Source organism: Orcinus orca, chromosome 12, assembly GCF_937001465.1.
Source record: "Orcinus orca chromosome 12, mOrcOrc1.1, whole genome shotgun sequence".
NCBI lineage: Eukaryota > Metazoa > Chordata > Mammalia > Artiodactyla > Delphinidae > Orcinus > Orcinus orca.
Window position 1 is genome coordinate 67,778,967 of NC_064570.1, and position 137,403 is coordinate 67,916,369.

Here is a 137,403-nt window from a genome sequence, read left to right on the forward strand (position 1 = left end):
TCTGCCCTCTCACCTTGGCCTGATGACAGAGCCTCTGGCCCGTCCTGACTGATCTTCTCCGTACTGGTAGCCGTAGGCATGAGGCCGGTGTTGGTGATGTGAAGGGCTCTCCTTCTATCTGTGACTTGCCCTGACTTTTTGTCATCTTTTCCCCGGTGTCATATAAATCAACTCCACGTGATAAATACCGAGTATAAACATTGCAGTCACCCCTGAGATTCACCACCTTCCTTTCTGTCATTATTAATCACTTGTGTAAACACAAGTCAACAAACCACTTGTGTTTATGGTAAGGTGGGTTTCTAGACACTTGGCCAACTTAAAAGAGACAGAGAGAAACTCAACCCACATCCTAAAGGAGGAAGCTTCAATAAAAAATTGGATGAAGAAAAACTTTGAAGCATCTACTGAGCCTGTCCCGTAACCCCAGTCAATCCTGGCTCGGGTGTTCTATGTGTGCTCGTTCATTCAACTCAGGACAACCATGAAGCCTAAGTTATCCCTATTTCAGAGAGAGGTCAGTAATTCAAGGTCAATGTTCGAGGTCACCTAGCAGTAAATGACTTGGTCGTGACTCAAGCTGGGTTGTGTCTTCTCCATCCCTTCAGGCTGCTTCTCCAAATTAGTGCACTCCAGATGAGACCCAAACCCCCAAACTCTGGGAGACTATGGCAGAACAATACCATTGAGCCCTGGGTTGAGTTCTTATACACATACATCTCAACAGTGGGAATGGCCATTCCTACCTCTGGATTGATCTGAGGCATGTTGCGTGTCTCTGAAGACAAGAAATCTCAACCTCCTGTGTCACGCCAAAGGACAACATGTTAATTCCGGCTACTCAAAGGGCCAGCAATGAGCTTCCTTGCCTAGAGAGAAAAGCACAGGTCTGAAAGCTAAGAGATGTCCAAGTTTTGCCCTAACTAGATCCCAGCAAGTCACTTGATCTTTGTGGTCTTGCTTTCCTCTTTGAACAAGCTGGAATTCACTCAATAAATAGTTTCTTAGCATCTACTCTGTGCCAGGTATTATTCTAGATGCTGAGAATATAGCAGTGAACCAGACAAACAAGGTCCCTTCCCTCATGGCCCTTTCATGCTACAGAGGAACAGAAGCAATAAACAAATAAATAAACGTAAGGGTTCCAGAGAATGATAAGACCTTTAAGGACAATAAGCAAAGTAAAGTATTTTAGAGCATGTGTTGGGTTAGGAATAGGGTGAGGGCAGTGATTCTTCAGAGTAGCCAGAGAAGCTTTCTTGGAGAAGAAGGCATTTTAGCTGAGAGCTGTACAGTGAGGAGATAGCCATTTGGAAGAGTACAGTCAGAGGGAAAGCAATCCATAGAGGAAACAGTCAATGCAAAGGCCCTGGGGCAGGAACCCTAGTGATGTGTTCAAGACACAGAAAGGAGGTCAGTATGAATAGAACATAGAAAGCAGAATAGGCAAGGTAAAGAGTGGTATAAGATGGCAGGGCCAGATCCTGTGGGGCTTACAGGCCATCATTAGTAATAATGTTTGCCTTCCTAACCCGACAGCATTACTGTAAAGCTCTGATTGGATAACACTTGAGATGGGGAGGAAAGTCCTTAAAACAGCTACAGCCTAGACAAAGATTGTGTGGTGCAATCCTAAGTCCTGTCAGTGTTTTATATTTTCCCCATTTTTTTGCCCACGTCTTTATCAGTGGCATGTATGTACAATCTTTATTAAATTACTCTTACCCTAGGGTTGTTCAATCTGGATGAAGCCAGGGATATGTGGCCCCTGCTTTTCCTTCTGATGCTGTTTTCTGCATATAGAGAGCAATACAAGAATGGGGCATTCATGGAAGGGATGTTACCCCTAAAGGCATCACAAGCAAGTACAGGGCAAAAACTGCACGGCTTACTTTAGCGGAGAAACAAACCACATATGGCTATTTCATTGTATGTATACCTTTTTTTTTTTTTACCAGATGTTAGTGGTTGGTAATTTGGGAAAGAAAGAAAAACCTTCTGAGAAGAGATAACTTCTCCATATCCTCTGACTTCTGATGAAGTTAAAATGCACGTGCGGACAAAAAAACAGGCAGGCTGCCCTCTGTACCCATGAAGGATCACAAAACAGAATCCAGGCTGCCGGAGAATGCCAAGAGAGCTCTGGAAACACGGAAGTTCATTAAAAATGTAAAATAAATGTGACGGTTACATGTGGTTGTCTTCGGGGCATTTCGCCTTAGACCTCGAACGTGCTGGGAAACAGTACTGCACATGCCATCATTATTTTAAGATATGAAATGGTTTAAATTGCCTAATGAATGCAGACCCTGACACCAGCCTGCATAAGTCTGAATTTATTAGCGTGTTGGCGGGCGGGGTGTGGTCGGAAACAGATTGACTTATTAGCAGCGGCATCTGCACTTTGCTCTCCTCCTCGGCCCTTTCAAAGACAGAACGTCCAAGACGGCATGATCATCTAGAGGCAACATACACCTTCACATCCATTAGTTCAATTAATTCTCATCACTGGCGTGTGTTGCTGTTATCTTGCCTATCTTCCCTGTATTTTATCTACAAGAAAGCTACACTCACGGAGGTTAACTGTCTTGCCTAAGATCACACAGCCCGAAGTGGTACAGTCACTTAACCTAGTTCTTCTGTTTAGTAATCCTCCCTCCATGATTTCATGCCGATGGAATATTACCAGTTAGCAGCCTGATCTCATGGGATGGGTCCTGTTAGAAGGGAGATTTTTTTTTTCAACTTGGTGTCTAGCAGTTTCCAGGAATAAAGAGAATCTGTGTAGAAGAGCAGCTCTGTACATAGAAGCCTTTGCTGATTCATCAGTGTGTCAGATCAGTTTTTGCCAAGGACACTCTTGCTCCCCTCCCTTTCCCCTTCCAGCCTTTTACTGGCAAACTGACCTTGTCATGGTTTTGAAACCGACATTAGCCGTCATCTGTCTCCAAGGGCAACAGGTCTTGCAAAGGTAATGGAGTTCCGCAGCAGCTGTCTCCGTTTGCAGGTTCCTGAATGAGATGCTATCTCAGCCACCTCTTTGTTCTCCGAGAATCCTTGTATTATTGTTGTTGTGATTATTTTCTAGTAGAGGATGGAGATTACAGCCATTTGAGGCAGTGCCAGAAAAACATGTTTTCTTTCATTTCGCGATCATTAACCTTACCAATGAACATTTATTGAGTACTTGCTGATGCATGATACCAAACAGACTTTGTTTTCCGTTCTGTTCCAGGGACTATAGCTCTGAGATTGATGCTGGTTAGAAGGCTGTAAAACTGTAAACTGAGGAGGAAGTCAAGATGCCAGCATGAGATGACAACCCCAACTTCTGAGCAAGATGCCCCCAAGAAGGACGTGGCAGCGAACTACGGCAAGGCCGGCTCTCATCCCTCTGACCCTACCCAGTGAAACCTCAGAAGACTTGATCAGCTTTTTCACTTGGGATTGTTTGGGGAAGGCTGGATTAATCCTAGAGAATAGGGAGTGAAGAACATCAGGAAATGGACGCCCAGTTTCATACTAAAGGAAGCATCACATCTTCTCTATCCCAGGAAGCAAAAACTCTACCAGTCTTCCACTCTCTGCCTGCTTTCCCTGGGACCCGCACACAAGCCTGTCATTCCTGGTTGTTTCTCCAGCACCGTCTCATCCAGGAGGGAAGATTTGGTATTCATTATCTCCCCGGAGGCCTGGCCAAGAAGTTAGGCAGCTCTGAGGGATGGGAAAGGGACCCAGACTTCTGCAGAAAGAATGAGCCTTCCTTATCCGAGCAACGCATGCAAGGAAATCAGCCTTTGCACAATACCCATTCCTGGAATAGCAGATGCCAGATGATTAATTGCTTCATTTCTCCCTCTTCATTTAAAAATTATTTCAGCTGGGATGTATATTTTAACCCCCAGGTTATATCTCGTCTTTTCCCTAATATGACTAGAAACAACTGAATTTATTTAGAGAATAAAATCACTAATATTATGAATTTAAAGAGGCCCAGAGGTATGGTGTCATCGCCCATGTTCCCAGATATACCTGATTTTAAAAGGGCAAACCTAGACAGTTCAGCTCAGTAAATATATAACAAGTCTGTATTAGACTCTGGGCAATAAAAATATACTAAATTCCTACTGTATTCTGAAAACTATGCTAGGCTAACAAAGGTGAGGAACTCACACTCGGTGGGAGGTTATACTTTCAACGTAGCAGAGTTGGTTATACAATTGATGAAGCAGAAGAGCATGAAGGGGGAATACTAAACTCAGCCCTCGAGTCTGGGGAGACTTCCTGGAGTTGAGTTGGGTCCCTAAAGACAAGTAGAAATAAGTCAGTAAAGGAGGATATAAAGGGCACTGCAGAGAACAGTGTGAGCAAAAGCAAGACATGGGTGACAAGATGGTACTCGATAAGTAATACACGAAGTTGAGTGTCACCAGAGCATAAGTGCAACACGGGGATGTAGGACCTTGTAAACAGTGCTAAGTAGCTTGGATTTTATTCTGTGGGCAGCAGAGAACTGTAACTGAAAGTAGGGTCCGGCTGCTCGCCACTCAAAAGCCAATAAAGAGGCCAGGCTGGTGGAAAGGAAAGTTTGCTTTATTTTGAATGCAGGCAACCGGGGGGTTGGGGGGTGGACTCCTGTCCAAAGGCCGACTCTCCATCCCGTACCCCCAACCCCTGCCTACGACCAGTGGGCAAGAGCTTTTATAGAATAAGGGAGGGGCTGCACGTAGAAATAGCGCAGTCAGCTCTGACAGTCGTCTTGAAATTGGTCATGCGGTGGTCTGACCAGAGTCATCTTGATTATTTTAAGTACAGTTAATCTTCAGTTCCAGGGTCGGTTTGTTCCCACTTCCTTGAGGCCAGTTCTCAGAATTGTGGCAGCTTAAGTCTGGTCATCATGTAGTTAACTTCTTCCACCTGGTGGGAGTTTTAGTATCTATAAAACAGCTCACAAGCTCACAGGATATGGCTCAGAATATTATCTGTAGCTCTTGAGAAGGAACTAAAAGTCCTTGACTTGGCTTACTCATTACACTATTATTGTTTTGTCCTGTCTGACTGCTTTTCTTGCTTCTGCATTTTCTCACTTCTCTGATTAAACTTATTTTTTGGCTAAAGTTTTTCCACAGACAAAGGCAGGTGGAGGACATGGGGGACAAGGACCACAGAGTGCTACTCCATTTCAGAACCACTGTAGGGACTTGGTAGGAGAGCACAGTAGTCAGAGTCCTACGTTAGATGGATTCCCTAACTGATATGGAGGATGGATTTAAAAGAGGCAAGACAAGTTGGCACAGGGTACCTCTCACTGGTGTTACATATTAGAATCATCTGCAGAATAGTTTAAACTCTATATTTCGTCAACTTACCCCAGATTTTTTTTTTTAAATATGCATTTTTTAACACACTCCAGAGATTCTGAAATATACCCTCAGCCAAGCACCACTAATTGGAAGATTATATTAATAGCCCAGATAAAAATGACTAGGACCTGAACTAGGACCATGAGAGTAGGAAAGAGGTGAAGAGACAGAGTTGAGAACTATTTTATAAATGTAATCAACAGAATCTATTTATTTATTCATTTACTCATTCAACAAGTATTAGGCCAGGTACTGTGCAGGATAGTAAAAACTCAATCATGAAAAGGACTCATGGTCCCTGCTCTTAAAGATTGTATAGTCTAGTGCAGAATTTCTGCAACACATAACTAATCTTTTTAGCAACAGGAAAATAGGCAAAGAAAAAATTCCTGAGATTGTCCTCATGGACCTGCCCTGACATGGATTTGCAGCTTGGGTGGCCCAGGGAGCGTCAAAGGATTTGGTTTGGACACCAGGCAGAACAACAGTAAATCCTCTCTAGAGAAACACTTTTTGGGGGAGCCTCAAAGAACCTCTACAGATAGTTTTTTCAAGAACAATGAGCAATATACAATTAAAATAATAAAGTAAAAATATAAATAAAAAGCACATAGGAAACAGACTCCAGAAATAGACTTGTAAAGACTTCAGAGATTAGACATTCAGAACATTGATATATTCAGTCTCTCAAAACTATGGAATCTGTATTTAAACACATAAAAGAAAAGCTTGAAAATAACATCAGGGACAGGAAACTGTAAAAAGGGACCAGCCAGATGTATAAGGGTTCATTTGAAATTAAAAAAATACAGTAACCAAAATGAAAAACTCAGTGGACCATTTTAACAGTAGAACAAACAGAGATGAAGAGAGAATTTGTGAACCAGAAGATAAGAAGTTATCTAGAAGGGGACAGCAATTTTTTTTCTGTAGAGCCAGAGAATAAATATTTTAGTCCTGAAATACGTATACTCTGTCACAACTACCCTGTCACACACAATGTGTAAGCAAAAGGGCATGGCTGTATTCTAATAGAACTTTATCCACAAAAGCAGGCAGGGGGACAGATGTGGTCCATAGGCAGTAGTCTGCCAACCCCTAGAGTCTAAAAATGAAGCCTAGAAAAGAGAAACATGGGCAAAATAAGGAACAGATGTTAAGAAACAAGGAAGACAGAAATATGTCGGACATGTTAAACAAGTGTTCCTGAAAGTGAAAAGACAATGGGGCAGAAGCAATATTTGAAGACATGACTGAGAATTTTCCAGAACTGATGAGACAGTTTACTGATTGACAAAGCTCAGCAAATCCCAAGTACAATAAATAAAAAGAAAATCACACCTAGATCCACATCATGAAACTGAAGACAAAAAAACTAACGTGCAAGCAACAGAGACACACAGACATAGCACACCTCCAGGGACCCTGGATGTACACTAGAATGCAAATGGGCTCCTGGAGTTGTGTGAGATGAGAGCCCTGATCAAGCTGATAGCTGATTTCCTAACAGCAATACAGGACACCAAACATAGTGGGCAGTAAAAACCTACTTTGAGGTCCCAGAGCATCTGGCACAGGGCTGTACAGGTGATTGGGGGGCTAATCCCGGATTTGGGGGGACAATGAGGCTTGTATAATTTGTGGACCTTCTTTCTAAAAAACAATGTAAAATTACAAATAGAAAATTGACTACAAGCAAATGGATGAGGCCTGTTCAAGTGAGAGAACCTGAAGTCTGAGCTTTATTGGCTTCGTGGTAAATCCACCTCTGTAGGTGCAGCATGTTCTTCCTTTCCAGTGTCCCAGCTCTTTTCCTCCAGCATCAGCCTTTTCCCAACATGGGCAGCAGAATGCGTTGCTCATCCTGGGCATGGCCTTGGAAAGCTGACCCAGTGCTCTTTATTGCCCCATCCTTGTTCAGAGATCTTCTGAGTTAGACCAGAGGAGACTCTTAATCCTGAGTCTCTATCACATTGCCGGGGCCTAAAAGCCAGTGGGGTTCAGAAGTTCTGAACAAACTATAAAGCATTTGTAAACATATGCGTATACTGACATGAGGCTTGTGCATGCCTGTGTACCTCATTTGATCTATTCAGTGATACTTTTCATGTTAAAAGAGAATAGCTTGAATTCTTTTCCTACTTCTGCATACCCAGTACCCTCTGCCCTCATCCAGGCTCTCATCTCATCACTTGCCAGCATCCAGACTGGTCTCACCACCCTCATTCCGCACCAAAACTTACCTTCCCTAAACCCACTCTCTACAACAGTTTTTCTCAACCACCAGCCAAGGGATACAGTCAGGATGCAAAGCAATAAATCTCCACCCCTGTAAATATCTCCCTCTGGTTCAAAAGATGGGGCAATACCTGGGCCATCTCCCTTGTTCCTCCATTGCCTAGAGCTCCCCGGTGGCCAGCACCGCACTGGGACCCCTGAAGAATATGCCTGCTTCCCAGGGAATCCACACCTGCTACTGCTGTTCTGCCAAGCAAGCCACATTTCAGTGGAGCCCACCAGTGGGAGGTGAAGGAGACACAGCCCTGCACCCCAGAGAGGCCTGGGAGATCCACCCTATGTGATCTAGTTCAGAATTGCCTTATGATCTGAACTTCCCTGGTGGTCCAGTGTTTAAGAATCCATGCTTCCAATGCAGGGGACACGGGTTCGATCCCTGGTCGGGGAACTAAGATCCCACCTGCCACATGGCGTGGCCAAAAAATTACAAAAAAAAAAAAGAACGGCCTCGTAAGTGCACCCTGGTCACTTACCATCAAGCAGAGATCCGCCCTGTGCAGCCCAAAGAAGCCGCCATTGGCTCTCTGTGTCTAGCACTTTTGTTGCACCTACTTTCCTTCCTTGGGGCATTGTGGACTAGAGGGGCCGAGGAGCAGTCGCCCTGCCTCCTGTGCTCTCTTAAGTTCATTCTCCCCACTCCAGTCTCATCTCATCTGAGAATCCAATGCCCTCCCTTTTTTCTAGAGAGAGTGAGGACTTGCCTTATAAGCTGATCAGCCTGGGCTCCCTCCAGCTCAAGGGGTAGCTTCTCCAAGATCACCCAGATACCTGGACGTTTGAAGGAAAGTTCCTCCCTGATTGGTTAATGCTACACATCTGTTATACAAGATCTTTCTTCAGGAATCCACGGCTTATACAATGTGATATGCCAATTACATCTCAATAAAACTTGAAAAAGAAAAAAATATATGGGTATATGTACATGATATCTTTATCATTTCTTTTACTTCTGAATGTTTTAGATGAATTTGTGATAAAGGTGAGATTTTTTAAATCCAGCCTGATGATCTTCACCTTTTAATCAGATCATTAGAACATTTACACACACCAGAATTATCAAAATATCTGTTGTATAGCTTTACCATACATCTTATCATTTCTAGTTGCCCTCACCCATTTCTTGTTTCCTTTTTCATTCCTTGCCTCATTTTAGAGTAATTATTTCTTGTATTACATTTTTCAATCTTTCTTTGTATGGAAATTACACATTTTATTTTTCTTATCTCATGGCTATATATAAAATTATAACATTCATAATTATAAAATTTAAGCTTAAAAAAAAGAATCCATGGACATTTATTAATTTAGAAAATGAGCGCCTCTGGCTAACTTTGAAGCCCCCCTACTCTGACTGCACCCTCCCTTTCCACCCTTGCCTGCCAGAGCCCAGGTCTGAAGCGGCCGCTCCCCAGCCCTCCTGGCTCTTCTCTCTTCTCACGTCCTTCCTCCTTCCTAGAATTGCTCACGTGGTTCCCTCCCCAGCTCCTATCCTCTTAGCCAAACCCTTTCCACCCACCCCAAAGCTCCTCTATTCCTCAGAGGTCCCCTGACCCTCTAGCTGCTCTTGACCTTGCATTTACTGCTGGAGCATTTGCAGTCCCTGTTGTAGGATATGTTACTTTGCAACTGTGGTTCTTGACCCTGACTGGGGTATTTTTAAATAATATATGTCCTTGGGCCCTTACCTTGGAAAATCCTTATTCTGGAGAGTTTGGGAGCTTTGGAAAGCTCCCTGCGTGATTCTGGTGTACAGCCAAGGATGAGAAACACGTCTCTAGAAACACGCTCTCTTGTGATTTTATGTAATTGCCTTTTATGTCTAAGCCTTGTTTTCCCAAATAGACTGTAAATTTATCAAATACAGAAGCTATCGCTATAATTTTTCTGTACCTTTCACATAGTCTTGTCTACCAGGCATAAGTAGGTGCTCAGTGACAACTTAAATGACGAACTGATTGATTTAGCATGATGTCGGATACTGAGCTCTTGGATAGGAGGAAACCCGAGATCTGCTCCTGACTCTGTAGCTCGCAAGCCACTATCCTCTCTGGATTTCTGCTTCCTTATTTGTAAAATGAGGGTGATAATTAGGTTTTCAAACTCCTGGGAGTTTAAGGAAATAGTAGAAGCTCATGAGTTATTTTCAATATTTCAAAAAGCCATAGAAAGTTATGGATTTCCTATCAATTTCCGGATTAGTAATCTGTCAAAATACACATAGATGAATGACAGGTGAGAAGAAATAATAAAAGGAATCTTTAGTTTGAAAAGGTTTAAAAGTACTCTGAAAATTATAGGACTCCATGCTTTGGTTGGCTCAATGTTTAGGATCCAGATCCCCTGGGAGAGAGAGTAGAACAGAGTAAAGTAAGAAATGTGGTGTTAGACTGACTTGGGTTCAAATCCCAACTCCACCACCACTAGCTGTGTTACCTGGAGCAAGTTTTCTTCTCTGAGCCTGTTCCTTCATCTGGAAAGTCGACATATTGATAGTAGTTACTCTATGGAGTAGTAGCTCCATAGGGCTGTTATAAGGATAAATAAATTGATACACGGAAAGCCTTTAATGCATTGTCTAGCACATAGCAAGTGCTCAATAAATGTTACTGGGAATATACCCGGTGTGCTAGTCTGCTCAGGCAGCCAAAAATAATACCACAGACTGGATGGCTTAAACAATGGACACTTATTTGCTCACAGTTCTGGAAGCTGGAAGTCCAAGATCAAGGTTCCTGCAAATTCAGTTCTTGGTGAGAGTTGTCTTCCTGACACCTTCCTCCTGTATGCCCACATGGCCTGTCCTCTGTGTATGGGCAAGGAGAAAGAGAGAGAACAAGCTTTCTGGTTATTCTTCTTATAAGGACACTAATCCTATTGGACCAGGGCCCCACCCTTATGACCTCATTTAACCCTAATTACTTCCTTAGAGGCCCCATCTCCACTCTGGTTGAAGTCACACTGGGGGTTAAGGCTTCAACATATGAATTTCAGGGTAGGGGGGGAACAAACATTTCAGTCCATAACACCTGAATAAGAAAAACACTCAGAGCTAATGCCAAGGAGAGAATGGAGAGTCAAAGAAGTCACAAGAAATATTTCTCTCAAGAAATGATCTGTCTCCTAGGCTGGGGAGGTTCATAACAGGTTTTGGAACAGCCCTTCAGCTCCAGAACGAACCAATGTGTTTGACAGCAGTCACTGTGGTACAGCCTGCATCATGGAACATGGGACTGGGGTGGGGGAACCCCAACTGTTCCCAGGGCCAGGCTTCTCCCACCTCTGTGCACATTTACATCACTGGGAGGATGGGATAAAGTGCCGATTCCCAGGCTCCACCACCAGAGATTCTGAATAGGTCAGGAGACTTCTGCATTTATAACAAATCCACAAAAATACTGCTCTAAGGAAATTATTCTAGAAGAAAAACTCAGAGCCCAAGTGGAGAGGAGGAGGGAAGCTATGATGCTTCTGCTCCTACGATGTCTGCTGGGGTGGAAGCAGGTGTGTGTGATCAGGAAATTCAGTGTCAAGAGGCAGAGGGCAGGGTGGGGGGAGGACCAGGCAAGCTGGCTGGGCAAGGATAGGGCACACAGTGGTGGTAGGGGACCAGAGGGGGGATGATATGTGGATGACTGCCTTCAGAGGAAGCCAGCCCTGGAAAGCCGGGGGTTGTGGGGTGATGCTCGGGTGCCTGTGGTCAGCTGCAGGAGCCTAGGGGTCCTGAGATCTGTGGGGGTGGGTAGATCAATCACAGAGAGCCCCCAGCTTTGGCTTCCTTCCAGGTGGCTTTGTTTGCTTCTAGACTAACGTTTTTTCCTGTTACCATCAACTCTAAGTAACTTAGAGGCACTACTGATTATCATATGAAGTCCAGGGCTTGAGGGTGCTAATGAATATGGTGCGGGCCCAGCATTGCTACAGTGGCATCTGGTGTCTAGACTGAAAAGAGGCAACATGACCTGAGAAGAGGAAGCCCCTGTTTTCATAAAGACAGTTAGCTTCCCTTGACTACTTTTTAAAATTATTTTTCTGTTCTTGTCAATCTGTTGTTAGATGCACCTCTCCCCGGATGACTGAATGCCATGATCACAGGCAAGGCAAATGTTTGATGGTTTGGTGGATGGTCATATGCATGACACAAACCTTGTTTGCCTTTCCTGAAACTTATTTCTGCAATCACTGCGAGTCTAGGTCATATTGAGAGAGAATTCTCAGCCCAGTACTTTACCCTGTTTTCCTAGCCATTAGGGTTTCTAATATTTCACATTTTCACTCTGGCCTGTACTTTTCCACCATGCTTGGAGAGGAAATGCACCTGCACTGAAATAGGAAGGGAGCCTTATGACTTCTGAACCTCTCTTCTCACCCTCAGTCCTTATCTGAAATTGGATCCAACTTGAGAATTTTAAAGCTCAACTGAGGAAATCAGGGATAATCATCACAAATTCTCCATCCAGAGTCCATTTTCATTTAAGGCTGCCAAAATGAAGCTATTATTATTAGTTTATGTTCAGATTAATCAGATGGACAGTGCTCTGGATTACATAAATGGGGATAGGAATGTCGAGGGGGACATTTGGTTGGGAGAACTTTTTCCCATCCCCTTTTTTCTGTCTTGACTTATATACACAGTCCTTATTGCCACCCCGTGTTACTCGCTCATTTACGAAGGAGGAAGAGTTGCTAAAGCATTGGGTAGGGCCACTGCATTGACACATGCTAGGTGGCTGCGAGCTCTGCTTGCTGCAGCTGAGGAAGGCCCAGCCTTCAAGGGCAGACCTGGGGGGTCTCCTTACCCTCTTCCTGCTCTCCCAACTCTATGCGGGAATTGGGACAGGCAGGCCCTTCCTGTTAAGAAGTCATCTTTGGCCCTGTTTTGGCCTTCAGCCTAAGTCACATGCTCCAGTTCAATTTAGCCAAAGATATCTTGCTCAGGGCAAATGGGGTGGTAATGCTATAAATGAGTTTGCTCAGATACTAATAAATCTGGTTATTATTCCCACACTACTGATCTTTGTATATATAATTCCATCCGAAGGAAGCTTCCGTCTTAGGATTCAGGCACCAAGTTCTCTACCTTGAATCTTTATCAGAATTCTCTCACAGTCGTTGAATATTTACTAAAAATCACTTTGTGATCCTTAAGTCCCACGCAGTTTTTCCTCTGCTCTCTAAGTAACATCCACACTGTACATCATAAAACGTCTGAGAGATTTTCTGCCACTTTAGGTGTAGGCTTGCAAAGGCAGCATGTACGAGGTGGCCCACTTTTACTTAAGAACATCACTGTGTTTGGATGCATCATTTCCAAATGATTTGTGCAAACTTTGGTTTTAGCCTTGTGATGAGCCTGTAAGAACTTGGTATATTTCAGAGATTTCATTTGGGAATTCACCGTCTTTACCAGCTTAGACATGCGGTCATCTACCCCACCAGTGAGAAGTTGCCAAATAGAGGTGATCTGGTCTACATCCCACCTCACTCAGGAATTCCTTCTGCTCTATCCCTGATAGTGGGGTTACCAGCATCTATACATGCTTCCAGACTAGGGGTACACAAAGGGTATCCATATAATCTGTAAAGTTATATTTTTTTAATGCCTAAAGGAAATATAGCCAAGTTTAAAACTTTGAAAGAATAGTGTGGTAGGAACATGGTTATTTGATACTTGATATGTTTGAGATTTGTTATAGTATTTCATGAATGCTTGAAATATTTCATAAAAGATTTTAGTTGCTGATTATAAAACACAAAATGAAACTAATATTTCTATTAATCACCTTAAATTTCAGCTCTATAGGCACACATTGAAAATGTGCTCAGTACCTGTGTCCCTTGAATTAAATAGATTCCATAATTTTTCATTATTTACCCCAAGAGCATCACCACACAGTGGTCCCTCAGTTACCTGCAGGTGATTGGTTCCAGGATCCCTCCCCCGCTTTGGATGCCCAAAATCCATGGATGCTCAAGTCCCTTATATAAAATGGCACAGTATTTGCATATAATCTAAAGTCATCCTCCAGCATCCTTTGAATCATGGCTACATTACTTATAATATCTGACACAATGCAAATGTTATGTAAATAGTTGTAAATGTTGTGTAAATAGTTGCCATGTAGCAAATTCATGTTTTGCTTTGTGGAACTTTCAGGAATTTTTTTTTTTTTAATATTTTCCAGCCACGATTGGTTGAGTCTGCGGATGGGGATTCCAGTAGAAATGGAGGGCCAACTGTATCTAGCTTCCTGATACAGTTTCTGTTCATCATGAGTATGTACAGAGTCTTTGAAACATCACTCTTATCTGTTTTTTTTTTTCTCCCTGAGAGACCCACATCTCAACTCACCCAGATAGATGGCAATCTCTGCTTTCTGAAAGGTCTTCAACCAAAACAATGCCCATCTTCTGGGTGGGGGGTAGCACGTGGCGATTCACAGTTCTCAGTGCCAACAAATCCTTTCTATTCCCCTTGTTCTAGTTAAGGCTCCTCTCCTCTCCTACTCTGGAAACAGGGAAAAACTGAGCACTGTTCTCTGTAAAATTAACGCTTCATGTACCACGTATATTATTTAAAAGGTTAGATCTCCTCAAAATATTGTTTTCTACAAGCTAAAGAGTTGACAGTAAATCCAACTAAAGGAGGAGGGTTGAATAAAATGTGTGAACATATTGATTATTTTAATATAAGAAATGATTCTGGGTTACCAAAGGGGAAAGCAGGGGTGAGGGAGGGATAAATTAGGAGTTGGGGATTAACTGATTTATAAAATAAACAACAAGGACCTACTGTATATTACAAGGAACTACAATATCGATATATTGTAATAACCTATAATGGAAAAGAATCTGAAAAAGAACATATATCTGTATATGTATAACTGAATCTTCTGGTTTATAAATGGCCCCATGGTCCTTTTCTCCCTCATGCTCCTGTCCTAACTTTCCCACCGTCCAAACCATTATCCCAACACTGACCTACTCAGTTAAGTGTACTGGTTATCAGGTTAAATTGCTGGTTTTAAATGAAATCCACCACCCACCTTTCTATCAATTTAGCCAAGTGAATTGCTTTATTCTCCCGGAGAGCTGAACCTGGGTCTTATTTACCTTCATGTGCCCAAGCCCTGTGCCAGGTCCAGAGTAGGAGTTCCACATACAGTCTTTGGTCGAAAAAAATGAATGAACAGATCAATGAGTCAGAAACACCTAACTGCAACCACTATATAATCAGAAATGCCTAAATAATACCACCAGATTGTGTTCAAACCAACCAGATTATAATTATTTTACAGCTACCGATGTTGAGCTCTTCACACTAGGCGTGTTGCTTTATCTACCCCATGTCCTTTAGCAGGACAATCATGTTTTGTCCTTTAGCAGGACAATCCTCGTAGCAGGTAACTCGGGCTAAGAGAGAGGATTAGGAGAGGTTAAAAGAAGGACTATAACGTCCCCACCCTTTAGTGTTGCTCTTATCTTGTCCTCCCTGCCTTTCAATCATTTAGGTCCTGCAGTCATGCATGATTTTGTGGTCTTCGTGGACAGCATTCAACACCTCAAGACTGAGGAAGTCAGCCAGCTGACCTCGCACTACATCCACCTCCTTGCCCGTCTCTTTGTCCTGAGCCAAGGCGTGTGTATTCTGGTTCCCGTGTGCCACCTGCTGGTCTCCCAAGTCACTGCTTCCAAAGTGCCTCAGGAGTGCCGTGTTGTGCCTGGAGAAAGGGAAGGAGGAGGCCTTTCACAGGAGACGTTCCTAGGGACCCAGGAATCTAGTCTGGGATGTGAACTAGCTCATTCTTACCACGTGTCGGTGGTGGCGACAAGGCAGCTGAGGCACAGAGAAGTCCCTCCCCAAGGCCATACTCTCTGCATCGGACTCCTTAGTCCTTCTCAAAACATTCTTTAACCACGCAATCCTCCAAACACCCACAAAAGGACGCTTCGAAGAAAGAAAGCAGGAAAATTCTCCATACTTATAATAAACACATGCATGAGATGAATAGGTCAGATAAAGTGAGAAAGGGTTATTTGGGTGTTTAGGCAAACTATGCCATTCTTTCTAGAAATAAAATAAAGAGAGGGACGGAAGGAGGAACAGAAGGATGAAAGGAGAGGAAAAATACTTTTATCAGAAATATTGTTTAATACACATTCATTTATTTCCAAACACTCTCTAAGCTAAAAATGTCGAGGATTTTTTTTTTTACTTCTTTTCTTTCTGGAATTTTATATGAAAATAATAAACCCTAAAAATCATTGATTACTAGCTTATTAAACAGTAGATGCAATCACCAAGACGTAAGGGGACTACCTATAGGGATACTGGTATCAATCTGGGGGCAACAAGTCTAGGCTCGTAGCTATGATCCGATGGGCTTCTTCAGCGGTTTCCTGCGCGCGCATTAGGACCTCAGCAAGTTCGGGTTTCTGAGCTCACGTTCAGCATGAATGATTCTGTACAGAGTATTCTCATGTCTCCTCCCATAGACTCTTCATCTAGATCACTCTTAGGAACATTTCTAAACTTCCAGAGACATGTGCCTTCGCCTTCTGTTTTAAGAAGTATTTATTTCTTGCACACTGTGATAGCTGCCAAACATGACTTTTATGTAAAATCATTTCCCTCCTGAATAGCTTCCCCTGCTCTTTTCTCCTGAGCCACAGGCTCAAAGACATTGTATATGGAAGCCCTGTCGAAGAGTGGTTCAAGAGTGCTTCTCATTTCTTCCTCAAAGACTAGAAGAGCTCGTTCCCGAGGATCTCAGACAATTCTTCCTCACTGTCCGGCTGCCTGAGCCCCAGCCGAACTCTGCCTGCTGAAAATAGGCTGAAACAATGTCTAAAACCCTGGGCCCTCAGACAGAAGCCTCTGTGAATGCTGTAGCTAAAAATCTGAACAGGAAATGAAAATGTCAGCTCTTCTCTTGGCACTGTACTTGGCCCTCTGGGTTATCGAGGGCAAGCCATTTTCTTCTGTATCTCAGTTTCTCTGTTTTTAAAATGGGGACACCAAAGTTGGAATTTTGATGTTGATAATAATATATAGTGCTGGTTAACATTTATGGAGTGATGACTACTTGTGGTGCGCTGTACTAAACAGGGTTATCACATTTCATTCTTATAAAACCATAGGAGGGCTTCCCTGGTGGCGCAGTGGTTGTGAGTCCGCCTGCCGATGCAGGGGACACGGGTTCGTGCCCCGGTCCGGGAGGATCCCACATGCCACGGAGCGGCTGGGCCCGTGAGCCATGGCCGCTGAGCCTGCACGTCTGGAGCCTGTGCTCCGCAACGGGAGAGGCCACAACAGTGAGAGGCCCTCATACCGCAAAAAAAAAAAAAAAAAAAAAACACCATATGAGATAAATACTTATTATCCCCACGTTACAGGTGAGGACAGAGGAACTACAGTAGGTTAAAGCACCTTGTTTATTGTTTCTTTAGCATCCATCCTTCCCAGTCGGGACTGGGAACCAGCTCTCCTGGATCTCATAGGCTGGGATCATTTCCTACCTGACATGCCTCTCTCCTCCCTGGCCATGCAGTTTCCAAATGATTCCCCAACAGATGCCAGATTTATGAGCAAAAATGGATTGACTACAGCACATTCCTACAACAGGAAAAACAACTCCAAGTGCACATCTTAATGATAGTGCCTCTGCAGTGTCATCTCTGTACCCAAGGAAAATGTAACACCCACAGTAGACAACAGTTACAGGAACCTACTTGGTGCAAGGCGCTGGGCTGGGCACGCTATAGACAAGATCTCATTTCATCTTGTTATTATCACTATCTTGTACACAGTTAAGTAACTCAATGTCACGGGTAAAACCAAGTCATCAGACTCCAGAATTCAAGTTGAATGACTATTCCTGGCCACTGTTCCTCACTGCCTCTCCATGAAAAAAAACATCAGTGGGACCTGCTATCTGAAAAATGCCACCATGAGGCAGCCAACCTCCCTCCATACACCCTGTGGATTTTTCTAGTTCTAATTTCCAGGTCCTGTTTCAGTTACCTGTGTGGACAGTAATAGTCTGATGCACTGGTATGAACAAAACAGGTCCGCCATTTCCTAAGCAACCTTGAGGGTTGTGATGAACTCTAGGTAAATGAGGGTAGCTTGAGCATTTTGAAGTGGAACATATGAAATTGGTTGGGTTTATAATCAGAAGAGAGAAAGCAGGGGCTTTAAGAAGGCTCACTTCTCATGGACCCTTCCCATTACAATGTGCTATCATCAACACTTTTTTTTTTGATTGAAGTATAGTTGATTTACAATGTGTTAGTTTCAGGTATACAGCAGAGTGATTCAGATATATATCAAGATAGATAGACAGATATGCGTGCTTTTTCAGATCCTTTTCCCTTATAGGTTATTACAAGATATTGAGTATAGTTCCCTATGCCATACAGTAGGTCCTTGTTGTTTATCTATTTTATATATAGTAGTGTGTCTGTTAATCCCAAGCTCCTAACTTATCCCTCTTCCCCTTTCCCCTTCGGTAACCATAAGTTTGTTTTCTATGTCTGTGGTCTATTTCTGTTTTGTAAATCAGTTCATTTGTATCATTTTTTTTAGATTCCACATGTAAGTGATATCCTATGATCTTTGTCTGACTTACTTCACTTAGAAATGCCATCATCAACTCTTTTTTTAATTTATTTTTTATTGAAGTGTAGTTGATTTACAATGTCATGTTAGTTACTGCTCTACGGCAAAGTGACTCAGTTATACATATATATACATTCTTTTTCATATTCTTTCCCATTATGGCTTATCACAGGATATTGAATACAGTATAGTTCCCTGTGCTCTACAGTAGGACCTTGTTGTTTTCTATATATACCAGTTTGCATCTGCTAATCCCCAAATCCCACTCCTACCCTCTCCCAACCCTCTCCCCCTTGGCAACCACCAGTCTATTCTCTATATCCTTGATTTTGTTTCTGTTTCATAGATAGGTTCATTTATGTCATATTTTAGATTCCACATATAAGTGATGTCATATGGTATTTGTCTTTCTCTTTCTGACTTCACTTAGTATGATCATCTCTAGTTGCATCCATGCCATCATCAATTCTTCATGGAAAGGGTACAGATGCTGGAGTTCAAGGCCTGGCCAGCTGAGTGACGCCATAGCAGTACCTGCCAGATGGGCGGGAGGATGGAGCAGTTTACCCATGTGAAGAGCCTGGCATGGGGCCTGGCACCCAGTGAAGGATCAACTACATGCTCATTAAAACATAAAGCAAGAGCATGGTTCTAGGAGTGGCAGGGACTCCCGACCACCAGGCTGGAAGCATCTGCCCAGGGCCGCCTGCAGCACCCAGGCTGGCACCGGCCGTGTGCCTCTGCCGGGGCAAGTGGCTTTCCCCGCACCTCGGGAGAGAACGTTCGGGGAATGAGGAGATGCAGCCTGGAAGCCCACTGGGAGGTGCCTCTCTCCATCACCGGCTTTGCCAGGCCCCCTTGCTTCACAGTGAGAGACTCATTCCTCAGCCCTCAGTCAGGTGGTCTGCGGGGCGGCGGGGGGGAGGGGGGAAGGGAGGCTGCGGAGCCCGAAAAGCTCCGGCTCTGGTCTCAAGCTTGACTTCTTCAAACCCCGCAGGGGTTCAACTGCCTTCAGATTTATGGACCCATAACAGCCGAGAACTGCCTCCTGCCTGCGTCCAGCGCCGCCACGGGGCCCAGGGGGCTCCTGGCTGATGCTGTCTGAGAACCTCTTTATCTCTCTAATGCCACGTTCCCTAAATCTGCGGTGTGACGAGAAAGGGCGGAGGAGGGTGATTCATGCCCCCGTTACACTGACAATGAAATTCATCAAAATCAAATTTCTCCGGAGCATGCCAACATCCCAGCCGGTGCCCGTCTCAGCGCTAGGGCTGGGTTTGTTTGCTTTCTACAATGATTTTTCTTTTTAATGTCATTATTTTTATTATTGTCGCCTAATGTTTTTATAATGTGCTCACTGAGGAGGTTGCTCCGTGCCCACCAGCTCTCTGGGGACCGGGGATGGGGGTGGGCCGGCCTGTGAACCCCAAAGCTGTTGTTCTGTGCATCCCTCCAACCACCGGAGGTCCCTGCCCTCTCCCCTTCCTTAGCCCTGTCCTGACAAGCAACCCAACACTAAACGTGGAATCTCTGACTTACCAGTTCAGTTGAGAAAAACCCCAGTGTTAATGAATGACCTCAACCCACCCTCCCCTTCAGCCACCCACCTACCGTTCTCCCAGTTAAATATCTCTGGATGCTTCCTTCTTTGTATGTCATGGCTTCTAGCCCCATCTTCCATCTTCCCACCCCGGAAAGCTATCCCCTCCCCTACTTGCCAGTATGCCTCTTAAAATGTGACAGCGAGAAAGACTGCATAAATAGTAGCACATCCGTATCATAGACTATCAAGCATTATTTTTAATACTTTAGATCTATCTATACATATTAACCCAGAGAGGTGTTGATGGTGTATCCTTAGTTGAAGAAAGAAAGTTGGAGAGTAATGGGTTTTGCAAGATCCGCTTTACAAAAAACAATTCCCTTGAAAATCTCATATGCGTATGGATTTGTTTTGATGTATTTATATCAGCATGAATAACAGTGTGGAAAAATGCTCCAGAGGCGATTTACATGAGTTACCTGGTTTAGGGGATGTTGGAAGGAGAAAATATTGGTTTTTCAAATACACCTAATCATGTTTCATTAGCTGCAGTTAACCCTTGTTACTCGGGTAATTTTTGAAGAGGAATTTGGTAAAAGAATTTTCAGTCAATAAGTGACATATACTCTGATTCTTATTTTAAATGTGGCAGACACCCAAAGTCCTGCAGATGTGGCTGGACCTGCACAGGGCTCATTGGGAAGGACGCTGACTGTGCTTCTATTTGGACACCTAACTTTCATCCCCTTTGTGGTTAATTCATACTGGGGCTATAGTCCTTACTTGTTTTCTTTAGAACTGTTACAAAGATAGATCTCTTCCTTCCCTCCTATGTGCTTTTAAAGCAGATTTTTTTTTACTCTAAGTGCAGGACCTTAAATTTCTTTTATTAAATTTTTTGTGTTGGTTTTGGCCTTTTGCTACACTTGTCAAGATCTTTTTAAAAATCTGGTCTTCTTAGCTAGCCTGTTAGCCATCCTCCCCAGCTTCATGCCAACTGCAAATGTGATCAGCGGGTCTTTTGTGTCTTGATCCAAGTCCCTGATAAAAATGTTCAACAGGACAGAGCCAAGGACACAGTCTTATAATTGCCCATTTTATTTTTTAAATTTATTTTATTGAAATATGGTTACTTTAAAATGCTGTGTTAGTTTCTGGTGAAGAAAAAAGTGAGTCACATATATATATATATATATATATATATATTCTTTTTCATATTCTTTTCCATTATGGTTTATTACAGGATATTGAATATAGATCTATGTGCTATACAGTAGGACCTTGTTGTTTATCCATTCTATATATAATAGTTTACATCTGCTAACCCCAAACTCCCAATCCAACCCTCCCCCACCCCTCCCCTTGGCACCCACAAGTCTGTTCTCTACGTCTGTGAGCCTGTTTCTGTTTCATAGATAAGTTCATTTGTGTCAAATTTTAGATTCCACATATAAGTGATATCATATGGTATTTGTCTTTCTCTTTCTGACTTACTTATAGTATGATAATCTCTAGGTCCATCCACGTTGCTGCAAATGGCATTATTTCGTTCTTTTTGGTGTGTACTTGCCTGTTTTAGATGAATAAGTACAAGCATTTTGTATTCGTCTTTCAGTGAATTCCTTTCATTGCATGCAGGTTCCTAACGGACAGAGAGATTTGTACTGGGCAAGTCGGTAACCATCAGCACCATCTGACTTGGAGATGATAACAATAAACACTAAGCATAAGCCAACGTGAGCCAACCTAGGAGCACAGCAGCGTGAGTCAGAGCCGTGGAGCATATGGCTCTGTCCACATCTGTTCGGAGGCATCCAGATGGAAGTAGGAGGTGGGCTGGGGGGCGGGGGGAGGAGCAGGCAGGGGGGAGGGGGAGGGGGAGGGAGGAGGGAGCAGGCAGGTGAAGGCAGGCAGGAGACAGCTTCAGGGACCAGGCTCCCAAATCAATCTCCACAATAGTGTGTTTAATGTATGAGCAGCAGGCACAGCTGCCGATGGCTCCCATCCGTGACAGTACAACCGTATGACAAATCCCTCCCGTCGCACTTAGAGAGCCCTGTCTTCTGCTTTTTGGTTAATGGTCCTTTGACACGCCTACTCAAACCACTTCTTCGCAGGCCTTACGAGTCTTTGTCACCCATGTGTGGTAATGTTTTCCTTCTCTGCGCGGCTGTTTCCTCAACGCTGCAACTGAGTAAGTGGCCCTGCTGCCCTGTTTCTCCACACTAACTCTCCTCCACAGCCTTCCAGAAGCAGCCACACTCCTGACCTACACATCTCCTGATACAAAAGAACAAACTCTCACCTCAGTGATAGAAGGTGCAAATTCAAGCAGCCCTTGTTTGTGGTACAGCTCGAAGCAACATTTAACCCTCTTTGTGCCGCAGTGTCACACACTAAAAGAAGGAATTTCGTGACTGCAGCATTTTTCAAAGATTAAATGAGATGGCATGTGGCAAAGAGGTAGATGCTAAATAAATACGAGCTGAGTTGTAACCTGCAGAAGACACAGGCATGACTCACTCCACACTTCTGGCTTTGACTATTTGCAGACATGGGTAGGGCCAGCAAGTGGTTCTAGAATCCTCAGTGTTTTGTCACGACTCCTCTTGGTCTCCTGAGAACGCGTTGAGAACTTTGTGCAGGATTCTCACAGCTGCACTGAGTCACTTCATTCACCCGACATTTGCTGACTGTCAACCCTCTGCAAACACTGGACCAGGGCCAAGGCATACAAAGATGATGCAGGCGAGATCCTGCCACTCAAGTAACTGTCTAGTGCCCATGACTTACAGTGAGAAATATTCCTAGACACAGAACACACATGCACACACACACGCACGCATACACACAGTAGCAGCAACGGCAAAAGTCCACATACCAGACCCTTACTAAATGCAATGTACTTGATATTTTCTGTTCTATCGCATTTTAAGAATTGATTTCACCACCTACTAATGTGATATTGACACACAGTTTTAAAAACTCCACTCTAAGGTTGGATAGATGTTCTAGGTTCTGTTCTCAGTGTTTCCTAGACTGCCCTGGGAATGCCACATAAGGAGGTCCTCAGCTTGCCTGGGGCAGTCAGAAGACCTAACCCCTAAGTTTGAAGAGACTCAGGTATGCACAGGGCACTTGGTGTTCCTGGAAGAGGGAACAACATGGGCAAAGGCATGGAGGAATAAAAGCATGAATGCTCAGAGAACTCCAAAAAATTTTGAATATGTAGAACCCAGAAAGCTTTGGGGAAAATGGAAGAGATATAAGGGTTTAGAGATAAATTTTCAAATAAGCAAAGGTTAAGGGACCAATGATTGAACACTCAGAGGAAAAGATTTCTACTGCCAAGCAGGAAACCCAGTCCAGCACACACTGTAGGCTCTGGGAGATGAGATCTCAGGGGAAGAAAAAAGAGGGTAAGTTTTTAAAAGTCAAATAGGTCGCAAAATATTCATGCCCTGGGTTTAAAAAGTAAAGTCTCTTGGGTATTGCTGATTGTTTAGCAGCAAAAGGACACGGAGAAAGTGCTGGGCTGTGTGGAGGCATTGTCAGCTATGTACCTAGGCACCTAGATTGGAGCACCCAGAGGTCCTTTTAGCAGAAGGCATGTCTGCTTCGTGGACAGCAGTCGAGTTTGCCATAAAGAACTCTGTAGCCTGCTAAAGAATTTGGACATTAATCTGGCCAGGGAAGCCACTGGAAGATTTAAAGGAAGAGAATACCTGAAAATCGGCAGAAGCATCAACACTGCTGGGGAGTAGAGTAGCAGGTGGATAGAAAGGAAGGGTTGGCTGGAGGCAAGCCAGCCAGATGAACAGCCAAAGTTAATAGTTCACAAGACTGTGATGGGAGCCTGAAAGATAATAGGGCTGAAAAGGATGAAAAGGAGGGGATGGCTTAGGAAATAGAAAGTTGGGGACTCAACATGACCCAGGGCCTGATTCGATGTAGGGCAGGAGAGAAGGAAAATCCCAGGATGAAGCACTAAGTTACTAACTTGGGTAGCTGGGAGGATTGTGGAACTCCCCAAAGAGCAGATTTGGGGTATTTGGGGACGAAACAGGAGGATCAGGACAATACAAAGATACTTCCAGAGGACCCAGATTGGTGTCCTATGCATTACCATGGTCAAAGAAAGAATGATCTTCTACCCTCAAGGCCCCTATATCCAGGAATCATAGAGCTAGCTTCCCTGCTGGACCACGCACCTAAAGTCAGAGTTAGAGCCAGGAGGAAGGGAAGGTGTCTGCCTGGTCTCATGAACAGAATGACATAGTAGCCCCTTCTCTTGTGCACACGAGATGCAGTGAGGATTCTTGGGAGCTTCCAAGCAATTCCTCCCTCTAGTTGGTTGGAGAGTTGGGTGGATAGAACAGCACAGGAGAGAAGCAGAAGGAAGCATTTGTCAGCCCTGCCTCCAGAAAATCTCATTGTCAGTCTGTCTGGAGTCACAGGAGACACCCAGGTGTGCACTATCTAGAGAATGTTCAGGTCCTCCCCAGACCCAAGGTTTGAAGGACGACGTCTGTCTTGGGTTGAATTGTTGTTTCCCAAAAAGATACCTCCAAATTCTCACCCTGTACCTGCGAAGGAAACCTATTTGGAAACAGGATTTTTTCAAGATGCAATTAAGTTAAGGAGAGGGGAGATCATCCTGGACTTGGGGGGGGGGCCCTAAATCCAATGACTAGAGTCTTTATAAGAGAAAGAAAAGGCAGATTGAGACACACAGACACAGAGAGAAGACAGCCGGGGAGAAGACGGAGACAGAGATTGAGTAATACATCAGAAGCCAAGATGGCTGCTGGCAGCCACCAGACGCCAGCATGGAACCTATTCTCCCTCTGAGCCTGACTACCCCTTGGTTTGGGGTTCCTTGTCTCCAGAATTTTAAAGTAATAAATGTCTGTTGTTTTAAGCCACACATTGGTGGTAATTTGTTATAGCAGGCTCCAGGAAACCAAGACGACGTCCCAATTAGTACTTTCAGGACACTTGGGTAAAGGCCGCCTAGTGACTATCTCAGAAGTGATTATTACTCCCTGCGAGCTGGCCTCTTCTCTCCGGTCCATTTCCCCAGCATAGACGCACCTCCTCAAGCTGGGTCTCTGTTTTCCTCCTTCTCTTTGCTCTTTTTCCAGAGCAACAGCTTTTCTTCCCAACTCAGACGCTATTCTGAGCTCAGGGTAACAGCCAATGAAGCAGGTCTTTACTGAAGCCCCGTGGAGTACCGCAGGCAGAGCCCAGGGGTGACACAGAGAGGAAAAGCACGATTTTCTTAGGCATTTGGTGAGAGTTTGGGAAAGCCTTCCCAGCCTGCATTCCCTCATTCCTATTTTCACCAGCGGCAAAAGGCATATTATCAATCTTAAACTTTTACCTGCCTGCTCTGCACTCCAGCTGCCACCCCAGTTTTCCCTTCTTTGGAAAGGTCTCCTGGGAAGAAGACCAAGACGCAAAGCCTTTCCTGGCCCGCCTTCAATTTGCACTATCAGCATCCCAGTTCTTTCCTGGGCAATAATTCTTACGTTTCAAAAAATAGCTCCTTATCAAGAAAAGGTTGGAGACCTCAGCTCTGTTCTAAGCCTTGGCTTGAGCCTGTGGATCAGGAAGGTAGCCATGTCCTTAAGAAGTCACAGCATTCTCATTTCTACTTGAAAACCTAACGCTCCCCAAAGAGCAACTATCTCCCCAGATTGTCCAAGTTCATTGACTGATCCTGATAGTGTCACATTGAAGTTGCAAATCTGGATGAACACTGGAATTAAAATGTATTTTAATTTCCTGGAAATTAAAAAAAAAAAAAAATGAATGAAAGGACTTAACCAAATCCGCAGGTGGCCCCGGGCCAGTCACTTAACCTCTGCTTGGCCCCGTTTGCTTATGGAGGCATTAAATGGGAGTCGTGAAAAGACATCTTATGAATGAATTAATTAATGATTTGAAAGGAGCTTTAAAAGTGCTATGCAAATGTGCAGCGTTATTGTAAGGCCCCTGGGAATCTGAGACAAAGCAGGGAGCCAAACTCCCAATTGAGGATTATAATCAAGGAGCAAATGTAAGCATTTTGGAATGTGAAAGAACCATTAATATTGGTTACTGTGATGGATTCGTTTTTTTCTAATCCAGATTGAGAGGTGAGAAACTTAAAATGTGCGTTCAGTTTTAAAATCCATGTGAGCCCAGATGCTTTCTGAGTGGTTACACTTCAGCAAATGCCTGCACATTAAAACAAAATAAAAAGATAGAAGGAAGCTGAGACAGAAGCAGCAGGTACATAAAACCAATTCTGTCAGCATATGTATGAGCACAAACAGTGCTTTGTGCCCACAAAATCAGATGATTAGCATTTGCAGATGTCTGTATATATAGTTCAAATACTGCCAAAATAAAACCTCTTGAAGCCACCTAATTTTAATATTATGCTCATTAGAGAGAGAAGCCACTCTCAAACCACTAGCCTGTGGAAGCCCTCCAGGCAAAGCAGCTTGTTTTTTTCTGTTTTCTTTTCCTCAATAAATAGACCCCTGGCTTTATGGGGGCCTGGGGCAGCCATTGATCCTTATAATTATAAACAAAACAGGGCATTAATTCATTCCTTTGAAAAAATATATTCAAATTAAGCTATGGAGATGGGGCTGTAATGTCTTCTAAAGGAATATAAAGCCATCTTAGCAGCAACGCCAACAAAAATCAAGAAACAACCCAAACCAGTTTTTCTTAACTTAAACAACTTCTGGCTTCAGAAGTTGAACCATTATAGAAGAATGGTTTTGCCTGATGGAAAAAGCAGCTTTTAGTGTCCAGGCCTCACTTAATTTCTATTTTCATGCCTGAATGGCACTCTAAGATACCAGCACTGTGTGTTCCTTGGTTTACCAGGCAAGAGCAGAATTTTCTAAACTGGCAGCTTCTCCTCTCCAAATCTTCATAATCCATGGGTAAGCAGCAATTACTGTGGCGCTCAGGATGACCTACTGAATGAGGAGACCAGAAAAGCAAGACACACCAGAAAAATCTTCCTGTTTTCCAAAATATTTCCTTTCAAATGAGAAAATAATCTTTGGTCTTTATTTTCCTGCGCTGTTTTTGTTGTTAATTCTGGTCCAATTCAATAACCAATTATGGCCAAAGAGGCATTCAGGATTATCTGGGCAAGTAATGATCCTCGAGTAATAGTAACTGCTTGAGTTCGCATGGTCCTTGAAGAAGGCACAGCTGCTTTTCCTACATCTATAACATTAATTACACCATGAAAATGTTAGGTGCTCAAAAATTTGGTGAAACTCATTTATAGGCATTGATTTTGAAAGAGTATTGTGATCAAAGTGGTAACCAACCCAGGCACTCTTTGGGCACAGTGATTCATTGCATTTGGGCCTCCCTGGACCTTCGTAAGTACCAAAGTTGAGCTTGTAGGATTCTGCTTCTTTGGTAAGTAAGTAATAAAGCAAACAAATAAGAAAGCTCTCTTTAATAAAAATGCACTTTTCTATTCTTTCCTAATCTGTTCCTTATCTCCTGAAATGGCAGAAGTGGGAATGTCAGAATCTCTTGAAAGGTTAGAATAATTAAGAGAAATTTCACCAGAAAGAAAAGAACATTTTTCAACCTTGCACTAAACATAAATTGTCTGATATTCCGGAATACCCAAGAAGTTCAACTTTTCACGGTGACATCTCAGGAAATCCTAGATCCTAACTTTGCTCCCATGTTCCCCTGTCTTCAAAGGCAACTTCCTTCTAACCTGCTCTCCTCCCTGACCACCTTTTGAGAAACCCCATTCTCTACACACAGGATTCCCCTCTCCTGCAGCAGTACATCCCGGGTCTGAGAACAATGGCCTTTGTCCCAAGGTGTGTGTCTGTCGGGGCTTTGACATACTTAAGCCATGCAACAGAACACAGCATAGGTGTAGCTTCCCCTTCAAGAGGTAAGCTGAAGACACGCCTATCCCCGCTGTCAGCAGGTAACTTTGGATCTCTGTTTGTCTTTGCCTCTGTCTCTCTCTTCCTTACACACACACACACACACACACACACACACACACATACACACAACATTCATTCTCAGAAATTGCCAATGGTGAAGAAGAGAAATATTTTCCTGAGTCTTAATTCACAATGCAGCCAGATTCATATTATTATTCAGAGCAATGTTAATTCCTTTCCTTTCCCTTTCCCTCCCTAGCCGTTTCCCTCATTTACAAATTATGTCTCACTGGGCTTTTCCTGGGATCAGAAACTGACCCATTAGGAAGCCAGAGACTTCTTAAATATCCTTAACCACACAAAGACCCTATGAATGTTTCATTCATTCATTCATTCAACAGATATTTATCCACTTCCTATAGCACCTTGTTAGGCATTTGGAATATAACGGTGAACAAACCTCCACGCAGCCCCTTGCTTTTTTTTTTTTTAACATCTTTATCAGAGTATAATTGTTTACATTGTTGTGTTAGTTGCTACTGTATAACAAAGTGAATCAGCTATACGTATACATATATCCCCACATCCCCTCCCTCTTGTGTCTCCCTCCCACCCTCCCTATCCCACCCTTCTCCGTGGTCACAAAGCACCGAGCTGATCTCCCTGTGCTATGTGGCTGCTTCCCACTAGCTACCTGTTTTACATTTGGTAGTGTGTATAAGTCCACTGTCTCACGTCGTCCAGCTTACCCTTCCCTTCCCCATGTCCTCAAGTCCATTCTCTACGTCTGTGTCTTTATTCCTGTCCTGCCCCTAGGTTCATCAGGGGCACGGAGCCTCTTCCTCAGTCTTTGGGCAGAAAATAAGTGGAGATCCTTCTTTCAGTTATATGTGTTAGTCGCCACATACAAAGCACTCCCTAAATGAGTTATCATTTTATCATTGATTTGGACCAGGTTGCCTTTTATCTGGAGTGCTGTGGGTACAGAACTGCTATCACATGAGGCAGTGAGCTAGCCGAGCCTGGGAGAGCCTCTCAGATTTTTCTGATTCTCTAATCAAATGATCAGTGTCAAAGCCGAGCCTAGAGATTATCAAGCCCTCCCTCACCCACCCCCATGTCCCTGATGAAGAGATAGAAGGACAAAGACATGAAAGGTCTTGTCTAAAGTGAAACAGTTATTAGCAGAAGAGGGAGAGCGAGGTGGGTCCCGTGCCTGCTGGTGTTCCGCTCTCTCCACCGCATCCTGCTGCCTGAAAGGAAAATCTGGCTTCTGGAATCTGACTCCTAGATGTTCTGCTGAAGCTACCAGTCACCACTGGCCAATCTGAGGGTGACTCAATAATCCCTATGCTGACCTCTTTGTAACCCTACTCACATTGAGAAGCAGGTGTAATAAATACGGCACCAACAGTCTCTCAGTGCTCCAGAAGAGGGGAGCCAGCACTGCTCTTCCAGAGGAAAATGTATAAAAGGTAGCTGAATAATAGGCAGCAAGAAACAGTCACTTATACAATAAAATTGGGGGACATCCTACATGTTTCAATCATTACACTGAAAACCAGATCTCTTAAGGTTACCTACGAAGAAACCAGAGAAGTAGCAAAAAGACAGTATCAGGAGGTTTGCAGAAAAAGTATTTTTTATATTTTCATTCATTAGCAGGTGAGGGCAATGACAGATAAATGGTATCCTGTCATAAGATCTATGCCATCCAAGGTTATAGAAGCTGACAGTATCATTTTCCTACATGTGCCACATACTTCATTCATTAAAATTAGAAGACACAGTTTTGTTATTGAATGTCTGAATGTTTATATTCCTTTACTGATCTATACGAGTGCCTGCCTACATCTCGAAATATATAAAATGTAAATTAGGTATAAGCAACCTAACAAGCGATCACTGCTCCTTCACTGAGAAAACAATTTTGGAAAATAAAAAAAGCGCAGGGCGAACAACTCAGTGTTATAGCTCTAGTTTCATTTCTTCATCCCGGGTCTTCAAATTCCTAATCTTGGGGGGCAGGGGAGGGCGGTGGTGTTAAGACTGCACTCCCTTGAAATGTGCATGGGCACGTTTTTAAGTTTTTATTAGGCTCTCTTTTATTACCATTCTGTTTAAATCCCTGGTGGCCACACTCCATTTTTAATAAGCTGGAAATCCTGTCAAGTGATTGCTCAGTGGTCGCATTTAACTAGCAGGCCAGTGGCAGAGCCAAAAGGTTCACCGCTGGGCTCAGTGAGGATGCTGGAGGGCCAGCAAGCTGGCTCAACCTCCCCACTTCCAGTGCAGCCCCTTTCATTCTGCGCTCATTCAGAATCAAAGGGCTTTCAAACCTCATTCACCTCCATGCAAGCAGGGGGCCAACGCGGGAGGGTGCATTTTGCTCCTCCGTGTCGGGAAATGAAGACTTGGCTGCGCACAGTCTTGTGTTATTATGATTGTTGTTGTTGTTGTGTTTCTGTTTATGAATATGGAGTTTTAGTAATGAAAACAAACAGGTCTCTCAGCCAGGAGGCCGACAAAGCTTGGTAATGTGTTTCCTGCTGGAAAGGCCCTCCGGGGTCCATGCTTTATCCCACCGTCTCTCTCTTTTACAGGGAGAACCATCTGGGGTCGGGAGAAGGTACAGAGTTCAGGGGGGCCTCACAGAAATCCTGAACAATCCCAGTCATTAGTGTGTCTGCCACTAGAAAGGGAGAGAGGCGGAGAAGTTTCCAGTATAGGAAATGACTGCCACGAGACACAAAACCACTAAGCTAGAGAGGTATTGGCCCCACTTCCAAAGATTAAATGAGTAGGGGTGAGATTTGGGACAATACCGGTTTGGGTATATTTCTACTGCCTGTGCACGTATGTTGAAATGCATCCTCACGTCTGAAAAGGATGCTAACCTTGGGTCTCATTTCTCCAGCACTGTGCTGCTAATGACAGGTCACTGTCAGCTGTTTCCACACTGGCTGGGGGAAATCAGGATGTGGAAGATGTTTCAAATGTTGGCCAAGAGGTTTGGAAGGGAATTAAATAGCATAGATGACCACAAATTCAGGAACATCTTATCAGATGTTGCACAAATTGGCAGGGTCCCCCCAAAGCCAATGCAGGCTTTTATGGTCTGGCAGTTTTGATGGCCTGCTTGAGAATCTCAGCCCACAGATGCTCTGAATAGCTATGGGAAAGAGAGCTCTACCACACGCACACATATATGCATCCTCCAATGCCATGTGGACCACTCCTACTTAAGATGATAGGCCATTCTCAGCTAAAATTACACGACCATCTGGTCAACCCAATTCCTGGACTTATCTCATATTAGGGTTTAAGGTAGCATTAGGGCTCCCAAACTAACAGTCACCCATCTTCCACTCCACTGCTGTGGAGATGCCAGAACAGACATCTGGACAAGAACCCAAGCATTAACATCCAATATCGGTGTTATTAATAGACTAAGCAACCACCTAAATAACCCCTTGCTGGAGGTTTAGGCTTCCTGGGAACAGCTGGATTGGAGCATGTAGTTTGGCTTCATATCTCCTACTCCAAATCGAGCACAGGCAGAGCCGATGGGAAAGGGGAGTTCTGAGTAGACTCCTAGTTAGTTTTAGGTAGAAACGCTGGAACAGAAAGTGAAAATGCCCATCCCTCTCCAACACCATCATCAGTATAGGAAGACCTTGCTTTGAGTGGAGAAAGCAAGTGGGAAGTGGCCTTTCTCACTGATCAAGGGACAGGCAATGAAAAGAGAGACGCTGGAGCCCATTTCCTTTTTGGTTTGTTTTGCTGTTCTTGTTGTTGTTTGAGAGACATGGACATATACCCATTTTTTTTAATTACTATTTTATTTATTTTTGGCTGCATGCTGCACAGCATGCAGGGATCTTAGTTCCCCAACCAGTGACTGAACCCATGCCCCCTGCAGTTGAAGCGTGGAGTCCTAACCACCGGACCGCCAGGGACGTCCCTATGTCCATTTTCTTTTGAGGAACACAAGTCCATCCTCTTATAATTTGCCGAAAGGATTATCAAGCTTTGGCCATTTCTATTAGCCATTCATTCACCCAAGGGGAGGAGCAGGTGGGAGAGTGGAGAAAATGTCAGGAAGGGTTGCCTGTGATGCAGACCTATTGGGGAAGAGAGAAGCTGTATTCTCCATTAAACCATGGCAGAGAGGTCATTAATTAGTACCCTCCCCGAAATCACTGTAAACATAGAGGTAGAGAGTGGCCTTTGAGAAAGGCTATCACACAGCCCCAGGGTAACAGCTCAGTGAAATTTAGGGAGCCCAGCAGAGAATAACAGGGTATTTTTAAGGTCTTAACACAACTCTGCATGCTGTGGGAGATACCAAAGAATAAGAGACAGAGTTCCTACCTCTGTAGGGTGGGGCATCAACTTGCATAAGATTTAACAAGAAAAGAAATAAGAAAAATACAGAATAATAGAATAATCAAGTTCAAGTTGTGTGATACAGATTATAATCATTGTTAGGTTGAGAGGAATAGAAGAATATTGTGGGATAGAAATAGTCAGGGAAAGATCTTTAGAGGAAGTGGCACCTCACCCAGCCTGAGAAGGAAGTAAAGGGAAATCATCACAGACAAGGAAGAGGATAACAGTGAAGGCTGAACATGGTATAAGAGGGAAGAGGGAAAACCCGGTACGGGCAGAGAAGCCAATGTCAAGAGTTAAGATGGAGATAGTTGCTGGGGACCCCAAAAGCCAGGAAAAATCATTAAGATTGGCTGTGATAAGCATGGTAGATTTTGACAGACTTTCTAGCACAGAGACATCTGCTGAAACAAATAATCCTACCAATGGAATGGTCTCTGGGCCATGAAACAACATGTGGAGAAGAGGATTCCAAGTCAGAGTCATGGAGTCTCTGGGATTTAGAGTCCTTGGAGCAAACCTTCTAATCCCACAAGGCAGTTTATCTTTCCTTTTCTTATGACAGACCTCAGGGACTAGAAACCTTCTGCGGGGAGGGGGAGTATGCCATACCTCCATTGATCCTCTCCTCCCATGTGAACTTCCAGAGATAAAGGGGGGCACAATTGGGAGGAAACAGGGGGGACACAAAATAGCAGTCCTCTCTCACAAGAGATAGACCACACCTCTTGCTCTGCACCCCTCCTGAGAGGCTCCTTCAGTGTGTGATGCCCAGTCTCAGCTCATGGACCCGCATCAAGGTACCTCTTGTGAACACCTGTTGAGCCCCAAGCTCCCTGACGCAGAATGATGACAAATGATCAAGAAGTAACCAGTTAGGCTGCTCCCCAACACTGTGTGAGTCTGTCTTTAGTCCCAGCCCCATCTGTGCCCTGGCCGGGTTTGTCAAACCCCGTCTTCACCATTCTACCACTCTCCATCACCTGCTTCCCCTCCAAAAGGTTTTTCCAAGCAAGGGAGTACACTTTCCAGTCTTCAGTATCTCTTGACATCTTTTCTCCTTAACAACTGAAATAAAGTACTGTTTGCATGCTGTCAAATTCACCTGTTCTAAATGTAAAGTGTATTGATTTGTAGTAAATTTACCGAGATGGGCAACCATCACCAAAATCCATATACAGAACATTTACAGCATCCCAGTGAGATCCCTTACGTCTGCCTTCAACTAACACTTTAATGATATTGTTTGACAGGTAGCTGAGAGTTAAGACCAAGACACAGGGGAAGGGAGGGGAGGAGTGCACTTTAGGGGGTGAAAGAACTCCAGAGAGAGATGCAGATGGGAAACACAGGAGGAAGCCTTCAGATAATCTCAGAAGACAGCACTGGAATGCATGTCAGAGGTGGCCAGTTCTTTATCGCCTCTCCTCAATGAAAACCATGGGATTACAAAACCATATTCCCAATACATGGTCCAGCAATCAAGCTTCTTGGTATTTATCCGAAGGAATTAAAAACTTAACATCTGCACAAAAACCTGCCCGTGGATGTTTACAGCTTTGTTCATAATTGCCAAAACTTGGAAGCAACCAAGATGCTCATCAGTAGGGGAATGGATTAATAAACTGTAGTATATCCAGACAATGGAATATTATTCATCACTTTAAAAAAGGAGCTGTCACGCCATGAAATGACATGGAGGAAACATAAATGCGTACTACTAAGTAAAAGAAGCCAATCTGAAAATGTTGCACACTGTATGATTCCAGCTATGTGACATTCTGGAAAAGGCAAAACTGTAGAGACAGTAAAAAAGTTCAGTGGTTAGGGGTTGGAGAGAGGGAGGGGTAAATAGGTGTAGCACAGAAGATCTTTAGGACAGTGTAAATACTCTGTATGATGCTATAAAGGTAGATACATGTCATTTTTAATTTGTTCAAACCCACAGAATATACAACACCCAGAGAGAAGCCTAATGTAAACTACAGACTTGGAGTGATTATGATTTGACAATGTAAGTGTGTCAGTGGTAACAAATGTACCACTCTGGTGGGGGATGATGATATTGGGGAGGTTGTGCTTACACAGAGGCGGGGATTATATGGGAGATCTCTGTACCTTCCTTACAATTTTACTGTGAACCTAAATCTGTTCTAAAAAAAATAGTCTTTAAAAAAAGCCATCAGAGTAACTGGCCCCATTAAACGCCAACACAACTGGTAGCAAAGTGTAGAAGACCCCTTTTCCCAGAATGCTTGATACCGAATAGAGCACCTTGTGCAGGGTTGATACTTAGTAAATGTTTGTTAAATTGAAAGGAGTTGGAGAGTGGAAGTATTGGAGGGGGAAAATGCCTTCTCATGGATATTTGTCACCTAGTATCCTTTCCCACTTTCTAATGACCCTCCAGTTTTATTTTTGGTCCTTACCTCATCCCAGCATGTGCTACGTGTCCTCTTAGAGGGACGTTAATTCCAGGGACCCAGGAAGCCATGGGATCATATTTTCTTTCTTCTCTCCCCAACACATCCAGGGACAAAGGTGTCCTTTGGACTCTAAACCAATGATGCAAGGTCAGCAGGAATGGCTGCACGTCATCCATGGCCACGGCCGTCCTCACCCCAATCAGATTCAACCTGCTGTGAAGCATGTGTTGTGCTTCCTGATTCCTGGCTTCCAGGGATGCCTTGTTCCTACGTATTCACAAACCCAGTTGCCCATCTCCTGCTGGTTCTGTGTATCCTTCCCGTAATTCCTTTCTATTAGCCAGAATTGATTTCTGTTGCTTGCAACCAAGGAACCCTAACCACTTCATGCCCTTTAAAAGCCATGGCAGTGATACAGGTGAGAGGTTATAAAGGCCTAAATTGAGTTATGGGGTGGCTTCCACAATAAGGAAGTTCAGGGGTAACTATTTTGTGACTGAAGAGATATTTCCAGGCAAGAAAGGGAGAGTAGTCAAAATCGACCCCAACATTTTAAACTTCATGTGTTTCTACCACAAAGTGCTTTCGGTCATATGACCTTTCACCCAGGCGGGCTGAGAAAAGTGGTTGCACGTTTCTTATAAATGGATCAACAGAGCAAACTATTTTAAGACCTAACATATGAGGATGAATAATTTTCACATGCTTTTCTCTTCACGGAGAGAACAACCAACACGGCAGTTGGTCTCACTGTTCAACCTCATGCACGTGCCGCCTGGCAAGTGAGTCAGGCTCCCCCGAGTGCTGCTTCCTGCTGAGTAGAAGAGCCAAGGGTGTGAGTCAGCCCTGCTCACAGCCAAGAAGCTTTGATTCAGGATTCTCTTCTGCCTTACCACACAAGGTTCAAAATGCCCAATCTCCTTTCTTTAGCACAAATGCCCAAATAGTTAGAAGTCAGAGTCCAGAGCGGCTTCACTAAAAATGTTCATTTTCATAGGATACACATGAACTTATTTACAAAACAGAAACAGACTCAGACATAGAAGACAAACTTATGGTTACCAAAGAGGAAAGCGAGGGAGGGACAAATTAGGAGTTTGGGATTAGCAGATACACACTACTATATATAAAATAGATAACCAACAAGGACCTACTGTATAGCACGGGGAACTATATTCAATATCTTGTAATAAACTAATGGAAAATAATCTGAAAAAATATATATGTATGGGTATATATATATATATATATATATATATGAATTACTTTGCTGTACACCCGAAACTAACACAACATTGTAAATCAGCTATACTTCAGTAAAAAGAAATGTTCGTTTTCAGAAATCATTGATGCTTTCTGCACTCCTCCAAAATAAAAATATAAATAAATAGAAAAAAATGAAAAAGCAACCAAGAAATAGCAAAATGGTGAGGGCTACAATATAGCATGTTAATGCTAAATGCCAGCCTCAGTGGTTCAATGCCCAATTTCTTATGATGAAAGCACCAGGCAGAAGACAGGCATCAGATTAAATGACTGAAGAAATGTGCTACCTCATGAAAACTATTTGTGAATTTCCTGGCCGTCTGGCAGCGAATAAAAGCTATAGTGATTGGACAGATACACATTTTGTTAATGCTACTTCAAATTGATACTTTACCAAATTGCTACAACCCTTTCAGGTGTGGGAATCACAGAGCGCCTTTGAAGGAAGTCATGACTTACCGCACTAGAGCTGAAAGGCTGGCCAAAATAACAGAGCAACAGCCCATTACTAAAGGGCTATGGTATGAAAGACATGTAATACATTTTGGTTGGAAGGGCTCCCCCCCATCCAGGGCTGAAGTCTGCCAGTTAGAACCCACTCAGATAATTTGCGATGGTGTCATATCACATACAAATGCTCTGGTGATTCTCCTAGTATTTCAAAGACTGGGAATCTGATCCAAGAACAGGAATAGATTAGCAGAGTTTATTCAGTTTACACGTGAATCTTCTCATTGCCCTCTTTAGAATGGAAATATGTCATCATAGTTCAGTTTCCTGAGGTCACAAAGGTGACACAGTATCTACGTTGATTTCAAACAGAAGCCTGTATAGATAAAAGAAGCCTCCTCTATAAAATAAAACAGCTTTTCAAATAGCCTCTCTCCACAGTTAGTAATAATTTATGCTTGTTGAACAGGAAAATATGCTGAATTTATTCATTTTACCGTGCAAGCTGATAAAGAAAGAGTGGGGGTGGGTAACTTACTGGTATTTGCAAATCTGATATAAAAGATTTTTGTAATTCCTCCTGATTTCAAGAGGAGAAGAAAATTAACTCTGAAAGTGGCAGAACAAAAAATTTCTATTATTGTCAAAGCCACGGTATCTGGCATTTTACCACGTAGATGGTTCTAGAGGCTTTTTCTTTTGTCCTCCAATATCATTTTTTGCTACACTTTTGAGCCCTCATTAAAAAAAGATTGTCACAACAGACAACCTCTGGTTATGAAGCTAGAGTCTGGCCCAGTTTCGCTGGTATTGTCCTGCCCTGTCCCACTTTCATAAACACGTCTAAGAGCTGGATAGCAGTTTACTCGCCTCCTTTGCCAACCAGCTCCTTGGCTTTAACCGGGGCATATTTATTTTCACTCTTAATTATTTCTGAAGTAAAACTTACTTTTCTTGCATGATTTCAGGGTATGTTTTAGAGTGTTTTGTGTTTTCAAACTCCACTTTGAAATGGAAGATGGTTTCTATATGCCCAGGTGGTCTTCTCATGTTCTCTCAACTAAGGAGGTGTTGAAACTCCTTACCTTTAAATAATTGTTCAGAGGACATCTGTGGCTTCCCACTTCGTGTGGCAGATGAGGCATTAGGTACAGCTTGAAATTTAGAAAATTAGCCTAAATTAATGCCCAGATAACCGGAAGTCTTAGCTCATACGCCACCTCTTTCTTTTTGCCAACATGTCAAGCAGTAAAATCTTTATCATAAATTAAAAGTACAGCATGAAGTTTGAGGCATTTTGAAGGGGAAAAAAAGGTGGAAAGAGTTCAGGATTTAGCAAGTTCATTTTATAGACCTGATATATTTGTTTGTTTGTTTGTTTGTTTTTAAAAGCACATCACAAAATTCTAGCTGAAAACCATTACATACTATAGCTTAATGACACTGTGTCTCATTTGTAAAAATTATAACTTAATCATGAAAAGACTACATTTTCTAGACAAAGCTTCCTTCTGAACGCACTTCTTTTCCCATATAAGTCTGAGAAGGCACAGGCAATGCCACCCACTGAGAATTCTTGGAGGTAGTTGAGCATAAACCTCACATTTCAAAATAACCACACTCTGCCATATCACAACCACATCCTGGATCATCAGAAGCCTAGGAAATCCAGTGATGAAAGTTTTTCTTAATCCCACAGGAATCTATGGGGAGGGGGGAGCAGGGCTGCATTGCTCAAGCCCACGGGTTTTGGTGTCTTTGAACTCTCTCCCCCACAGGCTATATCTCCCAATATTGCTGCAGTAGCCTGGGAGGCTGTGTGGAAGGGCCAATCCATCTGCGAGCTCGACACAAAGATATGCTCCCAAAAGCCCTCCTCTTCAGAGGCCCAGACCCTCTCCTCACTTTTGGAGAAGTTATGAAGCAGAATTAGACTAATCATTACATGGCAGTTGTGAAGCCCAGAGGCATCATGGGATGCTGAATGAAATAACATTTTCCAAAGTATGATCTAGTCAAGGGTTTCCATATTCTCCTAACATTCCTTTCATCGCTACCACTCAAAGGGTTAAAGGTTTGGAATCTTTCGTTTTTGTGTGTTTGATTATTTATCATTAGGAGGTAACTGAGGGCTAGAGCCTGGCCAAATATTTCCACTCCTTGCCCTTGCCTCTTCATAAGTCACGGAAACCCTACTCAAGAACATCCTTTGACTACTACCTTGACTTCATTCTGAGGAATTTAGGTAAAGACTTGGCATAACCAAGTAAATGGCAGGTACCTAGCTTACCCACAAGAAACAATGTATCACAAATTAACAGATAGAAACTCTTCCAACTCCAGTGGATTTTCCACTCACTGAAGAAGCGTCATGGTCAACCAGGAAGTCTGCACCCTGGGTCAGACGTATTTGGATATCAATTGCAGCTCGATTAACTGTGCATCCTTGAGTAAATTATCCTCATCTTTGAGTCTGTTTCCCCAATTTTAAAGGACTGTTATGAAGAAGCAATGGAAAACAAGCACTTAGCACTTTGTGGGGCACATAGTAAGCACGTAAAAAATGCTAGCTATTATTATTGTAATTCCCTTCATAGGGATGCTGTGCAGAATTAAATGAGATAATATCTGTGGAAGACCTGGCTCCTTGGTAGGAGCTCAGCAAACATTAATTCCTTTCTCCTTGGAGAAAACTAAGTCCTTTCTGAATCTGCTTAGGATTTTTAAAATTGAGTTATAGTTGATGTACAACCTTATATAAGTTACAGGTGTATAATATAGTGATTCACAATTTTTAAAGGTTATACTCCATTTATAATTATTATAAAATACTGCCTCTATTCCCTGTGCTTTACAATATATCCTTATAGCTTATTTTATACATAATAGTTTGTGCATCTTAATTCCTATCCCAATCTTGCCCCTTCCCCCTTCCCTCTCGCCACTGGTAACCACTAGTTTGTTCTCTATATCTGCGAGTCTGCTACTTTTTTCTTATATTCACTAGTTTGTTGTATTTTTTAGATTCCACATATAAGTGATATCACACAGTATTTTTCTTTCTTTGTCTGACTTATTTCACTTAGTATAATACCCTCCAAGTCCATCCATGTTGCTGCAAATAGTAAAATTTCCTTCTTTTTTATGGCTGAGTAGTATTCCATTGTATATACATATATACCACATCTTCTTTATCCATTCATTTGTTGATGGATACTTAGGTTGCTTCCATATCTTGGCAATTGTAAATAATGCTGCTATGAACACTGGGGTGCATGTATCTTTACAAATTAGTGTTTTGGGGTTTTTTGGTTTGTTTTTTTTTAATATACCTGGGAGGGGGATTGCTGGATCATATGGTAGTTTGATTTTTAGTTTTTTGAGAAACCACCATACTGTTTTCCACAGTGGCTGAACCAATTTACATTCCCTTTGTACAAGGGAATACAAGTGTACAAGGGTTCCCTTTTCTTCATACCTCACCAACATTTGTTATTTGTAGACTTTTCGATGATAGCCATTCTGACAGGTGTGAGGTGATATCTCACTGTGGCTTTGCCTTGCATTTTCCTGATGATTAGCGACGTTGAACATCTTTTGAATCTGCTTGGGTTTTAAGTGATCTGAATCCAAGGTGCTTCCCTGCAGCCACCTAATCATACACGCCCCTCCCTCCTCCTGCAGAGGAGAACATCTTTAGGCCATGTGCCCCCCTCCCCACCTATATCTCTAGTTTTTAGCAAGTCTCCTGCACCTCACTCTCTGGCCTTCTCTTCTCCCAGCACTAAGATGTTTTTTCAGTTTCTTCCCATCATCTGATTTCAAGGTGGGATCCCAAATCCTGCCCTCAGCCCACCCCACTCTTATGTCCTCCTCTGCTGCTCTGTGCTCTCTCCATCCATCCCCGAGGTGCTCATTACACATGCACATTTTACAAGGACAAAGCAAACACATTTGCGTTTAGATCAATTTTGTCTTAGTCAAACTGGGGGACATTTACAATACAGAAATAGGAGAGGACTGGAATGTTTTATCACAAGGAATTAAAGCTATTATTCCACAAACCTGATCGCTGTGAGCAGCCAAAACAAATATGTTGAGTAACTTCTTCCCTCGCTAACTAGTTCTTTTGCCTGAATTTTCCGGACAATGGCTTACATGGCCAAGTTTCAAATAGTATATTATATTCACCCCCAGCACTTGCCTTCTGTTTTGGATATCATTTTGAGAGAAGACATCTTAGAGAGGAAATTCTTGGGGAAGAGATATAAAGAGAAAAGTACCAGAGAGATAGATAGATAGATAGACCCAGATTTCAGAAACGTTGCAAAAAATAACAACAACAACAATAATATAACGACTGTAATTTTTCAAGCATCTTCAGACCACAAATATGATGCTGGGGGAAAATAGATGCATTTGTTCTCCTCCTGCCTTATGGCTGAAAGAGCAAGCCGTGCATGATGTTTATGACCTGGCTAGTGATGTGTCCCTTCAGGGACTTATTAACTCCATCCTTATAGAGGGTGACTGATCCGCATCAAAATTAGAAATTGCTTAAAACCGGAAAAAAAGTATTTAATTCCTAAATAGGCCATTAGTGTGATACTGGACAGTTTGTTATGCTGTAATGTAATATTGAAATTCCTTGAGGCAACTGATCTTCAGTAGTGAATTAAAAAGACCAAAACTAAACTCAGTGTTTGAGGAATGAGTGAAAAACACCTTGGACAGCTAAGTATTTTATAGGTTGTGTGTCAGCAACTGACCTTTTGAAAATCAAATCATTAGCCCTCCCAAGAAAACTAAATGCACATGAGCCCAGCCCAACTGTGCAGAAGGTATGAAAACATTTGGATGGAAAACTAATCGTCTACTTGGATTTCCAGAGCAGGGGGAAGTATTTAAGAAACAAAATGTCAGAATAATGACCATTATCCTCAAAAGAAAGTAAGTGGACTAAAAATAGCAATGGACAGTTTTGCGCCTTAGAAATTATAAGCACTGATGCATAGAGTAATGGCAGCAGACATTTATGGCAGGTTTTCTACCTTGAGTGTGTGCCTGGATTCGCTGTCCCCGCCTCACTGCATGGCTAATGCAACCTTTGACAACGTTTTCCCAGGGGTGCAGAATTCCAAGAATAACACACACAAACAAAATAGTATCGATCCTTATCTTACAGTTACAGAGAAGCTGATTTACCAGCGACATGTGACAACAGATTAAATAAGACAGCATTGTTTTCATGCCTATACCTATCTTCAAGCTTAAGGTAAATACCTGTTTGAAAGACTGCAACTAAAGTAATCAGGGTATTGGAGTGATTCACCAACAGCTCTAATTACAGAAGCATAAAACTATATGTGCCTACAGGCTTGTAAATGCTAACTAATTCCCATTTCTCACCATTTCTATCCAAAAGCCCCAGTTAATTTCCTTTTCCTGAATTATGGAAATTTCCTGTATCTGAATTATGGAAGTGTGGGAAAAGTCACTAGTCTAGTAAATGTATCTTTCAACAGATACTTAATTGCCTTCCTGAAGTTACTGTAATTTATTTCAGGAACTGAGCCTTTTTTCCTGGAATCTTTCTTGTTCTCATCAAGACAGACATTCCTCCAAGGGCATCCTGATATTTCTCCTGGCTAATCTCTGGGGATGTTATCAAATGTATGGTAGAGTAAGTTAATATTTCACCAAAGGTTAAAAAAGAAGGAAGAATACACGGATGTGTGTGTGTGTGTGCAGGGTGTGTGCGTGTCAAGAATCATATTCAGGTTAAAATATTATTAAATTCATAGAACTGTAAAAATTTTACATCCATATAGATGCTTTCAACAAGCATATAAATCAAAGCCTTGCCCAGTCCCTGGCCTGACTGATGAGATTTTTCCATTAAAATTGCCCATTCCATCCCAGATATGGATAATATATAATTCAAAGTTGAAATCGGGTCCCTTGAGTTTCTTGAGATTGGATAAATGTCTCAAAACATCAGCAAATAGGCCTTAAAGGGAGGCAGCCATCTCTAAACCGCCCGCTGCCTTGTCAGTAGCAGGAGAGGCGGGATGAGACTGCAAGCCAAGCAACCTTTGTGTGACCTCAACCCTCCCGCAACCTCTGAAAAGTAATAAGGACTGTTCCTTGGTTCTTTGTTGGAGGAAGCTGAGAATAAGAATGATGAGCTCCTGCGTTCCCACAGAGACTTAACGTAACCACAGCTCTTTCCACTCAAAATTGCTGTATTTGGTGACCTGAGGTTCAACTAGATGAGATTTTGCCATGTTCAAGCGTTCGGAAATAATTCGCACTATCGCTCTCCTGAGTGAGACAACCCAACCAGGGCTAGTGTGGCTCAAGGAGATAGTGAGGGTGGGGGAGAGACAGGGTACAGAAGGACATATTTCAAGGTGGTAGGTGGACTGGGGAACAGGAACCGTCTGAATGCTTCTCAGGGACCCTGTGATTTTAGTGGAGATTTTTTTTAAGATGAGAAAAAAAGCACCAGATTCAGAATTAGTAAACCAGGTTTCTGGTCAGCTCTGCCACTAATTTATTTTGTGACCTTGGTTATGTTTCTTAATCTCTCTGGGCCTCAGTTTCCCCACCTACAGATTGGCTGAAACAATGTCCAAGTTACTGTAACCTCGCCAAAGTCTACAGTTTTGTGACTGTTACCTGTTCATCAGAGATAGGAGAAAACCAATGCTAACAGCAATCATATAACTGGAGGAAGAGAGAAGATGTGAACTAAAAATGCCACCTGTCATATCAGTAAACAAAGGATGTTGCAGCCATCAAGCCATCACATTAGAGCTGCCCTGACGGTGAGCCCTGAGGCAACTCAGGATGCAGGCAGGATGCCCTCCGCCACATCTAGCGGACAGCCGCTGTAGCCACACCCGACAGTGCATGCTGAGGACACTCAGGATGCGAAGCACGGGATACTGGCCCCAGATAGCTGAGGTGCATATGAAAGGAATGACTTCAATGAGCCCAGACTTTGCATCTTCCCGTACATAGAAAAGCACTAAATTCCTTAACTTGAGATAATCTGGTTTTCCTTAATTCCCAGTAATCGTTTGATGTTCCAACTACCTGGTCTTTGTTGCCAAAACTCCTGTACATCCTGGCTCCCTCTCTCTTGCCTCTTCAGAGCAGTCTCTCAGAGTTATCTGAGATGCTGTGTCCCAGGCTTAAGTCCTCAGTTTTGTCCACCGAATAAAACATAAATCTCAACTTTTAGGTTGTGCACTTTTTTTTTCAGTCGACAAAAACTAATTGAGTTTTCTCAGTCTAGCTAATGACACTCCACAGCTCAGCAGTGAGGCAGTCAGAGAGAGGCAATGGAATAAATCAACATCCTTAGGCTAATTACACATGGAAGACCTCTGTGCATCACTATGGAAACCAAAGGGAAAGTAACCCCAGTGAAGGTCAAAGACTGGGAAAGTGAACATGGCATTATGATAGGAATAGGTAAAATCTACCACAGCCTGTGACTTCACCAGATTAGTCCCCGATACAGTGAGAGCCTAATTATTTTCTAAAAGTGTCTTAATGTAGGGTCCATGCACCACCTGCTTCAGAATTACCAGCGTACAAAAGCAAATTCCTTGAACTCACCCAGACCCACTGAATCTCTGGAAAAAGGGAATCTGCATTGCTAAGAAGTTCCCCCAGGTATTCCTTTTGCACAATAAAACTTGAGAACTACTGACCTAGCAGATGGAGAGAAAGAAGTTGGGAGAAAATGAATAACGAAGGGCCCAGCATTTATACTCGAGGAGTGAGAGTCTGGGTAACTCTGAGGTACAGGGTCAAAGAGAAACTTATTTTTCACTGTAAACTCTTTAATTCAGTTTGCATTTTTACCATGAGCAAGAATTAAATAAATACATATATGTAATCCTGAAAAAACTGTTTCAGTGCAAAATAATTTGGTACACTTCTCAGAGTTGGAAAAAATGAACACTCTTTATAAAGCTGAAAGATAAATAACAGCAATAGTTTAAATTTTTCTTTTTCAATCAGACTTGGAAAGGTTAGGCAAAATACAGCCTCAGTTCTGCATTTTATCAGATTAAGGATGGCAAGGAAGACTGTCAGAAGGATACTTAATAAAGATGCCTCCCCTCGGTTCATCTTATATCTGGGTGGTACCCTAGAAGTCGTACCTTGTTACTATGTTGTAGGAAGGGGGACCCCTTCCAGGGCCCAAGAGTGGGCTCTTGTCTAACTCTTGGAAATGAATTGTCCGAGGAGACACATGTGCTGACAAAGCAAGAGACTTTACTGGGAAGGGGCACCCAGGCGGAGAGCAGTGGGGTAAGGGAACCCAGGAGAACTGCTCTGCCACGTGGCTCGCAGTCTCGTGTTTTATTGTAATGGAGTTAGTTTCCAATCACTCTGACTCAGGGTCCTTCCTGGTGGCGCACTCATCGCTCAGCCAAGATGGGTTCCAGCGAGAAGGATTCTGGGAAGTTGGCAGGACATATGGACTGGCGTCTCCTTTTGACCTTTCCCGAATTCTTCGGGTTGGTGGTGGCTTGTTAGTTCCGTGTTCCTTACCAGGACCTCCTGTCGTAAAATAACTCATGCAAATGGTTACTGTGGTGCCTGGCCAGTGTGGGTGGTTTCAGTCAGTGTTTTCCCTAACAACGACACTATTTTGTTTGTTTGTTTGTTTCCTGGGTGATTAGCAGTTTTTGCTAACTAACTTATGAGAACCTCATAAGCAGAGACCATAAATTATGTTTCTTCATATATCCCATAGCCTTTTTCATGCCACATAGGTCATAGTATTTGCTCAGTAAAATTCTTATGAAATATTTTCTTTTCTGTACCACATAACATGTTCCTGTTCTCAAGAAGACTCTAAAATTCAATGAAATCAAACCTCCAAGAAAGGCTGAAAGTTGTGAGGTCCAATACTTGTAAAAAGAGGATGCCTAAGGAGAAAAGGGACAGAGAGATCAGGACCAGGGGCCCCAGGATCATTTTCACAAGCAGTCTGCTCAAGAAAACTCCAGGACTAAAGGGTCCACAGCGTTGAGCTCTGATTGGAGGAGACAGGCAGAAGCCTTCTGCCAAGGCAATTGTTTTAAATGAGGCACCATAAGCTTTGGTGAAATTTATTAGAAAGTGTCTCGCCCCACAGTCTCAGCCATGGGAGAACCAGTGGGAGGTACTGGGCTGTGCCCCTTATGAGAAGGGGAGGGATGAGCACTGCCTGGTATAAGGGTGAGAAATGCACCACCAAGCCCCGTTATTAAGTATCTATTAGAGAGGTCAGCTTTCTTCCCCACTCTGCTCAAGACAGGTGGAGACAGACCTGGAAGTACTTTTGGGACACTTTCCAACTATCTGTTAGAAAGCAGAAGTTAAGCTGCTTCAGTGGTTCAACGGTAATGAGGTGGCAGAGAGCAGCAGACAACCATTTGATGCAAGATGAGCATCTGGGCCACTGGACAAATGGTGTTGCCCTAAAAAAGCAGCAGATCTACCCCAGCAGCTAACTGTACCCTAAACTCAGAATCCCCTTTCTAGGGTACAGAGCTGTGAGTGGTCTCTGGAGAGCAGCTGCCCAATCAGGGACTAGTTTCCCAGTCCTCTTGCATCTGGAGACACATAAAGTGAACAGAAATGACGTGCCTCACTTCCAGACCAAAGCTTGTAAGCAGTTACTGTACCTTCACTCCCTTTCCAGTTCCATTGGCTGGATAGGACTGGAAGATGTCAACCCCTATGGGTTGACAGAGCCACAGGATGGAAGAAGCCTGGGTCAGAATCATTTCATAAAGGAGTCATGGATCAACAAGGAACCACTGCTTGGGACTGGTACTACCTTAACAAGCAATCAACTTCTGTTGGTTTGGGATATAACACATTTTGGGTTCTATTTGTAATAGCAACTAGCATTACCCTAACTCATGTAGTTAGCTAGGCCAAAGGTAAACACAGTCTTTCTGAAGCTCAGGGGCAGTATCTATTCATAGATCTGAATAAGGTTCAGTCCAAAGGGCAAGAGCCTGGAGTTGCTTTACTCTGACTAGGTGTTTGCAAGGGACAGAAGGCTCTTGTGATAAGCTTTACCAGCCTCGAATGGGAAGTACTCCTTTTTGGATTCTCTTCTCTCCAGGACACGCCCAACGATAACTTCCAAAGGAGATATAACTCCCTTCCATTTCTCTCCCCATCATACGCCCTTTAGAGAGGGGTGTGCTTCCAAGGCCTGGAACACCATCTGGCTGCAAAATGTTTTAAGAGTTGATGAGTTTCCTTTTGCAAAGAGCAGCCCCATTAAAAAAACAAAAACAAAACAAACAAGGCCAGGAAACCCAGCTACAGCCCAGAAGAGAGCCCACAAATTTCCCTGAGAATGTTGACTGACTTGTGTTTTCCTGTGATAAAAGATCATAGAAAATTATAATAGGGGCTTGTAGTTCACACACACACACACACACACACACACACACACACACACACACACCCCTGAAGATACTTGACCCTTGAATCCCAAACTCAGGTTATATCTATCAGAGACAAAGCCAAACACTGAATCCTTCAGGTGGCTAAAAAGAAATTAGACACCGTCCCTGACCTCCAGGTACTGCCAATTAAAATATAACTCTAACCTAAGTGTTACAAAAGAGAAGGATGCAGAATGTGCTATAAGAACAAAAGACAGGGAAGGAATAATTCTACATGGGGCACTCAGAAGTTTTCTTCGGAGGGATGGAACGAAGGCTGCTTGTGTAGGAGGATCGCCCAGAAGCAGGCAGAGAAAACAACTCAAGTACAGACCATGAGATAGGAGAGGACAGGAAGTTTACTTACTTTGGGTCCTCTTGCTTACAAGAGCTTTTGGTGCCATTATCTCAAGGCAAGGGAATAATACAATCTTAGTTACTAGCCTTCTTAGACTTTTTCTTTCCAAAAGATAAAAATGCAATTTTTAAGCAATAAACCTGCCACTAAGAACTCTCTGGGATATTGGGTAGATGAAGGGAGGGCTATATTCTGAAGCAGCAGAGAACTAGGATATAAGGGAGCCCAATCCACAATTTGCCAAAATCATGTAATGCTCAGGTTTCTGATGGAAGCTAAGACATTGAGTAAGGAGAAGGAAGTAAAAGCTGGAAAATCCATATTGCTTTGGGGTAAATGACCTATGAAATGGGATGGGGCCATACTTCAGTAGTGCCAAACACCCAGCAGGCGTTCATTAAATGCCTGTTGAATGAATAGCCCGTACATCTCGCATATGCTTTGCCATGATAACCTGTGTCAGGAGTATTGTTAAAAATTCATTGGTTCTGTTGCCCTAATTTAGTGACTCATCCTCTGTCCTTACCACCCACATGCAATCAGAGCATAGAAACTTCTCAGGGCTAAGCTAGAAAAAATAATATATATATATATAAAAATGTATTCAATATATATACGATTTATGTAAGAAATACAATGTCTGACTCCTATCAGAAAACAGAATATATATATTCATACAGGAGCCATACGGTGTAATTCTTGCATAAAACATATATATGTAAAGGACTTTCCAAGCTGGGAGTCCCATCAATATCAAGAACTGCCCTCCATTCAAGCTCTAGATCTGTCTCTCTCTCTCTCTCTCAGTCACAGAAAGAACAGGAAAGGCACATCCATCTAGATAGCTATAGAGCTTTCAGTAAGGACAGTTTTAAAGTGTCTAACATGGTGAGAGCTACGAAATCATTCTTCACGTGTACATTTTTAAAGGTCTATATGCATAAATTAGTTTCCCATAGTGCTGCAGAGCTCTAATTATTTTTTAATTTATACAAATACATGCAATTAAAATGCAATTACAATATAATTAAAATGCCAGTATAATTAAAATGCAGAAAGAAGAAAATTTATAAATCTGTTCATGAAGCCCCTTGATTTCTTCTTGTGTTCAATGAATGCCACTTATGATTTAAAGATTGTGAAAAATCTTATTTCCGTTAGTAAGACCATCCCATCAATCCATGTACCTTAGAATGTGAAGTCTTGTATAGATCCACAGGGTATATCTTTATGACGAATGTTGGACTGGAACTGGCCAAATGAGAGTTGTTTGACAAAGATATTGCCAAAAGAAGGGGGAAACATTAAGGGTGTCTGCCCTACAGAGGAGTAAAGAATGCATGCAAGATCCAGGTCTTCCAGTATTTCTCAAATGTTGGCCAGATATATTTACATAGTTCCCTAACAAGAGCCACCACACTCTTTACCCTAATTGCTCTGTAAATGAAGACATTCAGTTAATAGGGACTGATCTGAGGTACAGCAGTACACGATAGACTTTAAAAAAAAAAAAATGAAGATGCCTTCTACTAAATGACTCTTTTTTTATAGATAAAAACTTGGGGAGGGGAAAAAAAAGACAGGCAGCAAGCACTCCAATGACAAGCTAGAAATTCAAACCCAAAAGGCTAGATTTGATTAAATTATATTCATACAACAAACATTTATTGTGCACTTCTAGGCTCTGGATATATAAAATAACATGTGGTCCCAGTCCTCTGGGAAACCATGGTCTGCAGGAGAGAATAGATATGTAAACAGCTCATTGTTATACAAAAGGTTCAGTGTTATAGTGGTCACATGCACTTCAGGGGCACAGAGAAATTATTAATAAAAGAGCTCTCCAGGAAGGAGAAAATGCTTGAGCTGGGCTTATTATCTCAGTGACTGGGGCACAACTGGCATTTAGTGGGTAGAGGTCAGGGAAGCGAACCATCATTACCCTGGATCAATTCCCCACGCAAAGAAGTGTACTGCTTCTCACGTGACTCAAATGTCAAGTATCATGCCAGGCATTTAGGAGCTAAAAAACTTGCTTATAATTATTTGAGCCTTGATGCTAACTCGGTTTTACATATAAACCATAAAGGATATGTTTTCTTCTTTTTTTTTTTTTTTTTTGGTATCATTCAAATATCCAGGAATATTTTTTAATTTTCCAGGAATGCAACTACCTTGTAAAACAAAGGAACATTGCATTTTGTTTTGTTCAGAACTTTTACATTCTTATATAAACATATCAAGGTATATGTATTCTTCATTCTTTTGATATAGGGCAAAAAACTTTTTTCTTCAGTATATGCCTTTGATAGGGGTCATAGATTTTATTTCTTACATAAATATCAAAATATGTCTACAGTTTCCAGTTTCAACTTCTTAAAACTGAGTGGAAGCAGAAGAACAATTTCTAATGAGTATGAGCTTCAAATCCCTAGTTTTTCCTCCAGTTTTTTAGAATGGTCTCTATGCACATTTGTGAGATCTGTTCTGACGTGAAGGGCTGTGCATTGCCCAGCTCCAAGGTTTCTGCTGTGCCGTAGCCCTCGTGCATACCTAGAGGTAGAATTGCTGAGTCATAGAGTTTATGCAGTTCCAATTTTTCTTGATATTTCCAGATAGTTCTTCAAAGTAGCTGTCCTATTTATTTTTCCACCAGCAATGGTCCCACAACCTCACAAATACTTGGAGTTATCAGACTTCTTCATTTTTGTTAATCTCAGTAATAACATAAATGTATATCACTGTTGTTTTAAAGTTCTCGGATAATTAGAAGTTGGACATTTCTTATACGTTTATTGGCCTGTCAGGTTTCACCCTCTGTGAATTACATGTTATATCTTTTCTCCATATTTCTCATAGTTATTTTCTGTCTTTTTCTTATTGAGTTATGATTTCTTAATATACTTTAGATCCTAATCTCTACATGCACTGCAAATATCTTCTCCTAGATGCTGGGTTGTCTTCTCAATTTTGTTTTAGTTTTTAATGTAGTCAATTGTAACCATCTTTTCTTTTTTTGGCTTGTATTTTTTTGTGTCTTATTCAAGAAATCTTTCCTACACCAAAGTTATGAAGCTCTTCTACATGTTTTTCTTAAAGTGTTTAATATTTGCTTATCTAATTTTGGTCTTTAATCCATCTGTGTGTGTGCATGTGAGTGTGCGTGTTAGTGTGTGTGTTATGACATAGAGATGTAATTTTTTTCATGTAGATATCTAGTTGTCCTAGCACCACTTTTTTTTAAGAATTAACATTTTCTCACTTATTTGTAATGCTGTTAATGTCAATGACCAAACTCATATATACTTAAGTCTATTTCGAGGTCTAACAGTCTAATTTTTTTATCGATATATCAATACCACTCTTTTCATTCCTAGAGCTTTACAATAAATCTTGATAACAGATAATATCCCTCCCTCTAGTTATTCCTCTTCCTCAAAATTGTCTTGACTGTCCTTTTTCATTTACTCTTCTATGTGAGTTTCTGAATCAGATAGCCAAGTTCCCTGAAAAATCCTGCTCATTTTGTAATCATGTTGAATATAGGTATTAATTAGAGGAGACTTTATCATACCAAATCTATTCATTCAGAAACATGATATGGTTCTTCATTCATCTAGGTTCCCTTGTTGTCTTTCAATAAAATTTATTATTTTCTTTATAGTCGTCTTGAATGACTTTTCTTATATTTATTCTTTGGTTCTTTAGAGTATTTCTTGCAATTACAAATAACATACTTCTAAAATTATATTCTCTAATTATTACTTGATGAGATAAAGGCATTACTTCTGATGTTTTGATATTGTTGATAAATCAAACAGTATATTTGCCTTACTGATTAATTCTAATGGTTTGTAAAATCTTGCATTTTCTATATAGACCCTGAAAACAATGGCAAATGCCAATCAATCTTCTTTTTTCTCTTATTGTGCCAATTAGGACTTCTAATACAATGCTAAATACGAGCAAGAATAGAGGATATCTTTGTCCTGTTCTCACCCAGAATACTTCTAAGAATGATATTCATTATATATTTTTGTTAGATACCTTTATCCGATTAAAGAAGTTTTGTTCTATTCTAGTTTGCTAAGAGATTTTACCATAAATGAGTGTTGATATTTTTTCCAGAATTTTTTTGCAAATATTTGAGGTACTGAATGGTTGTTATCCCTTAATATTACAGTAAAATTTTTATATATTGAATATTCCTGAGATAATTATATTTGATTATTTATTATATATTTTATACTCATCTCTGTTCATAAGTGAACATAACCTATAATTTCCTATTTACATGCTGTCCTTTTCTAATTTTGCTATCAAAAATATACTAGCCTCAAAAAATGAGTTGGGGACCTTTCCCCCATTTATATGATATTGGGTACATACAAGTCTTGAATTGACCTATTTTCCAAGTGAAATGTTCTTTCTTATCATCATGTAAAATGCTCTTAATTCTTAATAACTAAAGAGTAATGCTCTTAATTCTTAAACAGTGTTTGTTATTAACATATCTATATTAACTTAATTTTATTTAGTATGACCTAGAATACATTTTTTTATCCTTTAATTTTAGCCCTCTGTGTCAAGTTTTAGGTGAGTCTCTTTTAAATATTACAGAGCTGCATTAAAAAAAAAACAAAAAACCTTATCCAAGATTCTCTGCTCTTAGTTACTAAGCTAGTTCATCTGTATTTGGTGTAATATTGAAATATTTCCATTTATTTCTACTCTATTATCTTCAAATTTCTATTAAACAAGTTTTGATGAACTTCCTATTTTTCCCTTCTTAACTTCTGTTGAATTGGTTGTCTTATTCTTTATATTAGTTTGGAAGCTATACAATCTATTGTTATTTTAATGATTATTCATATTTTAATATATATTGGAATATTAACTATAAAATTAATCTATATGTCTTCACTCATCCCAAAGAAAGAAACTTAGAATATTTTAACTCTGAGATCACTTTCAATCTTACTTGTTATTTTTGCCCTGTATTTAAATTCAACCTTGCTTTTAAACTCTGCTGCCCCACTGCCTCACCACCATTTATATTCAACATTATTATTATAGCTTTATACAGTCAGTACTTGTTTAGTTTTATTGAAATTTTATCAATTTCTTGGGTCACCATTGCTTTTTGTTTCCCACTCCTTCGTTTGGGTTAAATTTTCTTCTTACTAAAATATACCCTTAATAAGTTCTTGTAGTGAGGCTCTATGGGTGCTAGATTCACTCCATCTTGTTTTTCCGAAAATGTCTTAATTGTGTCCTCAATCCTGAGTGACAGTTTAGTGTGGTCATTCTAGATAACAATTATTTTCTTTCAGCATTTTAATATATCATTCTACTGGCTTCAGACTTCAGTTATTGATATTAAAAATTCAGCTGTATGTTTAATGGTCATTCCTCTTGTAAGCTGACTTTTTCTCTAGTTGCCTATAAAATCTCCATGTTTTCTTTGTAGAGTTAAGTTTCATCATAATGTGTATGGCTGTGGATTTATTTGTATTTATTCTGTCTTACATTCATTGTGCTTCTGACATTATTCATATTCTTATAGCAATTCTGGAAAATTCTCAGCCATTATATCTTTATATACTGCCTCTTTACTATTCTCCCTCTTTTCTCCTTCTGGAACTCTTAGACCTATATTGGACCTTCTCATTTTACCCTCAATATTTTAAAATTTCTCTTTTATATTTTCCATTTGAAACTTCTTGCCTAGCTACTGTAGTTAACTCTATGTTATTTACATTCAACTTCTCAGCCACTGTCATTTGAGAATGACAAGTAAAGACTTCATGCTTCATTCAGTGCTATAGCGTTATGGTAAACTTTTTGAAAAAAATTCCGTGTATGCTCTGAGGAAAAGCCAACTGCTTAAACATTGCATTGCACAAAAATCCCTCAAGTGCCCATAGGAAACAGCTGCCATACTTTCTCAAAAACTCCAAACAACCATACTCCAATGGGATGAGACAGCACCTGGAGCTTCAATGTCTTCTCTAAGTTACAGAGCTAGGTTGGACACAGTACAGGTCAAACTTTTCATTCACTGTAGGCAAACCAATAGTCTTGGGTCTCACTATGTCTTTATCAATTAAAATCTTAGCACCACAGTGATTCTAGTCATGGTACAACCTATATAAGCATGAATCTCTAGGTTTTTCAGCACTGGACTCCATGAATGGGAAGGTAACTCTCCTTCTCAGCTAGCATACATCTTCTGATGTCTGGGTCCCAAACGCTAAGGAACCAAGCTTAAAAACCAAATAACACACTCTATTTAGAATAGTCTTTATACCCCTGTGTACTCATACAATATGCAGAACATGAAAAGGGCAGAAGAAAGCAGAAGATGCCACTTGGGGGTTCACTAACAGGCCTATACTGGCACACGATCCACATATAGAGTAATACTGTAATAAGCATTCCCTTCCCAACTCAGCCACTGGGTTTTTCATTTCAATGACCACAGTAGGCATTACTAGGGGGTCTATTTGATTTATTTACAAACATATCTGGTCTTTTCATTGTATCTTACTTTTCGTGATTTTAATGCATTCTTCTGCATTTTTAATTATTTTTAATGTACTTATTTTATCATTCCCATTGCAGGTTTGGGAGATTCATTCTACTTATTGTGCCGGGCGGCTCTCATTCATGGTTTGTTGTTTTCTCATCTGTTCTGTGATCTTGGATCATGACCTCATTTTCAGCAAGTTCTGTTGAAATCCTCTTCCACGGAGTGAAAGTATGTTTCTCCAAAGTGGTTTTGTGTTTGCTTCTCTAAAGTATCCCAGGGACATCATTAGCTCACAGCAATTTTCTTAAAATTTTCACAGAATTTCTTGGCTTGAGGGTGCCCAGAACCTGTGGATATTATCATTTCAAACCTTGAAACCAGGTTCTCAGAGATTTTCCTTTCTTTCCTTCACTAAAGACAGATAAGCTTTCTCATCATCTCTTTATGTTGGTGTGTGGATTTTTAGTCCACTTTTACACAGAAGGTGCAGGATTTCAAAATCCAGGCTTTACACAAGGGCTTTATTTTGAACTCTCTGGTTATCCAGGACTAGCTTCATTTCCTCTCCCTTGTAGGAATTAAAGCTATGCTCCCCAGCCTCCAAAAAAGACTAAACATCAGCTCAGACTCATCTTATTTAATTAACAGTTCCTTCTTTATCCCTGGGAACTGGGGTTACATTTTCTCATAAATGCAATTGTACATATCTAATAATTTTTATTGTATTTTATCCAACATGTATAGAAGCTGTTAGAAGGAGAATTTTCCGATTGTTTTGCCTGCCAGCTTGCTGGAACCAGAAATTCTCAATTGTACTTCTTACACGCAACTCTCTTTTTGTACTAATATTATAATGCTGTTTGTACTAATATTTTTGTACTAATATTATACTCTCTTTCTGTACTAATATTATAATGCTTTACATTCACTTTCACTGAATTACATAATTATAATAATAAGTTTAACTTACATCAACAGATTTGGGAGCACATGTACACACTCATCTGATTCTTCGTGAGTATACAACTCCAACTGGTAGAAGCAGGAGTTTAGCGCATACTAGAGAGTTTCCTGCTAGCCAGGTATGTTCTGCAGGCTATAAACATCAGTTAGTATGTTTTACAGAAAGAATGGGGACTATTACAAATCCAATGAGGGGGTTAAACGGGGATTAAGAAAGCATCTGTTATAACTTTTAGGAATGGAGCGTAGGAACTGACGAGAAATGAGTCTAGAGAAATATGTTAAATTCATGCTCTGAAGGCATATCAGTCATTCTAAGAAATTTGGCCCTAATCCTTATCAAAGTATATAGACCTGTGGGTTTTAAATGAGAAAACATACATGAAACAATCTGCATAAAGTTTTACACAAATGTAAGACATTTTTCCTATTATTCCAATATCAATAAAAGCTCCCCAAACCCCTAGAAGTTAGTGAAGCAGTTTAAATGTTCTAATATTTATATGAATGCAAGTTCTCAAGCCACTTTGAAGTTTTTGCAGATACTCTTGAGTGGAACTGTCACTCCACTCACTTGGCCTGTGATACCGCAGTGAACTTCTCCACCATCGAATGGACCTCAGTTACACCCTTCAAAGAAGTCTGACCCTCAGCCTTAGTGATGGGGGAATGTGTTCAATCCCTGTGTACTCTGCCTCAACCCTAGAGCTACTGACTGCCCCTATATTTGTCATTCTTGTCTTCTTCAGAGTTCTTTTTGCCCCTTAGTAGTTATGTCCCATTACTAGTTAATAATTCTTTATATTAAACTTTCTCTGTTTGAATTAATGTGTTGTTTCTCTCTCCAGATTGGACAATGATTAATATATGCATTGAAATTTGAGAACCAATACCCTAGATCACAAAATTATCCCAGAGTTTCCTGTTATTTTCACCAAAAGTAAGTGAATGATTCCAATGACCATATAAATACTTGTTCCTAAAAGACTGAGGGTCATAAATACCATAAACTTACAAGTTCAAATAAATATTTATTCAGGGAAATTCTGACATAAGCCACATACTGTGTACTTTTATGGCTATATATGTAATCTGTACATGTGTGCTGATGCTTTTCTGATTACAAAGCCTATAAAACATTAGTTTAATTTTTTAAAATCTCAGGTCACTATGATTCAAGGCAAAATTAATCACCTGGGGAGCTAAGAGATAATAGTAATTATAGTTCAAAGTTGTTTGAAATACATCATAATTATTCATTTATAGAATCCTATTTCAGTCATGAAATGAGTACAAAGGTCAAGAAAAGGAAATATATATTTAATGGGGCTTTACAAAAGGAACATCCTTTTTTTTTTTTTTTTTGGCAGTACACGGGCCTCTCACCGCTGTGGCCTCTCCCACTGCGGAGCACAGGCTCCGGACGCGCAGGCTCAGCGGCCATGGCTCACGGGCCCAGCCGCTCCGCGGCATGTGGGATCTTCCCGGACCGGGGCACGAAGCCGTGTCCCCTGCATCGGCATGCGGACTCTCAACCAAGGAAGCCCGTCCTTTTTTTAAAAGAAGCACAAGATCTCACACAACATATTACACCCATTATTATAGTGAGTAAACATTGCTCACAGCAAGAAACCCACCTTAATTTACTTATTGAATTAAAATAAAAACACCTACTCAATCAAAGTGACCTATCAGTGCTGTAGTTTCTACTGCTTCCATGAATACATTTCTTATAAAAGATTAGGCTGTTAAAACGAAAGGTCCAGATAAGAAAGTGAGAATTGCACATCAAAGCTATAGGCCAGGGCTTCCCTGGCGGCGCAGTAGTTGAGAGTCCGCCTGCCGATGCAGGGGACACGGGTTCGTGCCCCGGTCCGGGAAGATCCCACATGCCACGGAGCGGCTAGGCCCGTGAGCCATGGCCGCTGAACCTGCGCGCCCGGAGCCTGTGCTCCGCAACGGAAGAGGCCACAACAGTGAGAGGCCCGCGTACCGCAAAAAAAAAAAAAAAAAAAAAAAGCTATAGGCCACAAAAGTTTCAGAACTTCAACTTTTATCTCCAAGCTAACTTTAACTTACAAATCTAAATTTTCACAAGACGTCATATCAGCCCTTCTTCCCCAAAAGTGAGTTCATTGTAAAAATCATTCTTGGTCCACAGCTCAGGGCTTTGTGTCCACCTATGGGGTGGGATAGGGAGGGTGGGAGGGAGACACAAGAGGGAGGAGATATGGGGATATGCGTATACATATAGCTGACTCACTTTTTTATACAGCAGAAACTTACACAACATTGTAAAGCAATTATACTCCAATAAAGATGTCAAGAAAAAAAATCAAAAAAACAATCATTCTTGATCCAGAATTGAAAGATTTTATATTTCTCAAGGCACATTCTTAACAACAAATTCATCAAAACACAAAAATCAGAAAGGTATTCCCAGCCTTTAAGATGTTTTCTTGACAACACTGACATTGATGTGAATGTCCTTAGGCTCAATAGTATTCTGTATGAGACAAATGACTTTAAAAAGTGAGGGTTTTCTCCTGGCAGAACCACAGAAACTTGTTCAGAAGACTGAGGGCCGCTACAAGTCTCAGTGTCAGATTAAAAGTTCAAATTCTTATAGTCTTCTTGGAACGTAAATTTTGATTAATGTTGTGAAAAGAGATACTTCATGATTTTAATTTCTGCTTCCAGATTCCTTTCAATCTTAGTGTCCTTGATTCTTTGTCTTCTATGTAGAGATATCATAGCAGAATCTCAGCCTTTGTTTTTCCCAGTGAGGTCCACATGAAACCCACTTTTCTTGTCAATTCACTCGGTGTTCGATGGTTATCGTCTAACAGAATTCATCTTCCTGCCTCCTTCATTTTGTAACAGCACTCAGCCTGATACCCACTTATCTTCCTTGCTTTTTCACTCATATTTTGATTGGTTGACCTTGGCTTCTCTGTTGATGACCCATATCTCAAATCCTAGAAGTGTATCTGGAGCCAAAAAATCATTCTTAATTGTTTTCAGTCATCACATTGATTTTAGTTGCTTAACAATAAAACATGATTATTTTCTTTTCAGAGACAATCTGCCCTTGGTTTTTAAGAAACACTGGGTAACTCTGATAGAATTTTAGACATGTGTATTTGAATAGGAAACAACAAATCTGGATATCGATGTTCACAGCCCCAAAATGCAAATCTCATTTCTAGTTACTTGCTTGTGTAGAGGGTTTCATAAAGTTATGATTGTGATTATCTTGTCTTAAAAGGTGAGGAAAGGAGAATGTACACTGATGTTTTTAAGGATAGAAGATCTAGTGATGAAACAAAGTTAATGAGCTTGTGCTGGCCACTCCTGATTGCTAGAGTGTATTAATTTCTCATATCTCTGAATTTGTATTCTCTAAACGAGTGCTTGTTAAATGTTAATGTGCATACTAATCCTCTGAGATCATTCTAAGGCAGATTCTAATTCAACAAGTCTGAGTCAGAGCCTGAGATTCTGCATTTTTAACAACTTCCCAGGTGATGTTGATGCTGAGGCCTGAGGCCCCACTTGAGTAGCTCAGCCCCTCCACCCTAGAAAGCAACTGAATCACAAGAAGGTGCATGTGCACTTCTAACAAGTAGACCTTATGAGTAAATAAAGTTGTAAGAAGAAAGCCCTCTTTTCTGATCAGTCAACTTCCAGGCCCCATTTCTGAATATAGGAGTCAGGAAAAAGATTACTAGAAGGTTTGAATCCACCAGAGGGTAGACAGCAGAAGCAAGAACTACAATCCTGCAGCCTGTGGAATAAAAACCACATTCACATAAAGATAGACAAGATGAAAAGGCAGAGGACTATGTACCAAATGATGGAACAAGATAAAACCCCAGAAAAATGACTAAATGAAGTGGAGATAGGCAACCTTCCAGAAAAAGAATTGAGAATAATGATAGGGAAGATGATCCAGGACCTCGGAAAAAGAATGGAGGCAAAGATCAAGAAGATGCAAGAAATGTTTAACAAAGGCCTAGAAGAATTAAAGAGCAAACACCTAGAATTACAGAACAGAGATGAACAATACAATAACTGAAATGAAAAATACACTAGAAGGAATCAATAGCAGAATAACTGAGGCAGAAGAATGGATAAGTGACCTGGAAGACAGAATGGTGGAACTCACTGCTGTGAAACAGAGTAAAGCAAAAGGAATGAAAAGAAATGAAGACAGCCTAAGAGACCTCTGGGACAACATTAAATGCACCAGCATTCACCGTATAGAGGTCAAAGAAGGAGAAGAGAGAGAGAAAGGACCGGAGAAAATATCTGAAGACATAATAGTCGAAAATTTCCCTAACATGGAAAAGGAAATAGCCACCCAGGTCCAGGAAGCACAGGGAGTTCCAGGCAGGATAAACCCAAGGAGAAACACACCAAGACAAGTAGTAATCAAACTGAAAAATATTAAAGACAAAGAAAAATTATTAAAAACAACAAGGGAAAAACGACAAATAACATACAAGGGAACTCCCATAAGGTTAACAGCTAATTTTTCAGGAGAAATTCCACAAGCCAGAAGGGAGTGGCACGATATATTTAAAGTGATGAAAGGGAAGAACTTACAACCAAGATTACTCTACCCAGCAAGGATCTCATTCAGATTCAACTGAGAATTCAAAAGCTTTACAGACAAGCAAAAGCTAAGAGAATTCAGCACCACCAAACCAGCTCTACAACAAATGCTAAAGGAACTTCTCTAAGTGGGAAACACAAGAGAAGAAAAGGACCTACAAAAACGTAACCAAAACAATTAAGACAATGGTAATAGGAACATACATATCAATAATCACCTTAAATGTGAATGGATTAAATGCTCCAACCAAAAGACACAGGCTCGGGGCTTCCCTGGTGGCACAGTGGTTGAGAGTCTGCCTGCCAATGCAGGGGACACGGGTTCGTGCCCCGGTCCGGGAAGATCCCACATGCCGTGAAGCGGCTGGTGCCGTGAGCCGTGGCCGCTGAGCCTGCGCGTCCGGAGCCTGTGCTCCGCAACGGGAGAGGCCATAACAGTGAGAGGCCCACGTACCACAAAAAAAAAAAAAAAAAAAAGACACAGGCTCACTGAATGCATACAAAAACAAGACCCATCTATATGCTTTCTGCAAGAGACCCACTTCAGACCTAGGGACACATACAGACTGAAAGTGTGGGAATGGAAAAAGACATTCCACACAAATGCAAATCAAAAGAAAGCTGGAGTAGCAATACTCATATCAGATAAAATAGACTTTAAAATAAAGAACATTACAGGAGACAGGGAAGGATACTACATAATGCTCAAGGGATCAACTCAAGAAGAAGACATAACAATTATAAATACATATGCATCCAACACAGGAGCACCACAATACATAAGCAAATGCTAACAGCTATAAAAGAGGAAATCGACAGTAACGCAATAATATTGGGGGACTTTAACACCTCACTTACACCAACAGACAGATCACCCAGACAGAAAATTAGTAAGGAAACACAAGATTTAAATTACACGACAGACCAGATAGATTTAATTGATATTTATAGGACGTTCCATCCAAAAACGGCAGATTACACCTTCTTCTCAAGTGCACATGGAACATTCTCCAGGATAGATCACATCTTGGGTCACATATCAAGCCTCAGTAAATTTAAAAAAATTGAAATCATATCAAGCATCTTTTCTGACCACAACGCTATGAGATTAGAAATCAATTACAGGGAAAAAAACCTAAAAACACAAATACATGGAGGCTAAACAATATGTTACTAAATAACATAGAGATGACTAAAGAAATCAGAGGAAATCAAAAAATACCTAGAGACAAACGACAATGTAAACATGACAATCCAAAACCTATGGGATGCAGCAAAAGGAGTTCTAAGAGGGAAATTTATAGCAATACAATCCTACCTCAAGAAACAAGAAAAATCTCAAATAAACAAACTAACCTTACACCTAAAGGAACTAGAGAAAGAAAAACAAACAAAACTCAAAGTTAGTAGAAGGAAAGAAATCATAAAGATCAGAGCAGAAATAAATGAAATAGAAACAAAGAAAACAATAGCAAAGATCAATAAAACTAAAAGCTGGTTCTTTGAGAAGATAAACAAAATTGATAAACCTTTAGCCAGACCCATCAAGAAAGAGGGAGAGGACTCAAATCAATAAAATTAGAAATGAAAAAGGAGAAGTTACAACAGACACCACAGAAATACAAAGCATCCTAAGAGACTACTACAAGCAACTCTATGTCAATAAAATGGACAACCTGGAAGAAATGGACAAATTCTTAGAAAGGTATAACCTTCCAAGACTGAACCAGGAAGAAATAGAAAATATGAACAGACCAATCAAAAGTTATAAAATTGAAACTGTGATTAAAAATCTTCCAACAAAGAAAATCCAGGACTGGAGGGTTTCACAACATTCAGGGAAGATGTAACACCCATCCTTCTCAAACTCTTCCAAAAAATTTCAAAGGAAGGAACACTCCCAAACTCATTCTATGAGGCCACCATCACCCTGATACCAAAACCAGAAAAAGATACTACAAGAAAAAGAAAATTACAGACCAATATCACTGATGAATATAGATGCAAACATCCTCAACAAAATACTAACAAAGAGAATCCAACAACACATTAAAAGGATCATACATCATGATCAAGTGGGATTTATCCCAGGGATGCAAGGATCCTTCAGTATACGCAAATCAATCAATGTGATACACCATATTAACAAACTGAAGAATAAAAACCATATGATCATCTCAATAGATGCAGAAAAAACTTCTGACAAAATTCAACACCCATTTATGATTTAAAAAACTCTCCAGAAAGTGGGCAGAGAGGGAACCTACCTCAACATAATAAAAGCCATATACGACAAACCCACAGCAAGCATCTTCTCAATGGTGAAAAACTGAAAGCATTTCCTCTAAGATTAGGAACAAGACAAGGATGTCCATTCTCGCCACTATTATTCAACGTAGCTTTGGAAGTCCTAGCTACAGCAGTCAGAGAAGAAAAAGAAATAAAAGGAATACAAATTGGAAAAGAAGAAGTAAAACTGTCCCTGTTTGCAGATAACATTATACTATACATAGATAATCCTAAAGATGCCACCAGAAAACTACTAGAGAATGTTCAGAAGATGGTGGAAGAGTAAGACATGGAGATCACCTTCCTCCCCACAAATACATCAGAAATACATCTACACGTGGAACAACTGCTACAGAACACCTACTGAACGCTGGCAGAAGACCTCAGACCTCCCAAAAGGCAAGAAACTCCCCACGTACCTGGGTAGGGAAAAAGAAAAAAGAATAAACAGAGACAAAAGGATAGCGACGGGACCTGCACCAGTGGGAGGGAGCTGTGAAGGAAGAAAGGTTTCCACACACTAGAAGCCCCTTCATGGGTGGAGACTGCGGGTGGTGGAGGGGGAAAGCTCCGGAGCCACGGAGGAGAGGGCAGCAACAGGGGTGCGGAGGGCAAAGCAGAGAGATTCCCACACAGAGGATCGGTGCCGACCAGCACTCACCAGCCTGAGAGGCTTGTCTGCTCACTCGCCAGGACGGGCGGGGGCTGGGAGCTGAGGCTCGGGCTTCGGTCGGATCCCAGGGAGAGGACTGGGTTTGGCGGCGTGAACACAGCCTGAAGGGGCCAGTATGCCACAGCTAGCCGGGAGGAGTCCGGGAAAAGGTCTGGAGCTGCCGGAAACACAAGATAATTTTTCTTGCCTCTTTGTTACCTGGTCCGTGAGGAGAGGGGATTAAGAGTGCTGCTTAAAGGAGTTCCAGAGACGGGCTCGAGCCGCGGCTATCAGTGTGCACACCAGAGACGGGCATGAGACGATAAGGCTGCTGCTGCCGCCACCAAGAAGCCTGTGTGCAAGCACAGGTCACTCTCCACACCTCGCCTCCTGGGAGCCTGTGCAGCCCGCCACTGCCAGGGTCCCGAGATCCAGGGACAACTTCCCCGGGAGAACACACGACAAGCCTCAGGCTGGTACAACATCATGCCGGCCTCTGCCGCCGCAGGTTTGCCCCACGTCTGTACCCCTCCCTCCCCCGGGCCTGAGTGAGTCAGAGCCCCCGAATCAGCTGCTCGTTTAACCCCGTCCTGTCTGAGCGAAGAACAGATGCCCTCAGGCGACCTACATACAGAGGCGGGGCCAAATCCAAAGCTGAACCCCAGGAGCTGTGCGAACAAAGAAGAGAAAGGGAAATCTCTCCCAGCAGCCTCAGAAGCAGTGGATTAAAGCTCCACAGTCAAGTTGATATACCCTGCATTGGTGGAAAACCTGAATAGACAACGAATCATCCCAAATTGAGGAGGTGGACTTTAGGAACAAGGATATATATATATATATATATATATATATATATATTTCCCTTTTTCTTTTTTTGTGAGTGTGTATGCGTATGATTCTGTGTGTGATTTTGTCTGTATAGCTTTGCTTTTACCATTTGTCCTAGGGTTCTGTCTGTCCTTTTTTTCTTTCTTTTTTTTTTTTAGTATAGTTTTCAGTGCTAGATATCATTGGTGGATTTGTTTTTTGGTCTGGTTGTTCTCTTCTTTCTTTCTTTCTTTTTTAAAAATTACTTTAAAATTTTTTTATTAATTATTTTGTTTTTTATTTTAATAACTTATTTTATTTTATCTTTTTCTTTCTTTCTTTCTCTTTTTCTCCCTTTTATTCTGAGCTGTGTGGAGGACAGGTCTTGGTGCTCCAGCAAGGCGTCAGGGCTGTGCCTCTGAAGTGGGAGAGCCAACTTCAGGACACTGGTACACAAGAGACCTCCCAGCTCCACGTAATATCAAACGGCAAAAATCTCCCAGAAATCTCCATCTTAACGCCAAGACCCAGCTCCACTCAATGACGAGCAAGCTCCAGTGCAGGATACCCTATGCCAAACAACTAGCAAGACAGGAACACAACCTCACCCTTAGCAGAGAGGCTGCCTAAAATCATAATAAGGTCACCGACACCCCAAAACACACCACCAGACGTGACCCTACCCACCAGAAAGAAAAGATCCAGCCTCATCCACCAGAACACAGGCACTAGTACCCTCCAGCAGGAAGCCTACACAACCCATTGAAGCAACCTTAACCACTGGGGACAGACACCAAAAAAAAAAACGGAAACTACAAACCTGCAGCCTGCAAAAACAAGACCCCAAACACAGTAAGTTAAACAAAATGAGAAGAAAAAGAAACACACAGCAGATGAAGGACCAAGGTAAAAGCCCACCAGACCTAACAAATGAATAGGAAATAGGCAGTCTACCTGAAAAAGAACTCAGAATAATGATAGTAAAGATGATCCAAAATCTTCAAAATTGAATGGAGAAAATACAAAAAAAGTTTAACAAGGACCTAGAATAACTAAAGAGCAAACAAACAATGATGCATAACAAAATAAATGAAATTAAAAATTCTCTAGAAGAGATCAATAGCAGAATAGCTGAGGCAGAAGAACGGATATGTGACCTGGAAGATAAAATAGTTGAAATAACTACTGCAGAGCAGAATAAAGAAAAAAGAATGGAAAGAATTGAGGACAGTCTCAGAGACCACTGGGACAATATTAAACACCCAACTTTCTAATTACAGGGGTCCCAGAAGAAGAAGAGAAAAAAAAGGGACTGAGAAAATATTTTAAGATTTACAGTTGAAAATTTCCCTAATATGGGAAACGAAATAGTTAATCAAGTCCAGGAAGCACAGAGAGTCCCATACAGGATAAAACCAAGGAGAAACATGCCAAGACACATATTAATCAAACCGTCAACAATTAAATACAAAGAAAAAATATTAAAAGCAGCAAGGGAAAAACAACAAATAACATACAAGGGAATCCCCATAAGGTTAACAGCTGATCTCTCAGCACAAACTCTGCAAGCCAGAAAGGAGTGGCAGGACATATTTAAAGTGATGAAAGGGAAAAACCTACAACCAAGATTACTCTGTCCAGCAAGGATCTAATTAAGATTTGACAGAGAAATTAAAACCTTTACAAACAAGCAAAAGTTAAGGGAATTCAGCACAACCAAACCAGCTTTACAACAAATGCTAAAGGAACTTCTCTAGGCAGGAAACACAAGAGAAGGAAAAGATCTACAATAACAAACGCAAAACAATTAAGAAAATGGGAATAGGAACATACATATCGATAATTACCTTAAATGTGAATGGACTAAATGCTCCAACCAAAAGACATAGACTGGCTGAATGGATACAAAAACAAGACCCATATATATGCTGTCTACAAGAGACCCACTTCAGAACTAGGGACACATACAGACTGAAAGTGAGGGGATGGAAAAAGATGTTCCATGCAAATGGAAATCAAAAGAAAGCTGGAGTAGCAATTCTCATATCAGACAAAATAGACATTAAAACAAAGACTATTACAACAGACAAAGAAGGACACTACATAATGATCAAGGGATCAATCCAGGAAGAAGATATAACAATTGTATATATTTATGCACCCTACATAGGAGCATCTCAATACATAAGGCAAATACTAACAGCCATAAAAGGGGAAATCGACAGTCACACAATCGTAGTAGGGGACTTAACACCCCACTTTCACCAATGGACAGATCATCCAAAATGAAAATAAATAAGGAAACACAAGCTTTAAACAATACATTAAACAGGATGGACTTAATTGATATTTATAGGACATTCCTTCCAAAAACAACAGAACACACATTCTTCTCAAGTGCTCATGAAACATTCTCCAGGACAGATCATATCTTGGGTCACAAATCAAGCCTTGGTAAATTTAAGAAAATTGAAATCGTATCAAGTATCTTTTCCGACCACAACGCTATGAGACTAGATATCAATTACAGGAAAAAATCTGTAAGAAATACAAACACATGGAGGCTAAACAACACACTACTTAATAACCAAGAGATCACCGAAGAAATCAAAGGGTAAATCAAAAAATACCTAGAAACAAATGACAATGAAAACATAATGACACAAAACCTACGGGATGCAGCAAAAGCAGTTCTAAGAGGGAAGCTTATAGCTATACAAGCCTACCTCAAGAAACAAGAAACATCTCAAATAAACAACCTAACCTTACAACTAAAGTAATTAGAGAAAAAAGAACAAAAAAACCCCAAAGTTAGCAGAAGGAAAGAAATCATAAAGATCAGATCAGAAAGAAATGAAAACTAAATGAAGGAAATGATAGCAAAGATAAATAAAACTAAAAGCAGGTTCTTTGAGAAGATAAACAAAATTGATAAACCATTAGCCAGACTCATCAAGAAAAGAAGGGATAAGGTAGATAGCTAGTGGGAAGCAGCCGCATAGCACAGGGAGATCAGCTCGGTGCTTTGTGACCGCCTGGAGGGGTGCAATAGGGAGGGTGGGAGGGAGGGAGACGCAAGCGGGAAGAGATATGGGAACATATGTATATATATAACTGATTCATTTTGTTGTGAAGCTGAAACTAACATACCATTGTAAAGCAATTATACTCCAATAAAGATGTTAAAATAAAAAAAAAAAGAAGGGAGAAGACTCAAATCAATAGAATTAAAAATGAAAAAGGAGAAGTAACAACTGACACTGCAGAAATACAAAGGATCATGAAAGATTACTACAAGCAACTCTATGCCAATAAAATGGACAACCTGGAAGAAATGGACAAATTCTTAGAAATACACAACCTTCTGAAACTGAACCAGGAAGAAATAGAAAATATGAACAGAACAATCACAAGCACTGAAATTGAAACTGTGATTAAAAATCTTCCAACAAACAAAAGCCCAGGACCAGATGGCTTCACAGGCGAATTCTATCAAACATTTAGAGAAGAGATTACACCTATCCTTCTCAAACTCTTCCAAAATATAGCAGAGGGAGGAATGCTCCCAAACTCATTCTACGAGGCCATCATCACCTTGATACCAAAACCAGACAAAGATGTCACAAAGAAAGAAAACTACAGGCCAACATCACTGATGAACATAGATGCAAAAATCCTCAACAAAATACTAGCAAACAGCACATTAAAAGGATCATACACCATGATCAAGTGGGGTTTATCCCAGGAATGCAAGGATTCTTCAATATATGCAAATCAATCAATGTGATACACCATATTAACAAATTGAAGGAGAAAAACCATATGATCATCTCAATAGATGCAGAGAAAGCTTTTGACAGAATTCAATACCCATTTATGATAAAAACCCTCCAGAAAGTAGGCATAGAAGGAACTTACCTCAACATAATAAGGCCATATATGACAAAACGACAGCCAACATCATCCTCAATGGTGAAAAACTGAAACCCTTTCCACTAAGATGAGGAACAAGACAAGGTTGCCCACTCTCACCACTATTATTCAACATATGCAAAACTTTTGAAAGTTTTAGCCACAGCAATCAGAGAAGAAAAAGAAATAAAAGGAATCCAAATTGGAAAAGAAGTAAAGCTGTCACTGTTTGCAGACGACATGATACTATACATAGAAAATCCTAAACATGTCTACTAAAGCTAATAAATGAATTTGGTAAAGTAGCAGGATACAAAATTAATGCACAGAAATCTCTTGCATTCCTATACACTAATGATGAAAACTCTGTAAGTGAAATTAAGAAAGCACTCCCATTTACCATTGCAACAGAAAGAATAAAATACCTAGGAATAAACCTACCTAGGGAGACAAAAGACCTGTATGTAGAAAACTAAAAGACACTGATGAAAGAAATTAAAGATGATACAGACAGATGGAGAGATATACCATGTTCTTGGATTGGAAGAATCAACATTGTGAAAATGAGTATACTACGCAAAGCAATCTACAGATTCAGTGCAATCCCTATCAAACTACTACTGGCATTTTTCACAGAGCCTGAACAAAAAATTTCACAATTTGTATGGAAACACAAAAGACCCCAAATAGCTAAAGCAATGTTGAGAAAGAAAAACGGAACTGGAGGAATCAGGCTCCCAGACTTCAGTAATCAAGACAGTATGGTACTGGCACAAAAACAGAAATATTGATCAATGGAACAGGATAGAAAGCCCAGAGAAAAGCCTACGTACATATGGTCACCTTATCTTTGACAAAGGAGGCAAGATTATACAATGGAGAAAACACAGCCTCTTCAATTAGTGGTGCTGGGAAAACTGGACAGCTACATGTAAAAGAATGAAATTAGAACATTCCCTAATGCCATACCCAAAAATAAACTCCAAATGGATTAAAGACCTAAATGTAAGGCCAGACACCATCTTAGAGGAAAACATAGACAGAACACTCTATAACATAAATTACAGCAAGATCCTTTTTGACCCACCTCCTAGAGAAATGGAAATAAAAACAAAAACAAACAAATGGGACCTAATGAAACTTCAAAGCTTTTGCACAGCAAAGGAAACGCTAAACAAGATGAAAAGACAACCCTCAGAATGGGAGAAAATATTTGCAAACGAATCAATGGACAAAAGATTAATCTCCAAAATATATAAACAATTCATGCAGCTCAATATTAAAAAAACAAACAACCCAATCCAGAGATGGGCAGGAGACCTAAATAGACATTTCTCCAAAGAAGACATACAGATGGCCAAGAGGCACGTGAAAAGCTGCTCAACATCAGTAATTATTAGAGAAATGCAAATTAAAACTACAATGAGGTATCACCTCACACCAGTTAGAATGGGCTTCATCAGAAAATCAACAAACAACAAATGCTGGAGAGGGTGTGGAGAAAGGGGAACCCTCTTGCACTGTTGGTGGGAATGTAAATTAGTGCAGCCACTATGGAGAACAGTATGGAGGTTCCTTAAAAAAACTAAAAATAGAATTACCATATGATCCAGGAATCCCACTACTGGGTATATACCCTGAGAAAACCATAATTCAAAAAGACACATGCACCCCAATGTTCACTGCAGCACTGTTTACATAGCCAGGTCATGGAAGCAACCTAAATGCCCATCGACAGACGAATGGATAAAGATGTGGTACATGTATAGAATGGAATATTACTCAGCCATAAAAAGGAATGAAATCGGGTCATTTGTTGAGACGTGGATGGACCTAGAGACTGTCATACAGAGTGAAGTAAGTCAGAAAAACAAAAACAAATATTGTATATAAACACACATATGTGGAATCTAGAAAAATGGTACAGATCAACCGGTTTGTAGGGCAGAAAGAGATGCCCTCTACACAGATGTAGAGAACAAACGTATGGACACCAAGGGGGGAAAGTGGGGGGTGGGGGTGGGGGTGGGATGAATTGGGAGATTGGGATTGACATGTATACACCGATGTGGATTAAATGGATGACTAATAAGAACCTGCTGTATAAAAAAAATTAATTATATTTTTTAAAAAAGGTTTGAATCCCAAGTGAGAGTTGCCACAATGTGCATCTAAATCTGCCTATTCAGATGATGACAGTTGGAGACTAACTTGCCTCTTTTGCTATCCCCTTGAACAGTCAGTGGGAGAATTTACTATCATGTATATTACCAGCTACATCCAGCTGATCAAAGATATACAGAGAGTTGGCTATTATACCTTCATATCAAAGGTGAGAGATTGGAAGAGAGGCAAAAATTGGTGCCGTGTTTGGGTTTTTTTGGTCCACTGCATCCTTAATAAATTGGCCCTTTTAAAGGAATGTGGTATTGTGTGTTTACCTCTATTGGTGCAACATAGGTAGGTTAAGGAAGTAGGAATAGACTTCAGGCAGGGCTGAAGCTTGGGCCTTTTAGGGGATTACACACCAGGAAAACTGACCTGGAAAACCTAATTTCAGTTTTTTCATTCTCCAGAAAAGTGCTGGGGTTGTTAATTGTTGCTTTCCCTGGAACCACAGGCTTGTAGAGGATCTTCTGGATGGCTGGGGATTAGGAGGGCAAGACAGTACACATCACTTCATGAGAATCACAAAGGGAGTCTTGGAGGACTCCACATCCAAAGGGATCCTCAGCCCATTAGGTGGAACCATCTTCAGTGGGGTATTTTGTGAGACGTAAGGGCCAGGGAGACTTGTCCCTCTGACAGGGAGAAGGCTGTTGTGTTCCCACTGCATGTAGTAGCAGCTGACTCTGTGTTCTCACTAGAGATGTCTGTTGTTTGTTGGTGTCTTTCAATCAATTGTGCAATTCTTTTCTTCCTGGAACTCACCTAGGTGGCACCCAGAGCCTCGTTCAGTTATTTAGCAGATATTTATGGATTCCCTTCCATGGACGGGCACTGCATGGCCTTATCTGGACAGTATCACAGACATGCATGCAGTAGTGGCTATAGAGGGAGGAGTTGAGAACACAGACTTGGGTTGGAAACCCAATTCTGTTACCTACTAGCTATTTGACTACTGTGAGTTTTTGCACCTATAGAAAGAAGATAATCCTTCACCGGACTGTCGAAGGAAGTAAATGAAATAATGAACACAAGGGACCGAGCAGCAGTGTCTGGCATATCATAAGAGTCCAATAAAGTGTAGATATTATTTTATTGTTATTGTTATAATTATTTCTAAACACACCCTCTGAGCTCTTGTCCAATATTTCCAACCACCTAGAGTTCTCTCTCCCTAGATATCCTCTGTAAGTACCTCAAACTCACTATTTCCAAAATGGAACCCATTAGCATTCTCAGGAAATTCCTTCCTTTTTTTCTTATCTTAGTATCGCCATCTGCTATTATCTTTATGGACAAATAAATTATCTGGAGGCCACCTTTGACTCCTGTTTCTTCTTTACTCCAAAATTAAATATCATCTATTCTGTCCTTTTTAACTCATAAATGCCTCCCTCTCTCTCCATTCCAACTTGCACTGCCCTGCTTTACACTTTCATTCTCTTTTTCCTGCATTGCCCCTAGGTACAGCTTCTGTAAGTATTTCTAAATAATGCCGATTTTAACTACTTTGTCCCGTTGTGTCCACAACCACATTAGTACTTGTTGAACCATGTTCTAATTTTTTAATTCAAGAAATGCAGCCTCCTTACTGGTCTCCAGCCACCAATCTCTACCTTTTCTAAATCATGTGTTTCTCTGTCTCCAGAATGATCATTTAAAAAAAACAAATCTGATGATACTGCTCCAAATCACAAATACCTTCAGGAGCTTCCTATTATTTCAAATGCCACTCAAGGTGTGGAAAACCATTCACTACTGATCCCCACATTCACCTTTGAGCCCCATTCTCCTACCAAACCTATGTCTATGCGTCCTATATACACTCTAGCCACATAGAGCCAGAATTTTCAAGGCAGGGAGCCTTCCCCATGTCGCCTCGACCTCGGATCCCTTCCCCATCCTGTGCCCCCTCCTGTCTTTCCTCCAATTGCCATCAATCCTTTCCTCATTCTACAAAAGTCACGTCCTCTGTGAAGACTTCCAAACCTTTTCTTCCAAGGATATTTAGCCACTTTTGCCTCATAAGGTAAAATACTCTACCACAGGGTCATTACAGAACAAGTCCTTCTGTGTCTGACTCTCCCGTGAGACTTTGAGTGTCTCTCCTACTAGACTGGGAGCTCTGCAGGGGCAGGTCTTTGCTCACTTCTTCATATTGACAACATGTAGTTGATCTTTGGTAAATGTTTGATGTATGAAAGGATGGATGAATGAAAAGTTTAATCAAGCTGGAGGCAGGGTGCCCTGGGCTCATTTGGGAGGGAAATGAAGGACACTCATTGGTGTTCTGTAGTTGAGAGGAAAGTAGCATCTCAAACAGTAACAGATTTTACAAATCAAAGCATAGCCTTCTTCTATCTCCTATGAGAAGCACACTGAGAATTAAGTCATCACTAAATGAAGCACTATCATCATTAAATCTGCAAGGAGCCAAAGGCCTGTGGAGTCCAAGCATAACAGAAAGGCCTTAGGGAACGCTATGTGCAGGTCTTAGGAAGACATACAAGAGGAAGCGAGGGCCAGTGCTCTGGGTCATTTGCATAAGGCTTTGGGCAACTACTTGGTCACTTGAGGACAACTGATGGCCTAGGTAGAAAGGTATGAGTGGACATTCTTCCATTAATGGTAAGAATTAAGGGATATATCATTCTGAGCCAAGAGAAGTGCTTTCTCTCCAAGCTAGTTCTATTACATAAGGGGTATATTACTTTGCTAAGGCGGCCATTAACAAAGTATCAGCAGAAATTTATCGCTTCGTAGTTCTAAAGGCTAGGCATCTGGAATCAGTTCATTCTGAGGCTGTAAGGGAGAATCTGGTCCATGCCTCTCTGCTAGCTTCTCGAGTTTGCTGGCCATCTTTGTTGTTCATGGGCTTCTGCTGCCTTACCCTGATTTCCGCCTTCACCTTCACATGGCACTCTCCCTGTGTATGTGTCCAAATTTCCCCATTTCATAAGGGAACCATCATATTGGATTAGGGACCCATCCTACTGTAGGATGACCTCTTCCTAACTTAACTAATTACAATTGCACTGACCTTATTTCCAAATAGGGTCACATTCTAAAGTACTGGGGAGTAGGGCTTCAACATATAAAATTTTGAAGGAACACAATTCAACCTATAACAAGAGATTAGATGGTGCTCATCCCAGGAAAGGCTGTTCTCCCAGCATCTTGGGATGGCATACGAGAAACTCACAGAGAAGAGAGCTGTGGTTCTGATGTCTCAGGAAGAGAAGGGCTAGGAGATCCCTAGCAAACACCATCAACTAACCACCCAATCCTTGTGAGCTGGGAAAGGGACAGACTATAAAAGGAGGGGAGGAAAGGTCTTCAGAACCAGACCCCTTCCTAAGAAGTCTTCTGGCAGGTCATGGGAGACGAACACCAAGAAGCTCTCAGGGATACACACACCACCGGACTTGAGGAAACGCAGGATTGGGAAGGCATTGTGCCAGCTGGCACAATGAAGCCCCAAGGTGTTTGAGTGAGGTGACAAGGCACTGAGATTAAAGTCCTAATTCCTTACATCCAAATACTGGTTATGCATAAAACACAGAATGTTTAGAAAGAAGATAATTTGACAAAAAATATCTCTCTGCCTTAATTTATGGAAGAAGAAACCAAGACTCAGAGGGGAAATCTGTGCTATAATGTAGAAGAAAGAACACCAGACAAAGAAGCAGAACTCTGTGAAGTCCCTATTTTGACACTAACTAATCAACCTTAGGCAAACTACGTCAACTCACTGAGCCTCACTGTCCTTATCTTAAACTATGATACATCCTTCAGAGAATGGCTCGGTTGATTAAAGGCGATAATGGATGTGAAAGTACCGCTCGACTCTAAGAGATGGTTCAATAAATCCCAAAGTACACTGATCAAATCCTATTCCTATTTGAATCTATACTATCCAGCACACAGTAGACGTTCAGCAATGTCTGTTGATAAATGAATTAATTCAATCCAGCCCTTAAAAGGGAAAAACCCCAGAATACAACATCCAGATCTTAACCTGAATTCTAACTTCCTGAGGCCTTGAAAATAAGACTTCCCACAGAGGTCCTTATCCAACAAGGCAACCCCAGAATCATAGGGGCAATAGATTTCCTAAAGGCAGCATCTCAGTTATCCAGAAGAAACTCTCTTTCTAGGGTTGCTGCTCGTGTTCTGAGCAGGCTATTGGAAAGAGTACATCCCCTGGCAATACACAGCGGGGTTCTCTGGACTCAGAGGAATCTCCCCTGGGTAAGGACTACACGTCTGATACACTCCTCAAGGGGTGAGCGAGTGAACCCAGAAAGCAAATCCACAGCAGCCAGCATAAACCTCCAGCAGTTATGATTCTGGAGTCTGGTGGCCATAGGAGAGACCTTTGGGGCACATTATTGTGGCTGAGTATTATTACTGTATATTGCAAGTTCTGACCTGGGGCAGAACTTTCTCTGTCTGGTGACTCACTCTTTTTCTTAGTACCAACTACATTGTTTCTTGTAGACTGATCAAAATGCTCACATAAAATCTCTTCCTTTAGTACTTAGCCAATGATTAGAGGCTAGGAAAAGGAAAGTTAATTTTGATGCAAACAACAGAAACTGACCAAGTTGTAAGACTTACTGAAAAATCCAAATCGTATATTGCAAAGGGACATTTTTCAGGGAAATTATCCTTTAAAATATAGATGGTGCTCACCACTGTGAATCTGTAGCTTCAGTCTTTAGGGTGATTAGACGACAATGCTTTACCCTAACGAGTGATGTCTAGGAGATCATTAGATCCTGGAGGGATGTACTTTACAGCATTTAAATAAACCTAAGTTACTGAACCCTAAAGAGCATAATTGATCATCATTTTATATTTGATCAAAATGGTTTGCAATTATTCCCGCTGGGAGATTTATCCATTTGCATCTTGCAGTCAGTTTTGGAATTTTATCCCTTTGATCTTGCCATAATATCATGATTAATTGATTGATTCAAGGGTTCAGGAGTCAATAAACCCAGTATTTGTTATTATTTATTATTTAACTGCCCCCAGTGTGCTGGTTGGAATTCAGACGCTAAAGAAAATACAGTCCAGCTCTCACAGCTTCTTAAAGAATTGATTACGCAGAAGAAAAAAAGAAGAAAAGAAAACCCCTTTTTTGTTCAATCGTGTGAATATTAATGGGAGAGAGATAACAAAGAAAATGCATGCTATACTTATATTGGCCATGATTTAAACATGTTCTGAATATCTGCATTGTTGCTTACTTTTAAATTAATTTTTGAGATGTATATATGCATATATATATCCATATTTGTATCTGTACCTGAAAATAAAGCTCCCAGTTTAGTTATTCCTCACATTGTAGAAATGACTCTACTTGGGCATGATTCAAGAAAGACACGGACTTAGAAAAAATAAGCAATAAAACTGTCTTCAGTTCAGAAAAGTAAAAAACATGTAAGTTTAGAGATATTAATTGTTATCCTGATGACCTGTGTGCTTTTCTTAGATTAGGACTAAGCCTTCCTCACCTGAATAAACACTCCTTCATGTGATGGATTTAGCAGTGGCAAAGAATGAGTCACTGATCCCAAGAAACTCTAACTTCAGATGCCTAGACTTGCTGTCAAAGCCCTGGGCAAGCAAGAATATAACCAAATTGGCCAAATGGGAGGTAGCACAGTGATTAAATATGTTACCAAATTTGTGCTGTAATTCTCAAATCATGCTTTTTAAGATGATCATTCAAACATGCACCCTAAAAGAAGAAGGGATTTGCTTTGTACATAATGACATGCATGGGTATTATAGCCTCATCCAATGATTAGCACAATGTCAGGTTGATTTGGTGACTATTTTACATTTTACAAGGGATCAAATAAAGATATACAGAGCTCAGTGAATTTTTCCCAAGGATGCTAAAATAAAGTTAGTATTAACACTAAGATATTGCAATCCTAATTCATAATTTCCAGAGAATTGTCTCTTCCTAGGCCACATTTCTACCCATAAACTGTCAAATTATATAGAGATCTCGTTACACAAATATGCTACTCTCACTTGAAGCTCCAGGAGAGAGGTTTGCAGCATCTAAAAATGGAATTCATCACCAAAAGCCCAATAAAAACTCAAAGGTGTAAGGATGCTACCGAGCTAAGATTGACGGTATGTCCTAAATGCACCAGCTGTGTAAAATATGAAACCATTGGCCATGCTGACGTCCCGAAGGAAGTCGATGAGAAACACATGCAATGCCACATGTCCTATATGACAGGCAAGACAACAATGGTTGACCAGATGTTCTTTTCCTTCTCATTTGCATGGTTAAGACATATGGTAACTGGGAAGAATGAAGTCATCTCTTAAGCAGTGATATGAATGGCTTGAAATAAAGTTGTTTTAAATCATAGGCCGCACACCTGCCATGGATTAATGTTGCAGAACCTCTGAAAATAAACATGTTAACTATAACCTAAACACCTTATGTCATATGGCGTTTTTTTATGCCTTGCTGCACATTTACAATCCTTTAAATAAAGCATAGCTCTTCGGAGGGTTTGAGATTGCATAGTTTTATCTGGAGAAAGGTTTGGTTTCCTTACACATGTTAAACTTGGGAGTATTTCAACACTTGCAATAGCAATATTTGGATGTCAGAAGATCTAGATTTCAGCACCCAGAGATAATTTGGTATATAAAACATCTGGTGTGTTTATGAGAGAGTATCAGATTTAAATCAGTGGTTTCCATATTCCTTTTAGTTTAAATATGCCTTTTGGTAGCAAGTGCAGTTTCTGGTTTATGTTCTTTTCTTTTCAAAGGCTAAAGTAAAACTAACACATATTTTTAAAGGTTGCCTTAAGTAAAATAATAGCAAAGAAGAAAGTCAGTTTGCTTTTGCCATCTTGGGGACATGGGCGGCCAGACAACACAGCTCCAACTTATTACAGCTGATTCTCATACTTGGGATATTAAAATCTTGGTAGTGACTTATGGAGCACAAATGAAACCAAAGCCCTGAAATTCAGTCATGCTGAGAATTCCCAAGGAGTATGTAGAGTTGGGACGCTGTCTTCTTAAATTTGGAGGTGATAGGAAAAAGCCATCTACTCTTTCCTCTTGTGACATAATTGATTTCCAGACAAGGAAAACTTGCCCACCTATGGTTTCTATGCTTATATTTTGGCAGATCTCCTAAAATTCTGGTAATGTCAACACTCCCTGTTTACCTTGATGCTCTCCTACAGACATGATATGTTAAAAGAGTCTACTTGCTATAAAATATATTATTATTGATTTTTATGAAGCATTCTTTGGTGTAAATCATCACACAGCAGTATTTTGAAGCCAGTATATGAATCACACTAAAGAAGGAGAATAAGGTTTGAAGTTTTAGTCTCATGTAAAAATGGAGCTTCTGAGTTGAAAACATCCCTCTGGACCAATGAGGATAAGATTTTAGAAGGGTGGACAAGAGGTATGGTTCAGCAAAATCTAGGGAAAACACTCAACAGCTACTGTAACACAAACCATGAAGGGGGAAGGCTTAACTGTATCAGACGTATCACAATTGAACACCGTTAGGCCAATATCTGTGGTATCAGTGTCAAATACTGAGTATATAATCTCTATTATTTTCAAGTTGGTGCTTATGAATACTGACAACACAGGCAGAATCCTTTGGCCAAATCAATCCTGAAAAGGGACAGCTAAATAGACCTAGAAGAATGACCAGCCCTTCCACTTCACGTGTTTATTGGCATTATTTCTTCAGGTCTAGGCGCGGCTATGTCTATGGACCAGAGGGCAACATCAATACCACAACCTTGCCAGGTGGCTCCTGGAAAATTGTGACTCTGGTATGACTTTGACCCAATGCTCACCATCACTGTCTCAATGCTTTGCTCTCCACTTTCAGCATCTCCCCAAAACAATGCTCAGTGCTTTCCCTACCCCCATCCCTGCCACCACAGCACTGACACGCTATTCTCCCAGTGCAATAGCTAGCGCGGCCAAGCCATGAACCACACCGTGTCATGCTGGAGATTTCTTGTAGCCGTGCTCTATCAAGTTGAGGAAGTTCCCCTCTACTCAATTCGCCGAGAGATTCTTTTATCATGGTGGGTATCAGATTTTGTCAAACACTTTTTCCTATCAGTGAATATGATTTTTCTTCTTTGGCTTGTTGATGTGGTGGATGACTTTGATTTTTGGTTGTTGGATCAGCTTTTATTTGCTTTTTAAAACACAAACAGGGAAACAAAATTCTATTCAATGAGTACAACAAATAATGAAAGCCACCTCAACATCTTCTGACATAAGAGATAAAGATGAGAAACACTGACTAATATTGTTATTTTTCAATATGGAGAGGGCATGAAACCATTTGGATTTACAAAAACATAAAGTAATGTTACTAGGCATTGTTATAAAGAATACTTTAATTCTCACCTGAAGTTTGGAAGCTCTGGGATTCCTTAAATTCTCTCTCTAAATGGAACCCTACTTTCCAAGGCTAGAATATCAAGAGAATAAAATTTTTATTTTGGAAAAACCACAGAAAATGGTTTTTTAATTTTCAGCAGGAAAAGGCCTACTTGATGGAACTACGTCACCAACTTGTAATTGACAACATTACTTCTAGGACTTTTAAATCTTGTTGCATTTCGCACCTAGAAGCCATAAACAGTGTCCTCTTGTGGTGCTTCTGCTCTATGGGACAGGTAAAGCAGAGCTCATATCTGGGTTTGTTCACAGGATTCAGGTCCTCTCTGCTGAACTAACTTATAATGAAATATTAATAGCAGCATCCAGAGGTGTTACCTTTCCAAGGAACATTGGCATTTTTGCTTCCTTATACCTAAAAGTTAACCTCCAAGACAGGTTTTCAGGAACTGGACAGAAAACCTATAGATCAGGTCAGTAGGGCTGCAGAGTATTTGGTGTCCCTTTTCAATCACACCCTGTAGCTGACTGCCTAGTTCAACTATATATAAGGCTTTTCAGAGTCTTCAGGTAGCTATTTAAAAAAATTTTATCCTGAGGTTTTAGCTGCCATCAGCGGGAGGGTTAAGCTGTAGGGGGCTTAAATCACCATAGTAGTAGAACCAGGACTCTAAACAACTCATCTCACAGACAAGCAAACTAAGGCCCAGAGAAATGGAAAATGATGACAGCAATTTCTTATGTTTGTTATAGACCTTGATGGTTGACAAAGCACTTCCTCCTATTATGCATTTCAATCTCACAGTAATCCATTGTGAAGGTCCAGCCTTCTAATGCCGTAGATTCTAGCAAGTTGCAATTTATGTTATAAAATTACGGCTGTGTTTAACATTTCATTTTTATTTCTCTCTGTTTTCCTTGATCTATACAAGTAATATAACCCAACAGACAATGAAGGAGGGCATGGAATTACAGTGCTGGGACATAAATTTGCAATTAAATAGAAAAAATTTTAAGAGAGGGATCAAACTGGGACCAAGGAACACTAGAGACATCTTATACCTTCCTCGAGGTATTCAAGGATGATGGAGGGGATGAAACAAAAAGCCATGGTAAGGTGAGCTTTGCCGAAGTGAGAGAAGGAATTTGGATCAAAACAAGTGGAACGTTATTAGATGAACACCCCTATGCGTATGCTGGTGCACATCAACACTGGGAAGGCCAGGATATCTGAGAAAAAGGGGCCCTTTGCCATTTGCAAAAAGAGGTTCTCTCTGTTTCTTAGTTTTACTCCCAATGGTTTTAATTTTCATCCCACTTTTGTTTTTTCCAGGGCATTCCCACGTACCCAATCTCATTTCAGTCACACAGCAACACAGACTTGACAAAACGGGCACTCGCTTTGCTGTTTACAAGTTTTTATAGCTGCCTATACAGGTGAGAAACTGAAGCCCAGAGGGTCTGAGAGTTTTATTCAATGTCACACAGTTAGGCTCGAAGTGAGCAGGAACTAGGACTCTAACAGAACATGAGTCAGAGGAGGTCTCCAAAATGCAGTAGAGCAGACTAAACACAGCAGATTGATACTACCTATGACTGTATCCTAAGTTCCAGCAAACGACAGTAAAGGCATTTAAAAGATTTTAGCCCAAAAGAACAAATGACCAGTCGAAGAGATGTCAACAGATGAGAAATTTCAACGCATGTTTGAAAAACGGTCAAAGGATGGACGTGTGGTTTTGGTTCAGCAGAGAGGAGGAAAGCACAGCTTAGCTTCCACAGAGGGGAATACCGAAAAGAAGTGAGATCACCTGATACCCAGAACTACAGATGTGTGTGACGTGGGGCCCAGGTTATAGGAGACAGAGGGCATGTCAGGGATGAAAACAAGACATTGGGCCAAATCTATACACAACCTGATTGGAATCCTGTATCATCCCCGCCTGCCATACTGCAAGTCATAATACTCTAAGCCCTGACAATTGATTTAAGCAAAATTCGTGATACTGCCATGGGGGGCAGGTGGAATAGGAACTGGGGATGTGTACACAACAGTAAGCTCTCACTTACTATGACAAGAAATTAAGGGATGATGTCCAAAACTATGAAATCAAAACTGTGTGATATAAATAGCCAAAACATAGAAACCACCTAATGTCCATCGACAGAGGAACAGATAAAGAAGATGTGGTACATATATACAATGGAATATTAGTCAGCCATAAAAAAGAATGAAAGAATGCCATTTGCAGCAACACAGATGCAATGAGAGATGATCATACTAGGTGAAGTAAGCTAGGAAGAGCTGGGTTTTGGGGAGGGTTGGCAGATGCAAACTATTACATTTAGAATAGATAAACAACAAGGCGTAATGTATAGCACAGGGAACTATAGTCAATATCCTGATGGTGATAAATATGGGGATAAACAACAATGGAAAAGAATATAAAAAAAGAATGTCTATATGTCTATAACTGAGTCACTTTCCTGTACAGCAGGGATTGACACATTATAAATCAACTATACTTCAATAAAAAAAAAAACTGGGTGATATAAACATATTACTTAGAAACATGATGATAAATACCAGAAGAAACAGCTGGATTTGACAATGGTCACCTCTGGGGTTAGGATCTGGAATTGAATGGGATAGAGCAGGTGACTAATTTTTCACTTTAAGGCTTCATCATGCACATTTTACTTTACTTGAAATATTAATTTTTAAAATAATTTTCAAAAATAAAAGTAGCCTTAGTCCTCTCTCTTTCAGGAAGAAAAAAGTGAGTTCCCAGCTATGTCCTCCTCAGAGGGGCTGTCTAGTGAACTATTTGGTTGAGGGGCTGAGGAGTCTCCTGGGTAGGACATCTGAACCAAGAGGGAGGGACCCAGGCACAGCCAGCTGGACCCAATGGCAGAGCCTTGGTCCTCAGAAGGCAAGGAGAGCACACCAGATGCACAGCACACAGGATGCCCCTCAGAACTGTTCTCACTCCAAATCCCTGTTGGCCTCTGTCTGAGGCCCATGTTAAAGGGAAGTATTAATACAAGCGAAAACCACAAGACCTAATTCACTGAGAACTCCGCAGGGGCACTCAGCCCAAGGACAGTCCTACCTTGGAATCCCTCTAACAGCATGTGCCCCGAAAGTGGGGAGATCCCTGGGCAGACTCCTCCGCAGCCGGGCACCTTGGGAGCTCTAGCACGTGGGGCGGTGTCCAGAGGAAGACAAGTGCTAGAAGTGGACATGACCGCCCTGGTTGGATCAGGGCAGGAGTCTGCGATGTAGGAACTGAGTGATTGCTGACTGACCTTGCTCATGAGCACATGACAGGCACCTCCTCAGGACTCCCAAGATCCCTGTGGGGCATTTGGCAGTCACCCAGTAAGCCGTGTGAGCAGATGCAGCGAGATGGGCAAGTTAGGTATAATGTGCTCACGTGGCCCCGTTACCCTCAGAGGCTGGTGACCTGGCAAAACAAATCTTCCTGGATAGGGTCCAGATGTGCCGGCTTGGGCAGAGAGGTTAACCTGATCACTTTGGAGTGCCCTTGCCATGGGCGGTCTTCCCAGATGCCAATCAGAGAATATAATGCTGCCCAACCCACCCCCAAAAGCTCCCAGGTCACCACTCATGAGCGGCCACCCCTCAGACAGCTCCACTAAGGCTGAGAAAGGGGCTGTGACCAGCGGACAAGGCCATGGCTGCCAGCTCCACGGTCTGGGTTTCACACCAGGAAGAGCAAGGGATCCCAGTGAAATGAGCTCTCAGCTTTGGTGTCTGTTTTTCCCCATGGCCAGATCCTCCATCTTGGGCACCTGGGCACATCCTCAGCTTCTGCAGCCAAAGCCACAGTGTGCTTTGGGTGCCTGGGTACCAAGGAGGAGGCTCCCATCACCTCCTGGGTGGCAGGGCAGCATTTCCGTGCCTCTTTCCTTCCTCCGGCGGTTCTGTTGTTAAAATGAACAAAGGGGATTTTCCCCATGAGGGTCATTTCCATTTCTAGAACAGCAGGGAACCTCTCAGAGACCTCATCTGAGCCCCTACCCTGCCCTCTCTAGCACAGATACTCCAAATCACATCCCACCATTCAACGATAGTTCCTCTTCTAAGGAAGGACTCCTATTGTTTTTCACAGCTTGGTCTTTTTTCTCTAGCTAGACATTCCAAAATCGCAAGGGTCAACCTTAGACATCTATTTTGTAGTCCCCAGAGCACCAGCCCTGGTCCAATAAATATGCCGGCACTCAATAAATATGACGGCACTCAATAAATATGACTTCACTAGCTCTTTCCACCCAAAAGGCTAGTTTCATAAGCAACCCAAAAATTGGCTTGTTAGGGGGAAAGAAAAACAAAGAAAAATCTACAGGTCCTTCAAAGTGCTTTTGATATTCTCTCCTTCCTTTTCAGCCCCTTCCCCACACCCATGCACACTAAAATTACCTAAATAAGATTCTATCAGAAGCCAGACATTTAGAAGAACATATTTTCGAGGGATTTTTTTCAACAAAGCTTGGATGCCTGTGAAGGTTATAAATTTACAGCTGAAGATCCTCTGCCAGAAGTTCTTCGGGGTGGTTACAGCTGTGAAATACAAGCTTTAGGTGACTATGCATCCTCTTTGTGGCCCCAGCCTGATTCCAACAGCTGGTATTCCTGACAACATAACTCATCACAACAATAATGAAATAACAAGAATATTCAGATTTACATACCACCCTTCACCTAAGGGTCTCTGAGCAACTTCAAACACAGCTGAAATGGCTCCAAACCATGCACCTCTCCAACTTTGATTTAGAAGCTAAAAGATGAGTCAGCCTGCTGTGTGTAATCCCTTGGCAAAAATCATACACTTCACCATAAATGGAAACAGTGAGTCCTGGCTCCTCTTCAATAATCTTCCTTCCTTTCCTTATGTCTTTCTTCTTTGTTGGTATATAACCATTGGTATAACCTAGACCCCACCTGTACATTTTATTTTGTGCTTCCAAGATTTTTTTGCAGAGGGTAAGTATACCATAAAAATGAAGTGTCTTTCTACTTTGCAAGGTTCCGTGAAATAACTTTTCAATGGGATACCTAAGAAATGGGAAATTCTGTGTAATCTGTGATTTGAGTTCAGTAGAAACCCTCTGTCCTCCAATACTTTATTTTTTCAACATTTGCACATTTATTTTTCCAAAATTATAGCTATTTCTTGACTTACCTTACTCTACTCTACTCGACTGGAAAATCTTAAAAAACAAGACCTGGGTGTTTAGAGTCCTTCTCTTTACAGCAATTTCTCTCATGCCTTGTGCAGGGAATATGTAGACCTGTGACACATTTCTTTATTTCTGAATTGAACCCATGATCTAAATTTTCTCTCAAATATATAATGATCCCAATGTCTACATTAGGATACAAATGGGAGGGTAAAAACAGTAAATGCTCAAACTCTATCTTTTACTCCACTGGACCTAAACAAACAGCTCCCAATGGGTACCTTGGGACCATTATCTCTGGAAACAAGGAAAACAGATTACTAGACTCATCAGCGTAGGAGTCAGATCTCTTGCTTTAGTCCAGCACAGCAACAGAGGGAAATTCCTCTGAGATCTTGGCTTATTTCAGCCCCACGGCTGGGCAGATAAAATGCTGACCCTCTTGGAAAACCTTGGCTCTTAGTCATTCATTAAATCTGAATAAGGAATCTACTATGTGTCAGACATTGTGCTCAGGGCTGAGAATATAAGAATGTGCATTGCTCTGTCCCTGAGGAACTTGTAGTCCAAGGAGGGAGACCACTGGAGAAACAGAGAAGCGCAGCAAAACACTTAAGGGACATGACATAATTATGCACACGGCGGACGTGGCTCCATCTGAACCCAAGCTGACTGACGCTTCCTCGCAACCACAGGCGGGGCTGTAGGCATACTTTAAAGCTCTGGGCTCTGAACCCGCCTGCCCTCCTCTGACCTGTGCCATTATAACACAGCCGGGGCCATGCCTTGTGTTCTGGCATCCCGAGAGCGGTGCTTTTCTTGTACCCTCTGGGAACTTTCTGGCTTCTTCCCTGGATGTCATCTTTTTGTTCTCTCTTGGCTCTACACTCTGTAACCCACAGCCTGCTTGTTTTCTTTTCTCACTTGAACTCTGTGGCTAGATGGTATTTTCAGATATTAATCTTTCTTTCTCTCTGTATCTGTATTTGTATGTTTCCATCCTCCAGTTTAGGCTGGTTAGCAGTCTTGATATACCACAAGTTCCAGAAGGATGCATTTGGGGTCAAAAGCAGAAATAGCGCAAGTCCTTCTGACTTCCCCCCAACACACAAAAACATGTGTAAGCCTTTAAGAGAACTTGGTGGTTTGGGGAGAAGATGGGAGAGTGTGTGAGAAGCGAGAAGAAGGGGGCTTCATCCTTCTTCCTTCTCTGCCCGAGAAAGAGATGTCCCTGGGCTAGAGGAAGGACAGGAAGGAAGAAAGATACCAAAGGGTCCCAGAGCAGACATGCTTCCCTCATGCTCCCACAATCCTGACAGCAAAAGTGCAAGTGGAAGGGCTGGGTGGAGGTTAAGCTAGTCAGACAAAACCACAGGCAGCATCACACGGCATAGCCATGGCAGAGAAAAACGGATCTAGTAGGAAGGATGACAGCCTCAGCAGTAACCTCCCTGAGAGATGACAAAGGACCAGATCACTGCTCTGTACCCTGGTGCCTCAGCACAGCGTAAGAGGAAGGGAAACTCAAATAAATGAAATTAAGTTTCCCCCCCGGACTAGAAGGAGGGGTGCTCAGTATGAAATGAAGTTGACTTACAAACTGTAAAACCACATGACATTTCTAACTTATGTGCGTTGTGTGGGCTGATTCATTCTGGAGCCACCCTCTTCCTGGATGCTTTTGTCCATGTCCTGGGTCTTTAACACTGTCGAACTCTAGATCTAAATATCAGGTTTTGTTTTCTTTCTCTGTGATTTGAAGTGATATTTCAAACTGCTCTCTTTCTTTTTAATTTTTTAAAATTGAAGTATAGTTGATTTACAGTGTTGTGTTAGCTGCTTTCTAAACGTTTCTGAATGTTTCACTTCAAATTTACCATATCCTAAAGTGACTTCTATCTTTTTGACTCTCCCACACTCCCACTGTACCAACCCAGTTCTCTCCCCCATATTCTTTTCTCTGATAATAGCATTAGAGGTCACCAATACTAGAAATCTCATTTATATCCTTAGTTTCTGTGTCTCCCTCACCTCCCAGACTGGTCAATTCCACCTCAGGAATCCCCTCCATTGTCTCAGCCGAATCCATTTCCCAGATCCTCATCATCTGTCCACTGTATTCATGTTAACAGCCTCCTCCCTGGGGTCTGTGTTATCAAACCCTCTTCTACCCTGCCCAAGGCACCCCAAATCCTAGGTTCCTCTGGCTTCCTATTAGAGAAAATCCACATTCCTCAGCAGAGAATACAGAACTCTGTCTAAATATGGTCTCTGAGTACTTCATCCCCCACCAGCTCCTAAATGTTTGCACACTCACACACATACCCTAGAATCTTACCACCTCTCATGATCCAAGAGGTGACTATTGCTAAGCAATGGATTAGGAAACGGTAAGCTTGTGGCTGAGTCTAGATGATAAGCTGGTTGAACATAACTAAGCATGAAGGAAGTAAGAGCAAATGAGAGAAAATCTTGTTGTGATTTCCTTCTAGAATTTTCTTACAGAGCAAGAAATCAAACCCAGGAGAGCCTGTCGCTTAGGATAATGGTTACGGTGAATACAAATAAAGTTTCTGAACGCTGTAAGGCTGCTCTGGCCAGCTTTCCAAGAGTCCTTGGCCACTTGTGGTGCCTGTAATACCGCCATTCTCATAGGGTTTTTATTAAGTACAAAAGTGATAGTGGCGGGGGGGAGTTCTCTGTAAACTGTGTAAGTGAGGACTTACAATATTTCCTTTAAATAAATATGCATTCACTTCTGTCTCTTACAATTCAAAATTTCTTAGAAAAATTCAACTTACAGAGGGTTTGTCTTATGCAAAAAGGAAATGCCATATACCCATGACAATCCAAATAATTTTTAAATGAAAGATTGTTGGGAAATGGCTGGGTTATCTTTTACTGAGAACAGGATGGGGAATCTATATAAATTGAGAAACATTACACCATAGTTATTATCATCAGGGCAGTCCTGGTGTGTCTTGGCTGAATTTTTAATACTCTTATCTTTTTAATCTTGCATGACCCTCCCTGGCAAAGTCACTCCAAAAAGAACAGACGCTTCGTAAACATTAGAGGCTGGGGACTAGCTGTTTGTGAAACTCACTGGCCATTACGTACTGGTATGTTAGGCTAAATAAAATGTTTTATGGAAACTAATATATCCATGGTGAGGCCTCATTAAGTATATTACTGTTTTTATGGCCCCTTCAGCACAGCAAACAAATAACCTATCCTTTTCCCCAAAGACTATTCTGATCCCCACATCTGCTTTGCACTCGCCTTGCATGTAGATAAGATATCAAGGCTGGTTTTACAAGATGAAAGAGTGGAACCAGTTCTTTGCTGCTTATAAAGCCCTGATAATACATGATGAGGAATAAAGTTTTATTTCGGTATTCTCCAAACTGCGTTCTACGGAACATTAGTTCTGTAAGCGGTTAATGTGTATTCCAAAAAAATAAAAAGGAAGGAGGTAGCCATGATAAGCGGCTCCACGCGCAAATAGGTTTGGGAAATAATCAGCCAAACAAATGTAGTTTTCTTTCCTGCAGGATATGAGCCTTCAACAGGCCAAAGTGCTTTGCGAATCTCTTAGAAGGAAATATAGTATATAGAGTGCCTCGCCTCCAAAATTATTTGACCATAGGACTTATTTTCTAGAGAACACAGTACAAAAGACAGTAACGTTCCACAGAACATAGTTTAGAAGAGGCAGTTTTATTTAATAAAGCCAAGTAACCAACGACAGCCAGTTCAATCGTCTCCAGAACAGCATATTTCTCATTGAAAGTCCTAAACAAAGGAACATCCTCCACAAGCAATATTGTTACAAGAAGCATGAGACACAATCATCTGCAAATGGAGTTTCGGGTAAAACACATTAAGATTTCACAACAGCCTGAGGATTCACAATTCAGTATCTGAAGTCATTGTTTCTTTTATTGGGAATAGGAGAAAAAACTGACAAAGGAGGTTGCCATATTTTCTCCACTTTGCTGCAGGATGACAATTTTTACTAAAGCACCAGAGGGAAAATATCAGAAAAACAAAAAGCCAAGTATATCTGCTGCCCACGTTTTCCCTTGTAATTATAAAAAGCATTGTAAGAGTAGCAAGCATATAAGGTATGACAGCAAGAGTAGCCAAGGTGACCAAGAATGGGAACCACAGTGTGAAAGGCCTCTCATGTGACTCCAGGTTGTCATAATGTAATGGATGCTGTTGGTACCCCTCCTGGATCCCTTTTACCTGGCTGGTGCATCCATTCCCTAGTTGCCATGAGTGTTGGTTACTAATGGCTCCAGAGGCTCCCTCCCTGGAGAACTGCCCTCTGCAGAATAGGAATCACTTTATCCAAGAGATTATATCACCCATTCCAGGGTAGCTCACAACCAGTGACTGGCTGACAAGGGGTACAAAAAGCTAGCCTTCTCTCCCCGAGGTGGGATCAGCCATGTGGCGCAATTCATGCCCAGAGCTCCCTGTGGGATCAAGTTAAAGCTGGCCTCCAGCTGAGACCACATTGTTGCTTAGTGCTCTGCCTTGCCCTGTGCTACTTCCCTTATTCTCTTTTTCCTGAGACCACTCCAATGAATCACATACACCCAAACGCTGGTCTCAGGCTCTCCTCCTAGGGAATCCAGCCTGAGGGATACAGTTTAGAAAGTTAGATCTAAAGAGACATTTTTTCTCTTAATCACAATATTAATGTCATTCACAATGGCCAGTCTTCTTGCCTGCTTCAGGACCCTGACATCATGTTCTATGAGAGGCTCTAGATCAGTATTCCACATTATGTGGTCTTGGACCATGCACATTAGAGTTATTGGGGTGCTTGCTAAAAAGTGTAGGTTGCCAAGGCTCACCCCAGACCTAAGAAATCAGAATCTCTGTAGGTGGGACTCACAAACCACATTTTCTATATCAGGTTCTTCTCATGAATACTAGCGTTTCAGATCCACTATCAGGAGGCCACGGTTTAACCAGTTCTCCCCACCCTCCGGCAGTAACTGAGAGATACTCTCAAAGCAAGCTAATTTGTCTTCTTACCTTCTGCCTACTGATAAACTCTTCTGAGAGGAAACAGTGTGTGAATTTCCAAGTGGAAATACAGGTGGTCTGTAGAGAGAGAGAGAGAGAAAAAAAAAATGTAACCCAAGCAGACTATTGCTTTGGCTTATGACAAATTACTCCCAAATGTAAATTTTGTTTTATTTCTTTGAAACCGAAAAATGTGATTTGAGATGACAACTCTCTAAACAAATAAGCTGGAGAAGCTATGCTTATTCATCTAAAGTCAATTATTTCCAAGTATTTAATGGACTATGGGAAGGAGGAAAATCTGAAAACATTTTTTCAAAGCACAATGCAGAAAAGATTTACAGTAGCTCATAAAAATCTAAGTTGCCATATTTATTCATCTCACAAAAGTTGTCTGTTGCTTGACAATTATTTACCTAAAGAGTCTCTGATCTCTGAATCCACAGTGAAAACCACCACTCAATGCCCTGTTTTTCCATTCCTCTGACAAGCATGTGACTACCACAGCTGAGCACACATGCCCCAATCAGCAGGACAGTCAAAATTAACCACGTGTAAGTTAGTAACAAGAGCTAAAACAGAGCTCTAATAGCAAACCTGCTGTCCATCATGGAACCAAGATGGGTCAAGAGAATCAGAGTATGGTGGAGATGCCTTCTAGGGCATGGAGTTTACTGAGAAGCAGTTGATTCAAGCCTAGACTGCTTGGCAAGCATTCTCTTCTCTTCGTTGTTGTTGTTTTGGGTGTGTGTGTGGGTGTGGGTGTGGGTGTGTGCGTGTCACATGTGTGGTCTTAGTTTCTTGGTCCAAGAGAAATAAAGTGGTCTTGATTCCATGCCAAACAGAGCAGTTCCTCACTGGCTGCAATTTCTTAAGGACCATCTCAGCAGGGATCCCAAGATGAATCAGCCACCCCTAGAAAACTCACTCACCCCTAGAAGATGTGTATAATAATTATCTGGTACTTGGTTAATAGAAAATACAAGAACACACTTCTAATCGAAGTGAAGCACATTTTCAAATCTCAGACACCCAAAAAACTACCTGGTAGGAAGCACGTGGGTCATTCAACTTGTTGTTCTCTCCTGGACGTTAAAAACATGGATTCTGTGATAGCAAATCTAAACACAAAAACTCAAAGAGAAGTCCAAACTTGCAAGTTATGAAAATATATTAAGACCAATATTTTTACAAAGAGATACTCCAAATATAAAGCATTGCAAACAACACTGTTTTGGTTTTTTTTTGAGATACGCGGGCCTCTCACTGTTGTGGCCTCTCCCGTTGCAGAGCACAGGCTCCGGACGTGCAGGCTCAGCAGCCATGGCTCACAGGCCCAGCCGCTCCACGGCATGTGGGATCTTCCTGGACCGGGGCACGAACCTGTGTCCCCTGCATCGTCAGGCAGACTCTCAACCACTGCGCCACCAGGGAAGCCCAATATTCCATTTCTTGATCTAGACCCTGGCTACACAGGTCTGGCCACTTTGTGAAAATATTTTGAGTTGTATACTTACAATTCATATACTTACAATAGTATTTTATGTTATACGCTATGGACTCAATTGTGTCCCCTCCCCCCAAATTCATATGTTGAAGTCCTAACCCCAAATGTGATGGAACTTAGAGATGGAGTCTTTCAGCAGTGATTAGATTTTGATGAGATCATATGGGTGGGGCCCCCATGATGGGATTAGTGCTCTTATAAGAAAACATAACAGAGAGCTTGGTCTCCCTTTCTCTCTGCCATGTAAGGACATAGTGAGAAGGTGGCTGTCTGCAAGCTAAGAAGAGGGTTCTCAGCAGGAATTGAATGGGTCAACACTTTGATCTTGGACTTCCTAGCCTTCAGAATTATGAGAAATAAATGTCTGTTGTTTAAGCCACCAGTCTATGGTATTTTATTATAGCAGCCTGATCATATTAATATATTATATTCAGTAAAGTTTACTCAGACTAAAACAATAACAAAAAAGCAATGGTAAACATTAGAGAAATAGTCTGTTAAAAACAGAATATACTTGAAAACTGTGATTTCAGTACAGTGTCTTGTGATATTAGTGAGGGATGATTGTTGAGACCTTCTCAAATTCCCAAATTTGCAAATATCCCTTTAGATAAAACAAATCCCCACTGGGATATGGTTCTAGGACAGGACAGGCACTTCCTACATGACAGGTTCTGGACACTAGCCTTGCAGTCTTTGAAACTCAAATATTTGCTTCAGTAAAACGACAAGTGACTTCCTGTTTGGGTCACTCACACACACACACACACACACACACACACACACACACACACACACAGACAATACCACTACTGTCATCTCCACAAATGCCAAGTCTGCCATATAAGGTTTGGGGATATAAAGCAAAGCCAGAGGTATCAAGAATAGATTGGGCAAAACCATAATTCAAAAAGATGCATGCACCCCAATGTTCACTGCAGCACTATTTACGAAAGCCAGGACATGGAAGCAGCCTAAATGTCCATCGACAGAGGAATGGTTAAAGAAGATGTGGTACATATATACAATGGAGTATTACTCAGCCATAAAAAGTAATGAAATAATGCCATTTGCAGCAACATGAATGGACCTAGAGATTGTCATACTGAGTGAAGTAAGTCAGACAGATGAAGACAAATATCATATAATATCACTTATATGTGGAATCTAAAAAATGTATACAAATGAACTTATCTACAAAACAGAAATAGAGTTACAGATATAGAAAACAAAGTTATGGTTACCAGGGGGTAAGGGAGGGAGGATAAATTGGGAGATTGGGACTGACATATATACATTACTATATATAAAATAGATAACTAATAAGGACCTACTGTATAGCACAGGGAACTCTACTCAATACTCTGTAGTGGCCTATATGGGAAAAAAATCTAAAAAAGAGTGGATATGTATATATGTATAACTGATTCACTTTTCTGTACAGCAGAAACTAACACAACATTGAAATCAACTCTACTACAATAAAAAATTTAACAAATAGCTTTCCAATCTTAAAAAAAAAAATAGATTGGGCAGAAACGGTCATCATGGATCACAAACTCATAGTGGAGTATGAAATACCTTTCCTGAAAAGTTAAAAATTAGATATGTCATCTGTTTCTGATCAATAGAACTTGGGCTTCTGTAAGAAAATTTCAACCAGTGACACTGGACTCTAGTAATGGGAGTTGACATACAAGGGCTGGGAACTAATTCTTTGTATATCCTAGACTAGATACTCACTATAGGATGATATTTATTTTGGGTGAAAAATACTTTAAAAATGTTGGAGATCATGCAACATAATAAAAGTAACACTTGTGGGCAAAAACTAAAGGTATCAGAGTAGATAGCTACTGGAAGGGCAGCTTGCAAAGTGTTCTGGAGCCCTACTGACTGCCTGGATTGAATCTGGCTCCACCCACTTAGTAGCTCCACCTACTTGGCCTTGGGCAAGTTACTTAACCTTTTCATGCCTCAGTCTCCTCACCCATACATAGGGTGATAATAATTATCCTCCGTGGGATCATTGTGAGTCAGTGGAGTTAACTCAGTGTGCCTGCCATCTAGTAAACAGTATACATACACCTGGACTGTTACTACAGAACAAGAAATAGCTTTGAGATTCTTAGAGCTAGTAGATAGGACTCAACAAATAGTTTTCCCTTCGTGGCTTAAAGTAGAGGAAAAGAAAGAGGAAAGCAAGGCCAGTTGTGGGTTGGGATTTCAGGAGCCCCCAGAGCACTTCCCTCACTTGCTCAGAGACACCAGAATTGCCTAAACATATTCCACAAACAGAAGGTCTCGAAATAGCAACAGCCCCTTAAAGCAGCTCTTTGAATTTCACCTTATTTACACTACGATGTAAATGATTACTGGCAGGACCCTTGCCAGACATTCATTTGAAAACTGGAATACAGAGCTCCCCGGGGCACTGGATACTTGAAAAGAGAGTCTCAAGAAACTTGAAAGAGAAGAGGCTAGGGAGGTTGAAGGCCAACTTCAGCATTTTTTTTTTCTATAATCAGACCGGACACAGGAAACTATTTCCTTATTTTAAAAAAGAAGACTTAAAGAAATCTTCTGGGTACTACAAGTTCCCCCAAATCATTTCTCCTCCGTTACTTGTGTTTGTCAAGTGACGTGCTTATAAGCTTAAATTACCAGTGATTACATGTGCTTTGCCTGTGTAAATATGAGCTTTGTATTAAACAGTAACAAAGGGCTTCCCTGGTGGCGCAGTGGTTGAGAGTCCGCCTGCCGACGCAGGGGACGCGGGTTCGTGCCCCGGTCCTGGAAGATCCCACATGCCGCCAAGCGACTGGGCGCCTGCGTGTCTGGAGCCTGTGCTCCGCAACGGGAGAGGCCACAACAGTGAGAGGGCCGCATACCGCAAAAAAAAAAAAAATAATAACAGTAACAAACAAAGCGATAGAAAACTGCGTAGGTGCAATTTTAACTCTCACAAAGATGCAAGTCTTTGGAAACATAATATGTGGTTTTATGTACTTTAAGGGTACATAAAAAAGTAGAATGTGATTAAAACAACCACCGTGCTGGATAGCATACATCTCTAGAAATGGATCTGTGATGAGCTTTTAAGGGTGATATAGTAACTGGCTATAAATGTTGACAGCAAAAGTTAGCAGGCCATTTCTAACAGAACTTCTTAAATTTATGAACAATAAAGGCTTATGGAGCCCTTCCTGGAATGGTTTGTTCAGGCCAAGAATCTAACTTCACACCGTCCTTGTGGTCTGTGCCTGCCCGAGGCAACAAGCCATTCCAACACATCCTCCGGAGACCCTTTCAAGGTCTGTGGTTCTGCAATAAAGAGATAACTTACAAGAAGGGGAATCAGCATGCAGAGAAAATGCCTCCATTGAAACACTCCTTAGAGTCTGGATTACTCCAAATTACCTTCTCCTGGGAACTCAGGACCATTGTTCCTTCTTAATTCAGGAAAAAGTGTATTTGGGTGAAAATCTTCTACCCTTCCTGATTTCCACAAAGGAAAAAAAAAATCAAACAAGTTCTCTCTATTGAATTAAGGGTGGTTAAAATAGTAGATGGGTAGAAATTATTATGACTATACAGAGCCACATTAAAATAACCAGAAAGATAAGAAAAGGGAGATAGAAAAGGGGCAAAAAAAGTAAACTAAAGAGATTGCAGGTAAGTAATTCTCATTTTTTAGAATCTTGGCCTGAGGTTTTCCTGTGAATTTTAGATAAAGATATTCAGCCTCTGCAGAAATCTCTAATAAAACAACCAACCCAACAATAATGCATTCTCCTGCTGCAGCAGAAGACTGCGGTTCAATTTTCCAGCATTCATGATCTGTATTTCCGTGCAAGAAAGAGGGCCAAGGAAAAAGGATTTTTCCATAAGGCAATTAAGGTATAACATGGATTAGGAGGAAAATAAAATGACTCTTTATCTTCTTCTATGTAAATATTTTTCCTAATATACCACCTGCTGGAAGCCTCTGGCAGAATATGATTGCAAGAACATAATTTCTGTGAAGCAATTTTCTTAATTCTTGAGAAATTCAGTCAAAAGTGGGACAGCTCTTGAGTTATCTAAGACATTATCTCAACTCAAACCACTGCTTTGCCCAACTTTTACCAACCTGCCCCAGAAATCTCCATTTATCAGTTTTTCTGTTTGGTGTGATGAATTCTTTTTGCTTCCTCCTTGAGTCTGAAATCTAATCAGTTAATGGATAACCTTTCCACTTCCAAATCTGGGAGTCATCTTGATTTCCTCACCCTCTCATCTTCATACCAGCCCGCCCCAGTGATCCTACACACACACACACACACACACACACACACACACACACACGTTCACAGTGACTAAAATATGCAGTTGAGTGTGACTCTCCCTGTGGACAGTGCCTTTTTCCCTCCTCTACACCTACTCAAATTCCAGACCTTTACGGCCGAACTCAAATTCATCTTCTCCAGGCAACTTTGCTGGATGAGACCTACTCAAGGCACTTAACACTGAAGTACCAAGGTCAAACGCTGTGCAAACAAATTCCAGGTCTTTGGTTCGGTTCTTTTAACATTGCTTAAAATAGCATGGCTCTTTAGTCTTTGGTTCTTGGTTCTCCCATCCCCAAGCCCTACTTCCACCTGCACCTGCTCTACCCCCACCCTACCCACAACCCCCCTACACACACACACCCACATGCACACAACAGACTATCAAGAGCAGGAATCTGTTTGATTACTTTGTACCCTTTGTCCCTTGCCTTTCCCCCCATCCTTCCTGGATCATCAAAAAATACAATCTTAGGTTTCCCTGGTGGCGCAGTGGTTGAGAATCTGCCTGCCAATGCTGGGGACACGGGTTCGAGCCCTGGTCTGGGAGGATCCCACATGCCGCGGAGCAACTAGGCCCGTGAGCCACAACTACTGAGCCTGCGCGTCTGGAGCTTGTGCTCCTCAACAAGAGAGGCCGCGATAGTGAGAGGCCCGCGCACCGCAATGAAGAGTGGCCCCAGCTTGCCGCAACTAGAGAAAGCCCTCGCACAGAAACGAAGACCCAACACAGCCCAAAATAAAAATTAATTAATTAATTAATTTTTAAAAATACAGTCTTTTTAGTACTATAGTTACTAAACACATAAATACTTGTTCACCATTTTTTTGATAGCCAGACACAAAGGCCACAGAAACTAAACTGCCATTTAAATACATGACCCAGGAGGCACCCAAATGTCAACACCAGTGGTTTTCTTGAGGGTTGCCTTTGAGGGTGGGAGCTGGAGCAGAAAGAGTTTTAATTAATCTGTATATGAGACGACACAGTGTCTTCACAAAACTCTGCTTGACTTTTCCCATCCCTCACCAGACTATGGGAGACATGAGAAGATGGCAGAAGAGTAGACGCGGAGATCACCTTCCTCCCCACAGATACATCAGAAATACAGCTACACGTGGAACAACTCCTACAGAACACCTACTGAATGCTGGCAGAAGACCTCAGACCTCCCAAAAGGCAAGAAACTCCCCACGTACCTGGGTAGGGAAAAAGAAAAGAGAATAAACAGAGACAAAAGCATGGGGACGGGACCTGCACCAGTGCGAGGGAGCTATGAAGGAGGAAGGGTTTCCACCCACTAAAAGCCCCTTCGTGGGCGGAGACTGCGGGTGGCTGAGGGGGGAGCTTCGGAGCCCCAGAGGAGAGCACAGCAACAGGGCTGCGGAGGGCAAAGAGGAGAGATTCCCACACAGAGGATCAGTGCCGACCTGCACTCACCAGACCGAGAGGCTTGTCTGCTCCCCCGCCGGGGCGGGCGGGGGCTGGGAGCTGAGGCTCGGGCTTCGGTCGGAGCGCAGGGAGAGGACTGGGGTTGGCGGCGTGAACACAGCCTGATGCGGGTTAGCGCGCCACGGCTAGCCGGGAGGGAGTCCGGGGAAAAGTCTGGACCTGCCGAAGAGGCAAGAGACTTTTTCTTCCCTCTTTGCTTCCTGGTGCACGAGGAGAGGGGATTAAGAGCGCTGCTTAAAGGAGCTTCAGAGACGGGCGCGAGCCGTGGCTAAAAGTGCGGACCCCGGAGACGGGCATGAGACGCTAAGGATGTTGCTGCCGCCACCAAGAAGCCTGTGTGCGAGCACAGGTCACTCTCCACACCTCCCCTCCCGGGAGCCTGTGCAGCCCGCCACGGCCAGGGTCCCGGGATCCACGGACAACTTCCCTGGGAGAACGCACGGCGCGCCTCAGGCTGGTGCAACGTCATGCCGGCCTCTGCCGCCGCAGGCCCGCCCCGCACTCCGTGCCCCTCCCTCCCCCCTGGCCTGAGTGAGCCACAGCCCCCAGATCAGCGGCTCCTTTAACCCCGTCCTGTCTGAGCGAAGAACAGACACCCTCCAGTGACCTTCACGCAGAGACGGGGCCACATCCAAAGCTGAACCCCGGGAGCTGTGCAAACAAAGAAGAGAAACGGAAATCTCTCCCAGCAGCCTCAGGCGCAGCAGATTAAATCTCCACAATCAACTTGATGTACCCTGCATCTGTGGAATACCTGAATAGACAACCAATCATCCCCAACTGAGGAGGTAAACTTTGGGAACAAGATATTTTTTCCCCTTTTCCTCTATTTGTGAGTGTGTATGTGTATGCTTCTGTGTGAGATTTTGTCTGTATAGCTTTGCTTTCACCATTTGTCCTAGGGTTCTGTCTGTCCGTTTTTGTCTTTTTGTTCTTTTTACTTTAAAAAATTTTTTTCTTAATAATTACTTTTTATTTTAATAACTTTATTTTATTTTATCTTATTTTATTTTATCCTCTCTCTTTCTTTCTATTTTCTTTCCCTTTTATTCTGAGCCATATGGATGAAAGGCTCTTCTCCAGCCACACATCAGGGCTGTGCCACTGAGGTGGGAGAGCCAACTTCAGGACACTGGTCCACAAGAGACTTCCCAGCTCCACGTAATATCAAATGGCGAAAATCTCCCAGAGATCTCCATCTCAACACCAACACCCAATTCACTCAACAACCAGCAAGCTACAGTGCAGGACACCCTATGCCAAACAACTAGCAAGACAGGAACACAGCTCCACCCACTAGCAGAGAGGCTGCCTAAAATCATAATAAGGCCACAGACACCCCAAAACACACCACCGGACGTGGACCTGCCCACCAGAAAGACAAGATCCAGCCTCATCCACCAGAACACAGGCACTAGTCCCCTCCACCAGGAAACCTACATAACCCACTGAAGCAACCTTAGTCACTGGGGACAGACACCAAAAACAACGGGAACTATGAACCTGCAGCCTGTGAAAAGGAGACCCAAACACAGTAAGATAAGCAAAATGAAAACAAAGAAAAACACACAGCAGATGAAGGAGCAAGGTAAAAACCCACCAGACCTAACAAATGAAGAGCAAATAGGCAGTCTACCTGAAAAAGAATTCAGAATAATGATAGTAAAGATGATCCAAAATCTTGGAAATAGAATAGACAAAATGCAAGAAACATTTAACAAGGACCTAGAAGAACTGAAGAGGAAACAAACAATGATGAACAACACAATAAATGAAATTAAAAATACTCTAGAAGGGATCAATAGCAGAATAACTGAGGCAGAAGAACGGATAAGTGACGTGGAAGATAAAATAGTGGAAATAACTACTGCAGAGCAGAATAAAGAAAAAAGAATGAAAAGAACTGAGGACAGTCTCAGAGACCTCTGGGACAACATTAAATGCATCAACATTCGAATTATAGGGGTCCCAGAAGAAAAAGAGAAAAAGAAAGGGACTGAGAAAATATTTGAAGAGATTATAGTTGAAAACTTCCTTAATATAGGAAAGGAAATAGTTAATCAAGTCCAGGAAGCACAGAGTCTCATACAGGATAAATCCAAGGAGAAACACGCCAAGACACATATTAATCAAACTATACAAAATTAAATACAAAGAAAACATATTAAAAGCAGCAAGGGAAAAACAACAAATAACACACAAGGGAATCCCCATAAGGTTAACAGCTGATCTTTCAGCAGAAACTCTGAAAGCCAGACGGGAGTGGCAGGACATATTTAAAGTGATAAAGGAGAAAAACCTACAACCAAGATTACTCTACCCAGCAAGGATCTCATTCAGATTTGATGGAGAAATTAAAACCTTTACAGACAAGCAAAAGCTGAGAGAGTTCAGCACCACCAGACCAGCTTTACAACAAATGCTAAAGGAACTTCTCTAGGCAAGAAGCACAAGAGAAGGAAAAGACATACAATAACAAACCCAAAACAATTAAGAAAATGGGAATAGGAACATACATATCGATAATTACCTTAAATGTAAATGGATTAAATGCTCCCACCAAAAGAAACAGACTGGCTGAACGGATACAAAAACAAGACTCGTATATATGCTGTCTACAAGAGACCCATTTCAGACCTAGGGACACATACAGACAGAAAGTGAGGGGATGGAAAAAGATATTCCATGCAAATGCATATCAGAAGAAAGCTGGAATAGCAATTCTCATATCAGACAAAATAGACCCTAAAATAAAGACTATTAGAAGAGACAAAGAAGGACACTACATAATGATCAAGGGATCGATCCAAGAAGAAGATATAACAATTGTAAATATTTACGCACCCTACATAGGAGCACCTCAATACATAAGGCAAATACTAACAGCCATAAAAGGGGAAATCAACAGTAACACAATGATAGTAGGGAACTTTAACACCCCACTTTCACCCATGGACAGATCATCCAAAATGAAAATAAATAAGGAAACACAAGCTTTAAATGAACATTAAACAAGATGGACTTAATTGATATTTATAGGACATTCCATCCAAAAACAACAGAATACACATTTTTCTCAAGTGCTCATGGAACATTCTCCAGGATAGATCATATCTTGGGTCACAAATCTAGCCTTGGTAAATTTAGGAAAATTGAAATCGTATCAAGTATCTTTTCCGACCACAACGCTATGAGACTAGATATCAATTACAGGAAAAGATCTGTAAAAAATACAAACACATGGAAGCTAAACAATACACTACTTAATAACGAAGTGATCACTGAAGAAATCAAAGAGGAAATCCAAAAATACCTAGAAACAAATGACAACGGAGACACAAGGACCCAAAACCTATGGGATGCAGCAAAAGCAGTTCTAAGAGGGAAGTTTATAACAATACAATCCTACCTTAAGAAACAGGAAACACCTCAAACAACCTAGCCTTGCACCTAAATCAATTAGAGAAAGAAGAACAAAAAACCCCAAAGTTAGCAGAAGGAAAGAAATCATAAAGATCAGATCAGAAATAAATGAAAAAGAAATGAAGGAAATGATAGCAAAGATCAATAAAACTAAAAGCTGGTTCTTTGAGAAGATAAACAAAATTGATAAAACACTAGCCAGACTCATCAAGAAAAAAACGGAGAAGACTCATATCAATAGAATGAAATGAAAAAGGAGAAGTAACAACTGACACTGCAGAAATACAAAGGATCATGAGAGATTACTAGAAGCAACTCTATGACAATAAAATGGACAGCCTGGAGAAATGGACAAGTTCTTAGAAATGCACAACCTGCTGAGACTGAACCAGGAGGAAATAGAAAATATGAACAGAACAATCACAAGCACTGAAATTGAAACTGTGATTAAAAATCTTCCAACAAACAAAAGCCCAGGACCAGACGGTTTCACAGGAGAATTCTATCAAACACTTAGAGAAGAGCTAACACCCATCTTTCTCAAACTCTTCCAAAATATAGCAGAGAGAGGAACACTCCCAAACTCATTCTACGAGGCCACCATCAACCTGATACCAAAACCAGACAAAGATGTCACAAAGAAAGAACACTACAGGCCAATATCACTGATGAACATAGATGCAAAAATCCTCAACAAAATACTAGCAAACGGAATCCAACAGCACATTAATGGGATCATACACCATGATCAAGTGGGGTTTATTCCAAGAATGCAAGGATTCTTCAGTATACGCAAATCAATCAACGTGATACACCATATTAACAAATTGAAAGAGAAAAACCATATGATCATCTCAATAGATGCAGAGAAAGCTTTCGACAAAATTCAACACCCATTTATGATAAAAACCCTGCAGAAAGTAGGCTTAGAGGGAACTTTCCTCAACATAATAAAGGCCATATATGACAAACCCACAGCCAACATCGTCGTCAATGGTGAAAAACTGAAACCATTCCCACTAAGATCAGGAACAAGACAAGGTTGACCACTCTCACCACTCTTATTCACCATAGTTTTGGAAGTTTTAGATACAGCAATCAGAGAAGAAAAGGAAATAAAAGGAATCCAAATCGGAACAGAAGTAAAGCTGTCACTGTTTGCAGATGACATGATACAATACATAGAGAATCCTAAAGATGCTACCGGAAAATTACTAGAGATAATCAATGAATTTGGTAAAGTAGCAGGATTCAAAATTAATGCACAGAAATTTCTGGGATTCTTATACACTAGTAATGAAAAATCTGAAAGTAAAATTAAGAAAACACTCCCATTTACCAATGCAACAAAAAGAATAAAATATCTAGGAATAAACTTACCTAAGGATACAAAGGACCTGTATGCATAAAATTATAAGACACTGATGAAAGAAATTAAAGATGATACAAATAAATGGAGAGGTATACCATGTTCTTGGATTGGAAGAATCAATATTGTGAAAATGACTCTACTACCCAAAGCAATCTACAGATTCAATGCAATCCCTATCAAACTATCACTGGCATTTTTCACAGAACTAGAACTAAAAATTTCACAATTTGTGTGGAAACACAAAAGACCTCGAATAGCCAAAGCAATCTTGAGAACGAAAAATGGAGCTGGAGGAATCAGGCTCCCTGACTTCAGACTATACTACAAACCTAAAGTAATCAGGACAGTATGGTACTGGCACAAAAACAGAAATATAGATCAATGGAACAGGATAGAAAGCCCAGAGATAAACCCATGCACTTATGGTCACCTTATCTTTGATAAAGGAGGCAAGAATATACAGTGGAGAAAAGACAGCCTCTTCAATAAGAGGAAAACAGGCAGAACACTCTATGACATAATTCACAGCAAGATCCTTTTTTGATCCACCTCCCAGAGAAATGGAAATAAAAACAAAAACAAACAAATGGGACCTAATGACACTTCAAAGCTTTTGCACAGCAAAGGAAACCATAAACAAGACCAAAAGACAACCCTCAGAATGGGAAAAAATATTTGCAAATGAAGCAACCGACAAAGGATTAATCTCCAAAATTTATAAGCAGCTCATGCAGCTCAATAACAAAAAAACAAACAACCCAATGCAAAATTGGGCAGAAGACCTAAATAGACATTTCTCCAAAGAAGATATACAGATTGCCAACAAACACATGAAAGAATACTTAACATCATTAATCATTAGAGAAATGCAAATCAAAACTACAATGCGATATCATCTCACACTGGTCAGAATGGCCATCATCAAAAAATCTAGAAACAATAAATGCTGGAGAGGGTGTGGAGAAAAGGGAACACTCTTGCACTGTTGGTGGGAATGTAAATTGATACAGCCACTATGCAGAACAGTATGGAGGTTCCTTAAAAAACTAAAAATAGAACTACCATACGACCCAACAATCCCACTACTGGGCATATACCCTGAGTAAACCATAATTCAAAAAGAGTCATGTACCAAAATGTTCATTGCAGCTCTATTTACAATAGCCAGGACATGGAAGCAACCTAAGTGTCCGTCGACAGATGAATGGATAAAGAAGATGTGGCACATATATACAATGGAATATTACTCAGCCATAAAAAGAAATGAAATTGAGTTATTTGTAGTGAGGTGGATGGACCTAGAGCCTGTCTTACAGAGTGAAGTCAGAAAGAGAAAAACAAATACCGTATGCTAACACATATATATGAAATCTAAGAAAAAAAAAAAAAAGGTCATGAAGAACCTAGGGTAAGACAGGAATAAAGACACAGACCTACTAGAGCATGGACTTGAGGATATGGGGAGGGGGAAGGGTAAGCTGTGACAAAGTGAGAGAGTGGCATGGATATATATACACTACCAAATGTAAAATAGACAGCTAGTGGGAAGTAGCTGCATAGCACAGGGAGATCAGCTAGGTGGTTTGTGACCACCTTGAGGGGTGGGATAGGGAGGGTGGGAGGGAGGGAGACACAAGAGGGAAGAGATATGGGAACATATGTATATGTATAACTGATTCACTTTGTTATAAAGCAGAAACTAACACAGCACTGTAAAGCAATTACACTCCAATAAAGATATTAAAAAAAAAAACAGACTATGAGAATCCCAGCTCCCTGACTCATCAGCCTGGAGACATATCCTTTTGCCGGGCTGCCCCTCCATTCCAGGCCAGTTTCTTCTCTGCAGACACCACAGAGGTAATGGCTGAAATGCTTTAGAGCATCCCAATCATAGCATTTATCCCACTGTCATGTGATTAATTAAGGTTGCCAGAGTTAGCGAATTAAAGTACAGAATGTCAGTTAAATTTAAATTTCAGATAAATAGGAAGTCATTTTTTAGTATAAGTGTGTCCCAAATTTTCTATGAGAATACTTCTACTTTAAAAATGATTTGTTGTATATCTGAAATTCAAATTTACCTGAGCATCCCGTGTTTTATCTGGCAGCCCTACCCAAAATAAACTGGGACCATCTCTGGTGCCACCCACCTCAACCCATGCTGTGTACCTAGTCGGCACCTCATAAATGTTTTCTGGATGGATACACACTGAAAGGTAAACTTTCACATTAGTGTAAATGAACAGGACTCTATGGGGCCTTTTCAGGACAGATCCCTCCCCCAAATCCTCTGCTGTAGCTCCTCTCTGAATTACCCAGATAATAGTATCTCATGCACATTTCCTGAATTTTTCAAATGCTAAAAACCACCACCAAATGGAAGAACTTAACTACTTGATGATCATGAGCCCCCAGACCTTTGGGCACCTCAGGATAATGTTAACTGCCCTGTTACCTCACCATCAACCAATCAGAGAATTGTGCATGAGCTAATCACATATCCTGTGACACCCACCCCCCCTCCCTGACCTGGCCTTTAAAAATGCTTTGCTGAAGAAACCCTTCAGGGCATCTGGGGTTTTGGGGGGCATGAGCCACCGGTTCTCCTTGCATGGCCCTGCAATAAACCTTTCTCTGCTCCAAACACCGACGTTTCAGTATTGTTTGGCCTCACTGTGCGTCGGGCACGTGAACTTGAGTTTGGTAAGAATAGGGAGGACAAAAATGGTAAATGTTCATCTTTTAGCCCAAACAACATGGCTAGATCATGTAAAAAGAAGGAAGATATTGTTCAGAAAGTGTAAATGAGAACACCTTCACGTTGAATAGCATACACAAGTGATTCTCTCAAACAGCCTTACAAAAACACCATAACCAATCGTCAAGTTCAGAGGCAAGGCCACTGTCAGGAGTGCAGTTGCCCAAACAGGTCACTTTCCAAAAGGCAAAGCTTCACGTCTGCATTTTCCCCAAGGCTGCCTTACCTTCCTGCCACCCCAAAACGTATCCTACAAGTCATATTTCTCAAAAAAGGTAAGAAACAAGAAAATCTACCACCGTGGAGTTAGAAAGAGATAAGAGAAATAAGCTGTCTAGATTCCAGCTTAGCAATGGAGAAAGGAATTAAGGACCCGATATGTTTCATAGGTGGAAAGATGAATACAGAGGATAAAAGAAAATAGGAAAGTTTCTTTAGGGCTGAAGTAAAACAGACAGTAAAATATTCAAGGCTACAGAGAAGATCAGCAAAGCACCTCTCCATGCTGACAATACATTTTTATAGAATTGCAGATCAAAGGTTCCTTCACGAGGACTTCTTTATTAATTCTTCATATCCCCAAACCCTGTTAGTAAACCTGTCCCCCTAACAATGCATCTTTTGTATTGCTGCTCAACAAAACTACTCTTAAAATCCAAATGCTATATGCAAATAGGTTGAAAAGAAATAGGCTTTGGAAAGCAGAAAGAATGAACCTATACAACTCATGACTCAGAACATCGTTAAAACATTGCTCACTTCCCTTAAAAAAAAAAAGTTGTATTACACATATCTAGAAAGGAATACCAGCTCACACGAGAAAGAGTGCGGCTTGCATACTAGCTCTGCCCCTTAGTAGCTTTGAATTCTTGAACAAGTTATTTTGCCTCTCTGACCTTGTCTTTTTTTTTTTTAATGAAATATAGTTGATTTAGAATGTATTAGTTTTAGGTGTACAGCAAAGTGATTCACTTATACATATATTTTTTTTCAGATTCTTTTCCCTTATAGGTTATTACAAGATACTGAGTATCGTTCCCTGTGCTATACACAGTAGGTCCTTGTTGGTTATCTATTTCATATATAGTAACATGCATATGTTAATCCCAAACTGGCCTTGTCTTTAATATGAAGGTATGATGCTTACTATACGGAGTGGACATCAGTTAACATCTATAGGACACCCAGCACAGTGCTCGGGACATATCTGTCATATAGAGTACATCGCTATCATCGTCACCATCATCATCATCATCATGATCACCGTCACCATTGTTAATTCCAGTTACTGATTGCCAGCTTACACGCAAATGGCCTTACACACATCCATTATCAAGCAGGGCAGATCTAGGATTCTAGTCCCCATTCTGTGATTTGGAAAGCCCTGTTCTGTTTACTACACCACACTGTCCTTAAGAATAAAAATTCTGTCACGTAAATCCCTTTACTTCAGTACTGTCTGTACTTTGAAGGGTCAGAAGATTTATTGATATTTAATAGCAGGAAAACTGAGGGCTTCAGAAGTGTGAGAATGAACCACACCCTTCCATGAAAATCTAGTGAAAATTTCGGATTCTTCTGAACTTCAGGGAGTAAGAACCTCACCAAGAACAAGAGAGAGCATTGCTGGAGTCTAGGATCCTCCTGACAGAAATAATTCTGGGGGTGGGAAGGACAATTCTGGAGGTGGTGAGGGCAGGTTCAAGAGAGAAAAGGCACCTGCTGTGGATGATTAGGACCCAAGGGAAGAAATCAAACACTTCTCCCCTGGCAGCTGGAAGTCAATTGTCAAGGCTGACCATGGATGAGAATTTGAAATATTGTTTACAAAAATTAAAGAAGAAATACCTCTGGAGTTCAGGTCTTTTCAAATCAATGTATTTTGTTTCTCTGAAACCAAATGCTTCAGAATCTCAAAAATGGCATACCCAATTTACCCCTCAGATGTGCTCACACAGGTGCACAAAAATGTTTAGACAAGGAAATTCATTACAGCATTTTTCCTAAAAGCAAAGAATTGGAAAGGACCCAAATGTCCACCAATTGAAAACTAGTTAAAGTACTGTTCATCTGGTACAGCAAAATCTTCTGCAGTGACGAAAAAGAGTAAAGTAGATGTATGTGTGCTGATCTAGACAAGTTCTAGAGTTCATGATGGTAACTGTGTAGGAATTAAGGAAAGGGTTCCTCTTCCTGGCAGCCCCAGGCTCCTGCCAGAGAACACCATTTATTGAATCTCCGCCCCCCACCCTCCCCTTAGCAAAGTGCCTTGTACACAATTATACATGGTAGCTCTTTCAAGATGTATTAAGGGGAGAAATGGAAGGTGGGTGTAATTTGATAACATGAGTGTGCGTTTCAAACAGCATAGACATAAATGCTGAGTATATACTTTTATGCATAAAATACTTGTGCAAGAACACTTAAGAAATTGGTAACAATTGTTGCCTCTGGGGAGAAGAAATGAGCGCTGTGGGTGGAGGATGATGTTTCACTGTATTTTTCTCTGGTACCTTTTTTTTTTTTTTTACCATATGCATGTAACTTTCTCAATTGGAAAAAAAAAAAGAGGAAAGTTCTATTCTTTTTTAATGTCATGCCCAGAGACTGTGAGGCAAAGGGTCATGGCCGCTGCTGCTATGCTACACATCCTCCCACACATCTGGACCCCCTAGCAGCCCATATGTGGTGTCCTGGTCTAGTTCAGCCTGTGTGGCTGCCATTTATCTGTGTGCAGTGCAGATTTTTTAAAGTATATTTTTGGCTTTATACATTCCTCAGCTATGACAACTCTTCAAATCATTTGCACTAAGTGTGTCTCATTTTAGCCCAATACCCAGCCTGATCCAAGCCAACCATAAACTCTTTTGTCACTTCTGCCAACCGAGGTGGGAAAATAACACACCTACAGCAATGTGTGCAGCAGCCTGAAAATTCCTGCAACAGTAGGTTTCGGGGTAGAGTTTATAGGCTGTATTTGGCATCCTCTTTCCACACATAGGATAAACTACTCGGAAGGATGCTGAGAAAAGCCATGATCCCAAGAGCTCTGGTTAAGAACTAGATCTGGATCATTTACTAGCAGTGTGATCCTGGACCAGTTCCATACACACTCTTAGCCTCAGTTTTCTCATCTGAACGTTGGGAATAATCATACTTCCTGTAGAGGATTAGTGTGATAGTTAAATAAGATAATGTATGTGCCTCACATAGTTACCACCCAATAAATAAACGTTTGTTGTTGTGACCACTGTCTTGAGGTAAAGTGGTTGTTGTCTGGTTAGAAGATGAGACTGAAATTATTACAATGATAGTTAACAATAAAACCATTATCATCTGAACAATTAATCTGCACTCATCAAATGTGATCTTATCCAGTACATTACCTTCAATAAGTACAATAATATTTGCTGTTTGAGCCTGAAAGTAAGGCACATTGAAATACTAAGCCATGTCCTTTATGTTGTTGCTTAGATTTCATTTTTATTTAATGATATACACTACCATTATTAGAGATTGGCAGAATGGAAAAAAAAAAAAAAACAGACAAAAAGAAAGCACTCATCATGTATAATCCCACTCCAGAGAACCACTGTTAACATTTTAGCATATTTCCTTCCAGTCTTTTTTCCATGCATTGTAAAAGCTGAGATCATGTGAAATATGTTATTCTCTATCCTTTTACCTATTTAGGCTTTTATCAAAACATTTCCTAATATTATTGAAAACCCTCCATAAATATCTTCATTTAAATGGGTGGTTAATATTCCATTACAGTTATCATTTCTTTAACAAATACCCATTGAGAGACTATTGTGTGTTAGGCACTGTTGAGACCACTGGAGCTACAATAGTGAACAAAACAGATGGGTCCCTGTTCGCATGAAGTTGCTGTGCTCTGCTAAGGACTGTGATGCAAATTAGAGTGACCTGAGGAGAAAACGGGAGGGTAGAAAAGTGCAGGCAGTGCCTATAGACAACTCTTTCAACTAGTTTAGCTGTAAAGTGGCAGTAGCTGGAGGGAGAGATGGGACGGATGCTGTACATTATTTTATTTCATTATTGCACTAGTGTGGAAATACAAATATGCATCTTATATGAGCTCTTGGACATTTGTTAATACTTTGAAAAGACTACTTAATAAAAGTTGCTAATGTAGTTCCTAAACTGCTTTTGGTGAGTTTATTTTGGTTCTCATGGGTATCTGCAATAATTTCATGGTCTTTCAAATGGGAGCAACAGAGAGTTGGGTTTAAGGGCCACAGCACTGATACCAACTCCTAAGGCAGAATTCTTTGGCTGTCATGTTATCACCTCGCAAAAACCATCCATCTCACTTTAAGAAGGGATTTGATAGAAATCATCTCTGCCCTGGATCCATACAAATCTTTTTTGTTGTTGTTTTTAAGGCAGGGGAGGGGGAGGAAGGAGTATTGGTGTTATAGGTTCTGTACTAGAAATGTTTTATGGTTCCTTCCCATACCCTCTTCTATGGGAAATCATCTGCCCACAGCCCTTTTAAGGAATGGTGGCCATGCTTTGTAACACACAGCCCTACCACTGCTTCCCCACCCGCACGTCACACATACACACACACACTGACCACACCTGACAGAAATCAGGGTGGACTCTGACCCAACAGCAGTGACCAACGACCTATGAACCTGAATGGCTCAACTTGAAATTTAGATTTCTTTGTTAATTTTCTTTTGGGAACTGGAGTGACAGGGCAAATAGCAGTGAGGGCAGAAACGGAAGTAGTACCAGAACTGAAGAAGCATTAGTTATCCAAACCACAATAAGCTGGAATTCTGGAAGACTAAAAAGAAGTTGACCTAATAGAGAAAGGAACACAGAGAGATATTCATAGAGAAGTAGAGACACTGTGAGATTAATTCCTGATCTTCCAAAAAACTCCCTGATTGAGACAACTGAAAGAGCAGCTAATTTTTTTTTTAATTTCTTTAAATGAGCTGGCATAAAATAAAGTTTTCTGTGGATCCCAAAAATGCAATCAGAGCAGGGACCCTGGTTGGTAAGTGAATACCAAAGTTGGCTTTCACCCTGAAAGTTTCTGCTGAACCCTGGAGCATTTGAGCTTCTGCAGTGAGCTAGGGACCCACGTAAGGTGGGCAATCTGATTGAAGGCCCCTCACATAATGTTGGAACCCCAGAGGGCCACACCTTCAGTGCACATATAGATGAGTGAGAAATAAACCCCATTCTACAGACAGTGGCAGCAAGGATGACGTCTCTCTGGATCTTGATGCTGAGTGGATAGTTAAGTGTTCATAGCCCTAAGCCAGTCCTCACATGGCTTGCAGTCCAGATTCCTACTTGCCATGTAGTCTGAAAAGCTTCAAACAGAGGCTGCAATTCCTAGGGTGCCTGGACCGGTAGTCCCAACTTCAACCTTCATCTCAAAGGATTCTCAGTTTCAGAAAAATCTGCCGCTCTCAGGCAAAAGTCACAAAACACACAAAGAGGCACCACAAGACACAAAGGCCATGCAGTTCTTGAAAAGGAACTGCCTTCACTCTGCACTTTCTGTCCTTGGATAACCAAGAGATTCTCTTAAATGCTGCAATAAAGTTTTATTTGATCGAATTTTACACTTTGTTCTTTAAAAAAAAAAAATCACAACTCCCTTGTTACCAGTTTTTGTCCCTAAACAGAGCGTTGACCTCATGGATTTTAAGGACAGCAGTCGGGAGGGCTCTGCTGCCTCTCCTGCCATTTAGTTTACTGTTCCTGCATTGGTCTCTAAACCGCATCCTGCAGACTCACTCCTTTGTCATCACCAAGCGCCAAGGATCGCATGCATCTCTCTTTGGTATCTATTTGAATGACATACTGGATGAACAAGAGAGGCTTACTGTGTCCAAGTGGGACTGGATTGCAGAACAAATGTGTTAGAAAAACTCTTGTGGGAAATATAGCTTATGCTAATCAAACACAATTTGGACGATAGTAAATGCCTGGGAATTAAGCAAAGTGAAACCAAAGAAGCAAAGGGATGGCCACCTAATTCCCCACAAGGGTTGAACACAAGAAATAGCTAGTCTTATCATTTTAGACACAATAGGAAATAATCCACAGCTGAGCCTGGTCTATGCAGATAAATCTTTCACAGAAAGGTGAATAAAACAACTGTTAGCCAGCTTTTAAAAACGTAGTAGGGGGGCTTCCCTGGTGGCGCAGTGGTTAAGAATCCACCTGCCAACGCAGGGGACGCGGGTTCAACCCCTGGTCCGGGAAGATCCCACATGCCGCAGAGCAACAAAGCCCGCGCGCCACAACTACTGAGCCTGTGCTCTAGAGTCCATGAGCCACAACTACTGAGCCTGCGTGCCACAACTACTGGAGCCCGTGCACCTAGAGCCCGTGCTCCGCAACAAGAGAAGCCACTGCAATGAGAAGCCCGCGCACCGCAACGAAGAGTAGCCCCCACTCGCTGCAACTAGAGAAAGCTGGGCGCAGCAACGAAGATCCAATGCAGCCAAAAATAAAATTAATTAATTAAATAATTTTTTTTAAAAAACGTAATAGGGCACTATTACACAAGACAGCATTTTGTAAACCTGTGGTCTTCTTCTGGGAATGATCACACTGTTTCAAATCCCCAGGCCTAGAGATGGGCATAAAAATGTCTTGGGTTCTCCAGAGAACTCTACATTGGCTGGCTGCCAGCTGCTGCCAAGACTGCCTTTTTTGAAATTCTCAGCAGTGCTTCTGTTTGTAGTCCCACTAAACAAGCAAACTACCTGGTTGTTGACAAAACTCTGATGGCAAGACAGAAGGGAGTGGCAGGGAGACAGAAAGCAACGCAACTCCTGACCTTCCTCTTGGTCTGAATTAACTGTCTTTGGTTAATACAATTAATCACGGGGAAGGAAGATACGCTCGCAAGCTAAAGCCTTTGCCTTCTGCTGCTTCTCTTTACTCTGTGAGCCGCTATTTTGAGACTAACTGGACTTTTATCTGGGACACCCAGTTGTGTGACCCTTCTTTGCTCTGCAGTGAGCAAACCCAGGCACCATGATTTCCTGCTGAAGGTCACGTACGCAGTGATATCTGAAAACAGTTCATCATCAGGCATTAAGGAAGGTAGAAGAGCCTTCTGTTTCCTCCTTCCTGGTTTGGAAAGCCACTTTTGATTTCAGATTAAGTGGCAATTTAGGGTCCAGGAGTAGTAGTTCTGTCGAAACAGTAGATTAGGTATTCATCAGTTGCAGATGAGCTTGGGCAAAATTGATGTGATCTGTACTACACGGAAGCATTTGGGATACTGGGGCATTTAGGCTACAAAGGAGTTATGTATTTCAGTTGATATCTCAGCAAAAGACTTTTTCTTCTCCCTTCTCAACTTGCTTCATTTGAAAAAACCTAGCTTTCTCTAGATTTGAGAAACCAGCCCTCCTTATAGGATCTTATCTGTAGTACCATGATTCCTGATCTTGTTTCTAGAACTCTAAAAGAAGAGGAAATATATCTGTCTGTAAACTCATAAATGTATTTACACACACAAATATACACTAAGAAAAGGTGTACTTTTAAAGGAATGTTGCTTGGAGTTTAGCCTTGGTAACCCCTGATTCCGCCAGCTAGCCCACTAATTTAAATCACCAACTATTTATTAAACATGTATATGTTCAAGGCATTATGCTGTACCAATTGAGACAAATGTCAACTAAAGGGAGGGATCTAAAACTAGTTGAATTTCATGAATTTCATCACTGAGGACCTCAAACCAAAACATCGTCATTTTTTTAAATTCGTGAATTCTTACTTAGCCGAATAGAAGGCTTCCTATGTAATCCTTATCAGAGAATATGCTTAATGCCCCTGTTCATCACTAATAAGCTATTCCTGCTGGAAAACAGAATGTCATTTTTCTCACCATTATCATCAACAACAACAAACTCCTGCAGATGCAAGGCATCATAGTGGCAAAATCCAAATATACAAGAGGGGCTGGGGGAGGGTCTGAATAAGGAGGGGCAGCACAGGGCTTCCCTGCGGTGTTGGCCTTGCTCTGTATCCTGCCTGTCACAGAGGGTACAAGAATCTATGCATCCCCCAACATGACCAAGTTTTGGGTCAACAGTGCGAGAGATGAGGGAAAGGTGTGTCTCATCTTAGAAAGTTACAGAAGTATTATCAAAGTAGTCCATTAAAAACATTGATATGACAGTGACCTATCAACATTCAACCAACCTCATGAACAAAGTCTTCCATTTAGTTTAGCATAGAAAACTTTCGTTTTGGATTCTCATTTAAAAATTTATACTAGACATTAAACGCAAAATAGAATATGATTCAGAGAGATTTATTGTACATCCTGGTTACATGTAAGAAATTCAATATTTATTTATTCACTAATTCTTACTGTGAATAAAGAACTTCATGAATACAAAAAGAATCTATGTATATGTACAGACTCATAGAACTGTAACCAATAACAAGTGAAATGTACAGTATGTCATATTTTTGAATGTTTATTTTTAATGCATAAGAGGAATGCAGAGGCAGATTTACCATGCAGCTGATGAAGCTTAACCTTCAGGGCCCCTGTCTAGTGCAGCCCCTTCCAAGGCTTCGTACCTATTCTGTACTCTTTTTCATTAAGAGGGATTCACCCTTTGGAGGTAATCTAAAGTAATTAGACTTATTTCCATAAGTCAAATATCAGGAAATGTAAATAGTAGTATGAGGCAGCAATGCTGAATGCTAGGAATTCAGAAGAAGAGTGATGACTGTGGACTGGGGAGCGTGGAGGGATGTGGGTTGGGTCTTTGTAATAGTCTGACTCCATCTTTGATGTATGACAGTTGAGAGCTTACAAGCCCCATCACTTCCAGATCCCTTCTGCCCCACATCTGGGCAAGTTGATAAGAAAGTTGGATTGCTCCCTCCTTTGGTGGTGACAGTAAGTTGAAACCACACAAGCCCTGGCCCACGCGGGATCCCTTATCCTATCCCAACCCCACTCCCTAATCACAGTAAAAGCAGAGCCAGTCTTGCTCCCCATAGAAAGTTCCAGTGTATGAGTAATAAACCTTTACATACCTCTCGGTGCATGCATGACATCATCAGTCTTGACATCCAAACCGTATTTCGGGTGGGAACCAAATATTGGATGATGGGTCCATCCTGTTCTGCTTCTACAAGATAACCAAAAACAGTCTTGAAAATCTATGTAATTTACATGCACAAAGAAGAAAAGAAGGGCATTTCAGGGACATAAAATTGCTTATGGAGGTGGAAACGTGAAAACTGTGATTGCAGGACAGTAATTGAAACCAAAAGTTTTCATAGATGAGTCAGAAGGGTGGTGATAAAACTGGAGTGGCAGGGAGGGGTCATTGAACAGGTTAAGAAATACGGATTTTATTTTTGCACCTCAAGAAACTACCAAAGGCTGGGAGGAGCTTCAAAATGGCGGAAGAGTAAGACGCGGAGATCACCTTCGTCCCCACAGATACATCAGAAATACAACTACATGTGGAACAACTCCTGCAGAACACCTACTGGACGCTGGCAGAAGACCTCAGACCTCCCAAAAGGCAAGAAACTCCCCACGTACCTGGGTAGGGAAAAAGAAAAAAGAATAAACAGAGACAAAAGAATAGGGAGGGGACCTGCACTAGTGGGAGGGAGCTGTGAAGGAGGAAGGGTTTCCACACACTAGAAGCCCCTTCGTGGGCGGAGACCATGGGTGGCGGAGGGGGGAGCTTTGGAGCCACAGAGGAGAGCACAGCAACAGGGCTGCGGAGGGCAAAGCGGAGAGATTCCCACACAGAGGTTCGGTGCCGACCTGCACTCACCAACCGGAGAGGCTTGTCTGCTCACCCGCCGGGGCGGGCGGGGCTGGGAGCTGAGGCTCGGGCTTTGGTCGAATCGCAGGGAGAGGACTGGGGTTGGCGGCGTGAACACAGCCTGAAGGGGTTAGTGCGTCATGGCTGGCCGGGAGGGAGTCCGGGGAAGAGTCTGGACCTGCTGAAGAGGCAAGAGACTTTTTCTTCCCTCTTTGCTTCCTGGTGCACGAGGAGAGGGGATTAAGAGCGCTGCTTAAAGGAGCTCCAGAGAAGGGTGCGAGCTGCGGCTAAAACGTGGACCCCAGAGGCGGACATGAGACGCTAAGGAGGCTGCTGCCGCCACCAGGAAGCCTCTGTACAAGCACAGGTCACTCTCCACACCTCCCCGGGAGCCTGTACAGCCCGCCACGGCCAGGGTCCCGGGATCCAGGGACAACTTCCCCAGGAGAACGCACGGCGTGCCTCAGGCTGGTGCAACGTCATGCCGGCCTCTGCCGACGCAGGCCCGCCCCGCACTCCGTGCCCCTCCCTCCACCCCCGGCCTGAGTGAGCCAGAGCCCCCGAATCAGCGGCTCCTTTAACCCCGTCTTGTCTGAGCGAAGAACAGACGCCCTCCAGCGACCTACACGCAGAGGCGGGGCCAAATCCAAAGCTGAGCCCCGGGAGCTGCGCGAACAAAGAAGAGAAAGGGAAATTTCTCCCAACAGCCTCAGAAGCAGCGGATTAAAGCTCCACAATCAACTTGATGTACCTGCATCTGTGGAATACCTGAATAGACAACGAGTCATCCCAAATTGAGGAGGTAGACTTTGGAAGCAAGATAGATTATTTTTTCCCCTTTTCCTCTTTTCTGTGAGTGTTTATGTATATGCTTCTGTGTGAGATTTTGTCTGTACAGCTTTGCTTTCACCATTTGTCCTAGAGTTCTGTCCATCCGTTTTTGTTTTTTTTTACCTTTTAAATTTTTTCTTAATTACTTTTTATTTTAATTATTTTATTTTATCTTATTTTATTTTATCCTTTTTCTTTCTTTCTATTTTTTTTCCCTTTTATTCTGAGCCGTGTGGATGAAAGGCTCTTGGTGCTCCAGCCAGGCATCAGGGCTGTGCCTCTGAGGTGGGAGAGCCAACTTCAAGACACTGGTCCACAGGAGACCTCCCAGCTCCACGTAACATCAAACGGCAGAAATCTCCCGGAGATCTCCATCTCAACACCAACACCCAGCTGCACTCAACGACCAGCAAGCTACAGTGGAGGACACCCTATGCCAAACAACTAGCAAGACAGGAACACAACCCCACCCATTAGCAGAGAGGCTGCCTAAAATCATAATAAGGCCACAGACACCCCAAAACACACCACCAGACGTGGACCTGCCCACCAGAAAGACAAGATCCAGCCTCATCCACCAGAACACAGGCACTAGTCCCCTCCACCAGGAAGCCTACACCACCCACTGAACCAACCTTAGCCACTGCGGACAGACACCAAAAACAACGGAAACTACGAACATGCAGGCTGTGAAAAGGAGACCCCAAACACAGTAAGTTAAGCAAAATGAGAAGACAGAGAAACACACAGCAGACGAAGGAGCAAGGCAAATACCCACCAGACCTAACAAATGAAGAGGAAATAGGCAGTCTACGTGAAAAAGAATTCAGAATAATGATAGTAAAGATGATCCAAAATCTTGGAAATAGAATAGAGAAAATGCAAGAAACATTTAACAAGGACCTAGAAGAACTAAAGAGGAAACAAGCAATGATGAACAACACAATAAATGAAATTAAAAATACTCTAGAAGGGATCAATAGCAGAATAACTGAGGCAGAAGAACGGATAAGTGACGTGGAAGATAAAATAGTGGAAATAACTACTGCAGAGCAGAATAAAGAAAAAAGAATGAAAAGAACTGAGGACAGTCTCAGAGACCTCTGGAACAACATTAAATGCATCAACATTCGAATTATAGGGGTCCCAGAAGAAAAAGAGAAAAAGAAAGGGACTGAGAAAATATTTGATTATAGTTGAAAACTTCCCTAATATGGGAAAGGAAATAGTTAATCAAGTCCAGGAAGCACAGAGAGTCTCATACAGGATAAATCCAAGGAGAAACACGCCAAGACACATATTAATCAAACTATAAAAAATTAAATACAAAGAAAACATATTAAAAGCAGCAAGGGAAAAACAACAAATAACATACAAGGGAATCCCCATAAGGTTAACAGCTGATCTTTCAGCAGAAACTCTGCAAGCAAGAATGGAGTGGCTGGGCTTCCCTGGTGGTGCAGTGGTTGAGTCCACCTGGCAATGCAGGGGACACGGGTTCGTGCACCGGTCTGGTAAGATCCCACGTGCCACAGAGCGGCTTGGCCCGTGAGCCATGGCCGTTGAGCCTGCGCGTCCGGAGCCTGTGCTCCGCAATGGGAGAGACCACAATAGTGAGAGGCCCACGTACCACAAAAACAAAAAAAAAAGAATGGAGTGGCAGACATATTTAAAGTGATGAAAGAGAAAAACCTACAACCAAGATTACTCTACCCAGCAAGGATCTACAAGGCCACCATCACTCTGATACCAAACCCGGACAAAGATGTCACAAAGAAAGAAAACTACAGGCCAATATCACTGATGAACATTCATGCAAAAATCCTCAACAAAATACTAGCAAACAGAATCCAACAGCACATTAAAAGGATCATACATTATGATCAAGTGGGGTTTATCCCAGGAATGCAAGGATTCTTCAATATATGCAAATCAATCAATGTGATACACCATATTAACAAATTGAAGGAGAAAAACCATATGATCATCTCAATAGATGCAGAGAAAGCTTTCGACAAAATTCAACACCCGTTTATGATAAAAACCCTCCAGAAAGTAGGCATAGAGGGAACTTTCCTCAACATAATAAAGGCCATATATGACAAACCCACAGCCAACATTGTCCTCAATGGTAAAAAACTGAAACCATTTCCACTAAGATCAGGCACAAGACAAGGTTGTGCACTCTCACCACTATTATTCAACATAGTTTTGGAAGTTTTAGATACAGCAATCAGAGAACAAAAAGAAATAAAAGGAAGCCAAATTGGAAAAGAAGAAGTAAAGCTGTCACTGTTTGCAGATGACATGATACTATACATAGAGAATCCTAAAGATGCTACCAGGAAACTACTAGAGCTAATCAATAAATTTGGTAAAGTAGAAGGATACAAAGTTTATGCACAGAAATCTCTCGCATTCCTATACACTAATGATGAAAAATCTGAAAGTGAAATCAAGAAAACACTCCCATTTACCATACAATTGCAAAAAAAGAATAAAATATCTAGGAATAAACCTACCTAAGGCAGCAAAACACCTGTATGCAGAAAATTATAAGACACTGGTGAAAGAAATTAAAGATGATACAAATAGGTGGGGAGATATACCATGTTCGTGGATTGGAAGAATCAACATTGTGAAAATGACTCTACTACCCAAAGCAATCTACAGATTCAATGCAATCACTATCAAAGTACCACTGGTATTTTTCACAGAACTAGAACAAAAAATTTCACAATTTGTATGGAAACAGAAAAGACCCTGAACAGCCAAAGCAATATTGAGAAAGAAAAATGGAGCTGGAGGAATCAGACTCCTGGACTTCAGACTATAGTACAAAGCTACAGTAATCAAGACAGTATGGTACTGGCACAGAAACAGAAATATAGATCATTGAAACAGGATAGAAAGCCCAGAGGTAAACCCACACAAATATGGTCACCTTATCTTTGATAAAGGAGGCAAGAATATACAGTGGAGAAAAGACAGCCTCTTCAATAAGTGGTGCTGGGAAAACTGGACAGCTACATTTAAAAGAATGAAATTAGAACACTCCCTAACACCATACACAACAATAAACTCAAAATGGATTAAAGATCTAAATGTAAGGGCAGACACCATCAAACTCTTAGAGGAAAACATAGGCAGAACACTCTATGACATAAATCACAGCAAGATCCTTTTTGACCCACCTCCTAGAGAAATGGAAATATAAACAAATGGGACCTAATGAAACTTAAAAGATTTTGCACAGCAAGGGAAACCATAAACAAGACGAAAAGACAACCCTCAGAATGGGAGAAAATATTTGCAAATGAAGCAACTGGCAAAGGATTAATCTCCAAAACATACAAGTAACTCATGCAGCTGAATATCAAAAAAACAAACAACCCAATCCAAAAATGGGCAGAAGACCTAAATAGACATTTCACCAAAGAAGTTATACCGATTTCCAACAAACACATGAAAGAATGCTCAACATCATTAGAGAAATGCAAATCAAAACTACAATGAGATATCATCTCACACCGGTCAGAATGGCCATCATCAAAAAATTTACAAACAATAAATGCTGGAGAGGTTGTGGAGAAAAGGGAACACTCTTGCACTGTTGGTGGGAATGTAAATTGATACAGCCACTATGGAGAACAGTATGGAGGTTCCTCCAAAAGCTAAAAATAGGACTACCATATGACCCAGCAATCCCACTACTGGGCATATACCTGAGTAAACCATAATTCAAAAAGAACCATGTACCAAAATGTTCGTTGCAGCTCTATTTACAATAGCCAGGACATGGAAGCAACCTAAGTGTCTATCAACAGATGAATGGATAAACAAGATGTGGCACATATATACAGTGGAATATTGCTTAGCCATAAAAAGGAACGAAACTGAGTTATTTGTAGTGAGGTGGATGGACCTAGAGACTGTCATACAGAGTGAAGTAAGTCAGAAAGAGAAAAACAAATATCGTATGCTAACACATATATATGGAATCTAAAAAAAAAGAAAAAATAGAAAATGGTCAGAAGAACCTAGGGGCAAGATGGGAATAAAGATGCAGACCTACTAGAGAATGGACTTGAGGATACAGGGAGGGGGAAGGGTAAGCTGGGACAAAGTGAGAGAGTGGCATGGACATATATACACTACCAAACGTAAAATAGATAGCTAGTGGGAAGCAGCCACATAGCACAGGGAGCTCAGCTCAGTGCTTTCTGACCACCTAGCGGGGTGGGATAGGGAGTGTGGGAGGGAGGGAGATGCAAGAGGGAAGAGATATGGAGACATATGTATATGTATAACTGATTCACTTTGTTATAAAGCAGAAAATGACACACCATGGTAAAGCAATTATACTCTAATAAAGATATTAAACAATTAAAAAAATAAATTAAAAAAACAACCTAATCATCTTTGCTGGAATTCTGTAAAATATCATTATTAATAATTACTAACACAGTGTTGTAAATCAACTATAGTCCATTATAAAATAAAAAAATGTTTAAATAAAAAAAAAATAAGGAAACTACCAAAGGGGACTTCCCTAGTGGTGCAGTGGTTAAGAATCCTTCTGCCAATGCAGGGGACACGGTTTCAATCCCTGGTTGTGGAAGATCCCACATGCCACAGAGCAACTAAACCTGTGCGCCACAACTACTGATCCTGCGCTCTAGAGCCCAGGAGCCACAATTACTGAGCCTTCGAGCCTCAACTACTGAAGCCCACGCGCCTAGAGCCTGTGCTCCGCAACAAGAGAAGCCACCGTGATGAGAAGCCTGCACACCATAATGAAGAGTAGCCCCGGCTCGTTGCAACTAGAGAAAGCCCGCGTTCAGCAGTGAAGACCCAACGCAGAATGGGTTGGAGGCAGGGAAGTCAAGGGAGAAGAAAACTGTCATATTATTCAAGCACAGGATGGCAAGGGTCTGGGCTGTGGTACAAATTCAAGTCTGGCTTTGGGAACTTCCTAGAATTTTCATTTTTTTCAAATATTTTAACTCCACAGTTGGTTGACTCTGCAGATGCAGACCCTGTGGGTATGGATTGCCAACTGTATGTATATGTGTGTGTGTGTGTGTGTGTCCATATACACACAAATATATAGATTCATACATATATATGCATATATTAAATATGTATGTATTTTAAATGTATATATTTAAATATATAGTCATATATATGCTAAAATAGAAAGAAGTGGTTACTTATGAAAGAGAGAGAGGGAATAGGTTTGAGAGAACAGGATAGAGGCTAAAGTTCTTTGAATATATCTTTCTTTGTAGGATTTGACTTTGGAACCATGTAAATATCTTACAAATTACGAAACAAAATTAACTTTCAAAACAGCACTTTTTGAAGTTAAAAAAAGGAACCCAAAAGTGTTTTCGGTTGGTGACATATAGAAAACAACCAATTCAAATGACTTTGAAGCATAATAATGTGACTGTTCAGAAATAGTAGAAAAGACTGTAAAAACAAAAGGAAATACAAAAAATATCTTAAGCTATTTTCAATAATCATTGTGTTGGTAGTAGTTTGTATTATATTCTGACACTCTTCTGTGTGTACATTGGGGAAAAAACAAACGTGCAATTATATGACATTCTGATTCTATCTTTCCAGTGACATTGAGAGCCAGGATTCTCAGTGTAGAAGAGAAAAAGTATAGATGTAAAATCAGATATATTAAGTAAAACCTTGTCCTGATTTTGAATTGGAAATATCATTATGAGTTCCTAATTTTACCTTAAAAAACATGAATATTTCATAGATCTGCCCATTGAAAAGGCCCACCACAATGATTATTTTGGTAGCAATGAGTATCCTAGCACCAGGGCTTTGTCTCCAAATACCATTTTTGACTAACAGGAACCAAGAATCCTTGGAGAAAATGTTTAATTCCATCTCAAGAAGATAGAAGTTGATGTTGGAACATCTTGTCATAACAGAAAGCAAGAATGTTACCAAAGACTAGCAGAGTGTCAAAAAGACTCAGGAGTAGTGCTGAAGAGGCTCCCACTGGCCAACGATGAGAAAATTTAAGTATCTTTACCCTACAGTATTTGGGGAACTTGAACTAGACATTCTCCAGACAAGAATAACCAGGCAGAGAGGACAGTACAGACCCAGTACTAAGGTGAAAACAGAGGGACCAAGTGAAAATCTGCATTCTGGATGCTGAAACTACAGCCTTGCCCACTGCCAACTCATCAGGCTCATGTATTATACCCCAAGGCAGGAGATGGTATTACCCTTCTCTAGAGGAAATGAACCTGAAGAGACAATACATACTAACATGTTGGGAGTTCAGTTAAAAATCTCTATGCCCACCAATTGTCTCATGCACCATCTACCAGTTGATCAGCCCCACATAGGCACACAGAGTTCCAATCAGCTTTTTAGTGCCCTATTCTTAACCACAAATGGACAGACAAGCTATACCAGACATTTGAGGAAAGCCTCCAACACAAGAGACAAAAATTAATCAGTGGGGTATGGGGAACACAGAGACAATGCAGAAAGCAGAAGAAAATTTCAAAGATACTACATTAATTGCTTCAGAGGAGGGAAAATGATAGCATAAATGACAAATCCAATTAGAAGATTGGAAAATAAGGTCTAGGAAACAACAGGGAGTTCAATAGTAACAAAAACCAGAGATATGTATTGAAAGAGAAAAGATAAGCAAATTAGAGAATCAATCCAGAGGTCCAGATTAATAGGAGAGAAGAGAAAAAACAGGAGGAAATTATCAAAGGAATAATATTTTAAAAGTTTCTAAGACTACTAGGCATGAGTCTCCAGATTAAAAAGTCAATGAAAGCATGAAATAATGCCATTGGCAGCAACATGGATGGACCTAGAGATTATCATACTACGTGAAGAAAGTCAGACAGAGAAAGACAACTATATGACATCACTTATATATGTAAGCTAAAATATGACACAGGTGAACTTATCTACAAAACGGAAACAGATTCACAGACATAGAGAACAGGCTTGTGGTTGCCAATGGGGAGAGGGTTGGGGGAGGGAAGGACTGGAAGTTTGCGATTAGCCGATGTAAACTATTATATATAGGATGGATAAACAACAAGGTCCTACTGTATAGCACAGGGATCTATGTTCAGTATCCTGTAATAAACCATAATGGAAAAGAATATGAAAAAGAATGTATAATTAATATATGTATAACTGAATCACTTTGCTGTACAGCAGAAATTAACACAACATTGTAAATCAACTATCTTCAATAAAAATGTTTTAAAAAGCCAATGAGGGCTTCCCTGGTGGTGCAGTGGTTAAGAATCCACCTGCCAGTGCAGGGGACACAGGTTTGAGCCTTGGTCCAGGAAGATCCCACATGCTGGAGAGCAACTAAGCCCGTGTGCCACAACTATTGAGCCTGCCCTCTAGAGTCCGCAAGCCACAACTACTGAGCCTGTGTGCCACAATTACTGAAGCCCACATGCCTAGAGCCCATGCTCCACAACGAGAAGCCACCTCAATGAGAAGCCCACACACCGCAACGAAGAGTAGTCCCTGCTCACCACAACTAGAAAAAGCCCACACGCAGCAATGAAAACCCAACACAGCCAAAAATAAATAAATAAAATATTTTAAAAAGAACATGTAAACCAAGGATTGTATACCCAACAAAGATAACTTAAAAAAACAAAAGCCAATGAAGTTAATGGAGGAAAGACCTGCATCATTACGAAATTTCAGATCACTAAAAACAGAGAAGATTTTGAAAAGTTCTGGGGGGATGGAATGGGGTGGGGGGGAGCAGATTATTCCACAGATCATAACATAAAATAGCATGAGATTTCTAACAGCAACACTGAATGTAGAAGGCAATGGAGCAGTGCCTCAAAAAATTTTTAATCTCAAATTCTCTATCCAAATCAAATCACTCATCAAATGTGAGAATAAAGACTTTTTTAAATTAATAGACTTTATTTTTTAGAGCAGTTTTAGGTTTATAGAAAAAATGAACAGAAATTACAAAGTTCCCAAATATTCTTTTTCCCCACCAACCCCAACCACGCAGTTTCCCCTGTTAGTAACATCTTATATTAGTGCAGTACATTTGTTATAATTGATGAACGAATATTGATACATTATTATTAACTAAAGCCCATAGTTTACATTAGGGTTTACTCTTTGTGTTGCACACTTCTATTTTTGACAAATGTATATTGTTATCTATTCACCATTACAGTATCACGTAGAGTAGTTTCTCTTCCCTAAAAATCTCCTATGCTCCCACCTACCATCCCTTCCTCTCTCCCATCTGAACCTGTCAACCACTGATTTTTTTACTGCCTCCATAGTTTTCCCTTTTCCAGAATGTTGTATAGTTAGAATGAGACAGTATGTAGGCTTTCGAGACTAGTTTTTTTACTCAGCAGTAAGCATTTAAGTTAGCTCCATGTCTTTTCATGATTTGATAGGCATTTTTATTGCTAAATATATGTCATGGTATGGATATTCCCCAGTTTGTTTGTCCATTTGCCTACTGAAGTCTGTCGTTGTTGTTTCCAAGTTTGGGCAATTATGAATAAAGCTTCTATAAGTATTCCTATGCAGATTTTTGTGTGGACATAAATCTTCAACTCATTTGGGTAAATACCAACAAGAGTGATTGCTGGATTGTATACTAAAACTATGCTTAATTTTGTGAGAAACCACCAAACTGTCTCCTAAGGTAGCTATACCATATTGTATTCCCACCAGCACTGAATGAGAATTCCTGCTGCTCCACAGCCTTGACAGTATTTGGTCTTGTCATGTTTTGGATTTTGGCCAAATCGGTGTGTAGTGGCTTCTCATTATTGTTTTAATTTGCAATTCCCTAATGACATATGATGTTGAATAGCTTTTCATGTTTATTTGACATCTGTATATCTTCTGTGGTGTCTGTTTGGATCTTCTGCCCATTTTTAATTGGATTACTTGCTGTCCTAAAACTGAGTTTTGAGAGTTTCTTTGTATATTTTGGGCACAAGACCTTTAGCAGATAGGTGTTTTGCAAATATTTTTTCCTAGTCTGTAGCTTGTATCTTCACTCTTTTATATAAAGACATTTTTAGACAAGCAAAAACTCAGGAAATTAACCTCCCATGCACCTTTTCTTAGAAAGCTACCAGAAGATGTGCTTCATCCAAACATCAGAGAGAACTCAGAAAGACGAATATGGAATCCAAGAAACAAGGTCCAACACAAGAAATAGCCAAAAGGAATTCCTAGATTGATGGAAAAGAAAGCCCCAGGACAATTATTGTGAGTAAGCCTAGAGCAGAGGTCTCACCCCTCACTGAGCAAAAGACAAACTCTGGGGCACAAGAAGGAAATAATATCTTCTTTTTATTTATTTTAATGTTTGTCTTTTAAAATTTCTTCTTTATTTATGTTTCATAATGTACACACTATTACAGAAAAACAGATATAAACAAATAAATTATAAAAATATTGGAGGTATATGCTTTTTTAAAAATTTATAACAGTCCATCATTTAAAATATCTAGAGGCTGCTGGCTTAGGGAGAAGCAGTCCAGAATGCAGCAGGAGGTCAGAGGGCTTCAGAAGGAATTTTTACAGGATAAAATAGAACTGATAAATTATATGACAAGTTTAATCATGTGGAAAATTGTATAGAAAGCCATTTAACAGGGCTATTGGAAAGTAGGAAGACTTACACATGTCAAAGAAATTTAAGTAAATGAAAATGACAATTATTAACTCCAAGAAAAAACAAAAAATACACAAGAAAAAAATAATCGTAGCACTTTACTTACGTCAGTAGTGAACAATATTCACATACTAATCATGAAAACACTGAATCTGTATTTAGCTAAAAATTAAAATGTTTACATCAGGAAGAAAGAGAGGGCAAAAGTCCTCACTATAGTATTAAATTTGGTAAATAAAGACATAATAGGATATTAATATTGGTTGTAAATATGGAGGTAAATATCAAAAGAAGCTGCTATCTAAGTATTGAAAGTGGTTCCTCTTGAGACAAAGCAGGTGTGGATAAATGGCCAAAGGTGACTGGAGAAGGGATTGTTCTTTCTTTATGCCATTTAGCCATGTTACATTTTGTAGAATATCTGCATGTAAAATTTGCATATTATGCTTTAATAAAAATTAAAATGACTTTAAAAATTTATAGCCACCTATATAAGGAAATATGTATTAAATAATATTTTCAATAGTAGTTAATGTGGGAAGATATTCAAAACATAATGTTAACTGAAAAAGCGAGGATAAAAATTGGTAAAATTTTTATAGCAATATATAAGTATTTAAATAAATTTACCAAATTCCAAATATGCATGTTTTTCACCAGGATAAAAATCTGGCTGGAAATACATCAAAATACATTTACATCAAAAGTAGTTATCACTGCATTGATGACATGATACTATACATAGAGAATCCTGAAAATGCTACCAGAAAACTACTAGAGCTAATCAATGAATTTGGTAAAGTACCAGGATACAAAATTTATGCACATAAGTCTCTTGCATTCCTATACACTACTGATGAAAAATCTGAGAGAGAAATTAAGGAAACACTCCCATTTACAATTGCAACAAAAAAAATAAAATACCTAGGAATAAACCTACCTAAGGAGACAAAAGACCTGTATGCAGAAAACTATAACACACTGATGAAAGAAATTAAAGATGATACAAACAGATGGAGAGATATACCATGTTCTTGGATTGCAAGAATCAACACTATGAAAACGACTCTACTACCCAAAGCAATCTACAGATTCAATGCAATACCTATCAAACTACCAATGGCATTTTTCCCAGAACTAGAATAAAAAATTTCATAATTTGTACGGAAACACAAAAGACTCCGAACAGCCAAAGCAATCTTGAGAAAGAAAAACAGAGCTGGAGAAATCAGGCTCCCAGACTTCAGACTATACTACAAAGCTACAGTAATCAAGACAGTATGGTACTGGCACAAAAACAGAAATAGGGATCAATGGAACAGGATAGAAAACCCAGAAATAAACCCATGCACATATGGTCAACTAATTTTTGATAAAGGAGACAAGAATATAAAATAGAGAAAAGACAGCCTCTTCAATAAGTGGTGCTGGGAAAACTGGACAGCTACATGTGAAAGAATGAAATTAGAACACACTATATTGTGTATTATTATACACAATAATAAACTCAAAATGGATTAAAGACCTAAATGTAAGGCCAAACAGTATAAAACTCTTAGAGGAAAACATGGGAAGAACACTCTACGACATGTCACAGCAAGATCCTTTTTGACCCACCTCCTACAGAAATGGAAATAAAAACAAAAATAAACAAATGGGACCTAATGAAACTTCAAAGCTTTTGCACAGCAAAGGAAACCATAAACAAGACGAAAAGACAACCCTCAGAATGAGAGAAAATATTTGCAAATGAAGCAACTGACAAAGGATTAATCTCCAAAATTTACAAGCAGCTCATGCAGCTCAATATCAAATAAACAAACAACCCAATCCAAAAATGGGCAGAAGACCTAAATAAACGTTTCTCCAAAGAAGATATACAGATTGCCAACAAACACATGAAAGGATGCTCAACATCACTAATCATTAGAGAAATGCAAATCAAAACTACAATGAGGTTATCACCTCACACCAGTCAGAATGGTCATCATCAAAAAATCTAGAAACAATAAATGCTGGAGAGGGTGTGGAGAAAAGGGAACCCTCTTGCACTGTTGGTGGGAATGTAAATTGATACAGCCACTATGGAGAACAGTATGGAGGTTCCTTAAAAAACTAAAAATAGAACTACCATATGACCCAGCAATCCCACTATTGGGCATATACCCTGAGAAAACCATAATTCAAAAAGAGCCATGTACCAAAATGTTCGTTGCAGCTCTATTTACAATAGCCAGGACATGGAAGCAACCTAAGTGTCTATTGACAGAGGAATGGATAAAGAAGATGTGGCACATATATACAATGGAATATTACTCAGCCATAAAAAGAAACAAAATTGAGTTATTTGTAGTGAGGTGGATGGACCTAGAGTCTGTCATACAGAGTGAAGTAAGTCAAAAAGAGAAAAACAAATACCGTATGCTAACACATATATATGGAATCTAAAAGAAAAAAAAAATGGTTCTGAAGATCCTAGTGGCAGGACAGGAATAAAGACACAGACATAGAGAATGGACTTGAGGACACAGGGAGGGGGAAGGGTAAGCTGGGACAAAGTGAGAGAGTGGCATGGACATATATACACTACCAAACGTAAGGTAGATAGCTAGTGGGAAGCAGCCGCATAGCACAGGGAGATCAGCTCGGTGCTTTGTGACCACCTAGAGGGATGGGATAGGGAGGGTGGGAGGGAGGGAGACGCAAGAGGGAAGAGATATGGGAACATATGTATATGTATAGCTGATTCACTTTGTTATAAAGCAGAAACTAACACACCATTGGTAAAGCAATTACACTCCAATAAAGATATTAAAAGAAAAGTATAAGAAGAAAAAAACAGTGGGAGGAGATACGGGGATATATGTATATGTATGACTGATTCACTTTGTTATAAATCAGAAGCTAACACACCATTGTAAAGCAATTATACGACAGTAAAGATGTTAAAAAAATAAAAATTAAAAAAATGGAAGAAAAAAAGTAGTTATCACTGCATGATAAGCTAAGGGAAATTTTAATCTAACTTTGTAGCTTTCTATATTTTTGGAACTATCCACAATAAGATATATTATTTTCTTAGGCACAAGGAGAACTTTTTAAAAACTTTTCTATATGGGGATATATGTATAGCTGATTCACTTTGTTATAAAGCAGAAACTAACACACCATTGTAAAGCAATTATACTCCAATAAATATGTTAAAAAAAAAATCTTTTCTGACCTTCAGTTACAATTGACATTGCTAAACTACAAGCAGGGATTCACATGTGACTGATGTGTCCCAGAGCACAGCGGCCTGAAAGATACAAACTGGGCAACATTGGGTCATAACCTTCCTTCAGCTGACTTTCACCCTGCCCTTTCACCCTGCTATTTCTGGACACTTCTTTCAAGGAGCTCCCACCTCCCCGCCACCCTGGGCCACCAAATTGCTAGGCCTTCCCAGGGGCTGTCTTGAATATGTCCAAGAACAATCCCATGTGGTATCAGACAAGGCTGCTGCTTCCACTGGGTAAGGATCTGCCAGGCATCTCTGCCACCCAGCAGAAGCCCTGGGGTCTCAGAGGTGACAGTGCTGGCCTGTGGCCTCTGGAACTGTCAATCCACGAAAGCTGCCCTCTACCCTACCCCCATCCTGATAGCAGCTCTTAAGCAGCAGGGCTATGAAAAATTCCACCAAGGCCCTGGGGTTTTAGAGAGATTTAGGTAAAAACAGCTCTTTTGGGATTTCATTTATTTGCTTGTAAACCTAAAGTTTACAGACACAGACACACACACACCCCGCAAGAATCAGTGCACAGAACTGCACCAAAGGAAAACATTTCATGAGACAGATGTTCTGGCCTGACTCCCCTCACTCTTTGTGGCTTTAGTGAGTCAACCTGCCAGTCTGACTCCCTCTTCCTCAAGTCTAGCTCGCTGGAGTTCTTTCCTTGGGGGGTCCCTTGTTGTGTCCATGAAAAGTTTTATTAGGTTGCCCACAGACCTGTGGAAATGCCCAGTGGTTTCTGCATTCCAGAGGAGACCAGAAATGGGTGCTATTATTTACCCACATTTTACAGGTGAGGACACTGAGGCACAGAGAAGTTGATTAAATTGCTCGAGGTCACACAGCCACTAAAGGCAGTCTGGCTCCCAGGTAAATGTTCTCACCCACTACAATGCACCGGCTCCGGAGCGTGAAACAGAGCCTCCATACTGTGCCAGGTTCTGTGTTTTACCAGAGAGACCCCTGCCCTCAGAGACTTTACCACCTGGTAATAATAACAATGACAGCCACAAATATCTGAGAGAAATTCTAAGAACGATCTTAAGGCATCGTTCAAGTTCCTGTTCAAACCGCCTCTTTCAGGTAAGCATTAGCCCCCAAACAGGAGTGCCACCTCCTCCATGAAATTTTTCTGGAGTCCCCCAGTCAGGACCAAATCTCAGCCCCTTTCCTATTCCCACAGTACTTCAACTCTAGAGAACATAGCACGGTCTCATTCTCCTTAGAGTGAGCGATCGGTGCCTGCATCTCACACTAGAACATAAGCTCTGCAAAGACAGGACTGGTCTGCTTGCTCTTAATGTCTGACGGCACTCATGGCAGTGCCTGGCAAGGGAAGTGTTCCCTGCTTGTCTTTGTTGAGCTACGCTGGGACTTCACTGAGCACGTGGTGGCTGTGCAATGATCCCCGATTGAGTGGTGAGCAGTGGGGTGGAGGCCTCTCCACAGAAGGCCTTGTAGTATACAGTAGTAGGTCAAACCCTGTGAAATGGCTGGTTTATAGGCCAAATTGTTCAAATATTGACAATTTCACATGAGTCAGTTCAATCTAAAAATATATTTATAACCTAACTGGAATAGCCTATAAACCTCAGTGTTTCCTGGAAGGTTTTGAAATCTCCCTTCTTGGATATCTTTTATAATCTAACTGTAGTTACTAAATGTTATTTTGTAAAAATACCCCAGAAGTCCAAATTCTAGACTGTAAATCCTCAACAATCCCAAAGCCCAGACAACAGAGATGAAATTTGACTCCAGAGACTTTGTTCAGCCATGAGTTCCTAGGGTCATGTGGGCAAGGTCAACTGTTTACAGAAAACGGAAGAGAAAGTAGTTTTACTCACTTTATTTCTCAGTCGTGGCCAAAAAGCCAGCTGAGAAATACCTTCTGGGGACTGGTAAATTGGGGTTTCTATGTGCAGTAAATTCCCCACTGTTCCTTGATTCCTTTTTCTGTTCCCTGGCACCTTTTAGTGGATGGATCCTCCTGCATATTGATCTTTGGGGACCACACTGACCTTTGGAAGTAATGTCAATAGTAGGAATTAGTCCAATAGATGAGAAGTTTCCTCAACTGGCAGCTTTCTTTTGCCTGGCTCAGCCCTCTGGAACTAAAGGCTGTAAAGGTAACTGACAATGTAATTTATCCACATTTCACCTGGAAACAATACCATTTCTTTGAGCTCCCTAGAGACCCCCCCACCTGGAAGAAAGGCCCAGCATGCCTGTCAGACCAAACAATGCCTATCATATTTTATTACATGGATGAAACTTAAGACTTTCTGCTCCATTAGCAGAAGGTTTCATTTTCATTCCATGAAAGTAGTTCAACGTTACAACACCTTATCTTGTGTTTTCTTATGTTTTTAATACAAAGGTCTTAAAATTCCCCACTTCCATCCTCCACGCCCACCGCCCCAGGCATCCAAAAGCTATATAATCAGATTTTACAGTCTGAGATAATATGTTATAGTAAGAGTGCCAAAATATATGTGGTGTGTACTTTTTTAAATAAAACTACAGCTTGATAGAAAGAAGAAGTTTGCTCTCTAGTGGCTGACTTATAAAAGGCTCTGAAAACCACACAGTAAGATAGCTTAGAAAAAGAACTTAACAGTGATATTTGTGTAACAAGGTCTGAGTACTTACTTTGTTTTTATTGATATTTTTAAATTTCCTTACAGTGAAAAACTACATCCGAGCGAGTGTTCTGTGGAAATTTTTCCCTATTAAAATTTTTCCTATCATTAAGCTAATTTTAATTCTAAATTCTTAGAGTAGCAATTAGGTTTCTAGTGTTTTATTAGTCTATTGTACCTTTAGAAAGCTCTGTGGATTAGCTTAATACCATACAATTAGTGTCTATTATAGCCACGTTGCCCAATAATATAATATTATTAGAGCTTTTTAAACCATTTTTAGCTCTTTGCAGAAAGATTATAGAAATTCAGGGAGACATAGTATAATTATTAGTTTGATGCTAATTAATATCATTTTATTACTCCTTTTTCTACTGCAACTCAATTTATACAATTCTACTATAATATGAATTATAAAGGATAAATTTTATTCAGCATCCACCTCTTTCTAACCCCTGTACCATCTTTTACTTTCCCATTTTATTCTCCATCTGTGTCTCCCCAAGTTCACTACTTTTCTCAACTCTGTCCAGTATCCTTGGTCAGATAATAGGAGCAAACCACACCACTAGTCTTAAAGTTTCCACCCTCCATGTTTCGAAAAAAAGAGAGAGTTACCTAGGAAGCTTTCTACCTGTACATTAATAAATACTTTAAAGGATTTTCAGATCTGTAAATATTCTTGTCCTCATTTTACTTATGAAAAAGGAACCAGATAGCATAAAGAGACTTAACCTTTTCAGCAGGTCATGGACTACAATGGAAGTAAAGTACTAGACAAGGCAAAGAAGAAGAGGGTGTTTTATGGGTGGAGCAGGCATACAGGACAGCACGAGGGGTGATTAAGAAGGGGAATGATGCAACCTGATTTACATTTTTTTTAATTTTTTAATTTTTTTTTTTTTCTGGCTACGCCAGGTCTTAGTTGCGGCATGCGGGCTCTTAGTTGCGTGCAGGACCTAATTCTCTGACCAGGGATTGAGCCTGGGCCCCCTGCATGGGGAGCTCAGAGTCTTAACCACTGGACCACCAGGGAAGTCCCCTGATTAACATTTTTGAAAATTATTCAGGCTGCTGTATGGAGAAAATACCACAATGAGGACAGGAATAGAAACAGGGAGACCTCTTTGGAAATGATCGCAGCCATGCACACAATAAAAGAGACTGGAGTGGACAAGGGTGGTGAAGCTGTGAAAAGTGAATGGATTTCCGACGTATTCTGGAGGTAGAGCTAATTGGTGATGGGTGAGAGGTCGGGGTGGGGTGTGACTTCAGACTGAGCAACTGGGTGGATGGTGATGCCACTTACTGGAAAGGATGACAGAGAAGCAGTTTGGGGAGGTGAGAGGCAGTGGGAATAGAGTTCTGTTTGGGTTGGTCATGGTTCAATTCGAGATGCATAACCAAGAGGAGATGTCAGGTAACCTCTTGGGAATATCAAGAAGAAATGTTCAGAGATGTCTGCGCAACCAGATATCTTCTTGTTAGAAGTCTGGAGCTTTGGAGAGAGGTTGCGACTGGTGATTTATACTTAGAAGTCTTCAGGATACAAATGACATTTAAAGATGAGATCCCCGGGCTTCCCTGGTGGCGCAGTGGTTGAGGGTCCGCCTGCCGATGCAGGGGACACAGGTTCGTGCCCCGGTCCGGGAAGATCCCACATGCCACGGAGCGGCTGGGCCTGTAAGCCATGGCTGCTGAGCCTGCGCGTCCAGAGCCTGTGCTCCGCAACGGGAGAGGCCACAACGGTGAGAGGCCCGCGTACCACAAAAAAAAAAAAGATGAGATCCCCAAGGATAGAGTTTTGATAGAGAACAGAGAAGGCCTGGGCCTGACACTGGGACATGGACCTTTGAAGTAAAGAAGGGAGGGTCAGCCAGGAAGATTGAGCTGAAGTGGTCAGGAGGGTGGAGGACAGGAGGAGAAGATGAGTGAGGCAACACAGGTGGGAGGTCAGGTAAGATGAGGGCACAGAAGTAACCACTGAACTTGGCAACACAAGGGTCATAGGAGACCTTGACAAGAGCCCTTTCAGGGGACTGATGGGGACAGAAGCCCCTCTTGTTCTTTCACCTGTCAACCATGGGCCTAAAAATTTCTTCCCCAGTGCAAATATGCAAGATAGAAACGAATTAACAATTGGTGCAGTGTTTGGGGGAAATTTCTCCGTTGTCTGTGTTGATAGATGGTTAATTTATACTCTATATTTGCTCTGGACTTTTGGATTCAAAAGGGAAAGGAATTCTTGGTGTCAGAAATTGAGCTGTGTATCATTTTACAACATAACTCATCTTCCCCACAGATCAGATGAGTGAAGTAGAGGGAAGGTGGATAAAGGAGAAAATAACTCAGTAAGAGTCCATTTGACCTAGAGACTATAAGAGACACAAGGAAGAGGGAAGAAGAACTAGGGGAAAAAGTACATTGGGGGCAAAAGAAGATATAAATAGGAATAGAAGAAACTAGGGATGGACTTTTCTCCTTAAGGCATAGCCTGAAGTGAAATTTCTATTTCTATTTGAAATTTTCAAATAGAAGGAACTAGGGATGGACTTTTTTCCTTAAGGCATAGCCCGAAATGAAATTCCAATCTCAGAGGAAACAGAACCAGACAGAATAAATATGGAAAGCATTTCCGTGTCAGACTATATGCCAAGGGTTGGGGAACAAGGAAAGAGAGTAACACATTAAACAGGAGGAAGGAATTGTAAAGTGAACAGGTGGATGGCAGAAGCTGCTTATTTTCTAAAAGGAACTTAAAAATTCTCATAGCTATTTAAAACACACACCACAAGCCTCTTGACAGGTTAGTTTCTGCACAACCATATCTCTTGCTACGTTGTGGGGATGCCCAGGAGAACTCAAATGGGAGACAGAATCAAAGAAGAATTGTGGCCAATATAGTCCCTTTAAAAAAAAAAAAAAACAACTTGATTTGTTGATACCTTTATGAGCTTGAATAGGAACATTTTGAAAATGCAGAAACAAGTCATAACTGAAGGAACAAAACCCAGTTGGTTCTTCTCTTTCACACTCTTGGGACTGGTCTTTTTTCAACTCACATTACAGTATATGTCATGTAATGCCTCACTAATGCTATGATGTGAAAATTACTGGGCTTCTCTGGAAATGTTTGTGCTAATCCATAGATCTTACAGGCTCTCAGAGACACCAGTAAACCCTGGTCAAGTGGGGGAAACTTTCAGGTGAAAAGGATTGGCCAGAACGCTCAAGCCAGTCTAGATACCACACTTACTTCCAACCCTGGTCTCCCATCACCAGGCAACACCATCCTCCACCACCCCAGCCTCCTCGGACCAGGGACACCCGCTGTGGTTATGCCCAAAGTCCATGGCTGAAAGCATCTCTTCACATGGTTTCTGCCTGGGATTGGGCTAATGGTTCACCAGATCCATTTCTCTGCCACATCAGAATCTCAGAAACGTCACTGTTCAAGTTTCAACTTGTTTCTCTTTTTCTACCTTGTAGCCATCCGTTGCTTCACAGCTATTTAAAAAACAGAACATTCTGATTAGAAATGGGGAAGGGGATCACACATCTCAGTTCCCGGGACCAAAGAAACCCTCAAGTAGTCAGTTGATGTCAAGTATGTTTCCCTTCTGCACAGAAGCCTGAGATGGATGGCAGCCGGAAGCTTCCTCTTCTAAAAGCAAGGAGGTCGGGAGCTTCCGGGAAGATGGCGGAAGAGTAAGACGCGGAGATCACCTTCCTCCCCACAGATACATCAGAAATACAGCTACACGTGGAACAACTCTTACAGAACACCTACTGAACGCTGGCAGAAGACCTCAGACCTCCCAAAAGGCAAGAAACCCCCCATGTACCTGGGTAGGGCAAAAGAAAAAAGAATAAACAGAGACAAAAGGATAGGGACGGGACCTGCACCAGTGGGAGGGAGCTGTGAAGGACGAAAGCTTTCCACACACTAGGAAGCCCCTTCGCGGGCGGAGACTGCGGGCGGTGGAGGGGGAAAGCTTCAGAGCCGTGGAGGAGAGCGCAGCCAGAGGGGTGCGGAGGGCAAAGCGAAGAGATTCCCGCACAGAGGATCAGGGCCGACCGTCACTCACCAGACCGAGAGGCTTGTCTGCTCACTCGCCGGGGCGGGCGGGGCTGGGAGCTGAGGCTCGGGTTTCGGGCGGAGCGCAGGGAGAGGACTGGGGTTGGCGGCGTGAACACAGCCTGCAGGGGGCTATTGCGCCACGGCTAGCCGGGAGGGAGTCCGGGGAAAAGTCTGGACCTGCCGAAGAGGCAAGAGACTTTTGCTTCCCTCTTTGTTTCCTGGTGCGCGAGGAGAGGGGATTAAGAGCGCTGCTTAAAGGAGCTCCAGAGACGGGCGGGAGCCGCGGCTAGGGCCGCGGACCCCAGAGACGGGCATGAGACGCTAAGGCTGCTGCTGCCGCCACCAGGAAGCCTGTGTGCGAGCACAGGTTACTGTCCACGCCCCGCTTCCGGGGAGCCTGTGCAGCCCGCCACTGCCGGGGCCCCGGGATCCGGGGACAGCTTCTCTGGGAGAACGCACGGCACGCCTCAGGCTGGTGCAACGTCACGCCCGCCTCTGCCGCCGCAGGCTCGCCCCGCACTCCGTGCCCCTCCCACCCACCCCCCCAGCCCCCCGGCCTGAGTGAGCCAGAGCCCTCGAATCAGCGGCTCCTTTAACCCCGTCCTGTCTGAGCAAAGAACAGACGCCCTCCGGCGACCTACACGCAGAGGCGGGGCCACATCCAAAGCTGAGCCCCTGGGAGCTGTGAGAACAAAGAAGAGAAAGGGAAATCTCTCCCAGCAGCCTCAGAAGCAGCGGATTAAAGCTCCACAATCAACGTGATGTCTGTGGAATACATGAATAGACAACAAATCATCCCAAATGATTTGCTCTTTGAGAGCAAGATTTATGCTGTATAGCTTTGCTTCCACCATTTATCCTAGGGTTCTATCCGTCCTTTTTTTTGTTTTATTTTGTTTTGATTTTTTTCATAATAATTATGTTTTTATTTTAATAACTTTATTATATTTTATCTTTATTTTATTTTACTTTATCTTCTTTCTTTCTTTTTTTCCTTCGTTCCCTCCTTCTTTCCTTCCTTCCTCCCTCCCTCCCTCCATCCTTTCTTTCTTTCTTTCTACTTCTACTAATTCTTTCTTTCTACTTTTTCTCCCTTTCATTCTTAGCCATGTGGATGAAAGACTGTTGGTGCTTTAGCCAGGAGTCAGTGCTGTGCTTCTGAGGTGGGAGAGCCAACTTCAGTACACTGGTCCACAAGAGACCTCCCAGCAGCACATAATATCAAATGGCGAAAATCACCCAGAGATCTCCATCTCAACACCAGCACCCAGCTTTACTCAATGACCAGCAAGCCACAGTGCTGGACATCCTATGCCAAACAACTAGCAAGACAGGAACACAACCCCACCCATTAGCAGAGAGGCTGCCTAAAATAATAAGTCCACAGGCACCCCAAAACACACCACCAGATATGGACCTGCCCACCAGAAAGACAAGATCCAGCCTCATCCACCAGAACACAGGCACTAGTCCCCTCCACCAGGAAGCCTACATAACCCACTGAAGCAACCTTAGCCACTGGGGACAGACACCAAAAACAACGGGAACTACGAACCTGCAGCCTGCAAAAAGGAGACCCCAAACACAGTAAGATAAGCAAAATGAGAAGACAGAAAAACACATAGCAGATGAAGGAGCAAGATAAAATCCCGCCAGACCTAACAAATGAAGAGGAAATAGGCAGTCTACCTGAAAAGAATTCAGAATAATGATAGTAAAGATGATCCAATATCTTGGAAATAGAATGGAAAAAATGCAAGAAATATTTAACAAGGACCTAGAAGAACTAAAGATGAAACAAACAACGATGAACAATACAAGAAATGAAATTAAAAATACTCTAGATGGGATCAATAGCAGAATAACTGAGGCAGAAGAACGGATAAGTGACCTGGAAGATAAAATAGTGGAAATAACTACTGCAGAGCAAAATAAAGAAAAAAGAATGAAAAGAACTGAGGACAGTCTCAGAGACCTTTGGGACAACATTAAACACAGCAACATTTGAATTATAGGGGTTCCAGAAGAAGAAGAGAAAAAGAAAGGGACTGAGAAGATATTTGAAGAGATTATAGTTGAAAACTTCCCTAATATGGGAAAGGAAATAGTTAATCAAGTCCAGGAATCACAGAGAGTCCCATACAGGATAAATCCAAGGAGAAATATGCCAAGACACATATTAATCAAACTATAAAAAATTAAATACAAAGAAAACATATTGAAAGCAGCAAGGGAAAAACAACAAATAACACACAAGGGAATCCCCATAAGGTTAACAGCTGATCTTTCAGCAGAAACTCTGAAAGCCAGAAGCGACTGGCAGGACATATTTAAAGTGATGAAGGAGAAAAACCTGCAACCAAGGTTACTCTACCCAGCAAGGAACTCATTCAGATTTGATGGAGAAATTAAAACCTTTACAGACAAGCAAAAGCTGAGAGATTTCAGCACCACCAAACCAGCTTTACAACAAATGCTAAAGGAATTTCTCTAGGCAAGAAGCAGAAGAGAAGGAAAAGACCTACAATAACGAACCCAAAACAATTAAGAAAATGGGAATAAGAACATACATATCGATAATTACCTTAAATGTAAATGGACTAAATGCTCCCACCAAAAGACACAGATTGGCTGAATGGATACAAAAACAAGACCCATATATTTGCTGTCTACAAGAGACCCACTTCAGACCTAGAGACACATACAGACTGAAAGTAAGGGGATGGAAAAAGATATTTCATGCAAATGCAAACCAAAAGAAAGCTGGAGTAGCAATTCTCATATCGGACAAAATAGACTTTAAAATAAAGACTATTAGAAGAGACAAAGAAGGACACTACATAATGATCAAGGGATCGATCCAAGAAGAAGATATAACAATTGTAAATATTTATGCACCCAACATAGGAGCACCTCAATACATAAGGCAAATACTAACAGCCATAAAAGGGGAAATTGACAGTAACACATTCATAGTAGGGGACTTTTAACACCCCACTTTCACCCATGGACAGATCATCCAAAATGAAAATAAATAAGGAAACACAAGCTTTAAATGATACATTAAACAAGATGGACTTAATTGATATTTATAGGACATTCCATCCAAAAACAACAGAATACACATTTTTCTCAAGTGCTCATGGAACATTCTCAGGAAGATCATATCTTGGGTCACAAATCAAGCCTTGGTAAATTTAAGAAAATTGAAATTGTATCAAGTATCTTTTCCGACCACAACACCATGAGACTAGATATCAATAACAGGAAAAGATCTGTAAAAAATACAAACACATGGAGGCTAAACAATACACTACTTGATAACGAAGTGATCACTGAAGAAATCAAAGAGGAAATAAAAAAATACCTAGAAACAAATGACAATGGAGACACAAGGACCCAAAACCTATGGGATGCAGAAAAAGCAGTTCTAAGAGGGAAGTTTATAGCAATACAAGCCCACCTTAAGAAGCAGGAAACATCTCAAATAAACAACCTAACCTTGCACCTAAAGCAATTAGAGAAAAAAGAACAAAAAAACCCCAAAGTTAGCAGAAGGAAAGAAATCATAAAAATCAGATCAGAAATAAATGAAAAAGAAATGAAGAAAATGATAGCAAAGATCAATAAAACTAAAAGCTGGTTCTTTGAGAAGATAAACAAAATGGATAAGCCATTAGCCAGACTTATCAAGAAAAAAAGGGAGAAGACTCAAATCAATAGAATTAGAAATGAAAAAGGAGAAGTAACAACTGACACTGCAGAAATAAAAAAGATCATGAGAGATTACTATAAGCAACTCTATGCCAATAAAATAGACAACCTGGAGAAATGGACAAGTTCTTAGAAATGCACAACCTGCTGAGACTGAACCAGGAGGAAATAGAAAATATGAACAGACAAATCACAAGCACTGAAATTGAAACTGTGATTAAAAATCTTCCAACAAACAAAAGCCCAGGACCAGATGGCTTCACAGGCGAATTCTATCAAACATTTAGAGAAGAGCTAACACCTATCCTTCTCAAACTCTTCCAAAATATAGCAGAGGGAGGAACACTCCCAAATTCCTTCTACGAGGCCACCATCACCTTGATACCAAAACCAGACAAGGATGTCACAAAGAAAGAAAACTACAGGCCAATGTCACTGATGAACATAGATGCAAAAATCCTCAACAAAATACTAGCAAACAGAATCCAACAGCACATTAAAAGGATCATACACCATGATCAAGTGGAGTTTATTCCAGGAATGCAAGGATTCTTCAATATACGCAAATCTATCAATGTGATAAACCATATTAACAAATTGAAGGAGAAGAACCATATGATCATCTCAATAGATGCAGAGAAAGCTTTTGACAAAAATCAACACCCATTTATGATAAAAACTCTGCAGAAAGTAGGCATAGAGGGAACTTTCCTCAACATAATAAAGGCCATATATGACAAGCCCACAGCCAACATCA

General features: G+C 41.2%; 1 long non-coding RNA gene across 1 annotated transcript; it reads right to left on the reverse strand.

Moving 5' to 3' along the window:
- Positions 1–10,296: 10,296 nt before the first annotated feature.
- On the reverse strand, positions 10,297–111,750 carry LOC117199395 (uncharacterized). Its single transcript, XR_007470609.1, has 4 exons — positions 111,659–111,750; positions 88,790–88,879; positions 87,755–87,823; positions 10,297–10,464 (listed from the first exon to the last, which is right to left on the reverse strand). It is a non-coding gene; the product is annotated as an uncharacterized LOC117199395 (long non-coding RNA).
- Between the last annotated feature and the right edge of the window lie 25,653 nt (positions 111,751–137,403).